Source organism: Corylus avellana, chromosome ca3 (assembly GCF_901000735.1).
Source record: "Corylus avellana chromosome ca3, CavTom2PMs-1.0".
Lineage (NCBI taxonomy): Eukaryota > Viridiplantae > Streptophyta > Magnoliopsida > Fagales > Betulaceae > Corylus > Corylus avellana.
The window spans coordinates 10,983,142-11,088,573 of NC_081543.1; the positions used below are offsets into that span (position 1 = coordinate 10,983,142).

The window sequence follows — 105,432 nt, forward strand, 5'->3', positions numbered from 1 at the left end:
GATGCTTAAAAAGAAGAATATTACAGAAAAAAAAAAAAAAAAAAAAAAAAGGCACTTTGGCGACATATTAGTATTACCTTGAATATTGAAGCCCAATAGTAGTCATAACGGCACCGAAACTTACTTCTCTCAAGGGGGTAAAACACATGCTTGGCTTTATAATTGAACAGTCCAAGTTCACAGACCTTAGCGGACCTAAGATCCACACCTTCAAGCAGATTATACTTTATTACAGCTCACATGATGCTTTGAATTTTGAAATGAGATGAAGTACTTGATCAAATGAAACTTACACAGAGCAAAAGTGTAACAAGTAATGACATTCTCAAAACAATAAAAATGAAACAAAATGAACATAAACTATATCGCATGTGTTTACCTAATCAGAGTTCATATTTTCATAACAGAATGATTATGGTAAATTTAAATGCATTAACTGAAATTCTGTTTCTCAATATTATCTTTGATCCTCTTCAACAAGGTGAAAAATCAATGATCTCTCATTAATCAAAATTAGTGCTGCAAATATCAAAAAGTTCATATGTATAGTGTCACAGAACTTTCCACGTCCATTCCTAAGATCTAATCTTAGATCTACAGGGTGGAGACAATGGAATCAAAAAGTAGTGCTGTATAGATCAAAAAGTTCAAATGTGAAGTATCACAGTTCCCATGTTCAATCCTTAAGGTCTCATCTTAGATCTACATGCTGAAAAATCAGTTTAAGGTAAGCCATGACATGTGAAATGTCCAAAAAAATTAGTTGCAAAGCATAAGCGGTTTGAGAAAATGGAGCAAGTGCATCAATCATCAAGAAGAAAGAATGAGGTAGTCACAAACACAAGAATGGTTTAAAGAGAATAAAAAACAATAACAGGAAACATACAAAAGACATAAAGTTCATCTGCTACACTTAACTTCATAAGACAGCACATGACCACCACATCAAAAGTCTACTGAAACTTTCAGAATTGCATAAGAAACCACAACAAAGAACAACAAACGTCCTACAACTATAGTTGTTTTTCGAGATTAACAATTTGACATAGTTTCCATAGCTAACTCCAAATAGACGGCTCGTGTTAACCTTCCCAAAAACCCAACTTAACATAGTATGATATATGGTGGAGAACCTCCTCTCAGTCATCAAAAAAGGGTTCAACAAGACCACGACAGAACTTTATATCACTGTAACAGCAGTGCAACTGTATCATGCTTTGTTTCAAAAACATGTAACTGAACTCTTTCCCTATTTCTCATTATCTGACAAGTTCACCGATGTTTCAACTTTTGCTGACATTGTCAAAAACATAGTTTAATAGTTCTCATAATTCAGCACACTATTAAAAGTAATATTTTCACATATGGGCCTTCAGCTGTTCAGCACTACCAGCTAAACCTATGTTTGGTTCGCGAGAAAATTAAGGGAAATTAAATGGTTCATATAATTACATCCGATCAAACCAGATGTAATTCAAATCAGGCACAAAATTACATTTTCTAAGCATTCAAAGCACCAAAACCGGGAAAAAAAAAAAAGAAAAAAAAGAAAAAAAAGAGTACATTTTTAGAAGACTCACTGCTGGAGACTATCTTGCATTGAGAGGGCACGGAAATTGGGCTGCTAATTTGTGAATTCGCGGCGAAAACAGCTACAAAGCCAACCAGAAACGACATGGAAAAGAAGATAATGATAGGGAAGAGAAGGGCCAGACTGCATCGCAACAATACAAAGGGGAGGCCCTTCTTTTGGCTTCTCTCGGTCTTCATGGGAGAGGCCTCCTGGGGATCCATTCAACCCAGGAAGGAATTCTGGTAGGCTATTTACGTAATTTTAATGGATGTATGGGGCTTTTTGGCTCAACGTTCCGGTCACCGGACCATTCATCCGGTGATCGGAGTTTCCATGACCAGATGGGCAAGGGATTTTTGCGGGATTCTTTGGTTCGTCGCCGCGTGGGTAATAACTATTAAAAGAGGTGAAGTCATGAAGATATTTTTGAGTGGGAAGTGGGCACCGAGTGGGAGTTGAAAGGTAAATCAAGCCTTCTTAAGTCAAATTTGACTTCTTCTTTTTTTTAAGCAATCAAATTTGACTTAATTTGATAATTGTTCGAAAATTTATAATTCCCTTCGCACACATTTATTATATTTATTTTACATCGATTCAATGTAATGCATTTTAAGTAACTTTCCATTGACATGAAATAAAAATGCGAAAAGATAGACTTGATCTGCTCATCCCAACCATATAATTTATAAGTGATAAAAGCCGACCCCAAAACGCTGAAACCCAATAGTATCTTAATTGAAGTTGTTTTAGATTTGGATGTAGTTGAAAGCTTTTCAATGACATTTAGGGCATGTTTAGGTATGTGTTTAATGAGTCTAAGGGCCCGTTTGGGATTGCGATTTCAATAAGTGCGATTTTAAAAATTACGTTTTTAAAAATTGTGTTTTTAAAATCGCTACTTTTTAAAATCGCACATGCGTTTGGTAAAACATACTTAAAAGTACTTTTTTTATCAATTGAGTGTTTGGATAACATTAGCATATAATTGCGGTTTCATAACCAAATTATCAATAAGGATGAACAAGATAGAGATGATGAAGAAAAAAAAAAGAGAGAAAATAAGGGTTTTAATATATTTTAGGTGGGTATTCTTGGTATTTTTTTCATTCCCGTTCTAAAAAAGGTAACTATTGCGCCAAATATCTTTTTAATAAAAATCGTGATTTTGTTTTAAATTCGCACTTTTTCAAATAAGCACCCTCTAATCAACTTATGAAAATCACAGATTTTTTTGCGATTTTAAAATTTACGTTTTTAAAATCGCAATCCCAAACACCCCAAAATTGCGATTTGGTTTAAAATCGCAGATTATTTTTTAAAAAACGCACTCCCAAACGCACCCTAAATGTGCGTTTAACATTTAAAAAGTCTGTTTGAAGAAAAAAAGTATCAATTTGGTAAAAAAAAATTAAAAGCGTTTTAAATGGTCCAAAAAATCTAAAAATAGCCAAAAGACACTTAAAAGCTCTATTTCACAAACACAATCACAATTCCCAAACATGCTCTTAATCTTCAAGAAGGTTAAAAACATTGATACTTCCTTCATCACTCCACCATAAATGCAAAACATGAAGACATTGATTATCCTTTAGATTTGCCATCCTTATATTGCGATGCAACACCTTTCCCATAGCAGCTAGGAGAGTTACATGAAGAGGGGTCCTTGAGCCAACTGCTGCAGTTGTGGCTGCCATTATGGCCATACAGTTGGCAAGGGAGCTGGGGCTTACACAGGTCTAGCTAGAGGGTGATGCCAAAATAATTGTTGATGCCGTGAATTCCAGGGAACCGGATTGGAGCCGTAAAGGCCATCTTGTTGATGATATCCGTACTGGATTAGCAGCTATTTCATGTTGGAAAATGGTCTATGTACGCAAAGAGATCAACCATGCAGCTCATACTTTAGCTAGGATGGCCACGATGAAGGAGGAGACTATGACGTGGTTTCATGAACCACCTGACTGTATTAACATGATTCTTGTATCAGAGTAGTGTAATGCATGCTCTGTTCATTTGATATTTAATACAATGAAAGCTGCCAGTTTATCAAAAAAAACACCTTTCCCATGTCTCATATTTTCAATCTTTTAACTTTCCTCTCAATTTATTTGGTCCATTTAATTCTTTTAACCCACTGATATACCTAGAGAGAGGATCGCAAATATTGATAACATCTTGAGATTAGTCAATTGCTCCAATTCAAGTAGCATATAAGTCATACGAAAGCTTTAATCTATCTCAAGATGCTTGGAGTTGACTAATTTTTTAATGTCTATTGGCAATTCTTTGAATGACCAACGCTTGGAGAGCCTTAATGTTTGCAAAATTTACATCCGGATTAATTGGGCAGCTTTTTGATATTGTAATTCTCAGAAATATCAAGATATTTTAAATGTTTCAACTTACTGATAGAGCTGCATATCCAGCATACACAACAACTTTTTGAAAAAATTCACTTAAAAAACAATTATAAAACTAGAAAAAAAAATCGTCTCCAAGAGGTAGCTCAATCAGCTGGAGACCACGCCTTATAAAGCAGAAGTCTCTAGTTCAAATTGTTCTCTCTCTTCTTGTGTGGACATGTAAAAAAAAAAAAAAAAAAAACTAGAAAAAATTCTATTTATTTTTTTAATATCCCTCAAATTTACTAATTTTGTTAAAAAAAAATAAAAAATCTATCAATGGACCAATGCTTAAGGATAGCAAATTCTAATTATCATCATAATGATAAAGAACAAATTCGAATAATATATCTACAAAAAAATATCGCCAATCAGTTAACCATAATTTTTTATTGAAACAATTTGAAAAAAAAGATGGCTTCCGTTTTAATCCAACGTAGTTAAAGAACATGCTAATTTGTTGGAATACAACCTCAAAAGATGTTACATATTACTTAAATTGTTATCTCTTCAGACGAGACTTTATAAAATAGAGATCATCGGATAAAGTAATGGTAAAGAAGAAAAATAAATTACAAATTATATTTATATATTTTAAACGGTAATTAGATTTGTTGAATGGTTTATTTACTTTGTTTGTTATATTCTATAATAGTTTTAATCAATTTTCTTTTGATTCTATATTTCAATGTTATCTCCTGTGAACAAAAATTCTGACTTTGCCATTATGTTCAGGTTATGTATATGGATGTAAACCACATTATATGGACGGATAATACCATTAATTCCGGATCCGCATTTTGCCTATGACCCGTCGGGGGCCCAAACAGACCACCGGTTTGTGAATATAAAGATCTTTGGGCCCCCATTTCAAGCACTCACTTAGGAGTCTTCTGTGGCCCAAAAGAAAACGGTACCAAACTTGACCCGTGATGGTTCGAGATGAGTCACTGCCGAGGAAACGCACGTCCGAAAGAAACGGGGACACGTTCGGAATTCCAAAAAATATAGATATCGCGCTTTCCCTCCCAAAATCCCCGCCCTTCGTCATTTCTAGGGTTAGCAAAAATCTCTCTTTTCTCTCCAATTTTCCCTCACTTTCTGTTCGTTCAAACGCCGAAATTGGTCTTCTCCAATGGCGATCAATCTGACGGAGGGTGCGATAATGATGATGTGCCGGGGCGAGTTGAAGGCCGAGGAGGTGAAGCCGGTGCTCCAGGTGATCGACGTGAAGCAGGTTAGCACTCAGGCGCAGCAGCACAGCAACACTGAGAGGTTTAGGGTTGTGCTTTCCGACGGCTCGCACCATCAGCAGGGAATGCTCGCAACGCAGATGAACGCTCTTGTCAAGGATGGCAGGTTGCAGAAGGGCTCCGTCGTCCAGTTAACGCAGTTCGTCTGCAATGTCGTCCAGAACCGCATGTGAGCCCTTTCTTTTCCTTCTATTTCATTTGTTTCCGTGTATTTGGCTTAAATGCTTGGGTTGTGTGGAAGATCTCAGTGTTTAGTTTTGCTTGTTTGGAGGAATAGTGGTTCTCGTGAGAAATGTGGACAGGGAGAGAGAATATTCTTGAAAATTGGTCCGAATTTTCGTGATGGGTGATTTCAGAGCATTTTTTTCTCGAGAAAAAGAATTTGTATGTTTGAACAGACAGCTTGTAATTTCTCTAATCACTTTCTGATGCTTTTGTTAAATCGATTTACTTGTCAAAGAAGTAGCCTTTATGATGTTTGAAAATTTGGAAGGACCCATTGTTGTTACTACAAATATAATTTTTTTTTTCTCCCAAGCATATGTAGTACATATCTAATTTGATGTTCAGAATAAGTGGCTTTTTTGATTTATGCTAAACTTCAATATGATTATGAGGCATAATGGCTAGACTGGATCGCTTGTAAGTTGGAGACGGAAATTTAGGCAAGCAAGGGTTCTTTATATGAGAAAGTGACTTTCATGGGATGCGTCTATAGCTTAATCTGAATTTGTGTAATACGGTTGCATAATTTGATCTAATGTATTTCCAGTCGTTTATATTTTTTAAATATGTATTTTTAGCTTTCCACTTTTATATGGTTAACTTTGATTTATTTTATTTAGATTGTTTATCCATGGTTCTTGCATTGGCATGTCCTATGAGTTGTGCCAATGTACTAAAGATATTAAATTTCATGATTTCCTTTTATTTTTTGGCAAGTAAATGTATTAGAAAGAAACGAAAAATCTGAGAGAGAACTGGGTACCCCAGAAATCATGAATAATGCATGAAATTACTTGCACATATGAATTCATAGTTTTGTGTTGGCATCTATTATGCATAGAACATACATGCTTTGCGTCACAGTTCAAAACTTTAGTGACTGGAAGCCCCACAAGTTAGCGAGCGAAATTCTAAATAAAGTTAAGTAGAGTTAATATTTTTTTAAGCATGTGCATCATGATGAATTCTTAGAATGTGGCTTCTTTTTTAAGTAGATCTAACCATCATAAATATTGGACAGAGGGAGTGATACTTGCTATTGCTGATTCCCTGAAATGGCCCTTGGTAAAAATATTGTCCATGAGACTGTTTGAAGCATCACATTTTGAATTCAATGAATACGTTGCGGATTAGCGAATATGTCGGGTTTGACATATATAAAGTCAGTTAGGCTTGTTTGTTGGAACTTGTGGAACTTGTTTGTTGGAACTTGTGGGAAAATTAAGAAGCTTTCTGTTGTAAGATTGTGGAATGTCCTTTTTTTTTTATCTCTGATGTTTCTTTAGACCTCGTGGATTTTGTACTTGTATAGAACATATGATTACTTTATTTGGTGAGAGAATGTTCCTACACATTGGTCAGTACTGCTTATTTTTGGAGAAGGGAGATCCCAAGTAGGGATCCATCAATTGACCAATGGGTCCCACCAGAGGTGCCACATGAGAATTGTGTATTTTTGGCGGGAGATGGTCAAATTTGTTAGCCTGTAGCATCTTTGGACATGAAAAAATTTAGAAACTTCATGTTCAGAGATAATATTGTTATTGTTGGTACCATGATATGTGGTTTTCTTTCACTTCTTACTTAATCTAGTCTGGTCCTTATAGTTGTGAGACTCTTATTTACTTGTATGAGTAGGAGTTTCCAATTTGGGAAGGTCTTATTGTGTGTGGTAAAGGTTACCAAATAACATCTTGTACCCGTGATGGGGAATGTCAATGTTTAATCCCTTGACAGAGTGTGAGCTGTGTTATCTTTTAAAAGCTTTTAATTTAATGAGTTTTTCTTCTGTGTCAATTTTGCATCATCCGCTATTTTGTATTGATTTTTACATTTTGTTATGGTTTTGGTGATGATCATGTTGATTCTTCTGAATGCAAGCAGGATTATTATCATTGTCGATTTGGATTTGATACTTGAAAAAAGTGATCTTATTGGAGAACCTGTATCAGCACCAAGGACTGGGCCTGTACATCCCTCCGCTGGTCAACCAGGGACAGGAACTGGGAATCTCCAATCTTTTCCTGGAAGTTCACGTGCTGATGGTGTGGTTAATAAACCAAACATGGCCGGCATATCTATGGAGCATCCTAGAACAATTCAATCACATGGCAATGCTTATTCTAATAATTCCGATGCAGGAGGATATGCTGCATCAAATATGCCTTACCCTAAAGCAGAGCCTAGTGCTGGGTTTCCTGGATCAGTGTCACTGGGTGGGTCATATAGTGGTCAGAACATGAGTTTCCGCAGTCCTAGGCCAGAAGCTCCGCGGCCGCCTCTAAATACCTCTTACCGTCAACCTCAGCCTGCATATCAACAGCCACCTCCAATGTATACTAACAGAGGACCAGTAGCTAGAAATGAAGCTCCCCCTAGGATAATTCCCATTGCTGCTCTGAATCCATACCAGGGCAGGTGGACAATCAAGGTTAGAGTTACAGCAAAAGGAGAACTTAAGCACTACAATAATCCTCGTGGTGATGGTAAAGTATTCTCTTTCGATCTTCTTGATTCTGATGGTGGAGAAATTCGGGCTACTTGTTTTAATGCTGTGGCTGATCAATTCTACAACCAGATTGAGGCTGGTAAGGTTTATCTGATTTCCAAGGGAAGTTTAAAACCTGCTCAAAAAGCTTACAACCATCTCCCAAATGATCATGAAATTCTCTTAGAGAGCACATCAATAGTACAGCCTTGCTTCGATGAAGACAGCTCAATTCCACAGCAGCAGTTTCACTTCCGACCCATAAGTGATATTGAAGGCATGGAGAAGAACAGCATTGTGGATATAATTGGTATTGTGTCTTTTATCAGCCCACCTGCTTCAATAATGAAAAAAGATGGTACGGAGACTCAGAAGAGAACCCTACACCTGAAGGACATGTCTGGCCGAAGTGTAGAATTAACTATTTGGGGAAACCTTTTCAATGCAGAAGGACAGAGACTGCAAAATATGTGTGATTCGGGGGTTTTCCCTGTTCTAGCGGTGAAATCTGGTAGAGTCAATGAGTTCAACGGGAAGGCACTGGGGACTCTCTCTACATCTCAATTATTTATAGAGCCAAATTTTCCTGAGACTCACGGACTGAAAGAATGGTTTGACAAGGAAGGAAGGAACATCCAATCTGTGTCTATTTCCAGGGAAACAACAAGTATGGGTAGGACAGATTTTCGAAAGACTATATCTCAAATTAAAGATGAGAAGCTGGGGACGTCTGAGAAGCCAGATTGGATCACTGTCAGTGCAACCATTTCATTCATAAAGGTTGACAATTTCTGCTACACTGCATGCCCTATTATGATTGGCGATCGGCAATGCAACAAGAAGGTTACAAATAATGGGGATGGAAAATGGCGGTGTGAAAGGTGTGATCAGTCCATTGAGGAATGTGACTACAGGTATATACTCCAGCTCCAGATACAAGACCACACTGGCTTAACATGGGTAACTGCTTTTCAGGAATGTGGTGAGGAGATCGTGGGTGTACCTGCAAAAACTCTGTATTTTTTGAAGTATGAAGAGCAAGATGATGATAAATTTGGAGAAATCATTCGTAAGGTTCTATTTACTAAATATATATTCAAGTTGAAAGTAAAGGAGGAGACATTCAGTGATGAACAGCGTGTGAAGTCAACAGTGGTCAAAGCAGAAAAGGTAAATTTTGCTTCTGAATCCAGATTTCTTTTGGATTTGGTGGAAAAGCTCAAAGCAGGGGACTACAGTTATTTTTCATCAAATGTGCCTTACCCTAAAGCAGAGCCTAGTAGCACTGGAATGAATAATACTATAGTTGGGAATATTGGAATTAGGCAACCGACACCACCGATGGTGAACTACACTGGGAACAGTAACAGTCCTGGCAAAGTATTTGGTGCATCATCACATCACGTTGGTCAGTATGGAAACCAGTATAATAGTTCTATGGCTGCTGCAACTGGCACTCCTGGTCCATATCTACTCTGCAACAGTTGTGGGGGTACTGGTCATAGCTCCACAAATTGCCCAAGTATCATGAATGGTCCTGGACAGTCCTTGGGAGGACAGGGCTATGCCAACAGAGTTTCTTCAGGGCCGGGTGTTGGCGGCAGCTCTAGTGAATGCTTCAAATGCCATCAAACGGGGCATTGGGCAAGAGAATGTCCAGGGCCGAGCACTGTTCCTCCAGCTTATGGAAGCAGTGGGAGATATGGGAATGTTCCAAAGCAACAACTTGGTGGCTTTTGAAATCACCTGGAAAATTGAGATAGTAGACTGTTTGTAAAGCATGGTGCAGGTTTTCCTCATCTTGAATAACAGACTTAGCATTTTGACGCTCTCTTTCTGGTTTGGATTGCTGAGTTTTTACTGTACAGCGGAGAGCTGAGACCGTGGTGTCCATTGGAGCCGCGCGAAGTTTTTACTTTTTAGGTCATTTTGTAAGCATGGTTATGGGTTCCAGCTTTAGGGTTGTATCTGTCGGTAGTGAAACCTAGTGAGCAAGTTAATGGGATGCATCTTTCTTTTTCCTGTAAAATATTTTTCTTGTGGGTTTATAAGTACTTCGACTCTGCTTTTGAGTTATTGCAGATGTGGTGTGCATGTTCATGCCTATGGTTTTGCTGGTGTTTCTTAAATTAGCATGTCGAGCTCCGATAACAATTTTATGTAGAGATACGTGAGATAAATGTCAAAAATACTTATTTTTAACCTGAGAAATCTGACGGCTGCTAGACGGATCTGGCGGCCAAGCTGTGGCCAATAATAAGATCAGGCAAAGTTACCTAACTATAAAAGAACAGTTTTGAAAAACTAACCTAACACTGAATATTAAACTAACTATTAAAAGCTTCTTTAAAAAATATGCCAAGCGAAGACGCAAACTGGGTCAGATCATTATGCAGAGCTAAAATTTAGTAGATAATTTTCGACCTTCAGATCACTTTTTGTTGTGGAGAAGAGAAATAGAATTCATAAACATCTCATATATTTATTTCTGGCAAGTCAAACTGCTTCTTTGCATAGATATTTGAATGAGCACACAACAGAATTACCATTCATCATATCAAATACTGTAAAATAGCATGTATTACTTAAGGGTACATCTTCGAAGTTCAATTTTTATTGCTTTTTATCTTATGCCAGTAATACTGAATGCACTTGATTTTATTTCTCTCCAAACCCCAGCTCATGAAGTGACTCTCAGAAACATATAGTTGCTGAAGAACTGGGCCCATCACTTTTGACAGTAAGTGGATTGAACTTTATTCCTTCTGCACCACAATGACCATCTCTGATGCCATCGACCTGGCTTGGGTCAAAACCTAGAATGTTACTTTCAGTTGCTATTTGATCTGCTGTCGTTACCCTCTCAGCCACTCCTTTCAGTCGGAGCCGCTCAGCTCTTGAGCCAATAACCTGCCCCAGGATAGAAGCAGCAATAGTCAACGCCATAGCTGTTTTTGGCATCAAGACCGACTTCCTAAGCATGGCTATGAAGGGCACAGCCGCATGCACCGCTACAAACCATGATAGAGAAAACTTCTGAGTATGCTCCCTCCAAACGCCCAAGGGCACGTTAACCGCCATGCCTAAGGCTGCTATTACGAGCATTTTTGAAGGTAGAGGCTGAGGGCGTAAGTTTTTGACAAGGGCAGTCCTGGCCAGGGCTGCCCTTGCAGCAACTACTGCTGGAGGGCATCTAAGATTCATACCAGGTGGTGGCTTAAGAACTGTTGCCACAAGGGGGAGGACATGGCTCGCTGCTCTGTAGGTCTTGGCAATTGGGCAGTTTCCTGTTTTTAACCAATCATTTCCCAGTGCCTCGTGTTTTGATACATTTCCTTTCTGCATGGTTGATCAGAAACAAAAAGCAGTCTCGGTCAGCTTTGCAACAAGTTCTTAATTGTTTATTTGAATTTGAGATCAAGGGGCATGATTCAATAAGCATATTTACATCTTCCTCTGTGAGTTGCCGGATTGGACCATTGCCTATTAAATTATTTCCTCCACATTGATGCACGTCATAATTTTCAAGTGAGGTTTATAGAATGACACTAATGCAACATCACAAACAAGTATCTGTATAATATGAAATTATGAATTAACTTCCTAAACTGGATATTCAAAAGCCCACAGCACCCATGCATTGTTTACCAAACCCTAGTGCATTTTTTTCCCAAAATCACTTCCTTTTCAGAATAAAATGTTAGCATAGGCAAAAGGATGTAAATCTACCTCAGAAGAGGGTTCACTCTTGCTGGAAGGCTCAGACTTCTTCTGCTTCTTCCATTTCTCAGAGAAGTTACCAAAGCCAAATGGCCCTCCGGCCCCTCCCAGTCCAAATGCTGACAAACTTATGGTCGCTGCTTTTGCTGCTAAAGGGTTGAACTGAGGTGAAGGCTCAGGTTGTGGAATGTTACTATGAACATTATATCTCCCTGAGAGTGGGACAACCCCATCCTTCCCATGAAACAGCCTAAACGCCGTGTCAAAATTGGGACCGTCTTCAAATATTGGGCCTTTGGATTCCCGTACCTGAGGAAAACAAAACACAATCAATTTCAATATCAAAGCATATTGATAAATCATCATCTATTAATAAAGATTAATAAGCAACTAAAAAAAATGGTAAAGAGAAATAAAGGAAAAAAGAAATAGAACTTACAGGAACAAGGAAATTCGCTGTAGAGAAGGAAAAGCAAGTGGACTTGTTGATGTTCCTCAAAAATGGACATCTCTGAATGTCCTTCTCATCAAAGGGGCATTCAGATGCCTCCTCTTTCATTCCCTTAAATAAAAAATCCATCTACTACTCTTCTCAAAGCAATTTACCTGCAAAAAAGATGAAATATGGCAAAAAGGATAGTAATGTAGTTAGCGAAAATGGACTTCTGGGTGCTAACAATAGTTACAGTGAAAATTTACTTTTGAAACAACAAAAAATTTGCAGGTCAAGCACAAAATCGACATAACTAAGCCCTATGCTATATAAATAACAGAAGAAGACGTTACCAGTTACACTCTTATGAAAAAATAACAAAGTTAAAAATATCATTAAATCCTAATTGCTGTCCTCAATATGAAAGCAGTAGTGTTTGATTCTTCTTCTCAAATTTGATTTGACATGATCCTTTGTTGACCAGTTCACAAAAATTCTAAAATAATTCAATTCATGGGCCTGAATTGAATTTGAATTCACCTAATTTTTTCTTGTTCCAACTTCCAAGCAAATGAATTGGGCTAAACAAATTCCATCTTAGTTCATTTTGTCCAATTCATGGGTTTCCAAATGGTATGTCAATGACACAATCACACAAACCAGTGCAACTCTCTTGTAACAGAGATTCATATACCAACAAAATTGTATAAAATTGAATACTTTTTGTACTTAGACTACTTCCCTGTATTCACGTTAAACAACATATGCCTGCAAAACTGTCTAGCATGAAAGAGTGCCAATCACTTAAGTATTCACAATATCCATACAACCTAAAACTTTTGCAACAAACAAACCACCACGAATGCAAAATCCTGAGGTAATGAGACTAAGAACTCAGTCATTATAAGCTTGAAATAAGCGATTTTCAGGACCAAGAGAAAATTTTCATGCCTATAATAATCTGATTTATGTAGAAAAAAATCGAAGGAATTATTAACTTAACACCAATTTAGACTGTGAGATACAGAATATCAATAGGATAAAAAAAACTAAAGAAAATGAATAACAAAGTTGGAAATCAAAAGCTCATGCAGGTACATAATAAATTCAGGCAAAAATCAAGCATCTTAGAGAACTAATCACATGAAAAATCATCGTCAATATAAGACTAAGAAACAATTCGAAAATGTCGGCAATTTTGGGGTGTAAATAATCGTATCAACAGCAAACTCTAAAACCCATTTCTTTAAAAGGGAATCAAAGATGAAAATGAGGGAATTCAATGGAGAAAATTGAATAGAAAACGAAGAGTGAGGGGTGTTTGGAACGAGAGAAAATTACCGGAAAGTCGACCAGAAGATCCCAACGAGAAAGGTAGATTCTGGAAACCGGAAAGTCGTGTGGAGGCCACAGACACGTGCGCACTTTACGGGATTGGAGGCTTGTAATTATTTGTTTGTTTCATAAATCAAAATGTTTGGCAAACGAGCGATAGCCGTTAGATTGAGAACACTCTGCAACAGTGATAGTAATTGGAAAGGCCATAGTGGTCAATTTGTGGGAATTTTATAATATGAGCCACACAACATTTTATAATTAATATTTTTTTAAAAAAAAAAATTATTTACATCTTATATGCTTATCATCTAGATTAGGGGCGGTGGATTAGATTAATTTTTTTACTTTATCAAAACCGACTTTTGAGATAAAGCTTAAAAATAAAGTTTTTTTTTTTTGGCTTTAAAGTAAACAAAAAAAAAAAGAAAGTACTTTTAAGAAAAAACTTCATTTTAAACTTTTCTTAAAAATTTGTTTTGACCTTTTTTTTTTAAGTTAAAAAAAATACATTTAGAGTTTTTTTTACCGAAGATAGCCCTTATTATCATATTCATCCTGATAACACCACTTTTGCAACTTCTAATTACTATGTGACACATCATCAATTTAAGAAAAATGCAAAAAAATAAAAGTGAGAACAATCACACCAAATCAGAGAAAGAAACTCATGTGGGTCTGGCCGGCGGTGAACGCCTCAAACCTCATCGGCCGTGACCTGCCTAAAAACCCGTTTCTAATGTCTCAAAACCCGTTTATAATGCTCTAAAACCTGTTTTTAATGCCTCAAAACCTATTTATAATACCTCAAAACCTACTTATAATACTCTAAAACCCGTTTCTAATGCATCAAAACCCGTTTCTAATGCTCCAAAGCTCGTTTCTAATGCCTCAAAACCCATTTCTAATGCCTCCAAACTCGTTTTTTGATTCAAAACTAAAACCTAGAGGTGGAAGGTTAACCCTTTAGAGATTTTATCACCCTAAAATCTAGTGTATTTGGTCTAACTTATTTTTGTGCACTTTTTATATTTTTACTTATGTGTCGGTTATTGATTGAGGGCTGTAAAATGAGTATTATCAAGATGATCCTGATAAAGGGTTTTCTCTTTATGAAATATACAAACTTTTTGTTTGACACAATTTTTTAAAATTTAAAATATTTTTTTAAAGCCCTTACCGCAATTATAAACATGTTTATTATTATTATTATTTAGGTTTTAACTCGTTTGTTTCGGTCTTCTTATTGGTTAAAACTTAAAAGACCGAATAAATGGGCTCAGTCATGTGTTTTGGGTTTGATGTAGTTTATTCTTAGGCCCAACTATTCTTTTTAATAGAGCCCAATTTGTCTTTTCTCTGTTTTCTCATTTCTTTCCAAAATCAGTCCGTCACTCACTCAATCTTTATGATACAATTTTGATTTAGAATTAAATGTGGAAGTATGCTCTTTCACATCTATGCCTTTGTGTCATTCAACATGTTAAAAATAAAATAAAATAAAGCCCTTAAAATGATTTTTTTAAAAAAAAAAAAAATCATAATTTTGGATAAATAGGAATAGAACATTTGAAAGCTCCATTGATCTCGTAAAATAACGAATTTTATGATCGCTGTAATAATTATGACAAAGTTGTAAGTAACGATACTCTTTACACTTATTTTATATCGATTGATGTAGTTTGTTTTAAATGTCTTTTTTCTTCTTTCTTCTTTTTTTTTTTTTTTTTTTTTTTTTATAAAAAAAAATAAGTAGCCGACATGATAAACCACTTAAAACATAGCACAGTGTCTCTTTCCTAAGGATACGATACCATGTGCCCTCAAATCAATTGTAATAAAATACAATTAATTACTTTTGGGAGAAATTAATATATATATATATATTGAATAATTATGTAACTATGCTAGATCTAAACTTTGGTCCCAAATAAGAAATTGAAATGTATTTCATACACAAGCATTAATTCTTTCCTAAGATAAATGAAGTTAGCTCTTCATCCAACTTTACAATCAACTTTTTTATTTGTCAACTTGAAAGTCATGCCCCCACAATCTCTACCTTTATAATCGAAAAAATAAATAAACAAACCATGTCCACGACCGAAGATTAAGAAAAACAACTGCTTATCTCATCAAATAAAATGTCTTTTTTGTTTTTCCCCCAACCGACAAGTTAGGCATAAAATGCTAGCATTCAAACATTAGTAATGTAATTTTATTTATTAGATTATAGGGGTATTAATTTGTGTTTGTGTATTAGATTTGGGTCGTGTTAAAATATGTGTATAACTCTAACACTATAATTTCGTACAGGATTTGTGTCGAGTTTATGGGTTATTGTCAATATCGCGTGTTGAAGTATGAGTATAAAACTATATAAGTCAATTATAACCCGACCTATTTAATTAAACACGTTAGACTCTTCATTCCTAACATTTTAATTTTGTGTCGGATTCGTGAATCGTATAAAAAATTATCAACTCTAATAAATTGTTATATCTTTCATATAACTTTGAGATAATACAACTGACAAATTTCTACTATCATATTATCAAATTATATAACAATGACTTGTCCTCGTCCCGCACATGGCTCATAGCATGTTTAATGGTATGCAAGTTTCGCATGACCTTCCATTTGAACGTACCTAAATGCATGGCTTGCACGACAATAAAACAAAAAGCCCGAGTCAACACGTTGCTCATATTTTGTTGTATCATCACATGGGGGCATGCATGTCATTGGGAGTGGGAGGGTGATAATTGATTGATACGTGGCATGCACCATGTTGATGTTGTTGTCAAGTGCCCATCCACCTAAGAGATCCAATCTGACGGGCCTCTATCATGACGCGTTGATTTCAGCCCCAGCATTTGAAACCGTTTCGGGCCCCCTAAACCATGTGAAATAATTCAATTTCAAATCTCTTTCTCTCTCTCTCTCTCCATCAATAGCAACATTGACATTAATTTTGTTTTTCTTTAAGTAGAATAAATTATTATATTCTTTCCATTTTTCCTGATTTCTTTTTTTCTTCAACTTATGACTTAAAATGACATCCCATCAATCTTCACATGGCTTGTTGAAGATAAGTGTTTAGGTGGATTTTCAGCTTTTAACTCTGAATAAGCGAATATTATATTATTTGCTATCTACACATATGCAAGTGGATAGCTGCCTATCCATATATGTATAAAAAATAGTTCTACTAAAAAAAAAAAATGTATAAAAAATAATTTTTTTTTTTTTTTTTAGAGCAATGTCGTTTTGGTTTATAAATACTTTTATTGACCAATATTTACGATTGAATTTATATTTTTCATATTACAATTTACAAGTGTATTTAGTTTAAAAAAAAAAAAAAATTGGATCAAGCTCATCTAAAAAAGCTCATAAAGTACTTTTTAAAAACAACGGGTCCATATAAAGTCACTATTTGAAAAAAAAAAAAAAAAATCACAAAATATAAAGTGAATGTCACGAGCAGTTAGTACAAAAAAAAGCCTATTTGTTACTAAAATCCGTTGTCATTAGAGTGCGGATGCGGAGTAAGGATATATTATACACCCATATAATGCGATTTATACCCCTAGTTGGAAATGTCAAATCCTACCCATTTAGATTTTTAAATGTTAGAACTCTGAACAGAACTAGGATTATTCTGACAATATATAATAACAACTAACAGCAGAAATTAAGAATTGAAGACTAAAAAAAGAATTTTAGGAAGAGAAAAAATAACGAATAGAGAAGGAAAAAACCCTAGCCTTTTGGGGGGTGGAACTAGAGTTTTATGTTTGGGGGGTTCAAAAATTAATTTTAGAATGCCTATTTCATAAAACACATAATTTTTAGGCATTTTAAAAAATTTGGGAAACCACTAAGGTGGTTTTGCCTATGCTAGTTGCCCAAAAAGCAAACAAATAATAAGTCTGAAAACACACATGCATAACCAGAAAAGGAAAACCTAATCATTTTCTTAGTGAAAAATTAAAACTAAAAGACACATACATAAATAACATAAACCAACACTAATGTCGGTCTTCTCGTGCTTTAGTTATCAATATATGAGGAAAATGCTAAAAATGGGGATGAAAATTAACGGGACGATTATCACGATATCATTGTTTCACTTAATTTGAATTATTACATTAGTTAGTTACTAAAAAAACATGAGAAATTAAGTTAATTTGTATGGTTTAAACTTTAAAGAGTTGGCATTCAAGGAATGTTGTCTTATATATGTGTAAGAGCTAGATTAAATGCAGCAAACGCAGTTTGTTAGCTACCACAGCTCCATCTCTATCCAACATACGTCAGCTTCAAACTACTTCATGCAGTGGGGCAAGAGAACGTGACCGGACCTAAGAAAGAGAAATTTAGGGCTCCATGCATGCATGTATATTGTGTGCCATTATTGAGAAAGCAATTGGAATTATATAAAGGTTTCCAAAAGCCTCATAGATAGGCATGCATGGTGCCCACTTGACATTCCAAACATGTTCAATAGGGCCGGAATCAATATTTGAGACAAGGGGACCTAACTAAAAAATGAAGATCTTTAAAGATTAAAAAAAAAAAAAAAAGTCATAAAATTGAATAGAAATTTTAAAAACTTTAGACGTTTTTAAAAATTTTGGAAAAACTTCTGTCAGCTTAAGGGCAGTTCCGCCCCAATGTTTGGTACTCTATAGTCACCACTACTTTCATCTAAACTTCCTTTCAAAAGAGATATGATGTTATTTTTATTCACTATGTACTGTAGTGAAAAATTTTCAGTAAAAAAGGTTTGTATCATGATTTTAATGTTGTATGAGCCCTAGTTTTATAGTGAATCTTGTATGACTTGAACTTCAATAGAGTTTTCGTGATTATTCAAAAATGAAAAGTTTATGGAAGTTTTGACAGAATATGCACGGATAAAAATAAAAAAAATAAAAAAAATTGTTTTTACGATTATACCCTCAAAATTAAAAAATTTACAACATACTAATTTGAGGGGATGTGGATTCCCAATTAGGGAATACCAAAGTACAATGGAGTAGTAAATGATTCTCCTTGGGGAAAGTGCCAGTTGGGTACAACGTATGAGCCAGCGCCATGTGGAGGCATATTGTTGTATGTATATATATAATATATGAGAGTTATTACAAAAGTTCTGAAATTAAAGTTGAATATATAGGGGCCGGCCAGGGAATGGAGTGGAGTCGGTGGACCATTGAATTTGATTTCTTTTTCAATGGCTATTTGTACTTGGGATATGTTATTTCATTCCCTTGAGCGGCTTGACCTACTTGTCTACCCACTGTAATTTTATTATATTATAATTATTTATTCCAAATCTGTCATTTGACCAAGAAGCTCTACTTAATTAATTGATATGTCAAGGTTTAGATTGGCTGTATTTGGGGAAGGGCCGGACCCAAGGACCAAAGTTCCAAAATTTTTTTCCTTAAAATTAATTTCAATATTCTTATATTTTACATCACATTAATCATTTTTTATTATTATTTAAATAAAAAAATTATTACAAAACAATTTTTTTTTTTCATACAAAACATTCTTACTTTTTTTTTCACATCAATCAAATCTGTCATAGTACCGGCCCACTCCATTTTTCAATCCCCTTCCCAAACACAGCCATTATGTTCGATGAAATGCTACAGTTTATATATATATATATATATATATTTTTTTTTTTGTTTCCTTTTGATCTTATGTGGATATTGATTTTTAAAGCAGAAAAAAAATTATTCTCACTTTCTGAAAAAACTTTCTATAAAACAATATATACGTAGGATTAAGAGAATATTAGGAGAACCACATGAGGAATCATAGCATTTTTCTTATGTTTGGGGTGCAATTTTGACTGTAAAAAGTGTAATTTTAAATTAAACAATAAAAATTATAGTTTGAAAGTACGTTTTTTTTTTAAAAAATTTGCGGTTAAAAAAAAAGAAGCTGAAATTGTGATTTTAAATGTGAAATCGTAATTTTATCAAATAATTAACGGTGTTTTTAAAAATTGTGTCCGCAAATTGCACGTTTGAAACCGTTAATTTTTAATCGTACTTTTTGAAACTATAAACTTAAACGGACCAGTTTTGTGACTTTCTAATTTGAAAAAACAAATCAGAATCCATATGCTTAGGAACACAGTATCATTCATGTTCCCTTTTATGTCTAATTCTTGTTGGCGAAGGATAAGCAAAGTATATGCAGTGCATGACAACACAAAGCACAGGATAAACCAATAAAGTCAGAAACTGACATATATATGTCGGTGAAGTGAAGGAGATTCTTATTATATTTTAACAATTAATTCTGAGGCTTATCCCCTAAACAAATCAAAAAAAAAAATCGTCCGTCTTTTCACTATCAACCAATGAAAAAAATAAATATATTAATAATAAATTCAACAGTAAAAGTTAAAAAAATACACGTAATAAAGATGAGAAACCAGCTACAACTTTCAGATAGATAATTAAAAGAAAAGACGTGGAATTTATAAATATACAACTTTCAGATAGAGTCTCACCGACGACCTATCGCACTCCTACTCCTAGAGGATAGAAATAATATCTTATACCAAAATCATGGATAATGCTACTGGGATTAGCTTAATAAGTGGCTCAAATTGTAAGTAATTTGGCTTAGATTTAACGTTGAGTGCAAGTAATTTATCAGGGTCACGTCTTTGGATGAAAGCTTAATTCGTGTGGAAAAAACGCTTTACACGTTGTCGATCTCAAAATTTTAATTAAAGCAAAACTCAAGATTATTAAAAAATAATCGAGTCATATCAACAAAAAATTAAGTTGTACACGTACATAATAATTAGAATTCATTTTAAATAGAGAAATGGTAAAAATAAGTATATATAGAGAAAGCGGGGGGCTGAATTAGAAATTTAAATAAGGAAATGAGGCAAACCTAAAGGGGTAATTAATTAAAACATTCATTTTAGAGGATTTATCTCATAAATAACAAATAATTTTGAGAGAAATTTTGAAATTTTTAATAAAAACTTAATAAGCTTCAATCAGATTTTGACTGCTTTCTTGTATATATGTAGCCGATTTATTGGAAAGCAAACCATAAAAACTTAACTTTAGTGAAAGTCTGAGGTTCCTTAATTAATTAATTAATGTGTGTGTGCTGACTGCTGAGATAAAAAGATTGATATGAATATATTCGTGGTCGGGAAAAAGTAAATGTGAAAAAAGAAATCCTTATCCTTTTGAAAAGGTGACCGTGACGCGGCTGAATAATCATGATTAATATACGTAATATTAGTTCATATATACGTAATATTAATAATTCTTTTTTCTCTCCGGTGTATATACTATTTTCCTTCTTTCAATATAAAAATAAAAAAAAGATAAAATATTTATTTATTTATAATAATTTGATATATCAAAATCCTCATCATTACACTTTTATCGTTCTCACTCTTCCAATTGTCAAGCTCCAACATTTGTTTTGAATTTTTTTTTTCCTTCTGTTTTTGTTTTTGTTTTTGTTTTGTTTTATTTTTTGTTTTTTGTCTTGTCATATATATATATATATTGGTTTCTTTATTTAGTACAAGGATAAAAGGTAGATCTCTTCCTTGTTGTTTCCACAGGACCACAAGCAAGCATACATGAGCAGAAAGATCCAACCGAGTGGGTGCGCCAAAGAAAGAAATCTAACAATGTCGGTGTAGAATGTTGACATAAATAAAGGCACAAACGGGAAATAAATAGCACAAAAGTCAGAAAACCTGTGTGATTTTCTGACTTCATGCTCTCTCGCTCTCTCTCTCTATATATAATATAGGGAAATGCTTTTTTGCATTCTCCCCACCATCTCCCCACCATCTCTTCTCTCTTTACTTTTTTGTTTTATTTTATTTTATTTTTGAAAAAATCAAAATCCAAGTGAAGAGATGGTGAGTAGATGGTGGGGAGAATGCATTGTAGCATTCCTCTATAATATATATTACCAACTCTTCCGCTCTTCCTCACAAAATACCAACAATAAATTATTAGTAAAATATTATTTAAAAAAACAATATATAGAATCAGCGGAATCACCGCTACAAATGATTCATGTTGACGTAGGTCTTCGTATTAATACCAGCCATCTTTAAAAATTAGCCACCGAGTCCGTCAAAGTGACTTATATGGGTAGACGAAAATAAAGAACCATTGCTTATTAGTTAGTGTTCACACGAAGTGTGAAGTGTTAAGAATAACACGAACTTCAAGAATGTTACGTTTAGGTTATTTATGTTTTTAGGTATTATTAGTTTATTAAATTTATCTTTTATTAGTCTACTAAGTTAAAATTTTCTTAGTCTATTTAATTATTTGTCTCTCTATAAATAAAAACTTTTGTATTTATTATCATAATAAGAATATCAATACAATGTAGTCTATTGTGTGCTTCTACTCTCCTTATTATTCTTCTACTTTTCTATATCTCTCTATTATTCTAACATGGTATCAGAGCCACTTTTTGTGGCCTTTAATAAACATCTTTTCTAATGTTTTCTTTTTGTTGAATTTCAGTCTCATCGCCTTACATCAAGCGTCGTCAAAATTTATACTGCCTATAGTCTCAAAATCGTGCCAACCTATAGATCCAGAACTACCATCGACCCTTCAACGCGCTACCATGCGCCTCCACCAGTTTCTGCCTACACCCACTACCCTTGCAGGAGCTACATGCTTCTATTGCCGCCAACAATTCAAACGCCGCCAAGTACAAATCCAAAGAGATCTGAAGCGTCCAAGTTTCCGTGCTCACACACACCACTAGAAGATTATATCCGTCAGTAAACGCGCCTCCACGCGCGTCCCAAGAACAGTTCACACACTGGTAAGACTTGCCTAAGAATCTGTTCGTTTCTTTACATACCTCCACAAAGCTTCGATCACCTCGATAACAATGCCAATCAATAGATCCGAGCCAAACGAATCTAGAGCTATCGAGCATAGCCTCATTGGAACAACCACGCGCCACTTGAAGCTATTGTTGTTTTGCCCACGCGCTGCCACGTCAACCAGATCACAAAGGTTGCCGGTCCGCCTTACAGATCTATTGCCACCAGTTGGATAGCCGCTAAGCACGCTGCCATAGGCATCTCCAAGCGCCTCCACACTCCGACAAAAGTTTCTGCGCGTGAGGTTCACGTGCCAAACGCCGCTACTTACTGTCGTTCCACCACAGGTCGCCATAGTGGTCCAATCGCTTCCACCAGCACACCGTTGGATAGATCTCGTTGCGATGATTCCAGAACAGGTGACTTCACCTCCATAAATCTCCAGACGCGCCCTCACGTGCAGATACAATGTCCGTGTGACAAAACCACGCGCCAAGCGCCGCCGCCTCCTTTTGCGCATGCACCACACGTGCCAGCGCTCCAACTCGCCACGTCAGCCCTAGGACATGTCATCCAGCGCCACATCAACGTTTCTACAACATCTTCAGAACGGCCACGTCAGCTTCACTGCCACGTCAGCATATCAACCATGTCAGCGACTCTGCCACGTCATTACCTTGCCAGAGTTGGCTTTCTTGATTTGACTTTTGGCTTTGACTTTCTACAGTGTTGATCGTTGACTGTTGACTTTGAGCATTCGAAAAGTTGACCAGGTGTTTCCCACTTAATTTTTTGTCCTGATTTCAAATTTGTGGTCTATTTTTTCTTTTGGCATCTGTATATGGCAGAAAACAAGATTCTCTTCAAATTTAGGCGTTTGTTTTATGCAGTTCAAGTCGGTTCATGCATTGTTCAATTTGCTTTCATAGCCTTTTTCTTTGGTGTAGTTCAATCCGGTTCATTTTCTTACGGTAGGCACTCTCGGGTCAGACCAATCTTTCCTCAGGTCCATGGGTTTTCGGGACAAAGAAGCCCCTCTCAACTAGCCCATTTATGCCTTGTCAGATGCCGCCATCACTGGTTACTGCAGCCTCTCCTAAACCATTGATCCATTACTAGTGAGAATTTTTTGGGTCAGACCTTTCAATGGTCGAAGGGTTTTAGGCATGATTAGCCTCTTCAACCGGCTCTTTTTCTCCCTTCTTAGCTCAGCTGACCAGGCGAGACGGTCTACTAGTTAGAATTTCTAGGTCAAACTTTAGCACAGCCGACTAGGTGAGACGGTCCAAGGATTTCAGGCATGATTAGCCTCTTTAACCGGCTCTGCTAATCTCAGCCGATCAGGCAAGACGATCTACTAGTTAGAATTTTTTTGGTCAGACATTAGCTCAACCGACCAGGCGAGACGGTTCAAGGGTTACTGGCCAAACAAGCCCTTTTTAACCGGCCCTGCTTTCTTTACACTTGACCAGACGAGGCTAGCTATTTCATTATTAGTATATGGTTTTAAAGTCCAATTTACCACCAAGTGAACCAAGCTCCAGCTTAAATGCATTTAATTCAGGCATAATCCACTGGTCTCTAGCAACTTTTATGGCGTCACTCCGGCAACTCTTTCGGCACAAGCAGCTTTTTGGCAAATTCATTTTTCTTTCCCTTCTCTTTTACCCAAACTCAAGTTTACACATTGAGTTTGAGGGGAGATGTTAAGAATATTATGTTAGGGTTATTTACTTCCTTAAGTATTATTAGTCTATTAAGTTACTTGTCTCTCTATAAATAGAGATGTTTGTATTCATTATCATAATAAGAATATCAATACAATATAGTCCATTGTGTACTTTCACTCTCCTTATTATTCTTCCGCTCTTCTATATCTCTCCATTATTCTAATACAAAGAAAATGTTAGTCGATCGGGTAATTAACTTACATTATATTAGTTACGTTTACATTTTCATGATAAAAATGTTACTTTCACATTGTACTTATTTTAGAACTATGTTTGCGTAATACATTTGCAACGAATTATATGTAAGTGACCATGAATTAAAAAAATGAAGATGAACCTGCAACTGATGAAGAAGGCGATCCTCCTATGTGCCAATATTCACGTATGTCTCAGCGATCATCACAAAGTATGTGTAGATCCTCTTATCTATGTCACTTGTAATTTAATCTAGCTATATATAGGTTTGCAATTCTAAAATAGTATAAACAACTTGTTAGTCAATAGCTTTACCCTTACGTAATTTATTTATTTTTTGGTTTGATCATTTGCAGGTAATCGTTAAGTGACGTACTTAACCCGTTAGGTTGAATACGTATTGGAAGCCAAATGCTGGCTTTTTGTATGTACAATAATTGCTAAGTGAACCACTTGTTTCTAAGTTATTGATCATATATATGGTACAATTTGCGTTTACTCTCTAATTTGTGATGTGGAGATTATGAGTTTTGCACTATCATTTTGATATGGATTGAAATTATTGGTTTTGGATTTGATTTTTGATTTAGATATGTATTATGAGTTTTATTCTCCAATTAAGTAGAATGTTAAAGATTGTAAAAATGTTATGCTTTTTGCAGGGTTTATTTGGAATCTGAGATTGTAGTTAATGCTCGTAATTAATATTGTTCATACTAAGGTTTTGGTTTTAGAGTGAGAGTTTTGAATGTAATTATAAGAGGACTTGTAACATATTTTGTGAGGAATTGTAATTTATTGGGAGCAATTGAGATTGTATGTGAATAACATTTTGATTCAAATATATATTATGAGATTGTATGGGATTGTAAATTTGGATTTGTTATTAGGTTTTCAAACCAGAAAAAAACAAAAATTAAAACAATTAAAAGGTATATGGGGAAATTTTTTTTCCCCATATATTAAATATTGTGGGCGTTTAGCATTGTACAAGTGCTCCCTTTTCACTCGCACAATACGAGAGCCCCTTCTTCCAAAAGGGGGCGATTGCTCATGTGGGCGCCTCCTTTTGGAAAATGAGGCGCTTTCACAGTGCCAAGCCCTCTTATCAATTTAGAAACTCTTAGCTTAAAATGCTCCATTTTGGAGGCGTTTTTTATTGTACATGATTATCTAAATTGAAGTCATGTCGCTATTATTTGAGACGTGTGCCAAGTGTCCATATTCAAGCATTTCTAAATCAATTTGGGCTTTTTTTTTTGCCAAAAACACTCCAAATAACCAAGTCACTAAACTAAACTTTTTTTTTTTTTTTTTTTTGTAGTGACTTATTGTGTTAAAAACTTTTTTACTTTGCTCCTGGAGGCCTTTGCTCATGCATAATTTTTTTTAATAATAGATTTGGGTTATTTGAAGTTTGTGCATCAAATGATTCTCGTCACTTAAAAAAAAAAAAAAAGGGATTTTTGTTATAATACGGCCAAGGGCTAGGCCTTTTTTTTTTTTTTTTTTTTAGAGCAAATGCCAAGCTTAATTATTTTGGTTCATATATATATATATATATATATATATATATATATATAGTAAATAAAATTTCAAAAGAGGTGAGAGAGTCATGGCCAATACCAGCCATCCTCTCCCTTTGTTTCTGTTTAGAAGTTATGTTTGCTAGTCTATTTTTAGGAAGTGCTTTTTTTGATTGAAAAAAGTGTTTTGATGTACGATGATGAGAGGAGAAAAAAGTGTTCTAAAAAATACAAAAGTAAAAATAGTTTGAAGTATTTTTGGCTTTTGGATTGTTTGTTTTGAAAAGAGAAATAAAAATGGAGAAATAAAAATTGTTATCAACATACCCAAATTTGTTTTTAAAATAAAAAAAGGTAAAAATATAATTTACCCATTCAAACTATCAGTCATTTTTATTTTAACCCTCTAATGTTCAAAAAGTAATAAAGTAGCCCCAAAAACTTCTAAAAAGTTGTAATTTGGCTACTCCGTTAGTCAACACTGTCAAATTAGATGAAAAATGTAAAACGACGTCGTTTTTTGAGGTTAAATTAATAAAATACCCTTTTTAAAAAAATCAATTTAAAAAATGACTCCCAAAACGACATCGTTTTGAGGAAAAAAAAAAAAAAAACAAACAAACAAAAACCCTGGCCACTCCCATGGCCAATGGGGTGGCAGGCGAGCCACCCCTAAACCACCGTTGTTGTTGTTGTTGTTTTTTTTTATTTTTTTTTATTTTTTTTTTTCACCTCAAAACGACGTTGTTTTGGAGGACATTTTTTAAATTGATTTTTTTTTTCAAAAGGGTATTTCAGTAACTTAACCTTGCCAAACAACATAGTATTGAATTTTTCATCCTATTTGACGGTAATGACTAACGGAGTAGTCAAATTGCAACTGGTTGGTAGTTTGGATGGCTACTTTATCACTTTTTGAACATTAAAGGGCTAACATGAAAATGACTGATAGTTTGGGAAGCTAAATTATATTTTTCCCATAAAAAAAACACACTTTTCTCAAAATCAATTAGTAACAATTAAAAACACAAAATACTTTTTAAAAATATAAAACACTTTTCAAAAATATAGGACCATCAAAAAAAAAAAAAAGGGTAAAGTTATATATCACATTTTTACCTCACGGTGAGATAAAAATGTGATTCCTAATGATACTATTATCAAAACATTTTTATAACATCAAAACAATTTTTTCAAAAATAATAATAATAATAATAATAAATAAACCAATTTCCAATACCTTTATAAAACATATCCTAATCAATTTCCAATAAGAGATAAAAATTGAATAATAATTTTAAAAACTATATTATATTTGGAGTAACAAAACAACATGACCTTCAAATTTAGGGTATACACGCCGCGTGCAAAAATTTTTTTTTTTTTTTTTTTTTTTTTAAAAAAGGTGATTCCTGCACGGGCGTGCGTCGCACGCCGCGTGCAGTGAATCACGACTCTCAAATTTATCCTTTCCTAGCATGCATACAAATTAAAGGTGAAGTATACAAAGGGACAAGAGCCTTGGAATAAATGCTCAACCAATATTTCTATCTTGGCCGTTTAAGAAAGAATTCAGTAGTAGTTCCTTGGGCCTACTTTTTCTATCGACACTCAACTTGGGTCCCACAACTCAAGAGTAATGGAAGTGAAAAATTTAGGTAGTAGCATTCAAAGAGTTAAGAGGATAAATTGTATATTTTCTTTCCATACCAAATTATGAATTCAATTGAAAGATTGAACACTCAAAAATTTAAAATTTTGGGTAACATTATCAGTGATCTCCTAATTTAAAAAGAGAAAAATTGGATAAAATATTTTTTTTAAAATCTCTTGACTTTAAAAGTAATTTGAAATTAGAAAGGATAGATAGATCTAAAAATGAAATTTAACTTAAACATAGAATATGCAACCTATCCTTAAACGACCTTTCTTCTTAAACCGTACTTTAATGTTTAAACGATCTCTCGTTTTGAGATAGATCATTTTACTATTAAAATGATCTATGCTGAGATCGTTGTAACAAAATAACCAAATTTCAGAACGTTCCTAATTCTGAGGTTTTTTTATAATCATAACACATTAACATAGTAAAATAACGATAAAATTGTAGTATATATAACATTACTTTTTTATTTTATGTGCACATATTTGAGAACGCTAGGATAATTTTTTACCTTTTAGCTGGCAGGTAAAACTATTAACAAACAATTTTACGTTATAGTAAAAAAAAAAAACCTCTAGATGAACAGTTGGGATAAACGTACCATCTTTTTCAGAGAGTGACCCTTTGATTGAAGACAGGAGGAGAAAAAAGCACTCTTGGTGAATCCGAAAGCCATAGCCCATAGTACAAGAATCCATGTTCCTTGTTCTACTGAAGCAATGCAGTCACAAGACTCATCATGCACGCTTTTCCATGTAGAACTTCATGCGTGGCACATCATGAGTGGCGATATAATAATCTCTCAACAGCCAACCAAACCTTAGCTCATCACTTCATATAAAAACACACCAAAAAAAAAAAAAAAAAAAGTGAAAAAACAAAAAACAAAAATACCATTGTCTTTTCTTTTAGCGGTATGGTTATAAATATATATAGAGATAGGAGTGTTTTTTTTTTTTTTACCAGAGAAAAGTGAGAAGAAAATATGAAGTTTTATAGAAAAACAAAGTGGGGACAGCGATGGCAAGCAGGTAGAGTTGTATAAGAGTAAGGTGTGGGGAAGAGGAGTCATAGAGATCTCAGATATTGTATTATCTCTTTATTCAAAGCTTCTCTCTCAGACCCATTTGCCTCTTTTTGGGTTTTGAAATCCGAGTTAAAACTTACACTGAAGACAGAAAGAGAGAGAGGTAGTTCTCTCTCATTATCTCCGTTTCTCTCTCATTTTCTCCCTCAAATTGTTCTGTGGGTACTTGTTTTTTCTTCTCTCCCCGTTAGATCGCGTCAGATATACTATAGATCATTCTACTAACATTACAATTGCCTTCTATTCGTCCTTATCTTTTTCAATTTTGACACATATTCTTGTCTATTTATATGTGTGTGCGCGCGCGCCTTAATGGTTGGTTTTCTTTCAATTGCATAACAGATCTCCATTTCGACAGTAGACCCTATTTTTCTCCGTTGATGTCCTATTTTTAGATGATAGATAAGCTTAATTATAATAGTATACCAGATGGGCATTTGGAAAAAAAAGGTAAATATTTTCTGGGTAAAATTCTAGATGAGTTGCTTCGTTCTCCAACGATCTGTTTTGATTTACTAATTACAAGATGGGTTATCAAGAAAGTTGTTGTATTATGGATAAATTGCATGTGTTCTGCTTCTGCATTCTTGTTCTCTGTTTCAGCAAAATATAGATGAATGCCGTGCTATAGTTTGGCGGGTATGCATTGGAACTATGTGATTTTGCTTTTTCTTTGTTGCATGCTCTTTTTTGAGGTCATACAGCCATTGATGATTCAGGAGAAAGACAGCTGATTGGCAAGCAGCATCAATGAAATCATGGGAACTTTTCTTATGTTTCAAGAAATGATTAAAATAAATGATGCACTTTTTCTTTTATTTTCCCTTTTGCTTTTCCATGGTCTGGTGTAAGATCGAGTGCTTCTCTTTCAGCCTTTTTTCACTTAGTGGGAGAGAGAGAGAAAGAAGCCGACGGCTGGGTTTGTTAGGTTTGGGACCCAATATCATGTGATTGTGAGCAGTGTAAAGGCAACTTGATATGGAAAAGCTGTATGTCGGTAATTGATTGCTGTCAGATCTCATTGTTTACAGCTTACCCAAGTTGTTTTAATTGACAAATGGATCTTAAACCAGTACGCGGTTTCATTGATTTTCCGGAGTTGTTTTATAATCTCTCTTTTTTTTTTTTTGTACCTAATTCTCTCTCTCTCCATCGAGTTAATTGAGTAAAAGTTGGACGCATACTGGATCTGTCCTTGAAAATTGAGTCTTGTTGTGTGACTTTCATCGATCTGATTGCTATGCTCTTCTGCTGTTTGTAACTTGTAACAACAATTATCATCTTGCTTAAGATTGATGGGTTTTACTCAGTGGTAAACATACATGAATACATACATTTAAGTGAAGTTGTTGCATTGAATAGAAAAAAAAAAGGAAAAGAAAGAAAGTGAAGTTGTTGCATGTCTCTTGTTTTCTTTTGGCATCTGGTAAGCCTGTCTGGATAATATTAACTGATAATTGCAGGACATTTGGGATGAATGGAACTTCAATGGTTGATTTAGCCCATCCATTTTCTTTTTATTCATGATGCTAAGTTTAATCTTTGGGATGATAATGGGGAATGAAATGGGAACTTAGAATGTTATGAATGATGTGGTTAGAATGGATGTTGTAAGTTACTAAGTTTTCTTCACTTCTTTGACTTCCGAATTTTAGGATAGGTGAAAAATATGTAATTTGGGGAGTGATGGGTGGTTCAGTTTTCTTTATTAATAAGATTAAAAAAAGAAGTAATCCCTCTGTTTTGTGTGATGACTGATATTTGCTGAGTTGGGGGAGGTGGAATTATAGCATTCTCAGAAACCAAAATCCACTCTTTAACTTTCCTTGCATCTGTGCAGATTGTTGACAACTTCAGGGATCATGAAGCATAAAGATGGAAAACCAGGTCCCCAAGGGGACAAAAGTTCAAGGCTTGTCCCCATGTCAATCATGTTTATTGTGCTATGTGGATTTTCATTTTACCTTGGTGGAATCTTTTGTTCTGAGAAGAACAGGTTTAACACCAAGAATGTTGCAAGGGATGTCCAATCTCCCAAGAGATCAGTAGCTACTCCTCTACAAATTAAACCTACTCAGTTTCCTGTATGCAGCAGTGACTATCAAGACTACACTCCATGCACAGATCCAAGGGTATTATTAATTGTTCATTTTTGTGTGCTATAGACCTTTTGGGATCTAAAACAAGGCTGTATGGTACCAAATTCCCTTACTACTGATTTGTGTTTATTTGTACAGAGATGGAAGAAGTATGGCCTTCAGCGGCTTAGTTTCATGGAACGCCACTGCCCTCCTGTATATGAAAGGAAGGAATGCTTGGTTCCACCACCTGATGGGTATAAGCCACCAATTAAATGGCCAAAGAGCAGGGATGAATGCTGGTACAGGTATTATGATCTTTCAAATTTTAAGTCAAAGTGCCTTGCTAACTTCCTGTGTATGTGGGTGTTTTACTCTTTTAATGATATTTCGATTACTTATAATAAAAAAATAAAAATAAAAATTGCTAGGATCTTATCTCCATTTTAAGTTCTTCACTGAATTTATCATGTGGACCTTTCAGGAATGTGCCATATGATTGGATTAACAAGCAAAAATCTAATCAACATTGGCTGAGGAAAGAAGGGGAGAAGTTCCTCTTTCCTGGTGGGGGTACTATGTTCCCTAGAGGCGTTGGTGCATATGTTGATCTGATGCAAGATCTGATTCCAGAAATGACAGATGGGACTGTTCGAACTGCGATTGACACTGGGTGTGGGGTGAGTGGCATTTTCATCTTCTAGTTTGTTCATGGTGTTCATCTTGTCTAAAGTAAATGAGATTTAGAATTGTCTTGGTGGCTTGCCATGGTTCACTGTTTGATGTCGAACGAAACTAACTTCTAATTTTCTTTGTTCCTCTCTAGTATTTACTTATTTGTCTATCTATCTATTTATTTGTTCCTCTTTAGTAACTTCCAAGACATGTTCATCTGTTTGCAATATTGGAGATGTTCTAATGCTAAGTAATGCAACTTCTATATAATCCATATGTTTCAAAAGTTAGGCACTTAATTTGTATAATTATCTTATTTTAGGTTGCAAGCTGGGGTGGTGATTTGTTAGATCGTGGGATTCTAACAGTTTCTCTAGCCCCAAGAGATAATCATGAAGCTCAAGTCCAGTTTGCACTGGAACGTGGAATTCCAGCAATACTTGGCATCATTTCTACACAGCGCCTTCCCTTCCCCTCAAATTCATTTGATATGGCTCATTGCTCAAGATGCCTTATCCCCTGGACAGAGTTTGGTAATTCTTCTCTCATGTTGTAAATTTTTTCTTTCAAATAGTGATTAGCATCTATAAATCTAAGAGAATTGAGTCCCTCATGTAAAATTGTGTAGTGACCTATGAGTCCTTTTCAAGTCCTTTTATTGCTTATTGTAACTTTTGGGTGAGAATGCCCAAGTCATATGATCAAATTAGAGTGCTTGTCTGCTGTGTCTACTAGATCAACATTTTTTTTTTCTGCCTTTTCTTATTGGAAGATAATATGTAATTCTTTCTGAGCATATTGTATATATCTTATCTTGTAAAGAGTTATGCCATCTAATTTCCTGGAATTTTACAACTGTGTATCAATGACTGGGTACTTGTTCCACTACTTTGTTTATTTCCAAGAAATTGGGAGATGCCTTTAAAAATTGAGGTAGGTTGCACTAGATAGTACCAACTCTGTAATTTAACTGTGCACCAAAGGATCAGATTGTTCATGGGGGTTTATTTTGTGGCCTGAGACTATTTTCTTCTCCGACTTAAATGCGAGAATGTTTTAAATTCTTGTCCACATTGGTTGTTCAAATTTCCTTTTAGAATATACATAGAAATTAAGCAAAAAAAGCCTGATTTTTTCTCCTTTTTTCTTGGTTGGGTGTTATACTTGCTTTCTTTCACCAATGGAAATTTCCTGCTTTCAGGTGGAATTTACCTCCTCGAAATACACCGCATACTTCGTCCTGGAGGCTTCTGGGTTTTGTCTGGCCCACCTGTTAACTATAAAAACCGCTGGCGGGGATGGAACACAACTGTGGAAGAGCAGAGATCAGATTATGAAAAGTTGCAGGAGCTGCTAACTTCTATGTGCTTCAAACTGTACAACACGAAAGATGATATTGCTGTTTGGCAGAAATCTTCAGACAATAGTTGCTACAATCAGCTGGCTAAGCCAGATGTCTATCCACCTAAATGTGATGATAGCCTGGAACCAGATTCAGCATGGTACACTCCACTTCGCTCTTGTGTTGTTGTTCCAAACCCGAAGTTTAAGAAATCTGCGTTGACAGCCATCACTAAATGGCCTGAGCGGTTGCATACTGCACCTGAACGGATCTCAGATGTTCATGGTGGAAGTGCTAGTACTTTCAAGCATGATGACAGTAAGTGGACGGTGCGAGTGAAGCATTACAAAAAGTTGCTCCCTGCCATTGGGACTGATAAGATAAGAAATGTAATGGACATGAATACAGCTTATGGAGGTTTTGCTGCGGCTTTAGTTGATGATCCCCTGTGGGTCATGAATGTGGTCTCGTCCTATGCTGCCAATACACTTCCTGTCGTCTTTGATCGTGGTCTCATTGGCACATACCATGATTGGTAAATTTGAATTTTTTTTGAACTTTTGAAACTTTCTCTCTGCATTGATGGCATACTTAATCTCCTCCCTTGTAACTTATTGATTAGATCATACTGGATGGTGTCTGATGATAATTTGTTCAATTTCTGTTCGGTAGGTGTGAAGCGTTCTCGACATATCCTCGAACTTATGATCTCCTTCACCTTGATGGCCTTTTTACAGCCGAAAGCCAAAGGTACAGCACTCAGCCTAATGTTTTTTTCGTCGTGAAGTAGGTGGTTATTGTTTAGATGATGACATTTTGTCTGATTGGGTTTGGCAAGAACCCTCACCTCTGATGGGATACAGTAGATGTTGAAAAATGAATTGCAGTTGATAAAACTTGTCTTGTTGACTAGAGTGCCCAAGCAGACTGTTCAATTCTATTAATAACAAAATAGAAACAGGTTACCAACTTGTTGACCTTTACTTGAGAGAAAACATATAGCAACAAAACTGAAGTTTGGAATCCTAGGGGGATAGTTTGAGAATCTAGTTAAGTGGGCCCAACTGGAGCCATATGGTAAAAATCTATCTTGTTGAACAGCTAGTGAGCTTGCTGGTGGTTTGAATTTTGCCACAATTAGGTGCGACGGCAAATCATTTGATCCCACTGATATAGCTGACTTGCACTTAACCAACTGCTAATACTCTACAACAGACTTGTCCCACACGGGCAGGTCGAATGGAAGCCTTAGTGGTGTCATACCTTGAGGTCTTGTGTTCGAGTCCGGACTTAAATGATACCTGTGGTTTGGGAGCGATTGCAGGTATTCGGGGTTTACTCTGTAAATGTGGGTCTGAAGGGCAAAAAATACTCTAGAACAGACTTGCTTATTATCAGCTGAGAGTACTTTCATATGCATAAAATTGAACACTCCAGTCTATTGATGCATGAAACACTTGATTCATTAAAGCTTATTATGATGAGTAGAAAAGTTAATAAGGCTTATACAATTATGCATGGTTCTGACATTAGCTAGTACTCTGGCAGATGTGATATGAAATATGTGCTATTGGAGATGGACCGGATTGTGCGACCCAACGGGTATGCAATAATTCGGGAATCTAGCTATTTTGTGGATGCTGTTGCCACCATTGCCAAGGGGATGAGATGGGATTGTCGTAAAGAAGACACCGAGTATGGCATTGAGAAGGAGAAGATATTGATTTGCCAGAAAAAACTCTGGTACTCCCCTAACAAGAGCTCAAGATGAGGAACATGGAAAACCAAACCATGATGAGAATCTCTTGGGGGGCAGAATATAAATACAAATTCGGTGAATAGAAGAAGCAAAGAGAAGCAAATTTTTACAGAGAGATTAGTTAAAAGTCTATAGAAGCCAAAAAGTCCTTGAAATTCATATTCTTCAACTGAAAATTAGTTGCCCAATAATATGATTTTGTTTTAACTTTATATTATAGATATAAAATTCCTTGCAAGGCAGCAACATGAACCTCGTATTATTCCCTTATTTTTTGTTCATTATTTATTTTCCTTCTTGTGTATTGTTGTCTTTCTATGTTGTTTAACCAAGTTGTTGAAAATATGCGAGGGCTTGAATCACTCCCTCACAGCTTGTGATATTTCTGAAATTTATTGCTGCATTTCAATGTGTTCATAATATTTTTGTGGTTGTTTTTTTTTATTTCCTTGTAAATGCAAGGATTTATGTTCTTTTTAAATCATAACAAGTGGTTGGGTACACAATTTAAATGGAGTTTATTTTTCGTTATTTATTTTATTTCTAGGCAATGTGGGACGCAACAATTAGGATTTGAACCCAACAAAAAAAAAAAATTAACATAATTAAGGTGGAAGAAATTGAATGAACTTGATTAGACTTTTTATTTTCTTTCAATACATGCATATCTATTAAGATCACAATTCTCATTAAACTTGAAAATAGACTTATACATAAGATACTAAAAAGAAAAATCTCTACCGATTACAAACAAATATTATATAAACAATTGCAGAGAAACAAGCCAAACAACCAAAGAACTTTGGATAACTGTTCCTTCTTCCAATCTTCGTTGTGGATAACTGTTCCTTTTTCCAATAATTCTTCAAATGCATCGGCTCTGAGTCAGATTGGAAGGGGAAAATTTCAGTAGATTGATCGAAATTGATCCCTATCTTGCGTACATTGACGCTACAACTTTTAAAGTTGTACAAAATTAGGCGGCAGAAGCCCTCTATGAGTATAATATCAGAACTTTCAAAACTCACGGGACGAGGATAGCGTTCCACCTCTTGAATGGCTTTAATGCTTATATTCTGTCTCTTGCTCCATTTTTTTGTTTCACTATCTTCCATTACCCAAAGTTGCATAGAACTATCTTCCATGCAAAGCATTGCAAGGTGGCCGCTGTAGTCCACGAGCTTCATATGCTTGAAATAATGTTCCTTGCATAGAGGAAAAGGGAGATCAAATATTTCCCAACTTTCTGTATCTGCAAAAAATGTGAAGATCTCATGATTGGTCATGAGCCAATGAAGCGCACCGCATGAAGAAACGGCAGGCTCCCATCTTAAGTACTCGATCCATGGCAGCAAAACATTTCCCAAGCGTTTCCATGCGCACGTTTCTGAAGAATAAACCTCACAATGAAGAGTATTGTATAATTTAGATTTGTAATTTGTCCATTTAGACTTGGGACTTGAAAATCGAACTATTTTATAGCACAAAGGCTCTAATCTGAGCACCACCATCCCAATTCTTTGGGTGAAAAATCGTGTTTTAGGATTCGGAATTTGGTGCCATTCTTTGGTGCTAGGCTTGCAGACATAATATTCAGGTATTCGATATCTTCTTGGGTTGTCTTTATTCACGCATAATAAGATGCCTTGTTTGGTAGCCGCTTCTATTTTGACAGGAGCAGGCAAAAATTTGAGGGACACTGTAGAATCATCAGTAAGAGAATTAGATACAAACTGGGACATGGATTGTATGAAAAACCCGGATATTGTTTTTGTTCTTTGATGGAATGCTTGCATGAAATTTGAGTCGTAAGTAATCGAGTTCAAATCTTTCGAAACCAATCTGCATCGCCCAATAGTCTGTAAAGATGTCCGGCTAAAGATTTCGAATAACATATCCAAAGAAAGAGTAGGGAACTCCATTAGAGATGACGTATGAGGAGGCTTCTGTTTTTGTTCTGTAATATAAGATTAAAATAAGATTAGGAATAAAATTAAATAAAAAATGATTTTGAGTTATGTGATTATTTATTTGATTTCTAATAAATATGATTAAAATAAAAAAATTGAAAAACAAAAATTGAAATCATGAATAATAAATTAATACATCCTGATTTTTTTAATCACTACTACAACAATAGTAATAATAATTATTATTATGTTAAATAACTATAATAATGAAAAAAAAAATCAAAAGAGTGTAAATATGACGTGAGCAACTAAAAAAACTTTACAACTCAATTACAACTCAAAAATCATAAACTGGAATAAGCTATTCTTGCCAAAAAAAAAAAACATAAACTGGAATAAGCTATTCTTGCATTGGAAAGAAGCAAACCTGGTTGATGAATACGTGCTGCCAAACACCCGTGTCTTCTCCAAATGAAAACCAAGCCTCCAGTATCTAATCACAACACCGGACCCGAAAGCACGGCTGTCTCCCACCACCGGCACAGTACCGCTACTAGACCGACGCTACCGGAGATAACGCCGTCAGCCCACCACCGACTGCCGTCTCCGCACTCAGACCAGAAACACTTAGGCTCCGACTTTGCAGAACCGCGCAACCCACCGTGACAACAAGCGCAAACGCCAACGCTCAACCCAGCTTTCGCACAACTTCTGCGCAGGTAAACCACTCCAGAACAATGGCTTACTGCACCGTTCAGAAAAATACCCCAAAAAAGATTTCTTATTGCCCAAAATCCCAAAATCGGAGAAAACCAAAAGATTGCTTAGCAATTTAATTGAATTTGTTTTTCGATGATAAGCATAAATGCCCTTGCGTCGCTTTTATAGAATAGAAAATAATCCTTATCTTAGTAGTAAGAGGAATCAATAATTCCTATTCCTTCTTGGAAGAGAAATCCTAACCTAGTAAGGACTAATTATTTAATAATAATAATAATGTAATTAGAGGAGTGCGAGCATATGGTGTCATATCTCAATCTATGTAAACTCCACTTTGCATATGGCTTCATATGTTAGAAAATCCAGTTTGGTTATAGTATACTTAGAATTTAAAGCAAGAAGAGGAACATGTTCTTCCTTTACTCGTGCTCAACAAGAATTGATATTTGTGATTCCGCTTAAATCCATATTTTGCTGCCATATCTTCAAATCCAGGCTATATTTTGTTATGTTCATATTAACTTTGTATTTTCCAATTAGATTTTCCCTGGACTTTAAAGTTCATCCATACTTAAATTGATTTTATGCAGAATTATTTTTTGGGGACGTTTGATTTGGACGGGAGGTATTTGACATATTGATATTTTAGAAAATAGAATGGTGTATTTGTTTTTGTCGGAGCCCAAATGGGATGAGAATGGAGATGGTGGCTCTGCCAGTACTAGAATATCTCTTTTGAATAAGCTGGAATCAGTTATTTGGTCACTGATGACGTCTGGAGGTCGGTCAGAGGCTCGACTATGGCTTTGTAACACTATAGCAGGCATAAGGTCTATCACTTCCCACCATCAGCGTGAGTTATTTGTGAGCTTATTGAGATCTAAACCACTAAAGCGGGCTTTATACTGTCAACTCCTGCGAATGATATTTGAGAAAAGACCACAGAAAGTGGGGTCCGTCATAGCCAAGAAAAGCTGCATACTTGAGAAATTCTTTGAAGGTAAGTCAACATTACTAATTGTGCTTCAGTTAGTTTTCCGATTAGTTTGCCCATCTATTTTGTTCATCTGAAAGAGAAAAAAAATAAAGCAAGATTTTTTTTTTTTAGCCTCTTTCTTGTAGCTGTACATTTCATTATTCAGGTTTATGAACTTTCCTGTCTTTGTAGAATAATGTTTACCAGCTGATTAGGAAGTATGTGTGGCTGCTGTGGGCATCAAGTCACATTTTCCTATGTATTGTAAAGTTGCATTATTTGGCATATAGTGCATATGATCTAAATAAGTACTAATGTAAGATAGACACTCCATAGAATGTGATTTTTTCAAGTATTCTTTTCAGATTTCTGATTGTGCCATAATTGCTGAACAAGGCAGGAAATCCGAGACGTATATTGCAATGGTTTTCTAATTTTGCCACTGGTGGTGGAGTGGAGCACGGAAAAGGTGCTAAGGCATTATCCCAATTTGCTTTTGTAAATCGGGATATCTGTTGGGAGGAGCTTGAATGGAAGGGAAAACATGGTCAGTCACCTGCAGTGGTTGCTACCAAGCCCCATTACTTTCTAGATTTGGATGTCCAACAAACTGTCGAGAATTTCCTTGACAATGTGCCTGAATTCTGGTCATCAAATGAGTTTGCTGAGTCGTTAAAAGATGGTGAGATTTTGTTCATTGATAGAGAATTCTTTGTAGAATATTTTATTGATTTGATGTATAAAGAGGATTCAAGAGATGTATGGGGAGTCATAAACGATTTCCTAATTGAGGAATCTTTCTCTTCTTTGTGTCACCACCTTCTTATTACTCTGGAGGAGAAGGACTTGCATAATTTTCTGGAATTGCTTTGCAAACTTCTCAACCCAAGAATGGAACCTAGGGATTTTAGTAATTCATCTTACTTGTTTGAGGTTATACTTTCTAAGTGCAGTGACTGTGGATCTATTGATCAGATGCTACTGTTAAATGCGGTTATTAATCAGGGACGCAAACTTCTACGGGTTCTACGTGATGAAGAGGGCCAGGAGGAACATGCAAAAATCAAAGACATTATGTCACAGATTTGTGCAATATCAAGCAATGCTAATAGCTTGGTGCCCATCTTTACAAAATGCTTCAAAACAAAGACCATTAAAGCAATAACATGGCTGGGGCTTCAGTCTTGGGTTCTTTATTATAGATTGTCAGAGGAGTGCCAGACTCCTGATTCCTGGGAATCATTATTCATGGATAATGGTATAGGTTTTCGGACATCGAATAAGTATAAATTGCTACATCATGATGGATTGTCAGAAGAAAGTGGTTCTGATTCTGACTGTAAAGCATCAAAAAGAGTTAAGCCCAAGAAGAAAGAAAAAAGAAGAAAGAGAAGAAGGAAAAACATCGATCATGATGGCAGCGATGACAATGAGCTGCCATATTTTGATACTACAAGTATGACAGTGGGTTTGCAAGCTAATGCCGGAAGTTGGTTGCTCTCTACTGATGGATACTCTATATCATGGAGCTGTGTAAGTTTAATTATCACTCTTTTATCACCTATATCAATTGTCAAGCTTTACGCTTACACCACAACTATGTTTTACTGTTGCCTTTTTTTTTTTCACTCTTCTCCAATACTAGTTTTCCCAATCTGGTAAATTTTTCTTTGTAGAGAATTATGTAGTCAAGCACACAAATTCTGTCTTCCGACCATGTTTGTTGAGGTCTCTTTGCATCGTAATTAGTATGACTAGCATGATATGGCACTTTGGTTCTTGATAGAGAATATAGGGCTCATTTGATAATACTTTTAGAGATTGCCTTTTACTTTTTGGTTGTGAGGTGACGTAAAGGTGAAAGTAGTTTTAAGTGTTTTGTAAGTTGCGTTGTTTGTTAATGCGTTTACCTTTTTTTTAGCAATCCTAAAAAACATTAGCAAACGATTCTATAATGATTATAAATGTGCCAAGGAAACATAAATAACAACATGAACAAGCCCTTAATAGCTCAAATGAATAAGTTGCTTTGATTTCAGCCTTTAATATATATGTTTGATCTGTCCTTTTTTAACTCCCATGTAGTTGTTGTCCCTATGAAAAACTATTATACTTGGTGTACATAGCAAATAAGAGAGCAATTCTATAATGTTTCACGGATTTTCTGACAATGTTGCTATTTTCTAGGCGGACTTACCAGAACATCTTTCTAAGCATTGCTTCTCCAGATGGATGAAATGGGTATTTGCAGAGTGGGGAATGAAGCCTGCTTGATTGGGTCGACACCGAATTATTTGCCACATTCTGCATCGGCCCGAAAGCAAACATCTATAAAGAGTTAGAAGTTTGTTTTCCAATTGTTGTAACATATTATTTTGTTTTGTTCCTCCAGCTCATAGATATATATGTACGAGAGGTGGTGTGAACTGTGAAGAAGTGGTGGTTTGCTCAATTATAAACTTTTGATAGGTTAATCGCTGTCGTTGATTCTAACAAATGGTGTTTGATACAGCTTTACAATTTTTTTGTCTTTTAAGATTGAAAAACATCTTAAAACGACTTACGGTGTCGGTTAAATGCCTTTGAGGTACTTATGGTAAGGCTTAATATCAAAAAACTATTGTAAAATGGTACATGCATACATTCAATAGAGTTGAGGATTACAATAGAGTTGAAGATTACACTCAAGAGCTAAATCTAAACAGAGTATTTCTTGCGAAGATACCAATTTGAAATGCGGAATTTAGACTCAAACCTCACAACTAACAATTGCGTAGTAATTTTATGCAACAAATAAATATATCAAACCACCATAAAACATAAAAACCATGCATAAATACACCAAGATTTTGTTGACAAAGTGAAAACCCTCTAAATAACACATCACTGTAAAACTACTCAGGGCTAGCTAAGTTGAGGAAATCAACACTAAGAAAGATTTAATTACAACAAAACACACTTATAACCCTTTGCGTTGGTTAGACAATCTATATGCAGACGGGCTTATTATTTGCCTCTTGCTACAGCAGCTCCAACTCCTTACTGGCCAATTTTTTCTTGATCTCCTTACTTACCTGTCGGTAGACTTCAAACGGTTTGTTGATGTAGAACAGATGTGCTTTGATCACTCTAAGATATTAAACTTCGTATGCTCATACCAACCGTTCCTCTTGGCACACAAATAATTGCTAAGCTTGCAATGTATGAAAACACTTCATATCAACATGGAAGAACAATGCTTCGCTTTTTGAAAATCGTGCCTTCAAAGTCCTTTTATAGACTAGTGAAAATCAGCCTCGAAACTTAAAGTCGAGACAGGTTAATGAGGCGTCTAAGCATGCTTAAGGTTTCAATCCTTTAAATAGCTTCTTGTCTGGACACTAGCGCATGGTGCACGACATAGCCAGCAAAAATTTATGTCTTAACAAATTCATCCAAACGTGTGGATGACGTAGCAGAGCAGACGAAACTCTTTGTTTCTCCAATTCATCCAGACACGTGCGAACGGGCCAGCAAACGAAAATATTTGTGTGGGAAACATCTGGACATCAGCATACGACCTTGTAGGCAAAAATCATTGTTTGAGCATTTTGTCCAGTCATTAGTGGATGAGTCCGCAAACAGAGCTTCTTGTTCATGATTTTCTTTAGCAATCTTCAACCCCAATTATAAGTACAAATATACCCAATGCCACAAATTATAAAGGCACTTAGTTTGGACAACGAATAGGCCAACTAGAAACCTAACACTAAGGTATTTTAAGAACCTTGATTTAGTTTAAGTGAGAGTATATGTGTTGTTACCAAACAAAATAATAAGAGTAATCATTTCATTTAAACTTCTTATATTGACAGTAATACACGTTCATATTCTTAAAAGAATGACCTTCCTTGTACCCAATGTACCCTTAGTTTCAATGACATTACATTGTTCCTAAAAAGAATAAAATAATTCAAGGACCAAGAATAAGATGACATCATCAAATATCACATCTCAATCTTATATTAGAAAGATGAATAGCCCGCATAAAGTGTGTTGATTATAAATGTACTCATGGGTGTTAATTAGTCTCACATTTTCTTATATTAAGTAAGACTAAGCTCTATAAGTAATTCTATATATGAAGCTTCAAATTAATTAGCTCTTTTAAACTGATAGCGTAAATGTGGCTAACATTTTCCTTAAGTCGTTAAATAATAGCGTAGATGAAGCGTATCTTTACCCTTCATCAAGTTGATTTTTACCAAGTGATTGAAGCTCTTAGAGATACTTGTAATTAATTGTGCTTGGATTAATACAAATTGAATGCAATTGAGTTTGCTCTATCTTTTATCTTCCTATATTGCATATATTCTTCATTTGCTATCTCTATCAGCTCCATCTTAATTGCATTTTCATTCTTATCATTCACTTAAATGAACCTCGGTGAAAAGAAAAAACAGGGTAAATAAAAAAGCAAGGAAACAAGTAAATAATTTGCTACTCTATATAATGTACTTCTCAAGGACATGGCTTCTGGAAAGTACTTGCTAGAGTTGATAACTTTTTTATTGAGAAATGCAGCAGCAAGAGATGGAAAGATCATCAAATTCCGATCAGGTTGTTCTCATCCTGGACCAACAAAATCCTAGAGCTCCATCAATGGCTGCCGAGCTCAAGGACCAGACATCCGCAGATGATCAAAAGGTCACTCAAAACCCTGCAAGAACCAAAACCCTACGCCGTCTTAGCTTCTCCAAACCAAAATCTCGATTGGCAGAGTTCAACCATCCACCTGCATACAAGATAATCCCGGAATCCGGCGACATGAGAGAGCCCGTTCTGTTTGAAGAAAACCCTTCATCCACTGACGACGACGATAACGAATCATGGGATGAAGAAGAAGATGATGATGATGATGGAGATAGAGAAACAAGAAAACCGAGAAGATCTCCAAAGAAGAAGCGAAAATTGCAGTGGAGGCTCTTGCTGGAATGGGTACTATTTATTACCATAATGACATGCTTAATCTGTTCCCTCACCTTAACTTCCTTAAAAAACAAGAGCATGTGGGGTTTGGTGGTCTGGAATTGGTGCTTGATGGTGATGGTGACTTTCAGCGGCCGGCTGGTTTCTGGTTGGGTGATCGGATTCTTTGTCTTCTTAATCGAGAGAAACTTCATGCTTAGAGAGAAAGTGTTGTACTTCGTTTACGGGCTGAGAAAGAGCATCCAAAACTGCGTTTGGTTGGGTCTTGTTTTGCTTGCATGGACGCTAATGTTCAACGCCAAAGTCCACAAGGAGAACAAAATGCTGGAGAAAGTTTTCCAGGCGCTGGTTGCTGTACTCGTTGCAGCAACAATTTGGCTTGTCAAGATTATCCTAGTGAAAATGATGGCCTCCTCATTCCACGTCGCAACCTACTTCGATCGGATGAAAGAAAGCGTTTTCCACCATTACATTTTGGAGGCTCTGTCGGGTCAGCCATTGATGGACGAATATCATGATCATCAAGATAACCGTCTCCGCCACCTGTCCAAGTCCATGCCAGGGAAGTGGAAGGAAGAGGGTACGGTTAAAATTACTAATTATCTTAAAAATTTAAGAGACGAATTTAATTGTTTAATTTATATTGTTATTATTATTATAACAGGGAGTATATTCAAGTCGAAGAAGTTGGGGTCAAGGAAAATGGATTTGGAAAAGCTGAGGAAGCTGAGCATGCAGAAGAAGAAGATGTCGACGTGGAGCGTGAAGAGGCTAATAAACTACGTGAGGTCGACCAAATTGTCTACCATTTCAAACACTGTTGATGGTTTTGGGAAGGCGGAGTCGGAGATTAGCAGCGAGTGGGAGGCCAGGAGCTGCGCTCGAAGGATTTTCAAGAACGTTGCCAAACCGGGTGCCAAGTACTAATTCATCTGTATCTCTTAATTTAATTATGAGTTGCATGAAATTGAAATTATGCCTTAATAAATTCTGAATTATATATATATTTAGCTTAATTCTTGACATTGGCGTTTATGTGTTGAGGGTTCTCGATTAATGAGAGTAGAGAAATGTGATAAAAGTGGGAGAATAATCAATTAAAAAATTAGCATCATCTCATAATCAACTAAGTTGGACATTTCACAACTTGTTTTTTCTTCATAATTAATGTGTATTGATTATGGTTCACATTTAGAAATTTAGAAATTGTTTTTATTTTTATTTGTTTATAATGTTGAAATTTGCACTGCTAATTCCACGTTAAGGAAAACGTGAAAGCACTAAAACAACTTACGTTAAAGGCCTCTTAGGGTGAGCCGACGGGAGATATCATAGATACTTAAGTCAGTTAATAGCCTTGTCAAACTCGCTCCCAAATCTCAATGAGAAATGAACGTTTGATGATCATTTTTTCCATTAGTAAAAGCTAGGGGTTATTCCTTCTTCATATGATTCTGTCACATGTTGTCTTTCGACCGAATTAGGTATAGTTTGTCCATAAATAATATATGGTAACAAACTCTAAGTAAGAAATGTCTCCGATATTAACCCCTCTTCCATTTGGCATTAAATGCCAACCGCCCTGCAATAATTTAAGAAGTTACGAGAGACAAACGTGAAGGGTGATGATGATCATGATAAGTGGACTACAGAGTATTTCCACCACCACAAGCATCGGCTAAGAATTGTGCAGACCAGCTATTGTGGGTGGTCGCATGTACAGCACCAACATATATATCAGCTCTTTCTTTTGGGATATTATGGTGTAATAAGCACGTGGTACGGCTTTATCCCCGGCCACCCCCACTGATTTCAGTGGATGTATTGTAAGGTGTCCACTGGGTATCATCTGGCCAGATTAGATGGGTGCATGCAGGACCACCATTTTCACTCTCATGGGCATGCAGTTTATCCCACTACAACACGCACATTGCAATTGCATTGCAACAATATAAAAACGTGTTCATCTCATTAATCATAAGCAGGATATATATATATATATATATATATATATATATTAGTGCCACTAATTCAATACCAGTCTCCTTGAGTTGGACGAGTTCAAGTTGTCCATGTCAACATTAATAAAACATGGAATCAAGTGTTTTAGGTTGAACACGTTAGCCCATATGCGTTGTCGGAATCTCAAAGGCCCAATCTTCCTTTTCCGCAACTTGTTCTAGATGACCCAAATCTCAAATCCCAATAATGTGATTGTTTTGAAGGTACATTGAAGAGGAAGATCTGATGAGATTTCTGATGAGGGTTGAGATTCATACCATTTTTCCTCTCTTTGAAGGAGCCCTTGAGACCGGAAGGATTTCCAAGTCTTCATTCAGGAATTGGGTGGTAAGTGATCAGAGCTTTTGAAAGTAAATATATAAATAAAAGAAAATGGTGATATCGATCTAATGATGGATTTTGCTTGCAATTAATGAATCACTGCTAGGTTCGAGCATATTTTGAAAGAAAAGCTCTGGCACATTCATTGAATGATACCAAGACAGCAGTGCAGCAGCTTCACAAGCTAGCAAGTTCAATCGTGATTGTGATAATATTTGTGGTGTTTCTGTTGGTGATGGAGTTGGCCAACAGCAAAGTTGTCTTGTTTGTAATAACCCAACTGGTTCTACTGGGTTTCGCATTTCAGAACACTTGCAAGACCATTTTCGAGTCCATCATCTTCGTCTTCATCATGCACCCTTTCGACATCGGAGACCGCTGCGTAGTCGAAGGTGTTCAGGTGATTGATTTAAGTTAACTCAACCAAAAATATTTTTGGTCTACTCTAAAAAACTTCATCGTCTAATTCTACCTTTTATATATATATACAGATGGTTGTGGAAGAGATGAACATTCTGACAACTGTTTTCCTTCGATACGACAATGAGAAAATTTACTACCCCAACTCAGTTTTGCTTACAAAGCCGATCAGTAACTTTTACAGAAGCCCGGAGATGGTTGATGGTATTGATTTTAGCATTGATGCCTCGACGTCAATGGAGGTTATTATTTCACTGAAAAAGGCCATACAAGCGTAAGTACTAAAAATTCCTTCCATTCTATTTCTCTGTGTATTATATATATATATAAATGATGGTGTTGAATGCATGGGATTGCAGATACTTAGAGAGCAAGCCAAATTACTGGAATCCAAAACACTCGGTGATCGTGAAAGAAATAGAGAATGTGAACAAACTGAAAATGTGCTTGGCTGTTCAACACACCATCAACCATCAGAACTATGGGGAACGAAACAATCGGGTGACAGAGCTTATATTGGAGCTCAAGAAGATGTTTGAGACACTTGATATTAAGTATCGTCTTCTTCCTCAGGAGGTCCATCTCAACAAAATCACCGACCATTGATCACAAAGCCAACGCCAGGATGTTTTACTTTATTTCTATCTTAAGACTAAAATAATGGAACATTTACTCATGGGGATAAATTCCCCATGGATCAAGAACTAATTTCTTGTATTTCGTACTCGTATTTTTGTGCCTTCAACCTTCCTGCTACGAAAAATTTAACTGAGCGTTGGGTTGGGTTTTACGTGGATATGTTTAATAAAGTCGTCTTCTTTCAACATAAAATGATCTTTGTTGAAAAACTTCCAGTAATTTTATTTTTTTTAAAAAATAATAATAATTTCAAGTGAACGTTTGGCTCCTTTTCTTTCACCTTAATTGTCCTGGTCTGTTCTTTTTACGCATCTAGCAAAAAGATTTAAGAGAACCAAATCCAGGTCTATAATTCTGGGAAATAATCATGCATAACCTAAATAGAGTTGTCAATCAAAAGCACCAGCACTACTATGTAAAAAAACAAAACGAGCCACAAACATAATATTCCAACAGGAGAGCATGTAACATAGCACAAGGACAGACCAATATCTCAAACATAAAGAAATGAAAAGGACCGACATCCAAGGTTTGTGTTTCTAAAACATCAAGTAGCAGAAAACAACCGACACTGCAGGTGCAAACATATTACATATATAGTATTATGCATACGACATCAAAGAGCATGCCTCCTATTCATCCCACAACTTTCCTCGCATAAGTTCTGCCTTGCTGAATGTCTTTGGCAGGCCTGAGAAGCATGTCGCCAGATCCGGAATTCCATTTCACTCCAGCCTTCATGGGAGGGGGGCAAGGCTGCTGCCCCACATATTGCCTACGAGGACCAAGAGTCATGTTTGCCAACTTCTCAGTCGAATCCAAAACTCCACGGGTGGTCCTTCCATGATTCATAGAGACTGAAAACCAATGGTATTCAAAGTTAATTGTCACAGCATATTAGATAAACAGAACAAAAATAGTGAAAAAAAAATAAAAAATAATAAAGCTATAACACAATAGAGACAAGATACTTACTCGGGCTGTTCTTTCCCGGTGGCCGATATCTTGCTTGTTTGACAGAGCTCTTTAGAGATTGGTCATTCTTACTTGCATCCTTCAAACAAAAATAGAAACAAAGGAGTTGGCAAAACTTCTCTTTTATGCTTATATTCCCATGTTAACTGCAACAATCTAACTCACTCACTAATCTTCGTATAAATATTAATTATCAAGCATCTCAACTATCAACTGCAAAATTTAATTTCCAAGAAAAAATCACGCATCCTAGACAATCAACTTTCATGTGAACATAAAAGTTTCTCTCTAGAGAGAGAGAGAAAGAGACTAAAGCTCTGCAGGACAATGCCACATAAGCTAGTGCTGGTAGTTTGCATTAAATATAGAGACTAACTTTGCCCATGTAATTATTAACTAGGAAGTGCTTCCTAAGGACAACTTTTGAGGACAACTTTTGAGGGCAACATTTGTTAACACAATCAAACCCAAAAAATGAGACCATACACAAAATTGATGGCCCTACATAATCAGTTTGGCTATAGTTGCCTGTTTGTCCTTCCAAAACAAAAAAAGATCCACAGGCATGCTATACAGAATAAAAAGAAGACATGACCTAACCTAACCAAGGCATGTTTCATTATTATTATTTTTTTCTATTAATTTGGAACCGGGTATCCGGAGCTTCGCTCCGACTAATCCCAGGGGTGCACAGGGCCCTCGGCAAGGAGTTTCCCGCAAGTGCACCTTGGTTCATTCAAGAGACGAACCCCCCCCCCAAAAAAAAAAAAAGAAGAAACAGTCTGCACTCGGTAGGTTTCAAACCCAAGACCATGAGAAGCATACTCAAAAGTCCCAGGCTATTCAACCACAGAGCCCCTTGGGGTTACCAAGGCATATTTCATTATAATCTAAATGTAAAATAAGAATGAACATTAAATATAACTGTAGGCAACACAAAACTATGCGCCTATCATACAAAGTGAATCAGAAAGCTTTCAGCATCTTACCTGGTTAACCAAATCCAGTTTCCGTTGCACACCTGTAAGACCATTTAGGATAGGATAAGAATATATACCACACCCCATAATTTCAAAAGAAAAGCATATTTTACAGATAAGTGTTGTTCTTGAGCTACACCCACAAAAACTAGAAAAAGAAAAACCAAGAACTAGGATTGTACAAACCAAGGAAGGAAGTGTACGCCAAAAGCCTACCAACACATGTGAATCAACCAATAGGTTAAAATATCAATTGCTATACTGCTTTGAACAGCATTTGCATCAATTTCTCTGGTCTGATACTACTGAGAATCCTATAACTATCCATGCTATCTAACTACTATATTTGCATCAGATTAAAAGGTATACAATTATGGAATAATGTACCACAAGTTTGGTGCTTCAATATTTGATGTAATAGATGATTCAAGGCATATATGTAGCACATTGAATTATCCAAGTTGATGTAGCAGAAACCTACAAGTTCCTTGCAAATTCATGTATCAAACTGCAGGGGGGCTTACAGTTGCATTTGGTGATACTAGCGAACTATATGTTTGGAATTTATCCAATCCTACTCATGAGTATCTATGTCCCAAAATGTGTATTTAGCACAACATATAAAGATTGTCACACAAGAGAGCTACCACTAATCACACTTCTAATTAAAAAAGATTAGTGAAAAAAAGACACACATATAATTTAAAATTCCAAAAAAAATTCAAATAGCCACCTGTGCTTAAAGAAGCATGTAACTTAGGAGAAGGATAATTTCTAGTGAACTCTGAACTAGAAAAGGCCACTGAATGTCTCCTACCAGATTGCTGCTCCATTGCTCTCCTTGTTCCAGCTGCAGCAAAGCAATCAAGTTAGTTTCCTGCATATTTATTGAAAAGCAAGAGAGAAATTGGTATACTTAGCAATTTGTGAAGTGAGACAAACCAGAGGGAGGTGTTCTAGCGAAAGTAGCCCTGGAACGAAGGGATGGTGGAACATAGAAGCAACTCTGCCACAACAAATGGAGTTCAGCTTCAATATTTATTAAAAAGCAACACTTAACACATATCACACTCAAAACTCAAAGTAAAGATCACTGCACAGATTCATGAAGAAGAATTGCTACCTGGAAGAAAGGATGTTGAAGGGCCTCAGCAGCTGTTGGCCTCTTGGATGGATCCCATGAACAAAGTGACTGATGTTTTAAAAAAGAAAAATCAAAAGGACAAAAGGGGAAGAGAGGGGGGCGGGGGGGGATGAACAAGGTGTAAGTCTATAACTGGTGGAGAACTATATAATAATAGAAAGGAAAATAGAGGAGTTCAAATTCTCTATGTTTTAACTATCAAAAGAACATAATATAATCATTTTACTAAAGGAACAGACAGAAGGAAACAGCTTCAGTTCTCCATACAAGGGTACTTACAGTAATAAGGCTGATCGCATCATTGCTTGCAGAGGGAATCAATACAGAAAGATGAACACCCGCAAACTGCAATGTCCAATTACAAACAATATCAAACTTTTTTACTTTCTGGAATAAGTAAAACATTAGACCCCGCTGTTCACACAAGGGATACAAACTCAAAAAACCATGTACTTTCAGAAATAAATAACATCAAACTTAGCAGTTCACAGGGAAGTAAATAATGGGATTACATATAGTCACTTGGCTTGCAAACTTGAAACAGTTGAGGATTTTTAACTTTTTAACTTCCATAAAAACAACAAAGTATCAAGTGCCAACATCGAAACTTTCCTCAAAGGAGTTGTTAGGTAATGCAAAACTGACCTCAGGAAACTGGTAGTTAATATCCATTGCCAGATGAAGTCCATCAGCCCATGAATCCTTAGTTGGAGTGCCGAGAACACTGCATATTTTGTATATTTCATCTGCTTCACTGCAATAGTAGTAAAGAAGACATGATTCACTACCTGAATATTTATCAAACTTATTTTCAGATCGTAAAAAAAATTACACCTTTTGACAGCTTCGGAACATAATACAAAAAGAAAAGAAGGTAAAGAAAGAATATCACAGAAAGAGTACATAACTTGCAATTACTGATCGAAAAATAAATAAAGGAAAAAGTGCATCTGGAAAATATTTATATGCTTCCTAGTAGAATCTTCCCTTTACATCTAGAAACAGCCCTTATCCCTCATCAAATCAATCAGCATAATTGATTGCCAGGCAAGTCTCTCCATGTAAAAAAAGCCATTACGAACAAATATTATTTTAAGAAAATAAAATACACGTACCTAATACCAGGAAAAAGGGGACGGAGAGTGAACAATTCAGCCATGATTGCCCCCATTGCCCACATATCTAGAGGTTGAAAGACATAAAAATTCGTAAGTACTATATCAACAGAACAGTTGGCATCTATATAAGCAACCACACTTTCATTACAACAAAACTTACCAACTTTAGAACTATACAGGTATGACTGAAGCAGCACTTCAGGGGCCCGATACCTGAAATATACACATATTAGAAGCCAATATACCACATGAAATGTACAAGCAGAGGTCCATACAAGGACAATAAAACACCAACCAGCGTGTAGAGACATATTCCGTATATGGTGGTTGCGAGTTGATTTCTCGAGCAAGACCAAAATCAGCAACCTTGATTGTGTCTTTCGTGACCAACAAGTTCTCTGCAAAAAAGTTTGTAGGTATTAGTTGTAAACTACAACAAACGAAACTGGCAGCAAAAGAAAAATACGCAAATACAAAAAGAAAAAAGATGCATGGTTAAGGAAAAAATTCAAACGTATTCTAATCTAATAATAAATGCACCATTTTTTTATGAAACAAAATGCACCCTTACATTTTCAAAAATATCTTTCCACAATATAGCCCACAAAAAATGAATTGATTTGTTATAAACTTAACAGGGTATTATGTTTTTGATGAATAACAAATTATTAAGAAAAAAGGCAAAGCCAACAGGGTATTTATGTTCTTCCACAGATATTTTGGAAATATCTTTGGTTTCTCTTCTACCAATCGAGTTACTCCACCAACATAAACAATTACCTGGCTTAAGGTCGCGATGAAAATATCCACGCTGGTGCATGTAAGCAAGACCTTGAAAAACTTGAAAACACCAATTCCTGATATCAGATTCAGTGAAAAGCTTTTCTCTGTCTTTCATGAGTTGGTAAACGTTGAATTCCTGAAGTATAAATGTTATTCAGCAACTTAAAGTAAATAACCAATTAAATATCAACTCTTTATAACAAGCAATTGTCAAGGACAGAAATGCCACTAACCATGTACTCAAACACGAAATACAATATGTCATTCTCTCTAATGACTTCCTTAAGCTTGACAATGTTTGGATGATTCATTTTACGCAACGACTGCCATAAGAAGAAATCTATGATGTATTTGAAATAGAGCAAAGCCAGAAATAGGTAAAAAGAAAAATAGCAGACCATATTACCTTCACTTCTCTCAGATTTACACACTCCTCCCATGAATAATACTTTTTCTTCATTTTTTTAATTGCAACCTGTCACAAACAGAACAAATGGTTACTTCACAAAAAATATTACTAAATATTCTAGTTGAAATGAAAACTTAAAACACTTACAACTTCACCAGTCTGCTTATTAATAGCTCTCCATACACTCCCAAATGTTCCATCACCAACTTCCTTAATTAGGTTGAACCTAGAAGTGACCAAAACCCGTGTATAAGCAATCCACACAACATCACACAAACACCATAAAAAGCAAGTACTGCAGTAAACCAACTCACCTCTCCATTCTTCCGGAACAAAAGCAGCTCTTCTTTATTCAAGGAAAGTACAAGAACACACAAAAGATAAATAGCATTTATCTTCAGTAGAAAAAACACTATACTGCCTTGCTGGTCCAGCTGAATTCACCATCAATATTCTCCAGCAACATCCAATAGCAGAAGACCAGAAATTCTGTGATGGGCGGGCTGCACAGCCTTATTTATTGCTAAACCCACGACTTCAAGACAGTAGCACACGATATATGATAAGAAAGGACAAATACCAGAGAACATATTGAAGCCAATCAAGGAACCAGCCAGAAATGATTGATCTAACAAATAGGAAGGATCCCCTAGCTCAAAGCATAGTCACCCAAGGGTTCAAAACTTAACTAATAGCTACCTCATCTATACTATGTAGAAGTTGTTGCAGAATCTTCAGCTAGAATTGGATCTTGTCAATTTAAAGAGTACCCATCAGGATGCAGGATGAAACAAATAACTATGCAGTCAGTCTTCACTGATTCAACACGATTGCCTATCTAATATCAACTATGATAAGCAACCCCCAAGCACGTTTGGCAGACTTTAACCCTGTGGAAAGAAAGGATTAGCAAGGTTAGAGCAATATTAAAAGAGTTAGAATACACAAATATAAAGTAAACAAAAAAAAATGATAAGTGCTGTACCCCGGAAGACGTTTTCCCAAAATTTTTGACTGGATGGCGTATCAGCAATGCACTATCAAATAAAAATTTGTTATATTGCGCACAAAAACTTGGGCCCAAGAGAGAGGGAGAGAGAGAGAGAGAGAGCTTACTTATACAAGTGCACTAAAGATCCAACACCTATCTCAGAAAAAACTGGCATTACGCCTTCTGCAATATTCATTTAAGATCTGACTACTAAGTGCAATTAACAAATGAAACCAGAAGAAAATCTCCAACGACGAGAAACCTCCAGTCAAGCACTTCCTGGAACGAAAAAACCCTGAACTGGTAGCATTTTGACCAGAAGCACACTTGCTCCATATCTTAAGAAAGATATTAAAGTTCCTTAAATCCAAGCCCGGTGAAACCTGATATGAAGATTCATAGCATTCAAGCTCAGAGCAGATACTAATCATGCAGAAAGTACTAAAACAATGTCGTTTGTACATATTACAATAAATAATTAGACATAATCAATCGCATATAACAATCTCAAATTAACAATACGAGTAATAAGTCAAGTAGCCACAACAATTGCAATCAACCATGTACATAAAGCTATAACGAAACCCTGAAACCCATTGAACAATTCCAGATCTGAACCAATTTATAACCCTTAAACATATCATAAGGAAACCCTAACCCTTGGCAACAAAATCCACGAAATATCTAAGTCACGCGAACAACGTTGATCATAAATCCCTGCAATTCAATCACAAAAAAAAAAAAAAAAACAAAAAAAACACAATAATAATAGGTAATTTCGAAAACCCCAATTCAATTCCCAGAAATCCTCATCCATCAAACCAAATCCTTGAAATTATTCACACACAAAAAAATAAAAAATAAATAAAAACACAATTCAATAGCGAAATTCAGAACAATCCAAACCAGTTCATAACCCTTAAAAACATACCGCATCAAAATCCTAACCCTAAGCGATGACATCCTCGTAATATCTAAGTTTCATCAAATCAAAGGTTTAATTATCGCAAAAAACTGCGGTATTTCCGAAACCCCCCAACATCCTCATCAATTAAATACATCAGATCTGATTCAAACAAACATACCCATATATATATATATATAGAGAGAGAGAGAGAGAGAGAGAGAGAGAGAGAGAGAGGACCTGAAAGCCAAGAGGCATAAGAACCGTCGCCAGGGACGGGATGAGGTGGAATCCAGAGCGTCTCTCTCTGGTTACAGCCGAATTGCCTTTCCCCCAAAAATCTGATCTACCTTTGCACCGTGACAGCCAAGGAATAAATATTACTACTCCTTGACCTAACTTTTATAGCTCTCTCGGCCCGGCTTTTCTACGCTGCAATGTGTTTTTCTTTGCTTACGTGGACGGTCATGATGGCCCGCTGGTTGGTCACCCATCACGTGGCCAACGCAAGGTTATTCCGTTTTTAACTTTAATCACAACGGTAACATACGCGGTAATTCTACTTTCTTTCTGTTTGTTTGTTTGTTGTTTTTTTTTTTTTTTTTTTTTTACCCCGTTGTTAACTCTAATTTTGGCTGCATGATTGAGATCTTTATAATTCAATCGCTTAATAATTAAGTTTAGATACTTTCGAATTTAAAATAAGAAAAGAAATAAAGCAATAAAAAATTAATAAACTATCTTATTTGTAATGTTGATATTTGGTTTGCACTTAATGATTACAATTATAATTGAAAGCTCTGAATTGATGTAAGCGTTTGGGCTTCTGATTATTCAGATTAAAATAGCATTTTTAAACAAAATTGTAAAAGGTGTCTTATTTGAGAATATTTTAAAAACAAAAAAAAAAAACTATTTGAAAACGTTAAAAAAATAAATAAATACTTTTTTTAAATCCAAGGCAATGAAGTGCGATTTTATTAAAAATACACAATTTTAAACACCAAATTTCAATTTAAAAGCTATATTACGATTTTATCAAACACTTAAATCAACTCTCTCTCTTTTTTAACCTGTAAAACCAAACAGACCCTAGTTATAATTTGATGTTGTCGTTTGTGATAGCATGTGTAATGTGTTGTTAGTTGTATATTCCCATATATGGGAAGGCTCATAGTCATAGTGATATCGAGATTGCATTGGAAAATAAGGCTTTTAAAGCGATAAAATAGTTATAAAAAAAATAAAATAAAATAAAAAATTTACCAATTAGACCAACTTTTGTTTGGCATACCTTTTTAAATACTAATTACTCTCTTAATGCAATTCCAACAAGCTCTCAAAAAGAATAGATTAGTATTAATAGAAAATTCTTGTTTGTTTTTATAATTAATACACTCTTAACGCAATTTACAATGCTTGTTTGTTTTTTTTATAATTAATACATTTTAACTGCTCAGATGCTCCTCCAACACATGCACGTGAAGAAAAAAAGAAAAAAAAAATGCACGTGATCTACACGATACAATAATCTAACAATTACGTCAACTTATATTTTTTTTAATATATATATATATAATTTGAATTATTACAGATATTTATCTACTTAGGATTCGTTTATGATTGCGTTTGAAAAATAGAGCTTTTAAGGACCTATTTGAAATTGCGTTTAAGAGGCTTAAAAATGTTTTTAATACTTAAAAAAATCTGTTTGAAAGAAAAAGGTATTTGTTTGATAAAAAAATTAAAAGCTCTTTTAAAGGTCAAAAAAACTTAAAAATGACTAAAAAACACTTTTGGCAAAAGCTTAAAAATGAAGCTTTTACCCAAAAGCTTTTCTTGACTTAAAAGTTATATTTCTCAAACGTAATCTCAAACAGGCTTTATAAGTCAAAAATAGTTTTTTTGATAAAAAGTTTCATTTTTAAGCTTTTGTCAAAAGTTTTTTTTTTTTTTTCTGTGGCTATTTTTAGGCTTTTTAGACCCTTAAAAACAATTTTAATTTTTTTATCAAACGAATACTTTTTTTTTCTTCAAACGGGTTTTTTGAGTATTAAAAGTATTTTTAAGTTGCTCAAACACAATCTCAAACAGTCCCTTACTAAAAAAAAATTATTTTTTCAAAAAAAACATTTGGTACGAAAAGTCAATCCGTTTGAATAGATATTGCATCCAACATAATCAATATTTATCATTAATTTGACGCTAACATGTTATTTGGATCAATTTGACCTAAAAAATAAAATAAATAAATAATTTGTTGGAGTAATGGCTGACGCCCATGATCAGTGGGGGGGCCGGCCTGGGGCAGAGTCGGCAGACCAACCACTCTTTTTTTCTTTTTTTTAGGTACCAACCAATCATTGTTGGAGTAACGTTTTACTCCACAAAAAAAAAAAAAAAAATTACTTTCGTTTTATGATGCAATAAAAATGTGAAAATCATTTTGAAAATATTCAAAGAAATTTCTCTCAAAGTTTAGAGAGAGAAATTAATAAAATAAGATTGATGCTTCATATGCAAAGATGAGAAAAATCAAATGTGGGTTTTCATAATTTTTTTTTTTTAAGAAAAAAAAAAAGACGACTGTTTAAAATATGAGATGTAGATGTTTCAAGCCTAAATACATCTTTTTTTTTTTTTTTGACATGTCCGCACAAGAGGAAAATGGGTATTCGAACTAGTGATTTTCGTTTTATTAGGCATAGTTCCAACCGATTGAACTACCTCTTAAGGACTAGATACACCTTTTATATATATATATTTCCACCAAATAATTTCTGAAAATTAGAATAAATAAATAAATAAAATAATAATTGCATCAAGGATGTATGGCGGCGGAGAGTTGGGGACCAAAAAATGTGTTGCTTGGGGTGGGGGAGTGGGGTGGCATCATATTCTATCATATATTTACTTATTTATTTGATTTTTTGGTTAAATTAGTGAAGGGGATGAGTCATGACAGAGTTTTGTTGAGGATTTAAAAATGGAATATTCGGTGGCTGCTGACTGCTGAGGTGGTGTGTTTTGGATTTGCACTCAATTAGGTGGCGCCACGAATCCAACCGCTGTATTTGGTATAACACGCACGGAAAAGGAATGCCTACTTTTGGAATTTGGAATGTATCTTCTAGAAAAGTACTATTATGACTTAACAATTTTTTACATAATTTAAAAACTACATAAAATTAGAGAATTCGGGTTTGGTTTGGTTTAAATGGATTGGAGTTATAAATGGGTCAACCCACTTAACCCGTTTATAAAATTATATATTTTTTATATAATAAATACATGTTCATCAGTTTTGTGCAGTAAAAAAGGAACAATTGTAGTTGCCCCATCCTTGAGGCATGTTTAAGAAGCTGCATCACTACAGACGAGCCCTTAATGTCCAAGTTAGCAAAATATTCTTGAAGACAAATGAAGATGTGGAGAAGAAAGAAAAAGGCTTTGGAACATACTTGCTACTGGGGACACGTGGCACCATTTGGTTGGAGAGCATCCTATCAACACGGAGTCTCCTACATGGTCGTGGGGCGAACGTGGTTTATGGGACAAAGGTAGTGGCCAACAAATACTCCATTGTGCATGCAATTGTTAGAATGGACCCGTTGTTGGCTATTATGGTGACGTAGCAGGGGCATGGATTCGCTTTGAGACTGTAGAACCCCTAGATTATTTAGCAAAAAATAATCTGAAGTGTTACCACTAACTCTTCATCATAAGGTAAAATTGCAGCAGAAATAATATATCTTTTTTCTTTTCAACCAAACAAGTAAAATACCCAACTCAAATTTAAATCAGAACAACTACTAAAATTACTTAAACCATAAATATCTCAAGATAACATAACCATAATTCATAAACATAATAGTATCATCACAAATCGATCATCAGTATTGATCATACACCAAACGTTAAGCTAAGTCACCAAATACACAATAGTCTGAAAAAGTCACAAGTCTCATATAAACTAAAATGTCAAAAGGGTCTATCCAAAGATTTTATAGCACAACACTAAGAATATCATAATCAAGTCATCTAGCTCAATAACGTGCTCATCCAAAATTGCCAACCATGGGTGCAACAGCTCAATGAGATCTCTAAGTGTCAATATTGAGTTCGGGTCACTCTACACCATCCTCAAAGGGTCCTCTATAAAACATGAATGTTTTACAAGTTGAAGCACACAATGTTAAGTTTACGACTTAGTAAGTATAATCTCGAGTGAAACTCAATTATACAATAAACCCTTATTTAGTGCGAGTCACAAAGGTATATTTGAATCCTTATTCAGTGCAAGTAATAAGACATCACATGGAAGGTAAAAAAATCTCACTGATGTATATACATACCCATGCCCTTAACCCATTCACCCATTCACAGTAGGGTTTGTGCGTCCTGTGTTCTAATGCAATCGCGGTCCCCTAGTGAACGTGTAAAGCAAGTCATGCACTAGTTGTCCGATTGTGTCCAATCCCTAGTAATCCAATCAACTAGTGATGTGAGTAAGGGTAACTCTACTCGTAAGTGGTTGCACTAGTCACAATAACCCTCTGATCGAGGGTAAAAATACATACACATATCTTGCCCGATCATGAGTTTATTGAAATTGAACTTTCCCCATGATGTGTCCTTGATTGTTAAATTGAATCAGGATATAATCAGGCTCATTATTCAGCTTTTACATAGTTTTAAATGGATAAAGTCAAAATAACATGCATTTTAGATACATGTCAACTTGTTAAACTGAATTAGGGAGGCCTTCAACCCCTTTTGAAGGAAAACGGTATCCTTCTTAAAGGATAGCTCTATATATGTGACTGGGAATGATTTCAATTCCATTTCTCGAATTTGTGTTACAGATAACAAACTTTAATATCTAAATGAAGAGCCAGATAACCCTATGATGCCCAAAGACTCGAAATGTCTTAAACAGGGAAAAAGGAGGCCCAAAAGAATTTCACTAAATCGTGATAATAATCATAAGAACAAAGACAAGGACAAAAAAGGACCCATTAGGACATCTCACTGAAACGAGCCTTTACTCAAAAATGGAGCCATCACCCCCACAAGTGATGATATAGCACAGATGGTTTTTGATTGATGAAGTACTTTCTAACCATTACTTGCGGAGGCTAGCTCCAATTCTCTCTATAAAGGCTCCATTACAGTATGGATTCGTATTGTTACATTCTAGGAAACCAAGTTTTAAATGATTCCACCTGTTTGAGACATCCAGATGCACCCTGACTTCTTTAATCTTATCTGTAGTAATGTATGCCGTTTGGATCAAAATTTTAAAGGTATTGAGCTTGTATTCTCTCTTTGTTCTCTTCCCACCACAGCTTTGCGCGCACCTCCCCGAACATTTCCCGGCTGCGCAAATAAAAATGGAAGCTGTCAAAAGCTGCCTCACCTCAGAAGACAGAGATCTTAATAAATGCCACAAACTGCCTTTATATGAATTTGTATTGTGGATGGAGTTATCCTATCTAAACTTAAAGGCTCAAATCATAAGGCAATAGGAATTGCTTCCAAGCTAAAAAAATCATATCAGTTTTACCATTTTCAGGAGGTTTCTGAAAATTGTTACTATGTTAAGGGAAAGAAAATTATGTTTGGGGTTCACAAGTTAATACTTTGGTTTCATTAGGTTCATAAATCTTTTTTATGCTCAGTCTTCTTGGCTACCAACCCACCAAATGATGCTAACAAGGAATGTTAAGTAAATATAAGTTCATTTCATTACCTGAACCTGACACGCCGGAGCTCCCTACTGCCATCAGCTAGTTGTCTGATGGTAATGTACACCCCAGGCTCATCTTGCTCAACCCATTCTGTCTCCAGGTCACTTGCATTGCTAATTGAAACCGAAGCCTCGTCCCTAGATGAGGTCGTTGTCCGAGATGCATCCATAGATGATGCCTCTCCCTTAGGGCCACCCATGCCAAATGTACTTGAGCCTGCATTGTAATGGTAGCTGCCACCTTGGTCCACAGGGTCAGATGGGTAATACCCTTTACTTCCAGAAGGTCTATAGTAGTTCCTTGGTGTCCACTCCTTGTTCAATGATGAACCCATAGGGCTTTCCCTTGCTGATCCCAGCCTTGAGTATGAAGAATCTCTTTGCTGTTGAACATTACAAGCATCCGTTAGTAATGGGAGATTTATAAGTCAGGTATCAGGAATACAACTAGAGAAACAAATATTTTTATTAATTTACATAATGGGAAATCAAAATCATACATAACCTGTCTCTGATACCATAAGGAAGTTTGAACACGTTTTGGGATTGAAAAGGTTTTAACTTGTAATTGATTCACTCGGTTACACTAAGTTTTGCTCTTTATTACTACTCAAACAACTCTAAGGCTAGCCTAACAAAAGAAAACATAAAATAAATAAGTAGTACGGAGGTGACTGTTTCACGAGTCTGTTTAGAAAATAAGATTAATGCATATACCTAAATGCTTAATTTGGTTTTCATAGGAAAAAAAAAATTGGGAGAAACATAATTATATTTACAAATTCTTTTTTTCTTTTTTATTTTTTTTAATTTTTTTTTTTTAATTTTTAATTTTTTATTATAAGTAAAGAGAAATAAAGTAATTATATTTACAAATTCTTAAATAGCATCTTCAACCAAATCCCTTTAAAAGGTCCCAAGTGTGCATATGTCTTCCCATTTCTCATTGGCTGTTTCATGTTTAGCAATGAAAATAACAAAACAGAGGCTCTGGCAGTGGTCAAGGATTTCATTAAAATCACATGATCTATTACCCCAAAAAGTCTATCTCATGACTATTATAGGTCGATGTTCACAATTAAAGAGAAATAAAGAATTCACATGTAAGAGCAGGTCCATGGAGAGGCCACTTTCAGTGTTCTTACACAGACAGGGTTTGAACATGACTATAGGAAAAGCAATTTTGTTACTTTGGGTAATGGAACTGACAATTCCATAAAGGCTAAAGCTATGGACTGCAAAACTTTATGACTAGACTGTGTGGAGAATTTATTAGCATGTAGTCCACTGGTTAAACATGCGAAAGTGGTGAAATAAATTTTTTTTTTACCTCATCCTCAGACCTTGGGGGAGTGTGAAGAGCTTGCCTATTGAATCTCTGAACATTGTAGAGCTCCATGATCCGGTCATAATTCTCACCCCACCATCGCTGTGCTTGCAATTTATTAAACATCTCTCGGCTTCAAATTTAAATACCAAGTATATGTCAGTTTATGGCTGTACAGTGCAATTATGTTTCAGTGACCAAAATCTGAAGATATTTTAAGAAATTTGGGGTCCTAAAGGTCCATTTCTTTTCATATCCGAACTGGAAAGCTTCTATAGCTTTCAAGTAGGCCCAGTGGTTAGAAAACTATCACATACATTACACAGTCAGAGACAGGACTAATCAACTACGAGAGCTACAAGCCTTTGGACCATTGCTGGCAGTAGGCCATGCTAGGGCTGAAAAAGGGGTCAAAGTTAAATGTCCTCCAGAGGTTGATTTCCAAGACCTCTTAGACATCTCAAAGTCATGAACAATTTAGAACTCATTTTGTTTGCAAACCAGGAAACTCAAGGGAGCAAAAAACTAAAAAATGAAAAATAAAAGGAAAAGATAACTGGACTTCATTCAACTGGAATAAAATTGCTAATGCTGGAAGTGAACTTCATCATACCTGAAGCGTATTCGTTTAAGATCATTTCCGCCATTAGGAAGGGACACAAAAGTAATGTGAACACCAGGCTCCACCTGTGCCATCCATTCCTTAGCCTCCTCCTCATCCTCGAGCACGACATCACAAGACTGCGCCGATACAGATGCCCCACCAGGAGTCTGGTCACCTCTCAATACCCCTGTAAATCTTGAGTCTGATCTTCCAGCAGGGTGGTGACTGCCACTAGTAAAATCCCACGCGGGTGTTGAACTTGAGCTTGCACCTCCAAGGTAGGGGTATGGAACCCCTTCTGAAATAGCATCGAAGTCTGGGTAAGGCCGCTGGCCTTTCTTGTAGCTGCTGGAGCCAGTGCAAGGCTTGCATTGACGGTAAGCACCAGAAAATTTCAGTGCCATATCCTTGATCTGCACATTATTGAAATCCATGGTTAATCGAATGTTGAGAAGAATGTGTCACTGGCACTCGATGTAGCCTAAATATAATAACACACCTCTGCACCGTGTAGATGTTCATGCATAAACAACAATGGGATGCAAAATCCTCACATTATTTTGTTAAAAAATACTAGGATGTACAAAATTCTGTGGTAGGATATGAGTGGAGAAGATTGGAAAGAACAAGAAGAAAAAGAAAGAAAGAAAAAAAGAATTGTTGTAAAAGAAACACACTTTATATTGAAAGATGAAAGTATATGTACTTATTGGAAGGACTGTCCCCATTTAACGGACATATTCTTCCAATTGCTTTGTGAATAGCACAATGCAATTCCTTTTACTTGAGTATTTAGACTGGATGCTAAGATAGGGGTGCATGTAGAAAAGTTTGATCTATAGACATCAATGGGAAGAAAGATTTTCAACGTTTAAAGATGAAGATTTAACACGACCATTACCTACTGAAATGATCCTTTTATCCACTAGCAGTTTATAAATGCACAATTACAAATTGCCTGATGTTCCATTGATGAATTCCATATACAGATGTCAAATGCTTTGCAGAACTAGCAAGGATCCAGCTTAAAACTGAGAGCATTCAAGCAAGTGCTACGTATGTCTTAAAACTTCTGAGAAATACATGGTCCAGAATTAAAGGTGCATTATGAAAGGTCACTTGTCCATGAGTTATAATAAATTGAACAGGTGGTCTATAATTGTAAGGCAACTTGCCCCTGCCTTAAGGGTAAATGGACCTCGTAATAGTCTTCTACTCGTCATATTTACAAAATATGCCAGTGAGGCCAAAGGACACCGGCTCCTTTTAATTTAAGTCTTTACCCTGGGTGCTGATTCTATCTTTCTTTCTTTTCTTTTTTACTTCAAAAAACACAATGATGAGGTAATTCTGTAAAAAGCACAAAAACTAGTACAGAGTATATATATATATATGAAAGACGTGACGTGGCTTCTAACCAGTTGCAAGTATGGAGGTCCTTTTCAATGAAATAGCAAAATGCAGGCTAGAGACAACAGTGACAGGAAAAGTTTTTTGACTGGTACAACATAAGTATAAGGCTATAACTGTCTTTTAAAATGACCTTTGCTTCAAGGCGGCTTATATTGGACGTATGTAATGTTTGAAACTACATTTTTATTCTACCACTATTCTACTTGAAGTAATAGTGTCAATTAGTGTTTGAATCAACTATTATTAAAAAAAATAAAATCAAATAAAATCAAGAGCTAATTGACATTGTCGCGTTAGCAAGACGAGATAATAGTAGGATAAAAATATGGTTTCTAGCATTACTCAAATAATCCTAAAAAAAAAAAAAAGAAAAAAAAGAAAGAAGTAATGCTATCTAACTGCTATACAATTAGGATAACGTAACAGTAAAAATTAATTTTTATTTTATTTATTTTACAAATACTAATTTAAATTTATAGCTCATAAAATAAAGGGAGGGGATGTAAACAGTGTAGTCAAGGTTTTTCAGTCTAACACAATCTGAAATGAATATGTACTTTTCTGCTAGGGCCTGGGCATTGGTCGGGGTATCATTCACCATCTTTCCCTTTTCCTATGCCACATCACACATGTTCTAAAAATATTGTGGAATCGACCAGAATTCAGTGGTGGGTCACCAAAGAATATTTACTTGCAAGTCTTTTCTTGATGTGTGTGTTGTCTTTTCCCATATCCCCACTATTCCGCTCTGCAATTACTTAACAAAACACCATTACTATCATTTCTTCCACCACACAATAGTCGCTTCACCGTTGAATAATATTCTTATATCTTAAATCTAGATATGCAAATTACTTAGCACAAGTGTAGGAAGACTTGGACCAACAAACCAAAGATTGAAAACAAAAACCAAACATCAACCTCAAATTAATAAAAGTCGATGGGCGACATGATATTTTCACTGAAGTATTTACTGGATGGTCGTTAAGGTCGAAGTTCGAAATCCCGTTGGGTGTGTGAGAATAATTGCCAAGCAAAAATTAAAATAATAATAATAATAATAATAATAATAATAAAACCCCTCAAACTAATATATAGATAGGTCTCTAGACAGAGACATCCACCCCCACCTCATTAACTGCATAAACTTTTCTTGGTTCCAGAGAATCAACTAGATTTTACAGTTTCTATAAGAAAATAGCCTCAGCTACTTATCTAGCAAAAGAAAAAAAATGACAAAATAAATAAATGAATAAAACTAAAATATACAATGAAGAGAAAATTGCTAAATTGGTTTGAGGCAGTGACAAATAACTATGTGGTATATTTGTGCAACAAATAACTTCATCCCTATAAATTCCAACCATTTTACTGACAGGGTTATTATGAAATTACAAATTTACTCTATATTTATAAACACAAAAAACAGTTAAAAAAAAAAAAATTGGATCAACACCGGAGTCTTGGGTAGCCATGAAAATAGTTCGACCACCCTCAACAATCAAATTTGGAAACAACTCCCATAATCGGCTTAAGTGGGTGGCCAAACCACCCGGCCCAAATGTTTTTGTTCCATTTGTTTTTTTTTTTAGGGTAAATTTATAATTTTATGATGATCATGTTGAAAAAAGACTGAAATTTGCGTGTTACACAAGCATATCACAGGGAGTTATATGTTATTTTTCAATCCCAAAAATTTCTTTACCACAACCTCAAAACTAGATGACCAAATTAGCAATTTCTCTTAAAATGAAATATAAGTAACGAGTAGGAGCTACGTCTTATAATGGGAAAATAAAAGGAATGAAAAGAGAGAATCCACTAGTGTGGAAATCCCAAAGAAATTAAAATTAGGCAGATGTGGGCATCTTCGGTGGGGGCGCCCTTAAAGAAGGGGATTCTGTGTTGATCTTGTTTCTTGTCTTTTCTTTTTTCCTGGATCACGTACATACATATACATAAGTATATGTATATATATATGAACGTGGCCATTCTAGTGTGTGCCATAGAGTAACAAAGCCAATTAGCTTTGAAGAGAGTTTTGGCATTCCATTAATTATAAATAAGGTAGGATTTCCCAACTATCTATTCCATTTATTGGAAAGGATCCGATTCAGATCAATAACATATCCGAAACAATCTTGAAATTAAATGAAAAAGAGAAAGACCAAGAAAAAAGTAAAAGGCATAGACCGGATATGGATAATAAATTGGGTGTTTTGTTTCATGTTTTGCTTGGAATTAGGGATTGTGATTCCTTTTGTTGGGCTATTGGAATAATATAGAAATTGTGTTCTGCATTTTAGATTGTTTGGAACAAGTGAACCCCACCGCTTTCTTTTAAATTATGGTTAAATACATTTGATCTCCTTTGGTTTAACAACTTTATTTTTCTTTTCATCTAAGGTTTATGTTGTATCGTAAATGATACTTCATTTATGGCTAAAATTAAAATGGTACTTCAGTCCAAAAATTGATAGAAATCCACGTTAATGCCCTTAAAAAACAAACAAATTTTTCTATGCCTCATTAAAAATTTAAAAAATAAGAGAATTAGAAAACTAAAACCTAAACATATTAAAAACATTAAAAAAAAAATTAAAAATTGAATGGAGATGGGGTACCCGGCCATGACCATTGGGGGTGGTTCTCCCCCAATATGAGGAATAGGATCCTCTCCATTTCATTTGAAATTGAGAGTATCCAGTTACAAGACAAGATATTCTCCATTTCATTTAAAATGGATAGGATCATTTTCCCCAATTTGGCCAAACCCTAACCCAATTTTTTTCATCCCTTACCCAATTCCAAAGCCCCAGCCAAAAACAAATTAGGATTTTTTCTAGAGAATATTTCGTTAGTTATATTTGAGTCAAAAAGTGAAAAGACAAAAATATCTTTCACATATAACTAACTTAATATTCTTTAGTTTTAAATCAACCGGAAAGAATCTGTTCCGCCAAAAACAATCCTTTGATGGGTTTCCAAGGAGTAATTACCAATTATTTTGGTTTTCAATTTTTTTAATATATTATAATTCAAAAAATATACAATAAATGCATCAACGTGATAGGTATAGGAGGTACCACACTCTCTTGGTAGTTCGTCCTCAAAGGAAGGGAAGGTATTAGCTTGGCAAGTCAAAAGTCGCACGTGACAGAAACCTACTGAAAGGAGGAGAAGGAGATTCTATAGTGCGTCACACGCAACAGTAGCATCTAAAAATCCTTCTATCATAATAATAATGCTAAAACAACAGCACGTACATGTCTAATAAGCGTGAAAGATGCCAAACAGTGGTCCCCACCCCCCGCCCCCCACCCATATTAATTCGACCCTGGCCTCCTTAGTCCTTATGGGTTTATGATTTTGTTTGTTTTCACAAATGTGGAAAAAGATACCGAAAAAGCAAAGATTGTGGACGAAGGCAAACAGTGATAGATATAGAAATATATAAAGAGATAGAGATAGAGAGAGAGAGAGAGAGCGAGTGAGGGTGTAGGATAAGGAACCTGCGCTGTCAGGCTTTTGACGGCTTCTTTTGTACTTGGCGTGCCACTTCCACGCGCTCCTCCTCCTTCTTCCCCTCCCTCATCCCCTCCCTGCTTCGAGCATGCTATGCACGTAAACATTTTCTCCCTCTTTCCCTTTTCGCCCCTGCACACAAACAAAGATTTTTCCTTTTTCTCTTTAATTATTATTATTTTTTTTTTTGTGCCCCGATGAAATAGTGCTAAAATTTGTCAAAGAAGCTATTCATGGCTTTAACGAAGTGGAATGTACAAGCTACCACTTTATTATAAGGGCCATCTTCGGTTGAATTTGGGACTGTACAAATTTTCTCTTTCGACGAATCAAAGTCATCTTTATCTCAAATTACTTTTTTGCCCATCTGGGTCAAATTTGGTAAGGGTAAATTTGACCAAATTGTTACCGTTTGGTTCAGGACTCTTTGAATGGGACCGTACACCTCATAAATAACAAAGGTACACTCTATTTTTTTTTTTTTGTTAGAAGGTACGCTATATTTATCAGACCAAAATGGTTCATTCTGCCACATCCCCATTTCACCCACCCCTTTTAATTAAACAATTAGTATAAGAAACCAAACCAAAACAAAATTCTGAGCTCTATTCTTATTCCTCTGTTTGATTTCCAAGAAAACAAGTTGGTCCCGAAGAGAAAGAGTAAAGCGGAACAAAAGAAAAGAGGCTCGGGATCGGAGAAGACTGAGAAAGTGAGGAAGGATGTATAGCGAGTCAATAATTTGAAAGTGGTCTTATTATAGCGACCGACTCTGGTTTGTTTGTGCGCTTTAGCCCACTAAAGAATCAAAGGCTGTTGGAAGCCGAAGTTTCTGACAAATCCAAATTTAAAAAAAAAACAAAAATAAATAAATAAAAAATTTCTTTTTGCTTTTGCGTAAATCACATCACTCCTCGTTCTCCAAGAATTCCAAAAGCAGGTTGGACAGATAAAAATATGTACTAAAAACCCCTCACTCTCTCTCTCTCTCTCTCTGTCTCTCTGTGTTTATTTTCTTTTGGTGGTCGAGGGCTGAAAGCAGTGGATGAGTGGACAAAGAGACATGAGAAGGAGCATCAAATTTGGCGTTATTTAATTGCAAAATTTGTATACGAAAACGACTTACCCAAGGCCAACTCAACAGCTTCTCTTCTTGTCTCCCTAAGCCCTCAGCACCCTCCTCCAAAAGTCTCAATCACAAGAGTAGACTTCTTTTTCTTCCCTGCAAACAAATTGCAATCTCTCATTCATTCACTCACATGGAAATGAAATCCGTGATCCCCTCAACCATGAATATTGCAAAAGCAAATCACAAAATGTTTAAAACAGTTCAAAAGTGACATTCTGTTTGGTTTCTGGGAAAAAAAAAGCAACCGAACCGAACGGAATTCAAAAAAGAACAACACAAAGGGGGAGAAAAAGAAAAAGGAAATTCAGGCTCTTACCTTGTGATCTTGCTCTGATTTTCTCCAGCTCCAAACAGAGCACAGAAAGAAGCCAAACAAGAAAAAAAAATTTGAAAATCCAATCCCTCCCTCCTTTGCTGCTATCAGAATCCCCGAGCCAAAAAAAAAAAAAAAAACGTGAAAAACAGCGGAAGAACGGCTCTCTGCTCTATTAAACGAGGCCGGCCGGCTAAATTTAGAAAGGAAAAACAATCGCCGGGACGAAATGCCGGCGATATATCGGATTGGAATCCGAAATGTTCAAAAAGGAGAAGTCTCGGGCAGGGAGCTCCGGATTTTACGTGACGAAATGAAATCCGAAAAATGGGAAAATTTGTACAGACAAGAGAAGAGAACAATTTGTTGTTGGAGTATTTATATAGAGAGGGGACTTGACGGCGTCGGCGTCTGCCGTTAAGATGACGGAAAATGTGTAGTGTTCTTTAAATGGAAACCGTTAAGTTGAACAAGTGGTCTAGAGCAGGGAGGACATTAGGGTCCACATGTCTAGGTGATGTATACGGAGGGGGATCTAATAGCGTGTGTGGGTACGTGAATACGTGGGATGATTTGATTGGCTGTGATGTGGAAGAGAAGAGTATGGAGGGCTACGATTGGTTTTTTCTTTCTTTTGTTTTTTTTTTAATTTTTCTTTAGAGATGTTTGGAACCATCCCATCAAAGGTCCTTTGGTTTTCTGGTTTGAGGTTGGTAGGTGCTTTGAAGCAGAAAAAATTAGAATATTAAAAAAGTTTTTTTAAAAAAAATAATAATAATAATGAGACTCAACGTCTTGTTTTTTAAATACCTCAAATTAACTATTAGAAATTTTTTTAAAAAAAATGTAATTTGTAAAAATCTTCATGGTTAAGATATAAAGGTGGTGATTTTTTTAATTAGTATCATTTTAGAATCACAATATCAATTATTAAAATCTATATAATTTAAAACATGAATCTCAGCATATATAGCACAATAATAAATACAGAGGTGATGATAAAATCTATATAAACGTAATTTAAAAGTATTTATTAAATTTTTTTTTAAAAAAAAAAAACTTGTATACAACATAGAATTTATTGGAAACTCCAGAAGATCTTGATTTCAGGTGGTCAAGTATTTTTATTATTTACAGATTTTGAAATTATCTTTTAATGTATTTTATATTATTATATTGCCAAAAAAATATCAAAATAATATCGATTTCTTTTGTTTTTATTTGTATTTTTACTATTTTAGTATTATATATATATATATATATATATATATATATATATATGAATATTGTTGCAAGAACAGAGCAAAGAAATCCGATGCCCTCTCCAAAGTCCAAACATACCCGATCTACTCGTACACTTTCCATAAAAAAAAAAACACATAGGATGTCTGCAGTCTGAAACATTCTGGAGCCTTTTGTTTAATACACATAAAAAGCTTCATATTTTCAGAAGATAACTATATATAAAGATATCATCACCTACCATAATTCAAATTCAAATTCAAATTCGTAAGCAATTACAATAAAATTATTTACAAAATGAGTAGATTTTGTTTTAACAAAGAACCAAATATGATCAAAAATTTAATTTCACTGTTTGTTTAGATATAGTGATTTAATTAATTGAAGCATTAAGTACTATGATATTAATGTGACAGTTTAAATCAACACGTGGATTAATCATTGTTAAAATATAAATAAATAAAAAGTTGGTTGAGATTGAAGATGAGTATTATAAGATAGTTGTACTATAAGAATATGGTTTATAGCATAAAACCTTAAGTAAAACGATGTACTTATTATTTTAGCACTTTCTCTTACATGTGAACTTAAACTCCTCCTTAATTAGTGATGCAAAATACGTGAAATATTTAATTGAAATAAGAGATGAATGACAGAGGCGGGATTCACAATCCCAACCTCTGTTTTGATACTTATATTTGAATTTTGTTTAATTCAATTCCATACTTATCTAGAAGACCCTTCGATTCTCATAAAGTAATTCCCTTAAAGAGGAAGGAATATGAAGATGTAGGACATAAAGGGAAGGAAGAGATAAAATCACCATTAATTAACTAAAACAATAGCTTAAATTTATAATTTTATTAAAGGTGTGGCAACATATGGGAGGTTTCCTTTCCATTTATCCCCTCGTCTTCCTTCACATCCCTTCTTTATCCCTCTTACTTTCCCTCCTCCGGATAAACATGGTCAAATGTGTTTTTATTTTATGTCACTTGTACTTTTTTAGCCAAGTTAATAGACTACTTACTAAATTAATATTGAGAACATATTATGTAAGGTGATGATACAGTCAATTTATCAATAAAAACCTTTAAAACGTGTAGGGACAATTCGATAATTACTGGGGGTGGTGTCAACATGAGACTGTCTTATATATGTTTAAATTAGTAAACGAAATTGTGTATTACTCCAAATAAGAACTAAGATCTTCTCAAATTGAGTATAGGTATACAATATATGTGGGCATACTTATATATATAGAACAGACTGAAATCATGGAGTAGGTATCCTCAGTGCTACAATCCTGTCATTCTATTAGTGGGAATTACTATCTTTATTTAAGTAGCTATTATGCTAATCAGCATAATGGCTATCTGAATTACGTACTTCTGATCAGCCTGTCATTCTACGTGCTTCATGAAGTACGTAGCTAATCGAGCTATCTGAATTTTTCCATTTGGTTGAATGATATCACGTGTTCTTTGTTTTGTTCATGCGCATTAGCCTTCACAGTCTAGTCTAGACTTGCAAATCGAGCCTGTCATCCTAACTCGAATCCTAGGCTCCCAGGTCATCTCTTATATATTCCGACCTGGATTGACTGGGCGTATATCGAGTATATCTATATCCATATATGTCCTCTTACCTTGTGGTCTTATTTTTCTATAATATTTTTTCTAACCTAGTTTTACCCTTGCACAATTGGTGTCTAATGTAAGAGTTCTCAATCACGTGCACCATACAACACTAATTTATGGAGGAGTGATCACTACGATGAATAAGTCTCTCGAGCAAGAGAAATTGGCCTAGCTAGAAGAGCATGTTAGACGTTGTTGACGCCAAGTTGAGAAAAAACAAAGACCAAAGCGAGTGAACAACCCATAAAATTATTGGCTCAAGTAGCGGCCAAATCTACAAAGCTCAAGGAAATAGTCAAGGAGTTGGAGGCAAAGGTCTACCTGTAACGACCCAGGGAAAAACGCTAGCCACATATGCGCTATTATCCTAAAAGGACTAGTCAATTTGGAGCTTCCCTACAATTCATTATAAAACTCAGTTTCACCTAGTAATTAAGCAATGTGAGACTTAACACCTATGACTATCTTTATAAATCACCTACTCTATGTGGGCTTCTTCTCATCTTCCTAATATAAAACCGGGATATTACACTACCGAGTTGGAAAATGTCAAGGGTGAGCTGGAAGCTGAGAAGGCCAAGTTGACGAATTTGGAGGTCCACCTTTAACAGGTATAGGCAGATGAAGAAACTAATAATGTTGAGTACTACTTGGCCAAGTTCTAAAGGAGGAGAATGCAAATAGATCATCTCAATTAGTGTATTGCATAGGGTTTATCTAAGCATTGACAGTCTTTATAAGTGTTGGTAGTCCTGTGCAAGGACTTCCCAAAGTGTTGACCTAAGTAGACTTGAGTATAATTTTTTTAGTAGTTTTCCAAAGTGTAATATGATAAAAAGAAAATTGCAAGCTTTCAGAATTCTCATAACAATGAAATTTCATTTTTACGCCCCATGTTGTAACTAACAATGAATACCGAAATCTTAACAACAATTAAGATTAATAAAGTTATCAACTTTCAATAGAATCACCACAAATATTAATACCAAAATCAAGAAAGCAGTAAAAGAAATCAATACAAAGATTTTGGTAATGAAATAGAATTTTTTTGAAGAATTCTTCAAAAGTAAAACTATTCCTAAAGCCAGCCAACTCTGAAAGGTATCCAATATTAAAAATTTGAATTACAAATTGTTCTACTTACAAAATATTTGTAATCCAAGGACTCAATCTTATAATCTCAGTAAACAACATACTACCTCCTACCATAGTGGCTCTTTGACTTTTTTTTTATATGGATCATCTTCATAAACGAACCTCAACCGCTTTAAAAACTATAACTCTAGTGACCACAGGATTTTCTGTGGTTAAGAGGTAAGGATGAAACAAGGAGAAGGTTTTGAACTGTTAAGCTCAAGAACAATATGAAACATCTCCAATAATGATGAACAATAACCTCTCTAATTGTCTGAAAGTCGTAAGTTATGAGGCTTATATAGATGGGAAGAAAACAAGGCTTTTTAGTCTAAGTTGGTTAGGTTTTACAGCCTTTCTTGGCGACGTTGGGACCTCTAGTGAATGAGCCAGCATATGAGTGTTCTTTAACTCGTCCGAACCTGCTATGAACGAGCTAATCTATTTAGATTTCCAAACTTCTATTGACAACCCATTTTTATCCAACACACATTGAAATTTGAAAAGTTTCAGGAAATTTAAAAATGTCGGATTTTGAGTCAGATTTTCAACGCACTAAGATTGCCTTTTTATGATACCGGAATAAAAAGATAGAGTCATTTTAATTCGACTAGGTCTATGTTAGACATTATACACAAACTTGAATTCTCATGACTTGGATCAATTTTTGCACCGACTTAGCCATAGAATGAAAACCTACAACGAAGCATATTTTGACACTAAATTTTCAAATACGAAAAACCTAACAAATTATGTCATATTAAATTAAGAAAAATAATATTCTCAATGATTATGAACTTATTAGGCAGAACTTGAGTTTTTTTTTTATTATTAAAAAAAAAAAAAAAAAACCCACTTGATTTGTCAAGTACTCGACATTGAAAGCTGGAGTCCAGCTTGATTGTCCAGTTTAAAAAATAGCTAAAACAAGCATAGATCATAACGAGCCAAACTCAAACAGCTTAATTAAGAGTAATTTGGTTTAATTCATAACCCTAATTAAAGTAGGATGCCCTCTATGAAATCTAGTCTCATCTCCATTCCTTAAAGGTCCCCTTGTTGGGACAAGCATATAAGGCCAAAAATGGGTTTTCTCTTACTCTTATGTATTGTCTTTTCAGTAAAAACTCCTGTTTATTACTTTATTCACTCATATTCCTAAGGAAAGATTGGATTGGATGGCTTGACTGAAAATCGTGTCATCTCTAGTACTAGCCAAGCTTGCTAAGCAAAGAGAAATAAATAAATAATAAATAATAAATAAATGTATTTAAAGTTTATAAAAAAATGTGCTTAAAGTTCTCGCATGTGCAACTAGCCAAGTTAACCTAGCTAGTGGAGTATATAAACCAAAATGAATGTGATTCGCTGATCATCATCATTCTAGTCTTGATGATTTGTGAACTTTTTGGGCATTGCTTTTTCAAAAAGGTCTTCATTGTCTTGACCGAAACAAAGCTAAAATAACATCCAATTATTTGCATGCTATGTACACCCCTCTCTCTCTCTCTTTGAATGCCATGCACATGAATGCTGGCCCGGTCGGAAAGCCATTAACACTTGTATGCAAAACCTCTGCAGCAACAGCTAAGGGTGTTCTTATAAAATACCCAACAAAAATCTCTCTGACATAACTGCTTTTCTTAGACAATATTGTCATTATTGATAATACAAAGATGATCCCACGAATCATTAGTTTACCAGCTGCTTACTCTCCCAGTGTCACCATTTGTTTTTTTCATTGGTTATTAGCTTCCTTCTGTGTTTGGCTGGAAATTTTCTTTAAAAAAAATGCAGGCAGGCACCAACAAGTTGTTAATATTTATATATATTTAAGTTGATGGAGAAATTTGGCTTAAACGAAATTCCAAGAGAGATAAAAATTGTCTCTGTGATTTAATCAAATGTCACTTAATCCTGAATTTTTTGTACTTGAAGTCCTGGAATGATTCTCTGTATATCTTGTATGCTTCAAATCTGTATCCAAAGATGGGACATATGCCTTGTAATTCATGTTTTATCTTCTAGTGGGAGAGCTCTCTAGAGTTATCCAGAGGACACACTCTTTGTCTTTTTCTCCACCGCCTCACCCATTTGCTTTATTATTCTGATTATTTATTGGGTTCCTCGAATGAGAACAAGATGAGTTGCATTCCACTTACTAAATTAGAGAAATATTTTGTGAAGCTGCTACAGTGATGAGCACTGTTAATTTACTCACCAAATGTGAAGAAAAAACATTAAAAAATCGATAACGTTTTTTCAACAAATCATTGAAAATTAATACTTATATGGAATAGTTTATGAGTAATACTACACATACTTTCGCTTTTTCATAATCATATGTTGGCTTTTAAAACCTAAAATCCAATAAAAATTAATTTAAAGTTTAATAATGATTTTAAAAGTCAATCATAAGTATGAAGAAGTGTACGTGAGTGTTTGTGACATCACTCATAATTAAATAGAGAGTCAAATGTAGGAGTTTGGAAAAAATTGACAAATAAAATAAATAATAAATTTATCGACCTAGATGTGAATATTTTAAGACAGTAGTGATATAAGAATTGAGAAATACATATATATTCCTTGATGTAACAATATTGAAAATATTAAATTTTGAACAGATTAGTCTGAGTTAATAATATATTAAGAGTAATCTTAATTGCTACATGACAAAGTAAGGCACTTGAAATTAAATACATTTACATGGTTACTTTCGAATACAGTCAACAGAAGAGTAGTCCAATCAGCCTGCCCGCGTGGGTACTTAGAGCAGCTGCATTGGATAGGATTCTCTCATAATACATAATTTTGTATGGAGAAGATGACGTATATATATATATCTCTTTACATGTACTCAAATGGTTACAGGGTACAAATCCGTAAACAGTATAGTCCAATCAGATTGCACGAGTAGTTGGAACCGCCGTTGGTGAGGGAATCAACACTGTTACAAATCCAAATTGGAATGTTGGAAGATCTTCGAACTGTCCAAGTAATAATAAAAAAGAGATTCTAAAGCTACCTGTTTTACTCTCACCTGACTATGCACGGTCAGAGCCTGCAACCAAACCAAACCCCCCTTGATGCGGTTAGAGTCAGAGAAAATCAGCGTACGGCAACCACTGAGTACCGGCTATGACCGGTGACTAAACGTCCCCTCTTGGGCAGAGAGTAACCTTTTTCCCCCCTCCCCCACCACTCCCCCCAGAGAGATGTTACTGGCTATTGTCGGTTGTCAGCATTGGCTGGCAAGTTTTGCTATTTGGTGCTTTGCTTTAACTTTAACCCACTACTGCCGTTGTCCTTAGCTTTATTCCTGGGGCTAACCTCTCTTTAAGCAAAGAATGCTTGGAACAGAGGGACAACAAAACCAACAATCTCTCTCTCTCTCTCTCTCTTTCTCTCTCTAGATCTCTCTGTCTGTGTCTTAAATGGGTATATGCCACGTAGCATTATATGGGGTGTCAAGCTTTAGCTAAAGAGGTTCTTACAAGATCTTCTTAAGCAAGAAAAGCATAGTCAAGGTCCAAAGCCATTCCCTCCCTCACTCCTCCCATTAGTTTGGTTTGCAAAGAAAGAAAATTCAAAATATATTACTTTATTAGAGCTTTCCTATTTTTTCACATCTCTTTATCTATTCTCTATGTATATCTAAAGAACCAACAATCAATAATCAAAGTACTATTTTGCTAAATTCAGAAATATATATATAGGTTTTCATTAATTGTCTATCCGAATTGCTTGCGATTTGAATATACAAAATTTGCGGGAGATATAAATTTATAGGCATTTGTTGATGATTAATCCATGCAGTTGACAAGAGAAGCACAGTGATGAAATTTTCAAAAACTCATGAATCTCTTCTCTGCTTCACATGGAAAGAAAAAGCTAAGGGGGAAAAAAAGGGGGAGAAACGACCATTTTTATAATTGTTCGAAGGCCTAGAAAACATGATAGACATGTTGGAGATTAGACTACTTTTAACGTTAGGAATGTTCGGTTTTCAAGTTTATAATAAGGTACTTTGAAAAGTGATTATAAAGCCAATCACACACCGATCCTCTCTAAAGTAGATCTCTATCTCAATCCCCAAGTCTTTCCCTATTTCCAATGTTAGATTGATTACTTTCTTTTATTATTTTTGATTTTGTGTTTCAGATTTATTAAACAAAAAAAAGAAAAGAAAAACATATTGCCTACCCCATATTGTTAAAAGAAGAGACCAGGTGGAGTACTGTCTCATAGAAAAATATATGCGAACTTTTTAACCCTCTATATATCCATCCGTACACCCTAATGTATGTTTGCATGGAGCTTCTGTCTTTACGTGTTTTCACTAGCTTTCTCTTCTTACTAATCATCCCCGTGGTCGATAATTTCAGTCGTCTCTGCCAGGATGTTTGGACTTTTGGCTCATAGTACTCTTGGTCGTCTCTTCTTGGTTCCTAAACCATGTTTTATTTTTATATATATTATTTGTGGGCCACGAAAGGTGCAGAAACAAGTACAGAATGAAGCAGGAATTGGGTTGAATGGCCAAGAAAAGTACAAACAGAGGCAATTATTTTGCTTCTCCAATTGATATGTTTGCAAAGCGAATAGAGAAATGAAGCAGTGGCTTTTCTTTCTTGTTCTCCTGAGCAAATAGGGCCTAGAAAGAAGAGGGTAGAGGAGGGGAGGGGAGTGTACTGTCAATATAGTCTCCAGCCCCGAAAAAAGGAACTTCTGTCTCTAGTCTCTTCTTCCCACGGAGAGGGAGAGCTTCCTCATTGTCTTTTATTTCCTTCGGCAGTGTGGTCAATTGTTGTCTTTCTAAGGATTTACTTTTAAATATATAGAAAAGATTTTGTCCTTCACCAATTGCTAGTTTCTACAAAGTTTTAGCATGTGCTCGAGTTGAGGACAGTTTTATTTCAAATTAAGATGGAAGAATTTTTTTCAATTTAATTTATAAAAATGATATATATATATTTAATAACATATAAGATATACACGGGGTTTTAATAAAATTTATTTTAATTTTATTTCTGATATTAAAAAAGTGTATGTTTTTCATATGTTCAAATGATATATATCATTTTTATAGACTTAATTAGTTGAAGGAAATTCTTTAAACCTAATTTGGAGAAAAACTCTGTCCTAGAATGAATCTTTGTATGCCAAGTTATATGATTTATATGCTTTAATTAATTGATTCCTTGAAAACTGAAAATTGCATGATTATAATAAGTAGGATCAAATCATTAGAAGATGAACTTGGATGGTTATAAATCTCAATTGCCTTCTGGTTTTGTTAGTTCTCAAAAGCCTAGCTTTTGCTGATATGGACTTGGCTTTGACAAATGTGCCTCTACTTCAAAAGGAAAATCCATTTTGTGCCCCCCAACTTGTGTTGAATATGCTAGTCCTAAGGTTGTTGATAAGGGTAAGAGTGTACATTGTTGGTGTCCACTAAGGCTAGGTTGAGGGTATGAACCCTCTTCCTAGGAGATAACCTTCACAAAGGTTTGTCCATACTTGCTATTATCGTGGTAGAGTGAGTCAAATTCGACCTTATTGTTATATACTTAGGTCATGGAGCTCAAAAGAGAGACCACCTCACCTAAGGTTGAATTTGACAATCATATCTACATTATTAAAGATGTTAGGTTAGACGAGTTGGAAGGTAGTGGGTATTGTGACAAAATAATTTGAGGATGTCCAAAGAAGTAAAAAGAGGAGAATAAAAATAATTCAATCACACATGATACCAATATTTAACATGGTTTAATTTAATAAGCTTATATTCACAGGCGAAGACGAATAGAAGAAAATGAAGAAATTTGTGGGCCTAACTCATCTCATAAAATCGGTTCAATAAGAGAGTGTTGTCCATTCTTTATAAACATGCCCAAGATCTTGTCCACAGGCAATGTAGGATCATTCCTCAACACTCTTCCTCTCACGTGCATGCCAGTATTTTTCTTAGTTCTTGTCACAGGGTAAGTAGTGTGAGCCCTATTCGTCTTGTGGTAGGACCTGATACCATGAAGAAATTTGTGGGCCTAACTCATCTCATAAAACCGATTCAATAAGAGAGGGTTGCCCATTCCTTATAAACATGCCTAAGATCTTGTCCACAGGTAGTGTGAAATCATTCCTTAATAGAAAATTCACTATTAAAAGATAAAGTACAAAAAATAATATGGAGAAAACACCTCAAAACCCGAAAGGCCCAAATACCCAAATATACTCTCACAAAAAATAGAAAACTTCTCAATTTTCTAAGTCGTCGTGCATCAACGCTATTGTAATAAAACCTCTTTTCTTTGAAGTGAAATATGCCTGCGTTCGACCACCTATTGACTGAGCTTCGACTTGAGGCCTGGGGAATTGATATTTTCAACACAAATTTCTAATTCCATAACCAACTTACACCCTCAAAATGAACTTACAAACTCATTAGTTTTGACATTGAATTTGTCAACACCCACACACTCTAATTTTTCATTTTTCTTTTATTTCTATCTTTAGTGGGACCAATAGGCAATAGGCAATGGGTATTTGGAAGTGGGTCGAACCCATTACAGCATATGTCCGAACCCAATTAAAACCGGGTCGCATTCGGTTTGTAGAATTATCCATTTCCCATGACTTGCCATTCTTCGTTTACAGCCTCTGCAACAAAAACGAAATTTGATGGTAAATCTCTCATTGCTCTAATTTTCACTACTCTTTTTGAGTATTCTGATTGATATTTTCTTCAGTTTTACAAAGAATTGTTTTGGGTATTATTTGCTTTGGCTGAAATCTCATTTGTTCTTCTCTTTTGGATTTTGATCAAACATTAATTCGGTATTAAACTGGTAATTGAAAGAAAGGAATCAGAAAATCTCTTACTTGGGGAGATTCTAATGTTCTTGTTAGTGTTATCATGAGACATGAGTATTAGTGTTATCATGAGACATGTCGGGTTTTTTTGGTTGTTGAATGAACGACATTAAAGAGTGGGTGGGCTTGCAACAACCTTATCTATTATCGTGATCTATGTGATAAGACGAGAATCTGAATTAAAGCTTAAAATTCAGGCGGGACTGCTCTTTCTCTCTCTCCTCCTTCACACCAGAGCCGCCAACTGTACTACATTCCGTCGGGGTGCCTGATCCCGCCAGCACCAGCGCCCCTGTCCACCAGCTCGGCTAGTTTCCTCGAGCGATCGAATTATTCGGTGAGTTTTTCTTCCCGATCTCTCTCGTGTTTTCTCCCTCATTCTTCGCCTCTTGAGCATTTCGGTATATTCCATTTAATAAAATTAGGGGTTTCGACTGATGGTATAAGCCCCAAAATTTACGAAAATTTTGACCCTAACTTCTCCATTATTCTCCTCTGGGCAATTCTGCACAACTAATGGGATTTCAAGATTTACCTATTTTCTAACATTATTGTAAAATAGGTCCCATACAAGGTTACAATCATAATATGTCTAGAGGAGCGTTTGAGAAGTCTTGGGACCACGCCCATTGGCCTTCTCAATATTTTTCCTTTGTTTTTGTAGACATTGCAGAACAGTTGACGTGCATTTAATCCATTCCATATCTTTGTTGAATGATATAGCCATTTTCTATTCAAATTTGCAAATTCTTCACGAAGAATTGGCAGTAACCCATGCCAGCTGCACATACTAGTTATTATTGGAAACATTAATTTGATATACCGACAATTAGGAAAATGACGTGTATGTTAAAAATTGCAGTAGGTGCGTGGCATGAGTGAACCAAAATATATATGAAACAAAATCACTCTCAAGAATAAAGCTTATGAAGTAGAAATAAGATGTTTGGAATGGTACCTAGCTAAAACAATGTTTAGATTTTCCTAATGGTACCTAGCTAAAACAAAATCACCCTCATCCTCATTCACAATGAGATTTGCCTAGTTAAGCCATAGATTTATTACTGGTTTTGGAAGTTCATCTTCCCATTATTAAGGCTTGCGGTTATATAACATGAGTCATGACTTTTTTCAGGTGAAGCCTACATTGCGGATGAGGACGACGCTCAAGTGGGAGATGTAGGCACGGGAGAGGCCACCAGGTGCATTTTCTAACACTATGTGGTATGGATGATGTGAATGCTCAGTAAATTCTAACTTGGTCTTGTGACGATGTGCATGTTTAGGCAATGAAATTTGAAGATTTAAAGGAACTTGGAAGTGAGGCAGCTATAAAGGTAGATTTTTATATTCACTGTTTTGGTAAAAAAATAACTAGAGAATAATGAGCATTAATATTTCATGTGTTTCACTGTTTACATTTGGCTATATATTGGTGATGATTGAATGCGGTTGTGGTTGTTGGCCGAAAATGGGTTAAATTTTTGTTGATGATGTAGTTTTGATGTCATATTTTAGTAATGGCAGACTATGTAGTTGATTTATGTTGGTCTTCCTTAAAATTTTGGAGATAACCAACCCTAGAGTTTGATTCCTTTGATTTGTTGCTGATTTTTGAATCCAATACATTTTCATTTGGGGATTTGTTTGTATATGAATCTGAAGGTATTTACTTTGCGAATTTGCTGTGTTTGGATGTGTTTTTAAGGTTTGTTGATATTGTGATGTCATCTCTATGTAAGCAAGCATTATGGGGATGATGATTAAAAAAAGAAGAAGAGAGAAATACTAGGGGTACTAACTCTTTTACTAACAGAGGCTTACTAAACTGATGTGTAGCTTATTCATTTGTACTCATTACATTTCTCTTAATTAATTGTTTTGTTTTTCCTCCAATGAATGAGCTACATATCAGTTTAGTAAACCTCTGTTAGTAAAATAGTTAGTACCCCTAGCATTTCTAATAAAAAAAAATTATGGGGGATGTGTGATGCTTTATGTTTTCCATTGCAGTGACAGACTCATCTGCAAAGAGCGGTCGTATGATGTTGTGGAGTTGATTCCAAAGAAAGCAATTGGACTGTGAAGGTCATTAAAGAGCTGTTTTTTTTTTTTTTAGCAATACAAGCATTAAATTTAAGGAACTATGTATTTATATCTGTAACCTTGACTTATTTATTTACTTTTTTTTTTTTTTTTACATTAAAGAGCTGGTTATATAGGTTGAAGTTGTGGACTATATATCTATAAGCTTAACTTTATATGTTTTCGAAATTGTGTTAATGGTTATTTGGTGGCATGTACTTAAATTTAAGGAATATTTGCCAAGTAGCATAATGTGTGTTTTTAGTGTACTGTGTGTGGTAAAAGTGGTTGATATTTTTGTGAATATTATATGGTGGAAAAATACATGTTTATCCTGTGCCAAAAATCTTTGGGTATACTGTCTGAACAGTATACCCAATTTTTTTACTACCAAAAAGAAGAATTAACGTTGTTTACTAGCAAAACGTTACTAAAACTGTTAAAAGTAACATCTCTTATAAGGACGTTAAATCACCACGTCCTTTCTCAAACAACGTGCAAATATCTAGCTACTTTTGTTGTTAAAGAATGTGAGTTGTAGTCTTTTTGGGAACTTGTGCAGCATTACACTCTTTGGAAGTTCAATTAGGCTTTCATTTCTATATTTAACATGTACCATAGGGATGAATGTCCTTATGAATAACTTTCTGTTTTTTATTGAGGATAGTATGAGTGGAATTTTTGAAAGTTGCAATAGCATATATTTTTTATTTTGCTTTACAATATGAAGGCAGCAGAAAGTTGATTCATCCACTTTAGTACACCTATATTGTGTGAATCTATGTACCTTGTAATAAACAAATAATTACTTCAGATGACTGAATAATGGGTGTGGAATTGATCTAACACTATTGTCACTTTGATTGCTATTCAGGTGCATTGTCATATGGAATGTTATTAAGGTGTGTTATCAATTACAGGTTATTGTGTTTTTGAAAATTCTTGTCAATCACATCCCTTTGTCATCTTCATTCACAGGTCCTAATGATTATAAAAGGTTTGTTCAGGAGATATGAAAGATGGAATCCTGTGCATCCAACATCTGGTGCCTTTTGGGGCATGGGAATAGGCATTGGTTGTGGTATTGGATGGGGCCCTGGTTTTGGCCCTGAGGTAATTGGTTATGTTGGAGCTGGCTGTGGAGTTGGATTTAATGTGGGCATTACACTGGCTGGTTTTGGCATTGGTCTACCTGCAAATTTCATCTACAAAGTTCCTTGTGATGGTATAGTATTCATTTATAATTAAACTGTTTCATATGCTAAATTTTGTATTAATTGGTTTGCCTGTAAAGAACATTCACACTGCTTTTATGCATTTTGGTCAACATAAACACTTCACACCTTGATTCATACAATTATGCATGTACTACCTTATTGATCTGAATGTTTGTTTGTGTCTGTCTAGTAAAGGATTAGTCTTGAGTGCCAAAGGTTGATCAATTCGTTTGTTTCCCAGCAATTATGGCTACAAGAAGTGGCGCACTGGAGTTGGCCCGTTCTAGTGGTCTTCTTTCCAAAAAAGATGTTGCAGGGGATGGCTGGAATAACATTGCACCTCTTGTCTCTAATCTGCAAAGAGAAGCCTATACAAGATTCTCTAGCTTTAAGCAAAACCATTTCCCGGGCAAAGAGGTTGACTTATTTGGCAGAAAGAGCATGGCACCAGTCTTTACTAGGTCTATCTGTGAAAGTTTAGGAAGGTTTTGTAGCTTCTTCCGCCCTCACAAAGGTAAGCTAACAAGTGCAACTTGTTTTGTTTGTAATCTTGAAAGTATTTAGAGTTTGTTATCAATCTGGAATTATTGCTACTAGTTTGTTGTTGACTCATATGATTCTTATATCTTATTATTATTATTTTTTTCAACTTCTTTTTTCGGTTGGGAGTGGTGATGGGGGAAGAGGGTGTTCATCTTCCACTCGTTTCATAGTTTGTCAACTATTACTTCCTCTTTCTTTTTTTTTGTTATTTGTAGATATTGCTGCAGTTTTATTGGTGCAATTTGAATCTTTCTTCTGTTAATATGCTAATATGCTGGCTTGTAGTTGTTGGAAGTATTCACATACATTAAAACTCTGGATGTTAGTTGGGAAATGTTATCAGTAGTATTTAGGACCATAATTTGCCATGACAGTTTTGAAGGAGTCGAGGGGAAAAAATAAAATGAAAATTTTGGTTGCATCATTCTTTGACTCACTTCAGGATCTTCCTTAAGGTGGGTTCAAAACTAGTCCTCATTTAGATGACATATTTTAGCAATAAAGTGTTTTGAAGAGTTAAACAATGTGAAGTTATTGTTTGATGATTCTTATCTTTTAGCCTATCGTAGGTTTTCTCTGAGTGTTGATTACAAGAATACCTGGCAAATGCATTAGAAAGGTAGTGGAGTCTTTAGTCAAAATAATGTACAAAGTGTCAGGCTTGAATAAACAGTAAACTTGTAGCGAACCATTACACATGCTTAAAAACCTAAAATAAGTTATCTTTTTAGCGAAGTAAATCCCCAAGTGGACCCTGCATCATCATTGTGGATCCAATCAAAACTAGTGTTTTTTTTTTAAAAAATAATTATTTAGGATTCCCAAGTCTTCCATGAACCTTCCAAGTCATTGAATCGTATACCCATCATTTATGCATTTGGAGGCATGAGTCATACACTAAGTTGGTTTGTTTAATTTTTTTCATTTTTATTTTCACTGAATAACGGCTCACGTAAGTTGCCTTTGTGGTGTGGTTCCCATGCTTGTAACTCATTGTATGCAGCACAACTATGCAGTTTAACCCCAAGACCGTGCTGTTTTAGAAGATCTTGTATTATTAGATCAAGTGCAGTTTTTTTTTTTGTTTTTTTTTTTTCATGCATGTGATTCCATTTATTTCTTTGGGGTTTCATGTTTCTTCTTATGTTGATCAAGGAAATTGAAACAAAATAATAACATGTGCATCGCTCACTTACAGGTTTGAAAGATGATTAGTGCCTTGCAAAGCCCAAGTCATGTAGCTTATACACTGTAAAAATTGTAAGCATTCTGATATCCTCATTTTGAATTAGTCCATCATAAGTTGTTTGGTAGATACTAGAGTGACGGTTCCTTTTCTTTTGTTGCTTTCAGGAGATCCGTTGTCAGTTCTACTTCTGGATTCTTCCTCTAGAAGGTAGTAAAGGGGTGAAAAACTATGATTTATTATCACCCCTTAGTTATTATTCTCAAGCTCTAGATGTCCCTGTGACAGCATAAACTGTTCCCCCCCCCTTTGGTTGTTCCCCTAAGTTTTAGAAGAATATAGGAAAGGATATATAAAAAGTAAGAAAAAAATTTCTCATGCTTTTCTGCCCCTTGAGTTGCACGATATCATCAGCCATGGCCTTGAGAACAAGACTTCTTCCCCATGCTTTTCTACCCCTTGGGTTGTACGATATCACCAATCATAGCCCTGAGACAGAAGAATAATGAAAAATGATGTTTATGATCAATTCTGAAAGAGTCAATTAGAAAATATGAAAAAATGGATATGAGTGTGTGGATTTGAATGCTTCATTCAGAAAGAACAATTGTGGTAGTACCATGTCAGTAATTTGGAACTTCAGTGAGTCATGAACTGCTCGTGATGTATAATAATTTAAATTCTAGTTGGTTGGAGAGATACAATCATATTTCGACTTTTTTTATTTAAATTATTATTTTATATTAATGATTCTCTTTTCATCTTTGGTAGCCTTCTACTCGCATCTAGCTTCTACTTTTGGCCTCTCTGTAGAGGAATACCATGCATCCTGCCTAGAAAGGATGAGAAAATCAGTAGGATTAACTATATATACTTTGTAGAGGTGGAAAAACAAATATACAGAATAGTATACCAAGTAGTGAGTTTACATGTATGCAAACAAATGCCTTGTTTGTTCTGCAGTGATCACATGCTGAAGGTGGCATGAACATATCTATCAAACAATGGTTTTCCAATGTCTGGAACTGAAAACCTTCCCAGTTCCATTACGGGAAATGGGATTTTTCAAGGTTTGAGCTAAAGTCTATGTGCAGGTTAGAATTTTTGGCCATAAGAACTAAGAAGATTTTGTCATTGGTCAAGACTTGCTTCCTCAAATCCAGACATTCTCTTCTTACCTACCGTGTTCCCAGAATCACCACTGTTTCATAGCTCTCTCTTATGTCTTGAAATGACTTGTTGCATTGACAATTGATGATTATCTCCCCAATCAATTTCTCCTGAGAACAAGTGTAAATGTGTGGTCTTGCTGCACTGTTCTGGATGTGACAAAGGTGATTTTAGAAACATGTTTCTGGAATTGACAAGGTGGCCATGGTGGTTAAGCTAATTAGTGGAAATTAGGTGTTGGTTTATGAGATGTAGGTAGTTATGGAATATTTGAATGGGTGTTAGTGTCAATGACCTATTTTACCTCGTCCCTGCCCTTGTGTCCCTTATTTGATCATACTTTCAACGTTGTTAAAAGTGTGATCACATAAATATTTTATGGTGATATTGAGGGAGAGATAGGAGAGATTTACTCTCTATATGAATTCTTATTCTCTGCAGCACTATTCTCTCTCTCTTTTCTTTTCCTTTTTCTGTTATTCTTACAACAAAAAGGGTCACGTATATAGGTCGGTCAGGTTATGTGACAAGGGGAGTGCTGTATGCTAGGAACTTAGGAGTTAGGACTATGACATGGGCAAATCGTGAGGAACAAACACAGAGACAATTCCTTTAGGATTTGTGGAACAACGTAGATGTAAAATTTAGGGAAAGTTCATATATTTCTTCAAATTATCATTTAATTGGTAATGTCGTCCTAAATTTTTAATTGAGATAATGTCTTCCCATATTACTAAAAATTGTCAATGTTTTTTATTTTTTATTTTTTATTTATTGAAGTATTTTTGTCTTATTAAAAAAATTAGGGTATGTATACTTTTCTCGAAATTTTTTTTATAGATGGACTTTCTACTTGACAATGGCTTTGACCGAGTGAGAGAATGCTTTTGTTATTGCATAAAGCAAGCAATGTTCTTGTTTGCTTACCTTTCAATTACACACTCTTAAATATTCCAATAGAGTATTATTATCATTTCAAAAAAATAAATAGAGTATTATTATCTAGTAAATTGTCATATAATTGGAATGACATAATAGAGTTTATGGCACCGTCTCATCAACACAATTATATATGAACATAATAAAAATTGAGTATGAAACATTAGTCTGACCATTAATTTTTCTTTTTATAAAACCTTGCTGGTCCAAAAATTGAATACATAGTAAAATATAATAGCCCAAAAATTGAAGATTTACTTTTGTGCGGGATCCTAGACTAAGCAATAAAAAAAGAGCAACAGCAAATATTTCTAAGTATTTCCAACCTCAAAAACCCATATAAATGATAATGTTTACATAAATTTGGAGAAGTCCATGGTTGGATTCTGAGCCTTGAATTGCTTCAGCAGCTCTTGCTTTTGGATGTCATCGCTGGTCGGACGTCCCAACTGCTTCTGCCTCTGATCGAACATCATCTTCTCCACGGCAGAACGAGTTTCAATGTCCAAGTCAGACAACTTGCCCGGCTCCGGTTCCACTTTTTGGGTATCAATCTCCGGACCGCCCTTCAACAAAGACTTCCACCAGTCTGTCTTGTCTCTCTTGCTCATCTGAACAGAAATTTCCCTCCGATCTTCCAAACTCCAAAAGCAATCGTCAACTTTCACGGGCTTATATAGCTCCCCGTCTATGATTGGCGGCTGACCCTTGAGCCCAATCTTCAAATAATTCGTCTTTATGTCGCACAAAAGGGCGCTGGATTTTGTTCCGGGAGGGATTGCAACGTTGATGTTGACCTCTTGAAGGGACTGACCCCACGAATAATTCTCCATGTCCAGACCGTTTCCTGTGTTTGGAACAAGTTTCTTCTCCTTCTCCTTCTCCTTCTCCTTCTCTTGTTGTTTCTCATAAGCGGCCTTCTTCTCGGCTTGTTGTTTCAAACGCTTCTTCTTCTCAGCCACCTCTTCAGCCTCGATTCTTTCCTTGATTGAATGAACCGACGACATTATTTGTTTTTCGGCAGACTCTGTCTTGAACAAATTGGAGTTTTGAGAGACAAAGTTGAAAGCAGATTCCAAGAACCCAAGAGGGTTTGAAGGTTCAAGAACCGCATTGAAAGTGAAGGAGGAAGATTGTTGAAGTTTGTGGTCTTCTGGGTAATCGGAGAGGATGGCCATGGCTGACAACCTTGGATTAATTGTTGGGATTTGCTGGGAGGCTAAAAGGGTTTGCCGTGGAGGGTGCTGTTGTGATTGGCGATATATATATATAGAGGCGAAGACGAAGTGAAGTAAGAAAGGCGGTGGTACGTTCCATGTGGATTTGGAAGTCTAGAGCTTTACGCCTTTACATGCCATTTCCGAATAGGATTACATTCGGATCCGGATTTAAAACTTTTTCCGATTTTTGACACGTCTAGAGATGGGTTTTAGTTGGACTGGGTCTGAACCCACCAGACTTATTATCTCTCCCGCCACCTCTTTTTCTTTTCTTTTTTTTTTCAAATGGTTCAAATGGATAATAAACTAACCTAAGAATTTAAGAGAAATTAAAATTACAATTTTTCTAAACGTTTAATTGTATTTTTAAAAAACACAATTGTGTTTTAATTTTTTTTTTTTTTTAATCAAGCTTTTTGAAATAGTAAAACTAAACTGTTAAATCCAAAATCGATCATGCATGGATTGTGATAGTCCTTGTTAAATCACCACTTTTCCTATAAGCTTGAAGAGGTAAATTTAATTACTTAATCATTAGTTAACACTCCTCCTCACGTGTAGACTCAAACTCTCTTTTTAATAGGTAAGGTCTAACATGTGAAATATTTAATTTAAATTGGGGGTGATTTGATGGAGTCAAGATTTGAAGACCTTTGACTCTGATACCATGTTAAATTATCAATTATCCCAAAAATTTAAGCTAATAGAAACAGATAAATTTAATTAATTAATCATTAGTTTAACGGTCATCACTTAAAAACCAAAGAAGGGTTGTCAATATGCACTCTGATGCCCAAAGGGTATCTAGCTTGAGGAGAGGAGACTGAAATAGAGAAAAAAGTGAGAGTGAGAGAGCTCCTCAAAAAGGAAGGGGTTTGTGCATAAAACTTCCTTGAGGGAGAGAGAATAGATACCTTATATCAGGTTTTTTCTCAGCCTTATATCAAGTCTCCTGCAACAGATTTCATCTATCACAACTCACCTGCCTCTCATTTATATCTAAACTTAAATAAAATCAGATTTTGGTGTTTCTGCCTCGCTACCCGATTCCCTTCATCTCTATATATCTATATCTAGTCTCTCCAACTTACTCGGACAGTTGGTGATACCAATATCCAAGATCAGCTTGATAAATTTTGGGGCCTAAAGCGATAAGGCAATAGTAACATGTATTGTCACTAAAATTTTATAAGTGATATATGCATTTATATATGTCAATCATAACAGTTTCTCCCATTTGTAAAATTTGGTTTAAAACTTTTTTTTTTATTATTATTTATTAGATATAGAATGACTTATCACTTGATTCAAGAACCTGAAATAATAAGACTTACAAGTTGAAACTTTCCATATTCTTCTAATTCAAATGGAAATAGGAGAAAAAATTATGCATGTTGGAAAAATTTATGCACTTTGGACTTTCATGAATATAAAAATTGGACTTTCAAAAAAAATTAAACATGATGAACTTTCCAAAAATTTATGGACGTTGAGACTTTCCATGAATATGAATAATGACTTTCAATCACTAATTACTATTACCATAATTAGGGGCCTTAATTAGATACTAGTTATTAACTTTTTACCATATTAAATAAGTTTTTAGAAAGAACCTCTATTGTACAATTATTAATTGGGGCCTTAATTAGATATTATTTATTAACTTTACATATTAGAGCCTTAAAATACTTTTTAAGAAATAACGTTTTTTGTACAATTATTAATTGAGGCCTTAATTAGATACTATTTATTTAGTTTTACCATATTAGAGGATTGCTATCAAGATTAGTGATGTGAACCAACTAATAACAAAATATAGAAAACATAAATCAGCTACTTCGAGAGAGCTATAATCTCCAATGACTACTTCGAGGGAGTCTTGACCTCCAAAACATAGTAAACTGTATTATAATACCAATATTCAACTCCCCTTTTATTCATTAGCAAATGCCATTAAATAATACAAATAGTCCTAAGGTAATAGATGTCTACAATAAATAGAACATTATCACTTAACTCCTATATATCCTAATAAAATACCACTGCTACTTGTCCTCTCATATAGAAATGACTCTTATTGATAACTCCTACCATTATCTACAATTCAATCTCTAGATAATATATCTAATTATTAGGATCGTATCAATTAGATTTTTCTTTTTTATCTTTCGTATTTTTGGATTATATAATTTTCTCTGTTTTGTATTTGTGTTGTTTGTATTTGCTCGTACTCATCTAAAAAAAAAAAAAGGAACTCACCCAGTAGGATATTAACTGCCACTCTTGTTTCTTTTTCCTAAATAATCTGTCTTGTGAGTAATATTTGTATCTGGTTTGTAGTGGGCAAGTAATAAATAACACAAAACAATTACACGAAAGTATATTAAGGAACATGCTTTATGAAGCGGAAATAATTAGTTTGAAATTTTCACGTTTTGTAAAATCAAAAACAAAAAATAATGGCTTGCTTCTAAGATCTAGAGAACAAAGATTGAAAGTCAGGCGAGTGACATGTCGCCTCAAAACAAGGGGAATGTTGTAGATATGTTTAGGAACAAACAGAGACAATGATGAGGATTTGCATGTGGAACAATGGGGATGTAAAAAATTATTTATTGAATATATATATATATATATAGTAAAATAAAAGAAAACATATATCCATGAGTCATGACATGACATTGCATGATGAATCTCAACAGGAACTGCAAGTCCCATATAAATGATAAACCCATGTTTACATAAACTTGGCTCCCGAGAAATCCATCATGGTTGGATTCTGAGCCTTGAATTGCTTCAGCAGCTCTTCCTTTTGGATATCATCGCTGGTCGGACGTCCCAACTGCTTTTGCCTCTGATCAAACATCATCTTTTCTACGGCAGAACGAGTTTCAATGTCCAAGTCAGACAACTTGCTCGGCTCCGGTTCCACTTTTTGGGTATCAATCTCCGGACCGCCCTTCAACAAAGACTTCCACCAGTCTGTCTTGTCTCTCTTGCTCATCTGAACAGAAATTTCCCTCCGATCTTCCAAACTCCAAAAGCAATCGTTAACTTTCACGGGCTTATATAGCTCCCCGTCTATGATCGGCGGCTGACCCTTGAGTCCAATCTTCAAATAATTCGTCTTTATGTCGCACAAAAGGGCGCTGGATTTTGTTCCGGGAGGGATTGGAACGTTGATGGTGACCTCTTGAAGAGACTGACCCCACGAATAATTCTCCATATCCAGGCCGTTTCCTGTGTTTGGAACAAGTTTCTTCTGCTTCTCTTGTTCTTTCTCCTTCTCTTGTTCTTTCTCAAAAGCGGCCTTCTTCTCGGCAGCCTCTTCAGCCTCGATTCTTTCCTTGATTGAATGAACGGAAGACATGATTTGTTTCTCGGCAGACTGGGTCCTGAACAGATTGGAGTTTTGAGAGACAAAATTGAAAGCAGATTCTATGAACCCAAGAGGGTTTGAAGGATCAAGAACCGCATTGAAAGTGAAGGAGGAAGATTGTTGAAGTTGTTCAACTTCTTCTAGGATGGCCATCGCTGACAACCTGGATTAATTGTTGGGATTTTTGCTGGGAGGCTAAAAGGGTTTGTCGTGGATGGTGCTGTTGGGATTGGCGATAAATATATAGAGGCGAAGTGTAGTAAGAAAGGCGGTTCCATACTTCCATGTATTCCGTCTACTATTTGGATTTGGAAGTCTAGAGCTTTCCATGGCGTTTCGGAATAGGATTACATTCGGATCCGGTTTTAAACCTTTTTCCGATTTATTGGACCCGTTTAGGCATGGGCTTTAGTTGGACTGCGTCTGAAGACTCTTAACCCGCTAGTCTTTCATGGACGGTACGTAAAAAAACATATGATTATAAGTGGAGATTAGAAAATAACAAAAATAAAAGAAAATGAGGCTGCTGGTGCATTGAAGGTGGTGACGTGGTGTCACTTCCCCACATTTCCAATTAACACACACAAGGGTGGCACCCTTTACCCTTGATTTTTGGTTTTGTTTTGTTTTGTGTTTGTTTTTTAATAAAAAAATTCTAGTTTCTACAAGTTTCATAAAAAAATATGATTATATATATATTCAACGGCGGAACTACAATTTTAAAGACAACTATGATTTTGTCAAACGTTTAATTATGCTTTTAAAAATTACACTTTCTATGACAATTAATCCAAATTGTTAGATCCAAAAAAAAAAACAATCATGCACGAATTGGGCTGGTCCTCACTTGCAAAACAAGTAAGGGGTCATCAATAGGCCTCTAGTCATGAGGTTGAATGCCCAAATCAATATATATATATATATATATAGCTAGAGGGAAAGAAACTGAGATAGAGAAAAAGAGAGAGTGAGCTAGAGAGCTCCTCATAAAGGGAGGGGTGTGTATTTGTAAAAGCTTCCTCGAGGCAGAGAGAATAGAGACCTTATATCAAGTCTCCTACAACAAATCTTCTCTATCACAGCTCACATGTCTCTCCTAATTTGTAGATTCCTTTTGGGTCCACTAGAAATTTCAAATCCGAATAAACACAAAGAAGGAAAAATTGTTGAGTATGCACAACGAGTATAAAGAAATCAAGTCCTACATTGAATGTATGTCGCAAGAGTGAGTTGTTAATATAACATAATTTGACATAAAATCGTAGACTTAAAAAAGTTTTTAGTTGATGATGTTCAAATAGCTTATATTATACTTTCACTATAACATTGTTCAATGTGTTAATCTCATTAACATGGTTAATGACTTTTGGGTCAAATGGCTCTTCCACCCCTGATAAGAAAGCATTAGAGTTCATTTAACATTGCGATTTTGTAAACTAAAAGTGTATCATTTGAGAGTACGGTTTTTTATTTATTTATTTTTAAATAGTGATTTAAAAGCATTAAAAAAAAAAAGAAAAGAAAAAAGAAAAGGGCATTCAAATCGTAGGTAAAGAGTTCATTTCTAAAAATGCACAATTTTAAAGCCTAAAATTTGATTTTAAAGTACAAACTGCAATTTAAGTAAATGCTTAAGTGCATTTTTAAAATCACATATTTTAAAGGGAAAAATTCACTTTACCCTCCTGAAGTTTCTGGAGTTCAAATTAAAAAACTCTTGAAACTTCAGGAGGTAAAGTGAATTTAACCTTATTTTAAAATCTTTATTTTTAAATTGCACAAAAAGGTAATCTTCAAGATGACAAACACAGAAATTAGGACATGCTGCAGAGGAGTCGTAGCAAAATGCAAGACGAAATTGGATAGTAGACAATGATGCCTAAGAGCATTCTCAATGGAAGAGTCAAATCTTACTTTTATCTAAAATGACTCTTCAAATGTTTAAAAAACTCCATGCATTGGATTAGCAAAAAAATAAAATAAAATGTAAAATAGATATTTGATTGGAAGAACAAAAAAAAAGAAGCTAAATGTAGCAGCACTTTTTAAATGAGCAATCACTACAAAAATTATGTTGTTTAGTAACAGTAGTTTAGTAACGTGTCACTAGGGTTAACACGTTACTAAATTTTAGTAACGTGTCTAGCGTGTTAGGAATTTGATTGTTGCTAAATCCAGTTTAGTAACGTTTCAAGACTGACACGTTACTATTTTGTAACGTGTCAGTTTTTAACACGTTACTATTTCGTGCATAATTTATTTATTTATTTTTTATTTTTTTTTTAAATTAATTTCTCCAAAATTTGTTTATTTGTACACCTGATTGTCAACATACATCATCAATTGCTCTCAACATACATCATTAATTGCTATCAACATACATCAATTTCTTAAGTCATATCCCAACATTGTCCACAACATATATCCATTCCATGTCCACAAAAATTGATATATATACGTCATTGTCTATATACAACAACATTGTTGTATATTACGTCATTGTCCACAAATAATTATAACTATATACATATACATTAACAAAACCTTAAACATACAACTTAAGTGATTCTCGAGTACATTACATACAAACACCCCAACAAAAAATCTGGTGAACACCATCATAACGGGACGACTTCTCCGCACTCACTGCAAATGATTACACAACAATTAGTCAGCAAACAAACACTTGAACAATCAATCAGGAATCATCAAGTCCTAAGCGATTAACTTCGTCAAACTATACAAACGTCATACTCAACAATATTAAGGTTTAGTGAAGTGAATGAACAGACGATAAATAACTTCAATGCTTTAGCTACACTGCCAACACACACCTCAGGGTACAACGCTATAGTTTCAATGATAATCCATTCAAATTGTGAAAATGATCTAACATTACAAAGCATATATATGATCTACGCGTATCCAGCATTTCCACAACCACAACACATATTAATTTGTATTCCTAATTTTCAAGTATTTTGAGTTAAGTATATACGCTATTTATAAATATTCGATAATAACTTGTCTGAAATAAGTCATATGTATACATACGGGCTTGCTGAACCAGTGGTACAATGTCTTAATCAACGAGACTTTTGTCCACTCGGGGTCCGTTGTGGGTATTTGTTTTGATTGTCATCCTCAGCTTCTAGCCTTACGTCATCTACACATATTACAGTATAAATGTGTCATACACATGCATGTGTTCCAAAAACATACGAACAGAGTGTGATTACCAAACAAATTTATTAACTATTAAACTGATAGTCATTTCAGAAGTTACTTGTATTACTCTTAGAGAAACAAAAACTAATATAGTTTTATCTGGTCCGCTAGCTATTGAGGACCTCACAATTGCACGGACTGGGGACTTTCAGTCCTGCGGAGCTCTAACATTGGTCACTTCCGGCTCGGAGACATGTCTCGAGCCTTCAAGCACATGAAGTCGGGCCTCATACACCGCCATCTATGCAGCCATCTGTGCGGTAAACTCCGCAGTAATCTTAGACCTCTGCTGGGCCAACTGTGCAGCCATATCTATCCTGTGCTGCTCCCTTTCAGCTCCGAGTGCTCTTTCAATCATTTGCGGGACATTGGAGCTTCTTGGGTTCTGTGAGGATAGTTTATAGTAAGAGTAGATGTTGCCGTGCGCAGGAAGAATATTCTTACTAACCCCCCGAACACGACCCGCATATTCTGGCTTAGAGTTGTGCACTTGGGCGTATGCGTCGTTCGGTGCCCACCGAATAGTCCCATGAGAAGCGTCTACCAATTCTGCAGGATCGTTTTCCACTAGCTCCTCCATCAACAACTGTATGTTACATTACATCCAATCATTGTTATTTATGTGTTAATCCTAAATAAATTTTCTATATGCAAATACAAATAAAAAGATGAAGGGTGTAAACAACATACAACTCTCTCCTCGACCATCCGATTTGGGAAGGTACCGTCTGTCTTTTGGTGGGTCTTGATGTAAGCCCTCGCTCGAGTAACAGCCTTGCCCGTATTAATTAGCTGCAATTAAAAACTCACAACACGATCCATATGTTAGTATGTATATTAAATTAATGATGACATATATATGTATATAAATGGTAAATGACAGACATACCTCCTCATTGCATAACCTTGCCAAGCTCTTCGAGCCGGTGCAGTGTGGTGTGTTATTCTTGGCTCGTATCTCTTTTATATGCTGAGCAAAGTCCTACGCGTACACAACACATATACGTTATTAATTTGTGACACATCTTCATAATATTAAACTGTTACTGAAACTACACAATTGAAATTAACTTAGTGACCTACTTGATACGCTGGATCGCACCATTGCTCCAACAATATATCCACATCTGCCGTGTTGTACTCTTTAAGGAGCTGGGACATCCTTTGCTTCACTATCACAGGCGTCTCACCTCGTTGAATACGGAGTTTCGCTCTAAAGTCATGTCTCCAACACCTCAACTTGTCGCCCATGTCACGGAATGCGTCCTTCTTGATCGCTGCAATGTCCAAGCCAGGCAGGATATAAAACTGCGTCTGCATAAGTTTGAAATTGAGAAATTATGACACGTACATTATACTTTCCCCATCAACTAATCGTTTCACACAATAAGTAAAATAGCTGCTATGTACAATTGATTGTAAATTGAGAATTTCGTAACATTTCACATACCATCAATGAGCTCCACAAGTCCTCCTTCGTGTTGTCGGGTACCTTCAACCAGTCGTCAGATATCCTAAGGAAAGCCTCGCCCCTGACAGTCTTGCCGATCACCCGTCTAAATTTTGACCCGCTTAGTCCTACTGGCTGCCACGATCCATTATACTCCATCACAATCCTTTTCTCGAGGAGGATGTCCCATATCTTGCGCGACGTATTTATATGCAATACTTTAATATTATTCTGTGAATCTGCATTGATGTTTAACACACACAAAAATAAAAAAAAATACCGACATTAATCGGAAGTGAATGCGTATATATAGAATAAAATATATAAACAAATACATACTTTCAACATTGACTACCATACATACCTATTATCCGAACCTCGCTGACACCCAACACTTGCCCAGCAGGTCCAGCAGGCTGGCCGTCCAATAAGTCATCTGTCTCATCCTCAATGTCCTCATCGGCCTGTGTATCACTATCATCCACGCGTGCTCTGCTGTGTGGCGGGCGATCAAAAAAGTCATGCAGCAACCGACCCAGCTGGGTCAAATTCGCCGGCGGGGATTGCAAATCCGGAGATTGCCCGAACTGGGTAAGGCCTGTCTGACAGGATGGGTCAAGCAAATCTGGGTCTATTTGACTCGAGGAGCCTGGAATATCTTCAATGTTGAAGATATAATTCTGTGTCACAGGGGGTTGCTCGTCTACATGCTCTGGAAGTATCGGTTGATACCCTGGCTGCTGACTCAGTAGCATAGCAATGTCCTGCGCCTCACTGCCATTAGGGTCGAACAGTCTCGACCCACATCCACCTATAGTTTGTCTCGTAAAAGACGGTGTCCCTCGTCCTCTTTTTGTCATCCCTCGATTAGTCATACTACCCTGTGAAATAAACGAGCGCGGGATTAGTAATCTATACAATGTATTAGATATACAATCAATATTTAAATATACGTCATCAAACCAATGAATGATAATCATTGTATAAATAGATAACAAAGCCAAACATGTACACAATATTGAAATATAATATGATAACATACGCTTTGATCGGTGCTAAATCTTGTCGAACGTATTTGACGTCATCATGCGGATCATCAGGATTTCTGTTCAATAATAGTGGCTCACTCTCGTGGTAGTTGACATGATCATCATGAGGCCCTTGGCCCTGACCAACGTCGTATACGTTTCTAGGTTTTCTCCTTACAGCACAAGCCCAATCTGGGCTCTTTTCATCTTCGACGTAAAAAACTTGTTCCATTTGAGATGTCAGCACATACAGTTCATCAGTAATTAACTCTCCCGTATGGACAAGGTTTTTAAAGTTCACAAACGTTAAGCCATACTTGTCCACCTTGTATCCCCTGTCCAATGTGTTTTTCGCCCAATCACACTTGAGCATAACATACTTCGTCCTGTCGTAATACTCCACCTCAAGTATTTGGGTTAGCTTCCAAAAGTATATTTGGCCATCAACAGTCGGCACGCACACCTCACTGTTTTGCGACCTCTTTCCCACATCATGTGCAACCGTACGAAACAACTTGCCGTTCACAACATATCTATTATACTGGACTGCTGAGATCATCGGCCCTCTACAATGCATTACTAGTTTCTGACCCATTTCATTCCTACGTCGATCGTCCAAACGATCGACCTGCGAGTATAATATAATGAAAGTTGCATAGTTAGTGTGATGAGGGAATAGCAAATAAGAAGCAAATACAAGAAATTTAATAGGCACACATGACATTAGTCTTACATAGTCACGGTACCAATAGCAAAATTGCTCAACATGTTGGGTTTCCAACTGATCGTCCGTCAGTCACCCCATAATTCTGGGTTCCCTAAGTGTATCCATGTGCGTCCTACAATTTCAAATTAAATATGAAAACCATAAGATACAACTAAGAGTGTAAGATAAATGCACATTCTATGCTATAAACCGACTCACATCCGTAATAGGAGAAACTCGTCTGAGTTAAACATAATATAACAGTGGATCTGAGTCAATGTGCGTTTGTCGAGGTCGACTCGTATCCCCGCCCCTTTAGACCCATCCAAGTTTCTTTACGGCCTATTGTGAAATGTCGGTACGTTATCTAAATAATGAGAGCAAAACGTCACCAACTCAGTTGCAATATACCCCTCCGCAATGCAGCCCTCAGGAGCCGCTTTATTTCGCACATTAGATTTGAAACCCCCAAGGCTCCTACATATCAAAGCAGTCAATCATTGGATTTAGTTGTTTTTAAATAAATGAAGAGTGAAAAAATGTAAGTCTTGCGTCGAATTAACTTTACCTCTCTCTCGGATATATCCACCTATATTGTACAGGTCCACCGAAGCGGCATTCACGGACAAGATGAACTATGCTTATGAAAAACCCGGGTGGGAATACTTGCTCCATCTTGCACAAAGTGATACAGACATCACCCTCAATACGGTTCATATCCTCTGCAGTCAATGCCGTCGAACAAATGCCTCTGAAGATTGCAGACATTTCAACAAGAGGTGTAACCACTTTATCTGGCAGTGATGTGGCACGCAATGCAATAAGGAGAAGCTGTTGCATCAGTACGTGATTGTCATGGCTCTTCATTCCCGAAATTGATCGGTCTTTAAGTCGTACACACCTAGAAATGTTTGAGGCATATCTGTCGGGCACTCTTACATTTCGAAGAACTCTCAAGAAACTAGTTTTATCTTTATTGAACATCGTGTGACAAGCTGGGGGCATATAAATTATCCCATCTGTCGTGAACGGATGAAGTGTAGGTCTCAAACCCATTTCTTGCAAGTCTTTACGTGCATCAAGGTTGTCCTTCGTTTTCCCTTTGATACCCAGTAGTATGCCTATTATGTTGTCCATCACATTTTTTTCTATGTGCATAACATCAAGATTGTGCCGTAATAAATTATCTTTCTAGTACGGCAACCTAAAAAAAATACTTTTCTTCTTCCATACTACATTATCATTATGAGTCCTCTTCCTATTTGATTTATCAATGGGCTTTGACTTACCGGCGCTCTCATCCCCAAATACCATCCCTTCTAACTGTTTTAGGATTTCATCTCCACCTGGCACATCGGGAGCACATTCTAGTTCTTGGTTACCGTCAAAAGTTCTTTTGTTCCGCCTCTACGGATGATCTATGGGCAAGTATCGCCTATGTCCTATAAAGCAAAATTTTTTCCCGTGTTTTAACCGTCTAGACTTTGTTGTATGCATACAGTAAGGGCATGCCTTTCCACCCCCAGTGGACCACCCGGACAAGCTTTCGTATGAGGGAAAGTCATTAATTGTCCACATCAATTGTGCTCTGAGCATAAAATTCTTTTTCAAGGAGACATCAAATGTTCGTACCCCTACATTCCATAGTTCATGTAATTCTTCAATTAAAGGTTGCAGGTAAACATCTATATCAATTCAGGTGAACTTGGACCTAGAATAATCAAGGATAATATAAAAGAAGTTTGTTTCATGCATATCCAATGAGGCAAGTTGTAAGGTACTAGCATTACAAGCCAAGTACTGTGGGATGTGCTCAAGTTTCCAAAGGATTAAACCCATCTGAGGTGAGGCCAAGCCTTACATTCCTGTTGTCCGCTGAAAAATCCGGATATAAATTATCAAACGACTTTCATGCTTCACTGTCGGCCGGATGCCTCAATACACCATCTTTTGTGCGACCGTCTGCATGCCATCTCATATGGAGCGCGGTATGATGTGACATAAACAACCTCTGTAGCTGTGGTATGATTGGAAACCAACGCAACACCTTCATTGGACGTCGTTTACTCGACGTTATGGGCTGGCCATCCTCGTCTAAATAGATTTCATCCTTCCATTTAGATTCTCCACATTTAACACATAAATCTAAATCCTTATTGCCATTCCAGAACAACATACAGTTATTACGACAAGCCGGTATCTTCTCATACCCGAGTCCCATATCCCTTAGAAACCTTTTCGCCTCATATGTATTACCCGGCAAAGCCCCATCATTTACAGGAAGCAACTGATTGATGAAATTTAGGAAAGCCGAGAATATCGTATTACTAACTCCACCCACACACTTCAAGTTATACAAATGTACAGTAGCACTCAGTTTACTGTGTTTGGTCTTTTCATGAAGTGGCTGGTCTGCCTTTTAAAGTAAGTACTCGTACTTTCGTACGTCACATTCATCGGCTTCATCATGCACAATGTGTTCTTCCTCACCTTCCACCTTAACCTGACGCTCACAATTGTCTTCCCTGACTTCGTGCATGCCAAATAAATCACGCAACAGGCTGAGCATATTTCCACCTTGTTCTCCGCTTTCACCCGCATCTACGATCGAACGGTTCAAATGAGCGCCTTCAACTGGAGCTCTTACAGGCCTCTCGCTGTGAAAAATCCATTGTTGGTATTGTGGCCACATTCTTTTCCCCCCTGTCAAGTGCTTGTATACCAATCTTGGCGGGTGTTTCCTGTTGTTTCGACACATCTTACAAGGGCACACAATAAGTCCATCTGGAGTTCTACAATTCCTAACTGCATAGTCTACAAATGATTTACACCTGTTTCTGTATTCCTTCGTACCCCTAGACTTCGTCATCCAACTCTTATCCATAGCGTTACTACGTACATTAAGTAAGTCGAGGTTAGTTTTGGAATAACCATAGCGAAATTAGTGCCCACTAATTAATTTAACTACATTTGTTATGGGGACCCTAAACAAAAGTAATAAATTGAAAATAAAAAAAATGAATAAATGTGGAATAAAAATACACTAGCCTCAACCATTCAAGTAACTTTTACAGTATTCAAGGAAAATACACTACTCCCTTCCAACATTGGTCGGTGGAAGAGAATAAAAAAATTTAATGGATCACATGCATGTTATTAAAATTAGATTTGACCCATTATTCATTCTCTTAAATTAGATTTGCCCATTACTGTGCTTTATTTTGTTTTTAATAAAAATTACTTAGGTTAATATAATGTTACTAACCTAATGAAAATTATTGGTAACCAATCAATTTAACTACATTTGTTAAATTTTCAAGTCAATTATCATTTTGTTCCCATTTGAAATTTGAAGGGTTATGGCATTTCATTTTACTTGGCGGTTTTTGATTAAAAAATTTCTTAATCAAAATCGTAATCAAAGATCAAACCAGAATAGTCAATAACATTTTTGACATCATATAAAAATAACTATATATAATTAATTCTGACTAATTATATAAACATATAATACAATATATATATATATATATATATATATATATATATATATATATATATATATATATATATATATATATATATATTATGAACCATAGAGCCAAGCCAATTACCTGGGATTAAAAGTGAACTCCGGCTAATGATTAAGCAACCCCTTATGCAACTAGTTCCCCTAAAATACAAAAGAGACCAATTCAAAACAGAAATGTTAATATTACCGTTTTAAAATTTTTTTTAAAAAAAGACTATGGAAAATCAACCAACCAAATGGATAATTTTCCTTACAATAACATTGGTACATGCGAAGAAATGTAATAGTTGAAAGCATTCATGCTGGAAAACAAAATAATAGACTTAAAAAAAAAAAAAAAGATTTCAACCAAAAAAATGCAGAGTATATCCCCATTGTTTATATTAGGGTCCATGCAACATTATAAGGTCAGCCCAATTCACAATGTTGTATGTGAGCTCCACATAGGAAAAAAAATATACGTAGCCAAAATTAAAAATTATAGCAACTGGACTTTCTCTCATTATTGTATCATTCTCTCCTACTAGGAGAAAACTCGACCACAAGGACTTTTTGAACTTAAACCTTACACCGATGTTCCTTTTGCATTTGGAAGAAAAAAAGGTTGATAGCAATGAGTCTTCATTAACCCACCATATCAGTAAGTTATATATGAATCACAACATCAATGGCTGGAAGAGTTATCAACTTGAAATCCTTCTTTGATTGAACTGTAGTGGTAACATAAACCTTATTGTTATCCTTGCTCTTGACTTGTTCACATTCAATGTCCTTATCTTGTTCTTTTGTACTCCATATTGTTTTTGTCATGCATCCCTTATAGTCTCACCAACATTTATCTATGGCATCAAAGTTTTCTTCCTTACCCTTGTCACCCTTAACTTCAACATTAGACTCTTGCTCTTGTGAAGCTTCAACAATATTCTCCAAGACCCCTTTCTTGGTTGAACAAGCAGAGCCAATTTTCGCTTTAAATCTTCATTGACATTATCACTAACATGACGTTTCCAAAAATTTTTTATCATTGTTTTTATCTCTATGAAACATATATTCATAGTTTGAACACCATAATTAATATTTTTGAACATTTTCATGAGTCCAAGCAACATCATTCCTCATAACCTCCAAATCTTCTGAGTAATAAATAAATTGTGAAATTAGCAGTGAAAACCCTTGTCAACATCCATTCAATTGGGGGTAATTCGGAAAAATGAAAAGAAAGTTTGATTGGACGTGATTTTGAGAGAAAGAAAAGGGGAAATTCAAAGGACAAACAAAATTCTTTTCACTAATTCGAATCTCAATTCTTTCTTTTAAGCATACATGTAAAAAAAAAAATTACATTCAAATATGTTGAAATTCAAAATATAAAACAAAACAAACTCTATCTACACCATGAGACTACTTCAACTCTGGTACTCAGACGGGCATATTGAGCTGGTATTATCATCGGGCTTGGGCAAGGCCAGTTACGGGTTATTTGTTCATTTCAAAATATGATAGTTAAAAACAATAAATTTTAAAAAATTTAGGGTGCCCCCAACACCCGTTAAATCCCAACCTCTCGGGCCATAATCGATGCATCAAAAATATCTCAATGGGCCAGATTCAAGAAAGAACTAACACAACCCTAGGCAGTCAAAGCCCCATATATAAACAACGCAAAAAGAAAACAATACCCCGAATACAAAATGAAATAAAATAAATTCAAACATTCAAAAGCCTAAAAATTAACAAATGGCTTTTGAAAATCAAACATCGAATATGCCATTCAAATGCCTAAAGGCCATTTCTAAACAAATTTAAGAAATTAATGCCGGTTTTTTTTTTTTTTTTTTTTTTTTTTTTTTCTTTTTTTTCTTTTTTTTCTTTTTCTTTCACTTGCATATCAAATTTCTCAAACATCAAATTTGAGTATATATATACCTGCAGTATAATATTGGAGAGGGAGAGAGTGTCGGAGAGTCACCTGGGTTCGACGCCGCCGGAGTGACAGAGGCCGCAGGGAGGGAGACAATGCCGGCCAAAGTAGAAGAGAGAACAACGAGCGAGGGAGAGATCGAGGAGGGCGTACGTGCGAGTGGGAGGAGCTAGAAGCAGAAAGAGAGAACGCCGGAGAGTGAGAAACACCGGAGGAGAACCAAACGGCCGGAGGAGGAAGAGAGAAAAATCACTGTTTGAGAGTGGTATAGCATTGGCGCGCTTGAGGGAAAGAAGAGGAAGAAGAAAAAGAAGAGGGGATCAGAAATTGGGGGAAAGCATGGCGCGCAGGGGCAAAGTAATTAGTAACGTGCCACACATGGCACGTTACTAATTGGTAACGTGCCACGTGTCACACGTTACCAATTTGTATATTTTGAATTTAAAAAAAAAAACTATATATATAATGTCCAAAAAAATATATTAGTAATCCAAATATATATATATATATATATATATATATATATATATATATATATAGTGTCGGAAAAACTTCTTCCATTTGGATCAAAAACTATATTGTTTGGAATTGAGGGGACAAACTTAAATAAATACATGATCACATAGAAATATATAATCTGTCTTTATATATGCTGAGTGTTTTCCCTATATATGCAAAGTGGGGTACTCAAAAGTTACAAAATATTTGACCAAATATATAAAAGAACAAAAAATAAAAATGGAAAATGCTTAAAAATCTTTTCTCCATTTTCTTTGACAATTAGTAGGAGGCAAACGCGAAAAAAGTACAGTCCAATATGGCAAGCCAATAAATACCTGAGTAATATTAGGGACCATCTTTTTATCCTTCTAAAGTTGATGTGACCTTTAAAAATCACAATTAATTTTTAAATGAATCATACTTGAATTTTGATTCAATAGTGATTTTTATGCCCAATGTGCCGTGTGGTCTCAGACTTTCAGTTACCCAAGCCAAGCTGACCACTATACTCTAAAACATTCTTTCTGCAATCTGTAGAAAAATAAGCACACTCCTATACTCTATTGTTTTATAAATCCGAATACAAAAAACTCACATTTATAATTCACTTAGCAATCAACTATATTCTATAATATGCACCAACTATAGTATCTAGCAAATATTGTAGTTGATTAGACGTTTCCTTTATTAAATTTCAGACTTGGTCTCAAGCCAATGAAAAAAAAAAAAAAAAATTGTAAAATTAGTAATTGCGATTTTTCTGACTTACAATTAGCTTTCTGTGGTACCAAAATAAACTCAAAGGCCCTTGAGTTATGCCAAAAAAATAATTTAGTTCTTACAATCAAATTTTGCCAACTAATTTAACATATTCTATTAGTGTAACACTGACTTAAATAAGTCAGTCAACAGAATTTAACAGTAGGAACTAAATTATTATTTGTTGGATATGTTAAGGACCTATAAATTAATTTTGATCCCACATAGAGCTAATAATTACAAATCAAGTAAACCACAGAAAAATAGAGCTAATAATTGCAAATCAAGTAAACCACAGAAAAATAAATAAATAAATAAATAAAAATAATTTGAAATTTTGTGGGACTTGAACTATATCATTGGATTGGATCCCTCAAAAATCAACTGTGAGCTTGGCGTCATCTTAATTATGGTAGGTTCAGTTTTGAATAAAAAACAAATCACCTGAAATAGCAAATCTTGTGTATTAGACCCAACAAAGAAATGCTATTTAATTTCTTAAGCGTAATGACTTGATGCCTTGACAAGTACTAGTTGACTTGATGCCTTACAAGTACTAGTTGACATGATGCTATGCAGACTAGTGCACAACTCAAAGTCCCACAAAAAGTAGTTTCAAGTCTCAAATCAGGTCTGGAGTTTGGTCAGAAGCCAACGGGAAGAAACTAATTGGATGGGGGTATTTCCGGTTTTCTATGTTGCTAGAGGGGGAAAAATGTGAAAAGAAAAATTTTAGGGGGACAAATATAGCATTTTGGAGGGACAATTTTTTAAAAATGACATATTCTAAGAAGAATTTTAAAACTTTTGGGGCCCCACAATGGTATATGTGAGTCCACCCCTGGTCATATACTTATGGTAACCCATTACTCGCTGAAATGGGTTACCAATTTTTTAATAATGTTTATCTTGATTTTATGTATTTCTCCATAAATTTTTTATAGGGGTATTTTTATCATTTCAGTGCAAAGAGGGTTACCTTGCAAACTTTTCTTGTAGTTTGAGTAGATATTAATGCAATTTTTAATTCGAGAGATATTAAAAAGTGAGTGTTAGCTAGTTTCAAGATGTGTTTTTTTTTCTTTCAAATTTTTAAATAAATTGACAACATATACTAAAATGTTTAAATAAATTGACAACATGCATATACTAAAATGATTTATTTAGTTTCCATAATAATTTTGTTATATTTTATAATAACATATACTAAAGTAGCTACGAAGAGATATCCAATTGTTGCTCAAGTACAAATTAAATTATTCATATTACTGCATTATATATATAAAGCTTTCCATTGTAATGATATATATATATATATATATATATATATATATATTGTAATGATAATCAAACTTTTTAATGTTATTAAAAAATAACATTGTGATTTGTAGAAATAATATTCTAGACTATTTATAGAGTTGCTAGTATTTTTCTAATCTTAAGTATATATATATATATTTAAAAGAACCAATATGTAACTAAATAATATTAATGGAATTAATTAATTGGACAAAACATTAGTAACGTGTTAAAATGACATGTTATAAATTGGTAACGTGCCTAACTGACACGTTACTAATTTGTAACGTGTCAGTTTAACACGTTACAAATTAGTAACGTGTCTCATTTCCTACGTTACTAAAATAATTCGTAACGTGTCACAAATTGACACGTTACTAATTTGTAAAGTGCCAAAAAGTAATGAATAGTTAACACGTTACTAATTGATATGTTTTTTGTAGTGAATTTTATTTTTTATTGTTTCTCTCACCTGTTTTCTCTTTTTTTTTCCAAATCTTTTCCTGCTTTTTCTCTCGCATGTTCTATTTTTCCCAAAACTTTTCTCATTTTTTCTCTCACATGTTTTTTTTTTTTTCCAAACTTTTCTTACTTTTAATAATATTTAAATGATATAGATAAAAATATAGCTAATCGGATGTAAAAGACCTTTAAAAATTTATTAGCTAAACTAGATAAAGT

At 35.3% G+C, this 105,432-nt stretch overlaps 12 protein-coding genes across 18 annotated transcripts; 5 read left to right on the top strand and 7 right to left on the bottom strand.

Annotated features, from left to right (window-relative positions):
• The first annotated feature begins 4,973 nt into the window (after positions 1 to 4,973).
• LOC132173840 (replication protein A 70 kDa DNA-binding subunit A-like) lies at positions 4,974 to 10,022 on the top strand. Its single transcript, XM_059585474.1, has 2 exons — positions 4,974 to 5,397; positions 7,338 to 10,022. The coding sequence occupies exons 1-2, from the start codon at positions 5,111 to 5,113 to the stop codon at positions 9,679 to 9,681; spliced, it is 2,631 nt and encodes an 876-aa protein (XP_059441457.1). The 5' UTR covers positions 4,974 to 5,110; the 3' UTR covers positions 9,682 to 10,022.
• A 445-nt stretch (positions 10,023 to 10,467) lies between these two features.
• On the bottom strand, positions 10,468 to 13,519 carry LOC132173841 (uncharacterized). 2 transcript variants are annotated; one of them, XM_059585476.1, is made up of 4 exons: positions 13,436 to 13,519; positions 12,101 to 12,267; positions 11,671 to 11,970; positions 10,468 to 11,280 (listed from the first exon to the last, which is right to left on the bottom strand). In XM_059585476.1, exons 2-4 carry the CDS (start codon positions 12,239 to 12,241, stop codon positions 10,636 to 10,638), a joined length of 1,086 nt encoding a protein of 361 aa, XP_059441459.1. In that variant the 5' UTR covers positions 12,242 to 12,267; positions 13,436 to 13,519; the 3' UTR covers positions 10,468 to 10,635. The 2 variants fall into 2 exon arrangements, with proteins under 2 accessions (XP_059441459.1, XP_059441458.1); XM_059585475.1 differs by lacking the exon at positions 13,436 to 13,519 and having other exon boundaries at positions 12,101 to 13,423.
• Positions 13,520 to 28,413: 14,894 nt separating this feature from the next.
• On the top strand, positions 28,414 to 34,738 carry LOC132173884 (probable methyltransferase PMT21). 4 transcript variants are annotated; one of them, XM_059585551.1, is made up of 8 exons: positions 28,419 to 28,605; positions 30,343 to 30,634; positions 30,740 to 30,888; positions 31,065 to 31,260; positions 31,578 to 31,788; positions 32,457 to 33,132; positions 33,270 to 33,347; positions 34,146 to 34,738. In XM_059585551.1, the coding sequence occupies exons 2-8, from the start codon at positions 30,365 to 30,367 to the stop codon at positions 34,366 to 34,368; spliced, it is 1,803 nt and encodes a 600-aa protein (XP_059441534.1). In that variant the 5' UTR covers positions 28,419 to 28,605; positions 30,343 to 30,364; the 3' UTR covers positions 34,369 to 34,738. The 4 variants fall into 4 exon arrangements, with proteins under 4 accessions (XP_059441538.1, XP_059441534.1, XP_059441536.1 ...); XM_059585553.1 differs by lacking the exon at positions 28,419 to 28,605 and adding an exon at positions 28,647 to 28,664; XM_059585552.1 differs by lacking the exon at positions 28,419 to 28,605 and adding an exon at positions 29,525 to 29,814.
• Positions 34,739 to 35,093: 355 nt separating this feature from the next.
• Positions 35,094 to 36,278, bottom strand: LOC132174074 (F-box protein At5g49610-like). The gene has a single exon (XM_059585782.1). It carries the CDS (start codon positions 36,276 to 36,278, stop codon positions 35,094 to 35,096), a length of 1,185 nt encoding a protein of 394 aa, XP_059441765.1.
• Positions 36,279 to 36,772: 494 nt separating this feature from the next.
• On the top strand, positions 36,773 to 40,440 carry LOC132173280 (uncharacterized). Its single transcript, XM_059584733.1, has 4 exons — positions 36,773 to 36,985; positions 37,577 to 37,986; positions 38,363 to 39,495; positions 40,150 to 40,440. Exons 2-4 carry the CDS (start codon positions 37,644 to 37,646, stop codon positions 40,234 to 40,236), a joined length of 1,563 nt encoding a protein of 520 aa, XP_059440716.1. The 5' UTR covers positions 36,773 to 36,985; positions 37,577 to 37,643; the 3' UTR covers positions 40,237 to 40,440.
• A 2,067-nt stretch (positions 40,441 to 42,507) lies between these two features.
• Positions 42,508 to 46,497, top strand: LOC132175925 (mechanosensitive ion channel protein 10-like). Its single transcript, XM_059588021.1, has 6 exons — positions 42,508 to 43,510; positions 43,595 to 43,850; positions 45,156 to 45,279; positions 45,380 to 45,673; positions 45,765 to 45,967; positions 46,053 to 46,497. The coding sequence occupies exons 1-6, from the start codon at positions 42,520 to 42,522 to the stop codon at positions 46,297 to 46,299; spliced, it is 2,115 nt and encodes a 704-aa protein (XP_059444004.1). The 5' UTR covers positions 42,508 to 42,519; the 3' UTR covers positions 46,300 to 46,497.
• A 221-nt stretch (positions 46,498 to 46,718) lies between these two features.
• On the bottom strand, positions 46,719 to 54,017 carry LOC132173690 (cyclin-dependent kinase F-4). Its single transcript, XM_059585258.1, has 19 exons — positions 53,877 to 54,017; positions 52,858 to 53,115; positions 52,727 to 52,778; positions 52,056 to 52,631; positions 51,889 to 51,967; positions 51,739 to 51,807; positions 51,566 to 51,655; positions 51,330 to 51,468; positions 50,845 to 50,947; positions 50,710 to 50,762; positions 50,547 to 50,613; positions 50,077 to 50,185; positions 49,711 to 49,776; positions 49,411 to 49,479; positions 49,230 to 49,293; positions 49,021 to 49,137; positions 48,297 to 48,328; positions 47,308 to 47,386; positions 46,719 to 47,189 (listed from the first exon to the last, which is right to left on the bottom strand). Exons 4-19 carry the CDS (start codon positions 52,061 to 52,063, stop codon positions 46,969 to 46,971), a joined length of 1,365 nt encoding a protein of 454 aa, XP_059441241.1. The 5' UTR covers positions 52,064 to 52,631; positions 52,727 to 52,778; positions 52,858 to 53,115; positions 53,877 to 54,017; the 3' UTR covers positions 46,719 to 46,968.
• A 3,000-nt stretch (positions 54,018 to 57,017) lies between these two features.
• LOC132175194 (protein BREVIS RADIX-like) lies at positions 57,018 to 68,029 on the bottom strand. Of its 2 annotated transcripts, XR_009439397.1 has the most exons (8): positions 67,700 to 68,029; positions 67,381 to 67,476; positions 66,242 to 66,386; positions 61,326 to 61,729; positions 60,716 to 60,845; positions 59,389 to 59,768; positions 58,862 to 59,015; positions 57,018 to 57,306 (listed from the first exon to the last, which is right to left on the bottom strand). XR_009439397.1 is itself a non-coding variant. In XM_059587062.1 (7 exons), the coding sequence occupies exons 3-7, from the start codon at positions 66,359 to 66,361 to the stop codon at positions 58,937 to 58,939; spliced, it is 1,113 nt and encodes a 370-aa protein (XP_059443045.1). In that variant the 5' UTR covers positions 66,362 to 66,386; positions 67,381 to 67,476; positions 67,700 to 68,029; the 3' UTR covers positions 58,457 to 58,936. The 2 variants fall into 2 exon arrangements, 1 of the variants encoding a protein (XP_059443045.1); XM_059587062.1 differs by lacking the exon at positions 57,018 to 57,306 and having other exon boundaries at positions 58,457 to 59,015.
• A 10,297-nt stretch (positions 68,030 to 78,326) lies between these two features.
• On the top strand, positions 78,327 to 84,369 carry LOC132175074 (cadmium-induced protein AS8). Of its 2 annotated transcripts, XM_059586888.1 has the most exons (10): positions 78,327 to 78,399; positions 78,786 to 78,925; positions 79,724 to 79,790; positions 79,875 to 79,925; positions 80,602 to 80,676; positions 81,548 to 81,575; positions 81,652 to 81,898; positions 82,132 to 82,404; positions 83,632 to 83,693; positions 83,787 to 84,369. In XM_059586888.1, the coding sequence occupies exons 7-9, from the start codon at positions 81,658 to 81,660 to the stop codon at positions 83,646 to 83,648; spliced, it is 531 nt and encodes a 176-aa protein (XP_059442871.1). In that variant the 5' UTR covers positions 78,327 to 78,399; positions 78,786 to 78,925; positions 79,724 to 79,790; positions 79,875 to 79,925; positions 80,602 to 80,676; positions 81,548 to 81,575; positions 81,652 to 81,657; the 3' UTR covers positions 83,649 to 83,693; positions 83,787 to 84,369. The 2 variants fall into 2 exon arrangements, with proteins under 2 accessions (XP_059442871.1, XP_059442872.1); XM_059586889.1 differs by lacking the exon at positions 81,548 to 81,575.
• Positions 84,370 to 85,969: 1,600 nt separating this feature from the next.
• Positions 85,970 to 87,164, bottom strand: LOC132176252 (protein BOBBER 1-like). Its single transcript, XM_059588404.1, has one exon. It carries the CDS (start codon positions 86,904 to 86,906, stop codon positions 86,082 to 86,084), a length of 825 nt encoding a protein of 274 aa, XP_059444387.1. The 5' UTR covers positions 86,907 to 87,164; the 3' UTR covers positions 85,970 to 86,081.
• Positions 87,165 to 89,670: 2,506 nt separating this feature from the next.
• LOC132176387 (protein BOBBER 1-like) lies at positions 89,671 to 90,564 on the bottom strand. The gene has a single exon (XM_059588578.1). The coding sequence runs from the start codon at positions 90,478 to 90,480 to the stop codon at positions 89,686 to 89,688; it is 795 nt and encodes a 264-aa protein (XP_059444561.1). The 5' UTR covers positions 90,481 to 90,564; the 3' UTR covers positions 89,671 to 89,685.
• An 8,084-nt stretch (positions 90,565 to 98,648) lies between these two features.
• On the bottom strand, positions 98,649 to 99,623 carry LOC132174075 (uncharacterized). Its single transcript, XM_059585783.1, has 2 exons — positions 99,186 to 99,623; positions 98,649 to 99,083 (listed from the first exon to the last, which is right to left on the bottom strand). Exons 1-2 carry the CDS (start codon positions 99,621 to 99,623, stop codon positions 98,649 to 98,651), a joined length of 873 nt encoding a protein of 290 aa, XP_059441766.1.
• Between the last annotated feature and the right edge of the window lie 5,809 nt (positions 99,624 to 105,432).

Bases quoted from the DNA above. Each gene is read 5' to 3' on its own strand.
- LOC132173840 (XM_059585474.1), top strand. From the start codon at position 5,111: ATGGCGATCAATCTGACGGAGGGTGCGATAATGATGATGTGCCGGGGC. The intron at 5,398-7,337 runs GTGAGCCCTTTC...GAATGCAAGCAG, and splicing joins AATGTCGTCCAGAACCGCAT to GATTATTATCATTGTCGATT.
- LOC132173841 (XM_059585476.1), bottom strand. From the start codon at position 12,241: ATGGATTTTTTATTTAAGGGAATGAAAGAGGAGGCATCTGAATGCCCC. The intron at 11,971-12,100 runs GTAAGTTCTATT...TGTTTTCCTCAG, and splicing joins CAGCGAATTTCCTTGTTCCT to GTACGGGAATCCAAAGGCCC. The intron at 11,281-11,670 runs GTAGATTTACAT...TCAACCATGCAG, and splicing joins AGAGTGAACCCTCTTCTGAG to AAAGGAAATGTATCAAAACA.
- LOC132173884 (XM_059585551.1), top strand. From the start codon at position 30,365: ATGAAGCATAAAGATGGAAAACCAGGTCCCCAAGGGGACAAAAGTTCA. The intron at 30,889-31,064 runs GTATTATGATCT...TGGACCTTTCAG, and splicing joins AGGGATGAATGCTGGTACAG to GAATGTGCCATATGATTGGA. The intron at 33,133-33,269 runs GTAAATTTGAAT...TCTGTTCGGTAG, and splicing joins ATTGGCACATACCATGATTG to GTGTGAAGCGTTCTCGACAT.
- LOC132174074 (XM_059585782.1), bottom strand. From the start codon at position 36,278: ATGGAGTTCCCTACTCTTTCTTTGGATATGTTATTCGAAATCTTTAGC.
- LOC132173280 (XM_059584733.1), top strand. From the start codon at position 37,644: ATGGTGTATTTGTTTTTGTCGGAGCCCAAATGGGATGAGAATGGAGAT. The intron at 37,987-38,362 runs GTAAGTCAACAT...TGAACAAGGCAG, and splicing joins ACTTGAGAAATTCTTTGAAG to GAAATCCGAGACGTATATTG. The intron at 39,496-40,149 runs GTAAGTTTAATT...GCTATTTTCTAG, and splicing joins ACTCTATATCATGGAGCTGT to GCGGACTTACCAGAACATCT.
- LOC132175925 (XM_059588021.1), top strand. From the start codon at position 42,520: ATGCAGCAGCAAGAGATGGAAAGATCATCAAATTCCGATCAGGTTGTT. The intron at 45,280-45,379 runs GTAAGTGATCAG...AATCACTGCTAG, and splicing joins CTTCATTCAGGAATTGGGTG to GTTCGAGCATATTTTGAAAG. The intron at 45,968-46,052 runs GTAAGTACTAAA...ATGGGATTGCAG, and splicing joins CTGAAAAAGGCCATACAAGC to ATACTTAGAGAGCAAGCCAA.
- LOC132173690 (XM_059585258.1), bottom strand. The intron at 49,480-49,710 runs GTAAGTACCCTT...TTAAAACATCAG, and splicing joins ATGCGATCAGCCTTATTACT to TCACTTTGTTCATGGGATCC. The intron at 47,387-48,296 runs GTAAGATGCTGA...TTTTGTTTGAAG, and splicing joins AACTGGATTTGGTTAACCAG to GATGCAAGTAAGAATGACCA.
- LOC132175194 (XM_059587062.1), bottom strand. From the start codon at position 66,361: ATGTTTACGTGCATAGCATGCTCGAAGCAGGGAGGGGATGAGGGAGGG. The intron at 61,730-66,241 runs GTTCCTTATCCT...AATAATGTGCAG, and splicing joins TCAAAAGCCTGACAGCGCAG to ATCAAGGATATGGCACTGAA. The intron at 59,769-60,715 runs GTAAAAAAAAAA...AATGTTCAACAG, and splicing joins CCCCAAGGTCTGAGGATGAG to CAAAGAGATTCTTCATACTC.
- LOC132175074 (XM_059586888.1), top strand. From the start codon at position 81,658: ATGATTATAAAAGGTTTGTTCAGGAGATATGAAAGATGGAATCCTGTG. The intron at 81,899-82,131 runs GTATAGTATTCA...TTTGTTTCCCAG, and splicing joins CTACAAAGTTCCTTGTGATG to CAATTATGGCTACAAGAAGT.
- LOC132176252 (XM_059588404.1), bottom strand. From the start codon at position 86,906: ATGGCCATCCTCTCCGATTACCCAGAAGACCACAAACTTCAACAATCT.
- LOC132176387 (XM_059588578.1), bottom strand. From the start codon at position 90,480: ATGGCCATCCTAGAAGAAGTTGAACAACTTCAACAATCTTCCTCCTTC.
- LOC132174075 (XM_059585783.1), bottom strand. From the start codon at position 99,623: ATGGATAAGAGTTGGATGACGAAGTCTAGGGGTACGAAGGAATACAGA. The intron at 99,084-99,185 runs GTACGAAAGTAC...TATAACTTGAAG, and splicing joins ATGAAGCCGATGAATGTGAC to TGTGTGGGTGGAGTTAGTAA.